General features: G+C 35.3%; 1 protein-coding gene across 2 annotated transcripts; it reads left to right on the forward strand.

The window, feature by feature from the left end:
• Positions 1–20,232: 20,232 nt before the first annotated feature.
• LOC149530642 (putative protein S-acyltransferase 14) lies at positions 20,233–107,917 on the forward strand. 2 transcript variants are annotated; one of them, XM_089808978.1, is made up of 8 exons: positions 20,337–20,831; positions 65,365–65,620; positions 105,996–106,087; positions 106,614–106,740; positions 106,852–106,937; positions 107,017–107,082; positions 107,202–107,365; positions 107,497–107,917. In XM_089808978.1, the coding sequence occupies exons 1-7, from the start codon at positions 20,643–20,645 to the stop codon at positions 107,316–107,318; spliced, it is 933 nt and encodes a 310-aa protein (XP_089665104.1). In that variant the 5' UTR covers positions 20,337–20,642; the 3' UTR covers positions 107,319–107,365; positions 107,497–107,917. The 2 variants fall into 2 exon arrangements, with proteins under 2 accessions (XP_089665102.1, XP_089665104.1); XM_089808976.1 differs by having other exon boundaries at positions 20,233–20,831; positions 107,202–107,917.
• The last annotated feature ends 36,262 nt before the right edge of the window (positions 107,918–144,179 follow it).

Below are 144,179 nucleotides of genomic sequence, written 5' to 3' on the forward strand. Positions count from 1 at the left end.
GGGTTGGGCTTTAGTAGTTGATATGGAAAGTGGTAAAGGAGCCAAAAAATTATAGCAAAATGAACAAAAGGGAAATGTAGAACAAGAAGTGGAAGAAAGGGATGGAGACTAGTGAAACAGGGAAGGGTTCAAGGACAAGGGATGAAGGGGAGGAAAGGTTGGTAGATAGAACTGAAGAAGAAGCTCAAAAAAGGGTTAGCAAGGAAGTAGAGTGAACTCAAAAACCTTAGGAAGATGAATGCCAGTTAGATTTAGTGTCAAAAAGACTAGAAGAATCAAATAGTGAAGGGGAGGAGAATGAAGGGTATATAACTAGGCAAGATGGAGAAATGGAGGGGGGACTGAGGATGGTTTTAAGGATATTTAAATCTCTCCAATCAAAAATCCAAAAGGAAGATCAGGGGAATCAAACTCAGAGTAGAGTCTAAAAGGGGAGGAAGTAGATAAAGATGTAGAAGAGGATGAAGATTTTTTGGAGATGGAGGAAAATATGATCCTTAAAGAAAATAGAACCATTGAGAAATATGAAAGTAAAAAGCATAAAGTAATGATTGGGGAGAGCCAAAAAAGGGGTAGAAGAACTATCAATGCATTGATTTAGATAGTAGGAAGTGCTAGAGGTTAAAGTAAACTGAAAATAGGTAGGGGTAAGAACCTCTCCCGAAAAGGATGAAGATCCTCTTGTAGAATGTCAGGGGTTGTAATGCCCCTGACAAAATGTACTTGATCAGGAGAGGCCTGGATCAAGAAAAGTCAAATATAGTGTTCATGTAAGAAACTAAGTTAAAGTTGGGTGATGTGGAGGGAATGAGAAGAAATTGTGTAGATGGGAAAGCGTATGGGTAGCTACTAAGGGAGCTTCTTGAGGTTTATGTGTCATTTGGAACAAGGAGATAGTAAAGGGAATTGCAATGCAGTTTGAAAGATATTGGCAGTGGTTAAAGGTCTCCTCAAAACAATAGGGTTATGATTTCAATGTCCTTAATGTATATGGCCCAATTCAGATTAGAGAGAAAAGAGAACTTTGCAAAACACTAATAGAATTGTTGGAAATCTTACAAGAAAAAATCACCATAGTAGGGGGGATTTTAGTGCTATCTTATACCCAAAGAAAAAAAAGAGGTAAGGGTTGGAGGTCAACTTCACAGGAGGACTTCTCATCTTTTGTTATGGATAATGGACTTATCAATATTCCCTTTAAACATGGGGATTTTACTTAGAACGACATGAGGCAAGGGTTTGTGAATATTGCTAAAAAATTGGATAGTTTCCTTTTAGGGGGGGATTGGACCAAAGTTGACTAGTTTGTGGAAGCTAAGATTATGCCTATTCATGGGTCTGACCACTTCCCTATTAGTCTAAGATTACAGGAGGAACTCATCATTGATCAATGCCCTTTCAAATTTGAAGCTATGTGGCTAAGGGTGGATGGTTTCAAGGAGATGGTAGAAAATTGGTGGGGGGAAGCTCCGAAGAGGGAGGGAAACATGGCTTTTAAAATCTTTAAGAAGTATATAAAAGGAAAACTGAAGGTGTGGAATAGAGGATCTTTCCAAAACATCTTTAAAAGAAAAGAAGACTTGGAAGTAGAATTTAAAATCTTGAATGAAAAAATAATTCAAGAAGGGATGAATGAGGATGATTTTAAGAATGAAAAGAGGCTTAAAAAAGAGTATGATGAGACCCTATTAAGAGAAGAAGTGTTTTGGAGGCCGAAATAAAGGGAAACTTGGCTGAAAGAAGGGGATAGGAACACAAAGTTTTTCCATAATTTAGTGAAAATAAGAAGAGCCCACAATTTATTCTCAATTGAGAATGGAGAATGTCATGTCCCCTTTTCAAATAATTAAAAATAATAATCTTTTCTAAGGCAGGTAGGCCCAAAAAGGTGAAGTTTCAGAAAAAGGGGATAATCTTTGGAAGCTAATGGACTAATAAATGAAAATTATTATTAAAATATGTTTTATTAACCCCTCTTGGACGTGATTTAGGGTTATGTCCTCTTTTAAGGAGTTTGGAGGCATTTTGGGCTCATTCCAGAACTTGATTTTTGCTCATTTCTTTGTTATTCTTCAGAGGCTGCCAAACATGTGGAGAAGGAGACCCAAGAATGGGAGTTTGTAGGTTTCCAAGAAGGCTAAGGATGGGAGTTTGAAGCCATTCCATGTGCATGCTCATGCAAAGTTTGCCTTTGTGCTGAATAGTGCAGATTTGTGGTTTTTCGGGTGTGTTTTTTGTAAGAGTTTGGTGTTTCTAGTTGAGTATTTCATATCAGTTTGGGTTACTGTTGTATTTCAGACTTTTAGATGTTAAAATAGAGCTAAATATATGTATTTGGTCATGATTATACTTCTGTGATAGATTATTAGTATTTTTGTGGTGTTTTCGAGCTATTCTATGTTGTTTTCGGGAGCTCGATGAGCATTGTTTTTATCCTCCTTTGGGAGTTGTTGTGTAAATGTTATACAGATCTGAAAATGTCATTTTGTAGGCTGTTATGCTGCTGAAATTTCTATAAAAATGTCCACTTTCAGATTTACTAATAATATGTGAAGTTTTTGGCACTATTTTCGGCATATCTGATTTGGGGTTTATTGAGAAATTGGTGGATCTTTGAAAGATTGGTTGTTTGATCTTAAAGATCTAATTAGAGGCTTGAAATATCATATAAAATCAGAAAAGAGACACTTCAGGTGAGGCGATAAGTGACCCAATCATGATAAAGAAATTTGTAGTTAATTTCTTCAAGGATAGAGGTAGAACAGAGGATGTGGGGGAGGATTTAGATGAGGAGGTTTTGGAATGCATTACAGATGAGCAAAATGCAAGGTAAATGCTATAGTCTCTAAAGAGGAAGTGAAAAATGCGTTATGGGGCTTGGCAAAAGACAAGAATCTAGGACCTGATGGTTTTGTGCATGAAGTTTCTTTAGACTCATTTGGGAATGTATAGAAGATGAAATTTGGAAGATGGTGGAGAAATCAAGAAGAGGAGGGTTTGTTCTAAAAGATTTAAATAACACCTTTATAGCCCTTGTTCCAAAAAAAGAGGAATGTAAATCCTTTGAGGATTTTAGACCAATCTCTTTATATAATACTGTGTATAAAATCATATCAAAGGTAGTTGTTAATAGGCTAAAAGAGGTACTAAATGATGTAATTTCATAGGAACAAAGTGGATTTTCTCTAGGAAGATCAAATTTTGAAGGGGTGATTATAGCTTATGAAATGATCCACTCAATCAGAACAAACAAACTTTGTAAAATGATGGTTAAGCTGGATATAAAAAGAGCTTATTATGAGGTAAATAGAGTTTTTTGTTTAAAGTTTTGAAATTTTTTGGTTTTAAAGAGGATTGGATTAGATGGGTAAAGGGTTGTTTAACTTCAATAAGGTTCTCAATGTTGGTTAATGGTAGTCCCAAGGTTTTTTTGAGTTAGAAAAAGGGATAAGACAAGGTGATCCTTTGTCTCCTTTCCTATTTATAATTTTGGCTAAAGTATTATAGAGGCTAATTAAAGAAAGAAGGGTTAAAGGCCTGTGGAAAGGGGTTAAGGTGGCTAGGGGAGTGGACCCAATCTCACATTTGTAGTTTGTGGATGACACCTTTCTTACGAATGAAACCTTGGAGCGGGAAGCTAGAATAATGAAGAAAACTTTGGAAATTTATAGGAAAATTTCTGGACAAAAAATAATATGGGAAAACTCTGAAATTTTCTTTTTTAACACCCCTCTTTATAGAAGAAGAGCTATTGGAAGAATTATGAATATAAGGTAAGGAGTTCTTTTGAGTAAATATTTGGGAATCCCTTTATTCCAAGGACATAATAAAAGTGAAATGTGGAAGTGATTAGCTAATAAATACCTAAGGAAGATGGAAGGATGGAAAGGTAAATTGTTAACTTCAACAAGTAGGATTTTGATGTTAAAATCTATGGTTTCAACAATCCCGATTTTGTCAATGATGTGTTTAAAAATCCTAAAGAAGGTGATTAATTTAGTGGAAAGGTAGATGAATAAATTCTTCTAGAGTGGGATAGGAGAGGAAAAAAAATGGCCTTCACTTAAATGGGAAAAAATATGTAGGCCTAAGAAGTTTGGAAGGGCAGGTATTAGAGATTGGAACACAATGAATATAGCTTTAGGGGCTAAGTTGGTGTGGTAGTTGGCAAATGATGCTGAGCATTTGTGGATAAGGATTCTGAAGGCTAAATATTTGGATTCTAATGAAAATATAAGAATTTTAACTATTCAAAATCTAATTAGAGGTTCTACAATATGGAACTTTATTCTATCATGCAAACATGTCATTACTGATCATATCTCTTGGGTCATAGGTAATGGCAATGGGGAAAAGTTTTGGGAGGATTCTTGGAACAAAAAAAAATCTTTAGATGATGAATTAGGAGATTTAGATTTGAAATATATTTTATGTGATATATGGGGCAGGAATGTAAGAAATTATATGGTGGAGAGTGAAGGAGTTTTTGGGAAAATATGGAAGTGGAAAGATTGGAGAATGGAGGGCCTATCAGAAGGACAACAATAATCCCTAAGAGAGATCTTCAATAGTAGAAAGGTTTGCATAATAAATAAGGAAGATAAGATCAACTAGTGTGTAGTAGCCTTGGGTAAATATTTAGTTATGCTTGGATATGAAATATTAGACTCTAGGGTGGATGAATGTTTTGAAGTAGGGGACTTATGTTGGAGCAAAGAAATTCTCCCAAAGGCTGGAACATTTGCATGGCTAGCTATTCAAGGAAGAATCTTAATAGGGGAGAGAAGATAAAGATTTGGGTTTTAGGGCCCTACAAAATGTGTTATGTGTGGAAAGGAAGAGGAGAGTGGTAATCATTTATTGTTAAATTTTGACATAGCAATAAAATGTTGGAGTTGCTTGCAAGGAAAATTGGGCTAGGCAGGACCATGGAACTCCTCTCTCAAGACCTTTTTTATTTCATGGCCAAGGGGAGGAAGAAGAAATTGTTTGGAATGAATTTGGAGAATATGCCCCTCAATTGTGATATGGGAGGTTTGGAAGGAAATAAATAGGAGGATATTTTAGGATAGACCAGAGACAATTGATCAGCTCCCAAAATGAATAGATCATTCAATTGAAGAAGTGGTGAATGTAGCAATCTTTAGGAAAAATTTATCAAATTGTGTGTTCATGAACTCTGATAGGACAATTCAGAAAAGGTGGCTAGGGATTAAAATTGGAATGGCAAGAGCTACAGGAAAAGTAAATTCTAAAACCTAGAAAAGGGAGGATGTGAAGTGGGAAGCTCCTAAAATAGGCTAGTTAAAAGTAAATTTTGATGGAGCCTCAAAAGGAAACCTGGGCAATTCAGGGGCAAGATGCATTGTTAAGGACAATTTAGGGGATATAGTGGCTTATGGAACATTAAGGTTGAAGGATGGGACAAATAATGAAGCTGAGTTCCAAGCTACATTGTTAGCTTTAAAATGTATAAAAAGATGTGGGGGGGAAATTATTTTAGAAGGGGATTCAATGGTGGTGGTACAAGTAGTGAGTAATAGTTCAATCCATGCATGGCACCTAGGAAGTTTGTTAAAATCTATTATGGAAGAGTTAAATGGTTTTGAGAAGTTTAAAATACATCATGTTTTAAGAGAAGAAAACAAAGATGCAGATGCACTTTCAAAATGAGCAGTAGGATTAGTAGATCATGAGAAGCCGATCTTTGAATATTGTAGCCGTTGGGAAACATTGGATGAAGTAGAATTTAGCATTGATTAATTGGTGACCTTTTTAAGATTGGTTGAATGCTTTTGAGATAGGAAGGAGTGATGACTAACATCATAAAGGACTGTCACAAAAAATAGGAAGATATTTGAGAAATTGGTAATAATGGCTTTCATCATGACAAAAGGTGGTAAAAGGCTCACTTAATATGTGCAGATGAGTGATGGGACATTTTCTTCAATGGGAAGGTAGCCATAAAGCAATATAAATTAATGGGAGGAAATCAGTTCTAACCACCAGAATAGTAATCTAAAAGAATTGAAAGTGATAGATTTGAAAGGTAGATGGAGGCGACCTTTACCTTTCAGTAAGCTCTTTTTGGACCGGTGCAAGACAAAAGGCTGAAAATGTTGCTAAAATGCCCAACACCAAGAGTGGTGGAAGCCATGAAGGAGACATTTGGTGAGTTGTTTTAAAATTTCACACATCATTGGAAGATTAATGTGGACATCGCCGCAATCATAATGGCAATGGGGGCTGGAAATTGCAAGCCTGGTGGATGAGGTGGAGTGGGTAATGAAAAACTTGTTCTCAACTTATTTAATTATGGGAATGGAATCCCTTTTAGAATGGGCATGGTTGGTGAAAGGCTTTGACTATAGTGAGTGTTACAAAAACTATGAAGAAAGAATGAGAAGAGGTACAGTGGGATTCCTGTGGTGGCCAATAGGAGTGGAGAAGGAAGCTTATAAAGAAAAAACAAAGCTAGCATGTGCAAAATTGGTTGTGGAAATAGAAAGCTTCCTGGAGGAGAGTGGGCAGACGATTAGAGGATTTTTCATAAACCATGTAAGGAAACTTGGCAACAAAGAATATAACCGTTTCCACATAACCCATAATAGATCTGAAATAAATACGAAATTAAAATCCACATGCAAGAGAATAGACAACATACCCACAAAATGTGACACAAGATATACCCTGGGAAACCCTCATTGAGGGAAAAACCCAACCTCCAAAAGCATCCATCACCATGTATTATTCAGCAAAATAACCATTGCCATACAACCATGGAAGCCTTCATGGCCATAGCCACAACCGAGCAAACTATGTGAACAAGCATGAATCCACACATCCCATGCCATGCTTTCAACCTTCACAAATGCTCCCTTGGCTAACCTGTCAAGCCTTGTCCCGCTCGACTCTTGCCTTTTGTCTTCTTCTTGTCACTCTCTCTTTCTATCTTACAACAACTACCCTTGTGGCTGCTTATATAGTAGCAAGTCCCACAAAACCACTAAGTGGTATTACATAAACCATGTGCTAAAACCATGTGCTACCTAACCCACTGACCCCCCATTTAATATTGGGCATTTAATTCTTTTTTCCCCAATATTAAATAATTACATGAAATATTTTCACAATGTTACAATACAACTCATCAAGAATATTCCATGGGAATCTTTACATGTTGCACGTCCATCTAGGTACAACATTACATAAAAAAATAAAATAACAATATTATGCAATGTGTGCAACACCCATTATCTCAACAATCTCCCACTTGTTGTATACATTGCATAGGGTCAATTCGTAGCCACATAAATGAACAAGGGAACAATCCCTCCTAGCACATCCACCATCATGGATCAAAATACACCAAGTGCTTCATCATGGTACCCGCGACAAAATCAAAGTATCCAGCATCTCGAACATGAATGATCTCACCTCCTATTATGCCACTCCCATTGGACATACATAGAAGCCATACAAAGAGAAAACCACCCAACCTGTCACATTAGAAGATCATAAAATCTTGTACCAACTAAAATTCCAAGCACAAAAAACCTGATCCAAAGGTAATCACATGTATCCGTAGTTGTCAAAATATCCATAGCTGAAATAGCACCCACAGCAAGTGCCAAACCCATCCAACTATCCATACCTCAAAGGTATAACAAGTGAATCTTATATCACCGACATATCCAATCTATAACCTGCAATCACAAGCCTCAAGAGCAATACCTGCCACATATATACCAAGAAGCTCCCACTGCAAAAGATAATGTCAAATCTATAACCAATCCACTCACAACATCTCAAAGAAGTGAATCCATGTAGTATCAAGGACATCCACAATACATAAACTAATATCCTGCAAGAACAACTCTCATAACAAGTCTCGAATGCTCTCCCAAGTTCACCACAACCAATAGAGGAAAGAGATAAAGAAATAACCACGTCATCTCTCACATGACATACATGAGCACAAACCAGTGATCACAATCTCCAACCAATCTCAAATCCAATGTAAGCAAAACTAAACATCCAGGAAGATAACCAAGACTAGAGAAACCATGCAAATCATAACCTGTATCATGTCCTTCTACACACACCTCTAGATGTAAACTGTGCAAGTATGATCTCCTCCATAAAACCCCAACAAGAAGCCTCAACAACACCCAAACCATACCATATAACTAATCATGGATGTAAGCCTCTCACAAGAAGATCAAACTCAATAAACCCATTCCTAAACCAAGGAATAACCATTCCTAATCCAAGGAATATGCCCAATAAAACCATCTCCCAAACTCAACCAGCATAACAACATATGCACATGGAGATAACCAATGCTAAACCATCTCTCAAATGAACCCTCCAGAACTAACTCATGTACCATAGCTCAAGATCCATATCCATGAAAGACAAGCATAAATATAATGCACTTGAGAAAAAACAATGGGCTATACCTCTCAAGTAGCAAACCGCCGAGTAGACCAAGAGTGGGGAATGAGAATGCTCATCAAGATACCCAAGTCTCCAACCAAGACTCATCTAAGAACAATCTCCTCTCAAGTCCATATCAGGTGACTGCCCCTCAGAATTCCTGCTGAAACCATCAACCGTCTCAACAAATACTTCTCTAATCCAAGAGAAATCAACATCACCGCCGTCTCTAAGTATCCATGAGCACCTGTAACCAATCAATCCATGCCAACTCCAAATGCAACATAGCAATATCATGAAGTATCCAGCTTATGATCAGTGTACTCAATACCAAGAAACTAAACCAAGATCAATGTCAAAGTTCCAACCATGGCCTCAAGAACATAAACATGACAACATGATCTTACCATCTCAACCAAAGAGATAACATGCTCCACATGAACATACTATAACATGTCACAACTCTAAACGCGTATCAAGAGTATACCATGACATAATAATGAAACCATCCTCACACCAAGGATAACATGCCAAATAAAAGCATAAACCACACCTTTGCCAAGAACCCTATGAGTCCTCAAGATGCAACCATCTCCATACACCATGAAGAAAACCATCTCCACATACTAGGAAGAACCATCTCCACATACCATGAAGATAACCAAGAACTCCATGAGTCCTCAAGAGCTAACCATCTTCACACACCATGAAGATAACAAGTGCACCATGCAAATGTCAAAGACGCTTCTGCAGCAACAGGATCTAAGACAAACCTCCAACATCTGCAAACACTCAATAAATATATCAATGCCAACAACTCCCACTCAACCGTGGTACCAAGTCACCTATGGCATCATAAAATCCATCCTCTCCAAACCAAGAAGATATAAACCAAACCAGGAACTAATCCTGCACTATCACCCCATCACTGTCACAAGCTCCCAGTAAACCATGTATCCAAGCTATCCATGACATCATGATGAAAAACCATCCTCTAACCATGAGAATCAACCAAGGCATCAAACTATCAAAGAACTCAAAGTGCACATCATGAGCTCCTCAAAAGAAACCAAATAACCATGATCCTCAACCAAGAAGATATACCACCATAACTGAATCAGAAATCCAAGCTAATGAACATCAAGGATGTACCTGTATATCCAATCATGTCATGCCAAAATCCATGACACCATGATCACATCCATGAAATGAGCATCTGGCTCTCAAAGTGTCCAACCTGTCAGCATAAAATAGTCAACCACAATCCTCCACCATGACTGTACCTGGTAACAACATCTCATCCCTTCTACATGAAGATAAAATCATGTAACTTAGGGCATAGACAACCCAAAACCAAGCCACCAATCTGAATATGCATCAATAATGAAAGATCAATGGGCAAAGACAACCCATAACCAAGCTATAAATGCAACCTGTAAGTATAGAACTTTTGGTGCAACGGCAAATGGGCCCTACAATTGGTATCAGAGCCTGGTTTTGGCCTGGTCATGGGTTCAAATCTCCCCGGTGCCTTCCCGACCTGCGTAAGCACCTGGTATGCGCGTCGAGGGGGAGATTGTTGGGTGATGTGATGCGCTCCCCTGCCCATAGGTGGTTAATTATGTGGTGTTCCATGTTCACTAACAGTCATGGCTTTTGGTGCAACGGCAAATGGGCCCTACAAATCACCCAAGGAAGAGGAGAAGTGCTGGTGAAAGAAGGATAAGGAGGGTGGACAGGGTGAAATTCCTAGTGTAGGTGGAAGAATGATGAAGAAGAAGAGGAAAAATGATAATTTTGTTTCAAATTTTTGTGGGTGAATGTTGATAGACATGGTTAAAAGTGACTAAGGAAGGGAGTTCTTGAGGATGGCAAAGGAACTAGGTAGTGGAGTAGATCAATTCAAAGATAAAAAAGATAGTGTTGGAGGGAAAGTTTTGGACAATCGAGGAAATGAGAGTAGAGGAATGTGTGCATGAAAATGGTTGAGGCGAGGCAAGGGCCAAATGATGGCAGGGAAAGTGGAAAGCTAGAAAAGTACAGATGAATAGATGGCAAATACTTTGTTCTTTTTAATGTTTTCGATGATAGCCAATTATTATTTGCCAAGGTGTATTTGGGATGGGTTTATCATGGTAGGGGGTTTAGGGGAAAGAGGAAAGTTTACTTGTATAAATTAGATGGTTTCTAGAAAAGAAATGTGTATGTGAAAAGGAGGGCTATATTTTGAAGCCCATATATAAATTTGTAAAAATGATATTTTAATAATATATAAAAAACTTATTACCGACCAAAAAAAAAATAGTAATCTGTATTTGAAGAGAAAAGCTAAAAACATGGTATTGATTGGTGAAATTTTTGTGGATGGTATCATATTTGGTGGTAATGATTTGCTGTGCAAATCATTTGTTGATCAAATGAGAAAAGAGTTTGAAATGTCTATGTTTGGTGAGATCAAATTTTTCATTGGATTACAAGTTCATCAAACAAAAGATGGTATTTATGTTACCCAATCTAGGTATGTAAGGAGATCTTAAAAACATTTAGGATGGATGAGTCAAGGCCAGTCGATACCCCTATGGTGACTAGATAAAAATTATCTAAGGAGGATAGTACTATTGAGGTAAATGAGCTGCAATATAGATCAATGATTGGAAAATTACAATATGCTATGCATAGTAGAACTGATATTGCACGTGCAATTGGAATTGTTGCAAGGTTTTCCTCTAATCCTAAGGAATAACACATGACTTATGTCAAAAGGCTATTAAATATCTAAAAGGAACTAGAGAATTTAGATTGTGGTACAAACAAGATGGTGACTTTACACTCAAAGTCTATACTAATGTTGATTGGGTTGGAAATGCTGATAATAAAAAGAGTGAATGTGGTGGAGCTTTCTTCTTAGGAGAAATACTATTATATGGTTAAACAAGAAACATAGTTGCATAGCACAATCTACTGCCAAAGCTAAGTATGTTGTTGTTGCAATTAATTATTCTAATATTGTCTAGATTAAGCAACTATTGGAAGGAATGCAAGAAGAGGTAACTGAGTAACTAATATTTATATTAATAGTACTAATGCAAGATATATCAAAGAATCTAGTGATGCATGCAAAAACCAAGAATATATCTATCAAGTATCACTACTTGAGAGAGAAAGTACAAGAGACACAAGTGAGCCTTGAATATGTGAAATATAAAGAACAAATTGCTGACATATTTACTAAGCCATTGCCTAAGGATAATTTTGAGTATCAAAAAGGTAAGTTAGGGGTCCTTCCCCTATCCAAGATTAACTAAGCGAAGATGCATGCTCAATAAATTCATGGATGATCAAATATATCTTTGTGGAGTTGATACACGAGTTCACTCTTTAGGAACTATTTCTTGAAGATGTGTAAAATATTGTAATGACATTGATGTAAACAATGCAAGGTACATGATATTACTACAAGGTTTTATAAGTTTCAAATTGGAACTTATATTTACCTTTGACATTGTTGTCAAATGGGGAGATAAGTAATAAGGAGAGAATATGAAGTGACTAGGAGAGATGTACTCAGGGGAGAAGACAAAAATTGGAATTAAGACTATTATTAAGAGGAGAGGCATGATGTTGCTAAAAATATAAGTATATCTAAAGGGGGAGAATTTTTGAAGATGAAGTTGCTGAAGATACAAATTGAATGAACCTAATGCTGAAATATGTTGTACACAACTTGAATGAAGTTAGAGAGCTGAAAAGTTGTATTGTTGTCAGTGGATACATTTGATTATATTTTGTAATGTAAATCTTAGGTTTATGTGTTGTCATCAATGCCAAAAGGGGAGATTATTAGCCTCAATTGATAATGTTATTATTATATGTAAAAGTGTGATATCAATTGTTATGTTGTCATTGATGTCAAACTTTAGTTGGTTAGACATTATGTTAATTTTGTAGAGTACCATATCATTTGATTGATGAAGAGGATTTGAAGAAAGTATGATGAAGAAAGATTTGATTAGTGTTGGTATTTGATGAATACTTGAATAAATTTGACTATGACAATATAATGTTGTTTTGATTGTTTTGCAATCATGAAATGTTGGGATTGAGTTCACAATTAGTTGGTCAGTGAAAGAAGAGATATAATATTAACCAATCTACTATAGTTGTCACTGAGTGCCTAGAAACGAAGAGTTAAAGTTTGGTGTTAACTAAGTAATTTCAAAGTTAACCGAGTGATGTATTGGCCAAGAAAAGTTGTAATGTTCACCGAGTGAAGAATACAAGAAAAGATTAATCAGAGGCTGACGTTTGAGGAAAATTAAGAATGTTCAAGAAGATCAAAGGATAAAGTCAAATTTGGTTATAAGATCTATGGCTAAAGAAAAGTATTGAAGATTTGATGAAGGAAATTTAACAATATGAAGATGAGCACAAAGTTCAAGGTGTAACTATTTTTTTAGTGACTAAATACATTGAATCTGAGATCTATAATCATGATTAAGTGGAAAAATATGGAAGGATCTAGAAGAAAAAGTTTACTTTATAAGGAGATGAACAAGACTATTTTTGGTTACTGATGTTGTTGATGATGTGTTGATTGTGTGAGAATTGTTGAAGAAGAAGAAGAAAGAAGAACAAGGTGAATTGAGCAAAACATAAGTAAAAAGTTCAAGCAGAGGAAGTGCAAAGTGAAAGTGAAAGTGTGTGAATCAACCAAAAAGGGATCATAAAGAAGATATCTAAACAAGTAAGGTAGTGCTAAACCTAGAAGATTACTTGACTGCTACTTTCTTACCATTATAGTAGATAAAATCTCTTAACCAAGTGGACTAACAAGTCTTTAAAAAATCTTATTTGGTAACATTGATTAGTGACATTTGTAAGTCCTTTAGAGCATACCACTCTTTAGTAATGACACAGAGTGATAAGGTCTAGATGATCTTTAGTTAAAATCCTCTAACCAGGTTACACTAAAAATGTGCATGTAACCTCTGACACGGTTGGCTCACTCACTTCAAAAGAGTGGAATTTTTGGGTTTCTAATTCCCATATAGTTTTTCCCTTACATGGTTTCCATGTTAAATATATGTGTCAAATGTGTGAATGCTTATGTGTTGAAAAGTTTATTTTCATGTTATTTTATTAATGTTGCAACTCGATATAAGCTAAGTAATTACTTTGATACTCAGTATGAGTATTTGAAATAAAGTTGATATAAGTTTGATTTGAGAAGTTGAATGTGGTTACCGAGTTATTGTTATGAATGCTAATGAAGTTTGAATTGATACTAAATTATTTTAAAGGCCTATAGGATAATTGGATATAACTAATTCACGCCCACCCCCCTCCCCCCTCAATTATTTAATAGATCTAACTCCAAGATAAAAGAAAGAGGTATAAGAAGTTGGGTTCATCAAATTGTTTCGGTGAAAAATGCTTATCAGGGTTAATGTTAATAATATAAAATATATGAAGTAAATTCATCAACCAAACACTTTTGACACATTAAACATTCAATACAAAATAAATAGGGTCTTCCAAACATAACTCTCAATATAACCCTAAGTTAGATTTGAAAAACCCAATTGGTTGAAGGGATTCCAATACTAAAATCAAATTATATCAACGAAGTATGCATGAAATTCCTCTTTTATGCAATGTAAATTAATTAAAAATATACAATGTTAATGTAAAATTGAACTTATGATTTAATGACAAGAGCAAGCTAGATCTAGGTGCTAAACATATGTAATCAACCTAATTAAATTATAAAAATAGTTAAATGATAAAATATGAAATAAATGATAAAGTACTTGAAATGTGCAAGGGAATATGTTTTTTTTTCTCTAAAAATTGTGCATGTGAACTCATGATTAAACTTCTGACTACAAATTTGCGATCACAATAGAAAACCATTTTTTTCTCAGACCTCTAGGAATATGTCGGCTTGGTGGTAAAGTGTCTAGACACTTTACTAGAAGATGGACATGTTCCTAGAATATAGTAGAAAAGTCTACAAAACTTCTTTAATAAGGTCTCAATGAGTAGTTTTTTGATTTGTAACCACAATTTAGATATCCTTCTCTTGCACAAATTAAAACTTGATTTTTGTTTTAGTATGATGAGGACTTACCTTTGTCAAGCCCTAGATTGAGGAATTAACCTTGAAATTGAAATGTAAAACATGAAAGGAAGCAAGATAAATGTAAATATTCACCTTTCTTAAAGAAGCCCTTGTCAATAAGGATTTTGCAATACTTGTGTATTGTCAATGTTGAATTTGTAATGAAGGATGTAAGAAATCTCTGAAAATGCAATGGATATACCAAAACCACATTACAAAGTCATGGATTTAAATGCACGTAAATTAAGAAGATGATGAATGCCTCAATTTACATCTCCTCCCTTGATAGCAAAAAATATGTTAAATATTGAAGAGGAAATGCTCACAAAGGATCCTTGAATCTTGAATGCCTTGAATGCTTGATAATAAATTGCTTGCTTGAGTGCTTGACATTGTGCCTTGAAATTTCTTGGATTCCTAGTGGATTTCTATAAAATTCGTGGATGTGAAAATCAAGTGCCTAGGCTTCCTTTTATAGTAGTTATTGGGTACAAAAATAAAGCAAGCCAACCAAGTCACTTGATTTTTGAATTTACAATCTTGAGACAAAATTGGCCCCTACACCTAAAGTTCCTAGGGCATAGGTCAACCTAGGTTTCCCTATTATGAATATGTTGACTTAAGTTGACCTATTATAGAATAGGTTGGACTAGGTCGACCAATTCTAGGGTTTCCCTGGAAGAAACTAACCCCAAGGTCTCAAAAACTACATAGATAAAAATGCAAGAAGCAAGACAAAATATGAGAAAGAGATGATTGAGAACAAATCCATCCATGGTCCATAAGGTCACTAAAGGTTGGGAGCTAAAAGATCTTAAAGAATGGGTGCTTTCATTTTAAGATTATACATTTAGCCCACACTTTAGCTGGAGTATAAGTTGCCTCAAACTTGCAGTGAAGTAGATTGAAAGAAAAACTTGATCACATCATGACTAAGGAGATGAAGAAACCATCAAGTCACTAATAGACTTCGTCTTCATCACATCCAAAATCACAGCAAGAGAGATACCACTAATGAGAGAAAAAAAATGTATTCAACTATAAGGTTTGTGTTCCTTATTGTAAACTAGATGAGAAAGAAAGGTACAATACAACAAAAGATGACATTGAATGGTTAAGAAAGTGTGTGTGGCATGCTATTCAACCCACCAAAGATGAATTGAATGGTCTAGCAAGTGTGTGTGGCATGCTAGTCAATTTATCAAAAAGATCCATCCTCAAGGGAACTCCATATCCCAGAAAGAAAAATAAAAAATGACCTAGGCATAAGGATGTGTGTGTGTCCTTAAGGGATTGAAAATAAGATCAGGCTTTTTAGACTGTCAATAGTCCAAAGAAGGATAAAAAAGAACAATCAAGCCTCCCAAATTGTTAGTAATCCAAAGAGGGATCAAAATTGGTGCAGAGGCACCTAAATCTCAAGAAGACAAAGATACAAAAGCTAGAGAAGCCATTTGTAATAAGTTGTCAAAGGAGGTCTTAATATGATAAATAATGTAAAAATATTTATTTAATTGGTGAATGGATCTATTGACATCCATCTAAAGTCATTTGAGTCATAATGTTGGTCTAGGTTGGGTTTGTATGAAAGTTGTAATGTAAAAAAATGCATAAAACATTGTCAAGAATGCAAAAGGGTCAAAAGAATGTGAAGGGTTAGTTTAAATGGTGGTTTGGAAGTTATAACCAACTACAAAATCTATAAAAATGGATGTAAGGTCGAACCAAAGCATTAAGGAAAGGAATAGATACATTTTGAAACAAATTTGGTAATATTCTGAGTTGTTATTTTGATTGGTTTTCTGTTTTAGTGTTGGTTCCAGGTCTTGTACGACCATGTACAGCTTGGAAACCATGTAAATTTTGTATATTTGGATAGAGAAGTGAATAAAATTTCTTTTGGATTTGGTTTGGATTTGTTTCATTTAGAAATGAAGAAATTATGCAGGTTTTGGCAAAGCTTGTAAATTGCAGATTTGAGAATGCCCAACTACAGTCAGATTGAAACGTTTGGTATAGGAATATTTTGGAAAATAAAGACCTCTAAAAATATTCATTGGAAATATACATGAATTAACTTTCATTTCCTTTTTGTTTGGGTTGTTTTTATATAGATTTGTGAAAGTTATGAGCATTTGAGTGAAAACTGGTTTTTAACAATTTTCATTGGAGTTACAGGCAGTGATTTGTGCTTGAAACTTTATATATGAATGAGAAAAATGAATGGCTTACATATTTGAAAACTAGACTCAAGAATGGATAATATGGAATTGGTTTGGTTCCATTTAGATTTATTTTGAGGAAGATATCTGATGCCCTAGGCAGGGTTACCAGTTTTGTTTCTGGTTTATGACAGAGAAAATGGGTCTTGATACAAAGACCATAACTTGTAATTGGTTTATTGGATGGGTACCATCTTTGAATATGTTTTATTATACCTAGTTTGGAACAATTCCTCCAAAGGGTTTTTCAAGAAGATATTTAGAACTAAAGTTATGAACAATGCAATCAGACATCGCAATCTGATTGTGTGAGTGAAGATGTTGTCTTTATCGGTGTATAATGTCAGGGTTCTTTGTTGTAATATTTGAGATGTTCTTGGTTCCTTGAGGGTGTACCAGCCTATTGTGAATCCCTTGAGTTGAACTAAGATTCCTTGAAGATAAATACAGAGGGCTCTGCATCAAAAATCAAGGATCAAGCATCCTAAACTATTAGTAGTCCAAAGAGAGATATAATAATAATAATAAGGATCAAGCCCCCATGAACTGTTAATAGTTCAATAGAGGAACCGAAACTATCAAAGTATGTGTGTTCACATGTGAGTGGATTGCATGCCCCCATGTTAAAGTGATTGCAAATGCCTTAATGTGAGAACTTTCTTTAACAGAAACATACATGAAACCACTAGAAAAATTTTCACTACAAAATAAGCACAAAAGATAACACTTCAAGGAAAATAAACATAGGAAAAAAGAGAGAGCACAAAAGAGATCTACTAACTTTGGGGTCAGTATGGTCATATGATAATATGTAGTATTATATCAAGTATGAAAAGTCATCATTCCCCAAAGGAAGTAGAACTACAACACAATGGAAGAAAAACATCCAAGTAGATTACACCAGGGCGCATGTACAAACAATAACACATATACAACATAACATGTAACAACATATAGAAGAAGAAAGATACACATAGAAGAATGTTTACACCATGTTTGATTATTTTATCATCATACACCAATAGAGCAATACAAATCATCTAAAGTAGTCTAGACAAAACATATAACAAAGAACATTACAGAGGGAAAAACATAACACAAACACACAAAGACTACTATGCTAGAGAAGTCTACTTCAAGTGTCTTCCCTTTCCCTAGGACAAAATTGGCCCTAAGACAAAAAAAATGGTTAGGGTATAGGTCAACTTGGTTGACCTACACTAATATAGGTCGATTGGGTCAATCTATACCAGAGTTATCCTGAGGATGGATTATCCCTAGGTCTTAAAAACTACATAGACAAGACTGATAAAGAGGAAAAATATTGGGAGAAAGAGCTCTTTGAGCACAAATGCATCCACAGACCATAAATTACTAAAAGTTGGGAGCTAAAAGGTCTTAAATAATGGGTGCTTCCATTTTAAGATAAGACATGCACAAATATAGTTTTTTTTCTTGAAAAAAACAACTTCATACTTTTAAGTAATGAAATTAGTAGTCTTCAACCTTATAAGATCCCTCATGGGCTGAAGTTTGATAGATACAAAAGCATCCTTATGGGCTGGAATTTTATAGATGCAAAACAAATTTAACTTTTGAGTTCAATCGAGTCTACTCTTAAACTAGGAAATGATTTGGTAGATTGCAAATTGGATAGATATTGAACTAGCATGAAATGCCAAATTTGCAAACTACTTTAAATTTATGAGAAACTATAGAATACAAAAGGTCAAGGACATCCATAAATTAAGAAACACAAATATAAAGAGTGTTACTCATGTTAGAAGGGGACGGGCGGGGGGGGGGGGAGGGGGGAGAGTGAACAATTGTGGATAGAGGCACTCCTAGTAGAGGCTTAAGAAAGGAAAGCCATTAAGAGAGTGCATAAAGAAGTAATCTTTTGTTGTTGTATGTTGTTTAAGTATTTGATGAGAATAAAAATTGCTTAATTTGTGAATTATACATTATTAAAAAAATAGTTAATCTATGTTTATGCATTTTATGTAAAGAGATTTGGATTTAAGGTTACAAGACAGGTGAAGTCTTTCTCTTGCATTGAAAGTAGCTCTTAAATTACGGAAAAGATAAAAAAAAATGAGGTAGTTGAATTATTTGTTTGTTTGCATTTAGATTATTTATGTTATTTATGTTCACATTCAAAATAGAAAATTCAACATGGTAATCACAATGGTAGCTCATTTTACAAGTAGGCTTTAAGGCCTCATAGACATATAAAATCTAATAAGCATCTTGTTAACAAGCCACAATTATTAAATAGAAAAAAATCAAATAATAACATAAATGACAAACAACCTAAACAATATGATCAAGATACACAATTGAAATCAAATTGAGATCCTTGAAGTCACTTTCCTAATTCTTTTACTTCTCCATATCTCATTAAGAGTTAGACACTCACGTGTCTTAGGATTAGGGAAGACTACATATATGTTCTTTGGGCAAGATGAGGTGACTCGATAGGTGTAAGGAGTACCCAACATATTATTTGTTTATGAAAAAGAAAGTATATCACAAAAAAATCAAGAGAAAAATAAACGAGTCATGAACAAGAGATAAACAATGTGAGAGAGCTAACCATCTAGTAAGAATTGATAGTGTTAGAGGAATGCTATCTCGCCACCTTTTGTGAGATAAGAGTCAGACTTGATCTAAGATAAAAATATAACTCACCATAGGAAAAATGTTACAACTATATCTCTTTATATGCTCACCCAATACCACTCTCATGTCAATACCACAACACCATACACTGACATTCTCAACCAAAACCAATGAACATAATGATTAATAAAAAACAAACATTTATCCTACTATCAAGATGCTCCTTTTGGGTGAATATGACATTACTATTAATTCTCCCCCATTCCATTAGCTTGTCTTGTGAGTAGAAGTAGTTGCCACCATACTACATGCACATTTGCAACACATGTGGTTGTCATATTTGATTTGTAGATAATAAACAACAACTAGATTTGATGATCACACATAGAATTTAGATTTATACCATTTATTAATAATTAAATAGAATTTATCTCTTTCAATGACAAAAAAAAGGAAATTATATATATGAAAAACTTGATTTATAACTTTTTTTTTTCAAGAATGTAAGAATTTACTATAAAAGTCATTATAAATTGTAGTGCCCCAAATAAACTTTTTAATGTGACCGATGACATAACACAATACATCTTTTAATACCATGACAATTAAATAAAAAGTGACCTTATACATTACCACAATAAACTCTTTTGATCAAACAAAAACACAATCCAACTTAATTAAAAACCTTCAACCTAATTGAACAAATAATTTTCTTTATGAACAATAAACTCACATCTTCTATATCTCCTCCAAACCCTTCGTTGACCCACTTTTTCTTCCTCAAGAATCTACCTTCCATTGTCAATCTGCAATGTATTATTGCTAGCGAACATTTAGACATTGAGTATTCCTTGCTCCAAGTTCGTTCCAGGAATAAATTGGTGCACAGTAGTTTTGTCACTACTTGAGTGACAACCGACGAGTTCAAATGAAGTCTTAATACACACGGTTTTCATAATACTTACAAGAGAGCTGGCACCCAAAACCAAAGCCACGTTTCACCCACGTAATATCCTCCCTCTGAATCTTAAATTGCAGGTGCAGTAACTCGCTTTAAAGATTTTCTCGGAAAATCCATTCGTAAAATGTGTGCTTGATTTCAACTACGAAATTGGAGATTTTTTTTTTTTGAGGCATTCAATCTGGCGTTAGCTAATTGGAAGAGGTTATTCGGTTCAGGGGGTAGAAATTTAAGTTTTAATTCATACACAGTTTTACCCAAGACGTCGCGGTTTTGGATGGCATGGAATTTCTTCAAGTATTGCTCAAGCCTTCGCATATTAGGGTCTCTAATGATTTTTCTTGTGGCCGCCATTATCGGCGTTACTTATTATGCAGTAATTATTACAACTTATGGCCCTCAATTATTTCACGGAGGTTTTGAAGCGGTTGTAGCATTTCTCATTTTCGTTGTTTTCCATTTATTGGTAAGTAAAGTTTTTCTCTTGAAATTCAGAATACAAGTTACTGCGGATTTTATGGTTTTATTTGTCATTAGATCTGAAATATTTTCTTGTGGTCGGTAACGTAAAATTGAAGTCTTTCCCCATGAATAATCGTCCTTTTGAACGAGTCAAGCATCTCAGCTCAAATATTAGGGTAAATCAACAAATTTGTGATCTTTGCTGGCTGATCGAAAATTCGTTACCTGAATAAAACCTAGGAATTCAGAGCATAATAAAATGCTCTTCCAAATTCTGTAGTGGACATAATTGATGCACTTTCTTCTCGTTAAATAGTTCGTGCTTGTAGATAACAAATGCACATAGACAATCTATAGCTTTGAGATGAACTCAAACTTAAGTTTACGCGAACGCCCATCTACACCAGAACAGCAAATTGGTGTAACATGTCTAAAACATCGTTAATCACATAACAACTAGTTTTCGGAACAATAAACAAGTTTTAAATAAAGAACAAGAATTTCCACTACTTTACATTTTCATTAATGACTATTTAGATTTTAAATAAGTAGAAAGTATAATACAACTACGAACTTAAGAAAACTGAATATATATATATATATATATTTTTTTTTTAATGAAATGCTAAACAAGACAAGTAGAAAAAATCTTACCGAAGTTTGGAGTTGCAGATTTACTCTTGATGACTTGTTTGCATCTAGCTTGAAGGGGGGGAAAGGTAACACTGGGGCATTTATCCACCCAACCATGGATCGTAACTCGATCCCCCTTGCCCACTTTATCTCTTGAAGGAGATCCGGCCCTCTGCAGGGGATGGAGAACGGTTGTGTCAAGTATCTGGAATCTGGTGTAAGAATACCTACAAATAAGTTCAGTACGATGCCTGACCTAATTGTATCTGGTGTTCTTAATCTCACTATCTCCTAATTTGCATACCTTGGTCAAGGATTTATTTCAATTGAAGTCAGCTTCTCACCCTTACCACTTGCACATACATAGTTACTAATTGCAGTTCTGGTAATAAGTTTGACTAGCTTGGTCTAGTGTCTTAAGGGCCCTCACCTCTATGTGAATCATTTATAAGGTTGGAGTTAGAACTCCTACTGCCTACAATGCTGCTGTCTGCTTTTCGTAACTGCTAAAACAGATCATCTCAGATACATAACTCTGCCTGGTTGGTGCAGCTGAATGACATCCATGTTTATTTGGTTGTACCGTTATATACAGTTCTTTTCATGAGCAGTTACCTTAAACTCGAATTTCAACTTTTTATTACCGTCAACTTAATTATTGACATATACTGGTAAAATATATTACTGAAAGATAAGACCAGATTATGTGCAAGGTTCAAAGTTAAGATCAAAATGAAGCCTCAGGTGGTTGCTTCCCTAGTTAGCTATTATCGGAATTTAAAGATTGTCAGTTCTCTTTCTTTCCCTAGACCAAGTCGAATTGGAACTGTTCCAAAGATAAGAGAGTAGACCCTTCTTTTTAACAATGTGCTGTCATCCTCACACAGGACTGAATAACGAGTTTCCTGAAATATTTCAAAGAATAAGTATATAGCTGAAAACTTTCCTCAGGTTTAATGTTCATAACCCTTTTTTGACCTATGAACACAAGCTCTAAGAAAGAAACAAAGAACAGTAAATGTCCTCTTAATCTCTCTCTTCTGGATGCAACAAATAGAAAGCAACTGCAGTTTCCAGAATACTGAAAATCTGGATAGTATGAAGTGATCCAGTATTTAATTCTTGGCGCTAACATGAAAACCACAAGACTAAACTGTTAGGACTTTTGAACAGGAGAAGAAAAGGCGACCTTTATCATTTTTACAGAATTAAGAAGACAATGACAGGAACTTAAAGCTGAAACAATTTTGATTCTGTTTCTATCTATTCCAAGTTTCTAAGCAAGAATATGTCTCTGCCATCATATTTGATTGTATCTGAAACAGAGCAGATAACGTAAAACTACATTGCCATTGCCGAAAGGAATACGTATGCATTGCTTGCCTGAACAACAAGGATTCCACCAGATAAGCACTGAGACTATCAAACAGGCCAAAATGGGCAGCACCTAGAACTCCTTTATGCAGGTTGGAGATTAGCTTATCCTTCTTTAGTTTTCTTTGTTTTGTAGCTGCGGTTCAATATGGCTCTCCATGTTCTTTCCAGCTTCTGCTCTTTCCTACATGTCCTCCATTTGTTTATAAGAGGGTGAGTTGACAAGCAGACTCTTTGCACATAGGACTCAAGACTCCTTCATTATCGTGAGCAATGAACTCAGACTTGAAAAAATCTCTCAGACTACGATTCAGTCCAGGCAGAACCAATCACAAACTAAGGTTTTTTTTGTATCAAATGCTTCTCTCCATTTCTTTCTAGTTCTTGTCACTGCCAGGACTCTTCCTTTTTGCATGCTAGAAACAAAAGATGATCTTCCAAACTCGCCAACCTCTAGATATGCCTTCCCATCGGTCAAAATGCTGGGCATGCACCACTCTACGCCGTTGGATGGTGTGAGGTGGCCCCGATGCATCGTGGTTCTTGCAATTCCCAGCCTTGATCAACCTAAGAAACGATAAATGGTATTTTCCTATCATCCAATGGCCTCCTAGCTGAATGAAAGAATAAAATCCCACAAGAGTAGAGTACATGGATATCTCAAGTTGAGTTTTGTATTCATAATTGAATATTGGTATAATTAAATAATAATTATAATGTATTAATATAAAATTTGAATTTGTTCTATCCACAAGTGTAATGTGACCTAAGAAGAGGTGAAATACGTATATTAGAATTCTTCCTAAATGGATTACAATAACTAGAGAAATTGCTCAACCTTTTCGAAGCAATAAGGTGGTAAAAGAGCAAAAAGGTTCGGTAAGTACATTTTCAAGTTGCCTGGGAAGGGAAGACATAAATCAACATTCCTATGAGCTAAGGGCCTTGGTCACCCAGGTGCATGGACTTATGATGTCAAATATTACCAACCCCTTGAGTTTGTCTTCCGACACATCCATCCAACAGCCCCCCTTTTCTATTGATATCCTTTCCCCTTCATATTGACCACGATATTCTTGCGCCCAATTCTAGAGCAAGTAGTTAGAACAATACCAACGAAACAAGTCATTAATAATTTTGCTATATATGAAAATTTACTTCTACTCTAAAGAATGATTTTCAACATCGATTACATCATTGGATCAAATAAAGTTCGTTAATAACCAATATTTAATAATAATATCTCAAATTGTAATTTAGACCATGTAGGATCCACTTCGGCAATATTCATGAAACCAAAAACGGAAACCTGTTTAGGGCACGACCTGCAAAACCATGGTTTAGTCCAAATAAAACCATTTAGGGAACACTTGTAAAATCGTTGTAGAATGTAAAACCAAAACTGCTTAGGGCATAAAACCATTGTTTAAACAATTGCAAACCACTTATGGTATATTTTAAAAACCATTGTTTAATGTTATGATAAACCATGTAGGGCATAGAACAATATGTGACATGAAATATAGTAGTTTCAAAAAGGGGTGTGACAATTGGTTGGTTGGGGGATTCACTTACAATTTTTTTAAATTGTATATAAACGCTTTGAGATAAAACCTTGAGAGATTTTTATGGCCACTTGTGTTTTTAATGTCACTATAACTTTTCTCAAGCAGATATTTTAAAATACTCATCTATTCGTTTGTGTTTATATGTTGGAGATTATTATGAGCTTTAGACGATGATGTAGGATCATCTTGGGTTAACGAGCAATCTTGCATCAACCAAAAATATTCCTTGTTTTCCATTCCAGTCTGCTATTCGCGAAGTAGCCGTTGCTGCTTTTGGTTTCAGGTTGAGTGTAGTTTATATCATGTCGAGGACCTATCCTAGATCCTTGTGTTTCATATTCTTCGAGTTCTGTGTCGTTCTTTGCGGTCTCTGTTTCCTGCAGTTTTCATCCAGCGAGGCATGTTGTTACTGTTGGCATGATTTCCGTTGATGACATGGTATCTTGCGCAGTTGGGGGCCGGCTCCTAACTCCTATGTGGACCTATCCTTCAATGTGCGTGATCTTATGTTGTCCTTTGCTTGGGTTTTGGTTTCCTCTTCCAAGATTGGACCTATAATGTAATTAAATGCTTGACTAGCCGACTTGTGGCTTAGCTGGCTATATAAGAAGCTTGGTTAGATGTAGGAGATAAGTAATTTTGAATGAGAGATAGGAGATGTGAGTTTGGACTTTGGTTTTGTAATTCATCTTTGTATAAGGCCGCTACCTGGAAGGCCTCACAGCTGGGCATGTTGCTCTTTTTATATGTGTTGTGAAATAATTACACCTCTGAAATGCTGCATTAGTCTATGGTTTCTTGTTGTGTATTTGATTAAGCTTCCATGTGTTTTCCTTGTGCTTTTCTTCTTATTGTTGCTAGAGTTGCCCAAAAGCAAAATTTTTTTAGTGTTGGGGACTAGTGACGATGTCTTTAAAGAAGAAATCATTTGCGTGGTTTGATGGCTGCTACTTGTGCGTTTGACTGATTCAAGTAATTTCTTACCTTGTGTGATGTCCCAACATAAGCTATGAGGTTTAATAGAGAACTAGCTATACTTAGTGTGGCATCTTGTGCTTGTATTTTCTATCCTTTAATTAAATTGTGAGCACATTTCTATGGAACTTAAGTGACTTAAGTGATTTTAAGTCGTGGGCACATATTTTTATGCAACTTAAGTGACTTGTGGCCAAAAGATTCAAGTTGTCGCCCTTTACATGAACTTAGAGTGATTTTAATAAACATGTGATAAAACAGCCAAAAGGGCATGTGTTCTCAAGGATCCTATTGATTCATCTTTTAGGGTTTTCATGTGGATTATTGATTCATTTTTGAGTTGGTAGGGAATTGAGGGCTAGGGTTAAATCATGTCTTTGAGAGTTACTATAGAACATTCTAGGGTTCTTCATTATGTTATTAGTCTTTTGTCTATTGTTGTTGCAATCTTTGCCTTAAGGTCTGAAACCCTTGAGTATCCTTGGTTTTGGTTTTGAAGAGATCTATGGGTTCACCCTAGTTAGAAGGGTGTGTTTTGGGAGAAGAGTTTTGGTTTGTGATGCTCTAGCACATCATTTTTAGAGCTGCAATTCATTATCAAGTTTAAAGACCATTTTTGAAGGTGAAATTCAATAATTAGGTTCCGTTTGGGTTAACTACAATAAGGTGTCTTCATATTACTGTGCTACATTGAGGATAGCAACCATAAGGACAAGTGGAAACAGGTTGAACAGACCTAGTTCTGATTTTCTGGGTGTTTTGGCAAGGACAGCTAGGGTTTGAAGATATTTCTGGGGTATTTGTGCCTAAAGTTGCATATTGTTATTTATCTTTTTCTCAGAAAAATAAAGGTAAGTCAATGTGAATCATTTTTGAAGTTTTTGGGCAGATTTAGAACGATTTTTTGTGCTTTTTCTATACTCAAGAGTACTTAATCTGTTTATATTAGCAGAAAAAATAGTTCAATAATCTGATTGTAAATTTGATTTTGTTGAAAAATTTCTTATATGCAAACAAAATTTCAGAATTTTCTATGCCTTATTTTTTGGAGATATTGGTGTTTTTCTAATATTCCTATTCAGGAATATTACAATGGTACCAGAGCTGCAAGAATTGGTAGTCTGTTTGGGTTGATTGTTGTGTGGAAATGGTGGTCATAACTTGGAAGAGCAAAAAGGGATACTGACAGTGATCTACCATTGCCCACAAGTGAAGAGGAGCTAAAGAAAATGTTTGCAGAAATGCTAAGAAAATTATGATCTAAATTTTTGAGCCAGATGACTCATGAGTCATAACATGAGAAATGGATGAAATCTGGTGCATATGGAGAGAGAAAAGTAGCAAAACTGCTAAAAACAATGAACATTCTACTAGCAAACCTTTCAGTTCATCACAATTCAGACCTTTCATGCCTACTTTTATACAAGAAGAGTCTACACAAGAGGAATCCATGGAGGACAATGAGGATTGTGAAATTTTGGCTAAGTACCAAGCTTTGGGGGCAGATCTTCAATCATCTATTTCTTTTAGAGTCTATTTGCAGGTCACAAACCACACAGAGCTAAAGCAGAAACAGTGAAATCAAGGGATTCAACATTATGGGCTACCAACAAGTTTTAAGTATTCATCCTTGTTGTGTCTTGATGGACCATCCATTTGTACAACTAGAGCTTGGATTTAGAAATTGGATACTTATGTTGCCCTGAATTAGATGAAGAGGATAGAGGCCATTAAATTTGCTACCCTTCACCTTGAAGGAGCTGCCCATGAGTGACGATATCATGGTTTTGTGACATAGGGTCACGCTGCGATCAATTTTTATGATCAGTTTTGTGCTACATTGATGGAGTGGTTTGACTACAAGGATTTAGAGTCACTCTGGAGAGTTGGCTCAATTGAGACAGGTAGCGGCACTTGATGCATACATTTCAGAATTTAAATGTTTGTCAGTAATGGTTTATGATGTGATGGAAAAGAGGTTGATTTCCTGGTTCATAGAGGGTTTGTCAGAATCTATGAGGGCTTGGGCAAAGCTTTTAATTCTTTATCCTTGCAAGATGCTATCAAGTGTGCAAGGAAGATGGAGCTATATTCACCACAAGCTAGGTTTCCTAGCAAGTTTCCACAAAGCTAGTTAATAATGAACCCCGTGATATGAGGGATGATTTGAGATAAAAGAGGCTTTGCTTTGACCGTTGCTTAGAAACTTTGACTAGAAGCTGGGGCAAAATCTTTGAGGAACCTAGCGCTGATGATTTGGAGTACATAAGTACTTGATGAGCAACATGAGCGATGGATGGAGAGACATGCACAACTGAGCACCATTATGATTCGACATAGATGGAGGGTGCATTTGCAACCCTCAATACCACTCTTTATAAAGCCTCCAAGGCCGTTATGCCGGGATGGTTATGCTAATTGATATTGGAGCTACCGACAACTTCATTGATACACCCTATGTGAAGAAGTTGTTGGATTGCAGTGATGACGGGGGGCAGGGGGTGAATCAGTAATCACACAAAATAATTCTCTTAAAACTTCAATAAACTCCACTGATGTTAAACCAAAAAAATGCTGATAACAATTAGCACACATTATACACAAAAGATTGACACAAGTATTGTCTTGAGTGGAAACCCTCCTGGGGAATCAAACCACTCGAACTTAGCTTATCTTTTAAATCTATCTGTACACCTCACTGATGCTGTCTCACTGAAAATTTCAATGTCTCACTGGTCTTTTGTGCCTCACTGGACTTGATGTGCACAACTATTATCAAAGTATGATCTATAAAACTCTCAATGTCTTCTCTGTCTGTACTTCAAATCCATCTGCTTCTAAAGTATATATAAGAATCTCTGTCAAACTCAACCTGAATTTAAAAATTGATTTCAAAACTGTGTAACACATTATGCCTTGATATGGACATCAACTAACATGTATAACAATAGATCACTGTCACTCATTCATTGTATTTCATATGATCAATACACATCAAAATATAATGTGTAATTAACTAAATCATAGTACCATTATCCTCTTCATAATTTGCTGCTATAAAGTCCAAAAAGTATCAATATAATGGCCAAATTCAATTTAAAACTGAATCATAATCTTCATGTATTCAACATTGCTGTTAGCATGATATGATGGATTTTCTCAAACTGAAATCATCAAGTATACCTTAACACTGTTGTTTCATAAAAGAAGTATGATATAGTGCCATGACTGTCATAATGATCTTCAAAAAATGGCTATACCATAAACTAAACTGATAACTATATACTGTCATGATCTTCTCAAATGAGAGCATCTATGTAAGCTTATGAGAAACACACAATGCATGCGTTACAAATGCAATGGAACAGTGACAACATAATGGACATTAAGTACGATAACCCTTACCAAGGGTTAATCCAACATTGACTGTGTATGAACAAACTGAGCCACATATATATGCATACTTTCATCTTACACAACAACATACAAATGTGGCTAACAAATTGTCACAATATCATTTTCATGGATGCATGACATTAATACTGTGAATATATTGACATTCTCACTGTGATATTACAGTTAACAATCATACCCAGTAAATGCACCATATGCTAAACTGGACAAGGGTTTTATGAAAGAATTTGCAAGCAAAAATGAACACATAGACCCTAATGTGGGCTTTGAAGAATAAACAAAACTTCACCAAATTCATCACTGCCATGAGAAGAATATGGAGATAACAATATATAATGACGTGCAATGGATGCATAACAACAGTTAACAAATATGACATACATAAACAAACCATAAACTGTCAAACCATTTCTATACCACTGTGACTCAGACAAACCCAACAAGGGTTTAGTAAAGAATATAAAGAACAAATACTAAATCCTTAAAGAAAGAGTTAAACACAAGACTTAACACATTTTAAAAACAAAGAATGATAATATGTTTCAAGTTAGCATGAGTAGATGAACTCAAAATGAAAAGAACCGTATACACTTGGAGAAATATCTTGAAGATCCCTTGTGTTTGTGCGAAGAATCTCAAACTCAAAACTGTTCCACCTTCCAACTGGCATTCCCAATGTGGGTTCATTGACCAAACTATAACTTGCAAGAAAATGTCAAGCATGACTAGGATGCCCTAGCTCAACAGAGCTAGGGTTAACTTAGTAGTTAATCAAACTATATGAAGCTTCAAATGTGATGCTCGAAGCACAAAAAATGGTGCTCGCATTACACCCTTAATTAATTCTCTTAAATGCCAATTAAATTTGGCTTTATCTCATTTTACCAACTTAAGCAATGGCTAGAGGCCTGACAAAAAGGTCCTAGCAACCACAACCTTTTAAATGTCTCGGTCACAACTTTGTCACTTAGGTAAATTGCACTTTTGAAGATGTGTGTCTTAGCACAGTAAACTGAAAAATATCATTCACCTTTGAAGATGCCATGAAACCTTGAGGAATTGATTTTCAATCATGTTATTTTTATGAGTGAAATATTCATATAAACTACATTTGATCATGAAGTCAATATTGAGTGTGATGTCCCCTATTTAAAAATAGTAATAAAATTAGAATATAAACATACATAAATGAATAGTAACCAATTATAATATAATATAATTAATGAAATAACCAAATATAATGAAAGGAAATGACTTTTCAACTCCAAAATATGCAACCTCTTGGTTTGAAAGATATAAAAATGGGAGAATGTAGAATATGATAGAGGAATTTTGGTAAGAGCAACATAATAACATTTGAGAATTCACCACATAATATCTATAGAACATTCCACACAACAATGACATCATGGAAGAAATATAAGAAAGAGAAATTAATTACACATTGTCTGCAACTGCATATTAAATACAATTAGATATCTATACAACCAGTAGCACTGGGCTAGTAAGGAAAACATTCAGATCATAAAAGTCAGAGATTTATGCATCTATGTCATTAGTATGAACTGTTTTCCTATTTAAATAATAAATTTAAGTAGTATCAGAGCACATTTTTAAACATACATGCTCAAGTCTAGTTATTATTTCTAAGTCTAAGAAGAAGAGCATAAATGCAATAAGGAAGAGGCCTGTGTAAATCCAAACAATTGACTAGTTCCAAGACAGGATAAAGATCAACAACCCCAAGGGCCTTGCAGACATGTCAAAGAAAGGCTTAAGGGCTTGGATCTATGAAAACCTTGAGGGAAACTATTGAGTTTGGTGTCTAAGCAATCTATTGCATTTCAACATTCTCATAAATGAGAATAATAACCAGGAGAGCATTCACATATATTGCTTATTGCTAATTTAACTATAGTCATTATCTTTATAGTATGAGTTAAGTTAATATAATTCAATTTCAGTATATAAATAGATTCAATACACATAATTAGTTAAACTTATGTGGGAACTTTACAAATGATATCGGAGCTATGATCCTATCATCCTGCAAGATAAATACAATTATAAACATTTTAGTCAATAAAAGATCAGACTATTGAATATAGGTAATAATGAAGCTTGAAAACATGATTAAACAGATGATGAATATATATTCATAAATACAAGGGATTTCTATCGATGTGGGAGAGATAGAGTAAATCCTCTCAAGATAGGTAAATCCCAAGATGGGTAAGGACAGGGTTTCCACTGCCTTAAGGAAATATCCCAAGGTGGGTATGAACTTGCAATCCCAATGCCTTGAGGGAGCATATTCTTAGATGAGTGTCTAGCACCCTGCGACATTGAAATCTCCATCCTCCTAAGGAGGGCATGTAAGAAGCAAGGACTTGAGCTTAATGTGTTAGCTCCTAAATTTGTTGAGGGTTATTTTGTAATATTTCTATGCAGATGGACAAAATTAAAACTATTCCCACACCCGATAGAGTGACCAAGTTTGACCTATTGGAAAGTGTGACGAAGTGAGAATGTGTACGTTGAGGGCAATGGAGAGCATACGCTGTGCCAAAAGCTTGTACAATGTTACCGTATGGGGAATGGAGGAGGACCAATAGCTGTACGGCAAGAAGATACCGTACGATGTATTAGTAATGATGTATTGTAGGAGTATGGAGATAGGGTATTGTACGATATGCAATGAGTGGGTTGTGTGGTGTAGAAAATGGGGGGAGTGGATGGATTGATGTACGGAGTGTGAGAAGCTAAGGTGACAAGTGTGAGGTGTATGGTGGAGGGAGGAAATAATCAGGTACAAAGATGAAATGATCACACCGAATAGTAACTCAATGACAGATAGCCACCCAACAAATAAATATGAATGCCAATCACGTAGATAACTTGCCAAGCAATGAGACCAAATCAAATATATGCAATGCTTCCCAATTTATATTTGCAGACAAAGATGGTGCTTCGGATGTGCGAGACCCAAAGCAAAGTTGTATAAAGGAAGGAATAGGGTGAGGGTTCAATCCCATCAAAACTGCAAGAGCCAAGTAGGGAAGATCTTACACTTCCAAAAGGATAGGACGAGCAAAACTCTGATAGAATTTGCAATGCAAAGAAAATAATCCAAATTGCATGCCTACTACAACCTACAAGTTGGCCTTATAAAGGACTTCGAGGAAGCTTCTCGAAGGATAGAAAACGCTGCCAAGCTTACAAGCTACAAAAAATAAATAGAGTTGGCCTGAGAATAAATACATTAATTGTCAGCTACACAACAAAAATTATTATGTAATAATATTGGGGACATCACAGTCCTCCTGGCTTGGAAATTGCTTGCCCTCAAGCAATTGCAAATTTGGATGCTCGAAAATTTGCTCGCCTTCCCAGATGGCATCCTCAACTGGAAGATCCTTACATCATACAAGAAGCTCCTTAATGGTATGCAACTTGAGCCTCTTTTCTCGGACATCTATGATCTCAGTTGGCTCTAGAATTAATTTCCCCTCTTTGTCAATGGGAGGCAATTCCTTCGACAATGTGATGTGTTGTCCAATGACCTTCTTTAGACATGACACATGAACAACATTATGGATTCGTCTCCCTTCAAGAAACTCCAATTCATAGGTGACTTCGCCTACCCTCTGAACCACTCTATATGATCCATAGAAGCGTGGTTTCAACTTCTCCTTCCAGGCGACTTCAGGGAGGATTGTCTATATGGTTGAAGCCAAAGGTATACCATATCACCAACCTCAAAACTTCTATCAATCTAGTGTCAGTCATCATACAATTTTTGTTAGTTTTGAGCCCTCTGTAAGTTATCGTTGACAGATTTTAAATATCCAAACTCTCTCGTAGCTAGTCTTTGGCCTTCGGTGTGTGACTGTCGTCCAATGTGAGATCCATGAACGATGAGAGTTCATTACCATACAATGCCTTGAAAGGTGCCATGCCTATTGACATGTGATAGGTATTGTTGTAACAATGCTTACTTAAATGTAGCCAATGAACCCGTGCCTTTTGTTGTTCTAAACATAGTTCCTCAGATATCCCTCCAACCAATTGTTCGCAATCTCCTTTTGTCTATCTGATTGTGGATGGTAGCTCGTGCTTGGTGAAAACTCTGTCCTGACCAACTGAAATAACTCTATCCAAAAAGTATAGAGGAAACGACTATCTTCGTTACTAACTATATTCTATGGGAGTCCATGTAAGTGGAAAACCTTATAAAAGAATAACCTTGCCGCTTGAGATACCTGGTATGAAGTGGAGATGGCAAAGAAATGGGCATACTTGGTCAAATAGTCAACCATGACAAAGGTGCAATCCTTGCCTTGCACTTTGGGTAGCCTAATGATGAAATCCATCAAGATACTTTCCCACTTCTGATCAGGGATTGGCGACGGTTGAAGAAGCTCCGTTGGTAAAGTGTGCTCAGATTTGTTTTGTTGGTAGGTAGAACTTTCCTGTACATACTACAAGATATCATTCTTGAGGTGCTTCCAGCAAAGCGTTTTCAGATCTTCCCGTAGGTCTTTAGGTATCCTGGGTGTTTGGCCAAAGGTAAGTCGTTGCATATCCTTCAAAATTCTCTTCATTTTGGACTCAAGAACCAAATAGATCTTGCCCTTGTAGCAGATGATGTCGTCTACCACCTTATACCTATCATCTTGCACTTGATCAAGCATCCATCAATTGACAGGAAAATGTGTTCTTGGAGTATTCAACCAATAGGTGTCCCTTCCAATCTGCTGAAATATGAGACAAAGAACATATTGTAGGCCTTCTTCCCTTTTCCCCCGTTGTACTCCTTTTTTCATTCTTGACTTTTGCTCCCTAATCTCTCACACCACGGCTCTTTATGACATTCCTGGGCAGCTTTCTATTCATCCCATCCCGCCTCCTTTCTCTTGTTCACCCCTTCTCACATTTATGAGGCCATTAGATCTATGAGATGCAATAGAGCGGTGGATGAGGAGGGGTTCCAGGCTGAACTCTTCAAGTTTGGTGCCTCCATTCTGGGCCTCTATCTCTCTATTCTCTTTAATAAGGTGATTTGTACAAGGTTTCCAGTTTCCTAGTCCAGACATCTGATCTATCCAATCCATAAGACCAGTTTTGTTTCTAACCCTAGCAATTATAGGACCATTATGATCGGACACACATTTGCCAAATTGTATGCCACAACTCTCAATGCTATGTTATCTAGAGAGCTTGACAAGAAAGGTTGCAAAGCTAGAGGTCAGGTTGGTTTCGAAGCTGATTATCAAACCATGGATCATATTTTCACTTTACGGGCTATTATTGAGCATATTTTCACTTTACGGGCTATTATTGAGAAGGCTAGACACAAATCAAAGAAAGTGTACTACTTCTTTGTTGATTTTTGCAAGGCCTTTGACTCTGTTCCCAGGATGGCTTTATTTCAGAGGCTTCAGGAGATTGGGATTTCTAAGATGTTACTAATTGCTATCATGAGATTATACGAAACTGTGGTGGGTAGATTCAGGACTCTTGAGGGTTTCTTAGTTCCGATCCATAGCACCCTTGGAGTTAAGCAAGGATGTCCTCTCTCCCCCACTTTGTTCAGTTTGTACATTGATGTGCTTGAGAATTTCCTTCTGAAATCTTCGCTTCCTAGCGAAGGATTTCAAGCATATAGAAATGCATTACAGACCCACAATGAGAAACCAAAAAACTCTCATACAAACTCTCATACAACTCCGTAAACACATTATTGTATTATACAACAATAATACAATAACCAGTACAAAAACTCAATCTTAAATACAGATTAACAGTTAGATTGGAATACTAGGATAAGACCCTGTAAGCGCGAATGAAACACATGAATTGATGTCTCCCGGACAATGGGTTTGTGTCCACTGTCTATCGGCTCGAGGGGCTACATACTCATACTAGCTGAAAGCTGAAGCTTTTTGAATAACTTTCATAAGAGAGAAAACTGGAAATGAATTATAAAACAAGCATGCCCTGAAATGAGCCTCTTTCCTCTTTTAGTACACAAACTAAGACTCTTCGACTCCCCTCTGCTTTTGTCCTATTCCCGTGTGACTCTTCAACTTCCCTTTGGCATTTTGTCTTATTCCTTCTTGACCTTTTGTCCTCTTTATAACATTAAATTGACCTTTTAATAATTTGAGTCTATGTCTCAGAGTCAATTTTAACATTATATAAAATAAGACTTTAATATTTCTAATGTCCCAAAAAGGGGACATTACAATAATCAATTCCTTCTTCTTGAATAACCTTTACAAACTATTCTAGCCTTATTCCTTACTACTTCACCTTTCTCATTTAGTTTGTATCTAAATATCCACTTTGTTCCAATTACATTCTTGTCAGTAGGTCTAGGAACCAATGTCTATGTGTCGTATTTCTCAATCGGGTAAATCTTTTCATTCATAGCATTAATCCAATCTTCATTATCTAATACAACTTTCACAATTCTTGGCTCAAATTCAACAATCAAACAAATAGTGTCAGAGTCTAACTTATTCAAGTGCCCATTGAAAACCATACTTATCAACACTCTAACCTATCACTTTTTTTTCAAAGTCTTTTCATCAATCAAATGATATGACACTCTACTAAATTAGCATAATGTCTAACCAAGGCTTGACATCAATCACATCATAACAACCGATATGACTCTTACACATACATTAACAACATTATCAGTTGGGGTTAACAGTTCAATCAAGAACTTTTAGTCCTGTTAAGAACTATCTGATTAAGCAATTTTACAAACACACTTGCAAAACCTGTTAAGTATTCTAACAAGATAGTAATGACTTGTAATTGCTTCTTCCTAAAGCATGGCCTATTCCTTGTGCTTTGTCTCCGCTTCTTCAATCCTTTTGTAGGCTCTTTGTAACTAGATTCACAGTCACAATTCAATTCCGCATGTCCTCACTCCTTTAACAACTTTTTTCAACTTTACTTAATTTCCTTTCAATCATTTGCATATAGAAACCTTGCAAAACCTAATTAGGCTTTTCATTAGCTTCCTTGCAAATCGATCTTGTTCTTGAACTTTCCAACTCCTTTGATTATGTCGTCTTTCTCTTGATCTTTCTGTCTTTCTCAAGGTGGAATATTGCTTTTATCTTGTTCATTGAACTCTCCTCTAATTCTTCACCAGATTTGTCACCAATCTTTATAAACTGTTTCATCATGCACGATTTTTTATGTAGATATTTTCGTCTTCTATCCAGATTCAATGAATCTAACTATAACATGATCGGCTCGAGCATTCTTTCAAAATTGTTCTTAGTTTCCCTACTCTGCTGTCAATTGGTCGGCTAGTTTACTTGTTCTCCTTTCCCTGTTTTCCAATTACTCTAGTTTACTGATAGTAAGCCAACTTTCTTCTTTCCAATAACCTGTTTGTCCTATTTATTGATAAGGTGTCGTTTGCTTGTTTGACTCTGTTCACCGATAATGCTTAGTTCACCTGTTTACTTCTATTTATGAATAAGGTGTGATTGGTTACTTGTTGCCTTTACCTATTCACCTTTTTGAAGATAATAGCTTCGGTTAGATTCATGATAACCAATAGCATATATGCATGTATATATATAAAATTATATTACTTGCAATAATATTGATCTTATTGAAATTGATTATCATTTATATCAGATTGTAATATCTCATGAATCCAAGTATATTATCAATCTGCACTTGCAGATTCTATCTCTGATAATTGTCATTTTATGTTCTTCACATTCTGATCGAGCAATGATCAAATGTTAGACTGAAAGTAATCAGATCGAAGTCTGATTATCCTTCATTTCAAATCGGAAATATGAAATATATAAATTGGTTAAGTACATACTAATACTAATCCCGATAGTTATCAGGCTTTTGTTTGGTAAACAATTAGTTGCAAATGAAGAGGCATGTTATTAGTGGACATGCCTCCACTTTGTGGAGACATGTCCACTCATGGATATGCCTGGACTTTGTGGAGACACGTCCACTCATTGGCACAACTCTCCATTAAATATATATACTCCGATCAATCAGCCAAGAAGAGCATTCAAATCAATTAATGCTCTTCCCTTTGGAGTTCAGTGATTACAAATATCATATTTAGAATTACTAATTATTATTCAGTATCTATCAATATTGAATCATCACTTGCATACACATTTGCCAAAGATCAAATCCTGATTACTACCTGCAGATAAAGTGCAGAGATTAGTAAGAATTATATTCTGAAAATGCGAATGATGCATATATAGTTCAAATCTGAAATAAATCTAATCACATTTTGAGATGGTATCAAAGCCTGGTTAAGGAAGAACCGATTGAAATAGCAGATTATTTGGACTTCCAAAAAAATTGTATTTTTATATAATGTTTTTGGTTAGAAGGCCTTGATATAGTTCAGAACAAATATTTAGAGGAGTAGGGATTACGATATTTTCAAGAATCTGAGGTGTATGATTGAATCCGAATAATAACTTTTTGTGCTGCATCAATGGCTTCGATCATAGTCATGAATATGTAGGGATTCGGCAAATTTTTTCTTCTTCCAAGAATTTATCACAGAGACCAAGGCAGCGACATGGAGTAAGAGCCTATGCAGGGGCCTCTATTTGGTGAAGAGTCTTTAATTCTGAGCTACAGGTTAGACGTCTGAAAATTTCCTTAACAGTTTGCTACATCTTCAATCTGAAATTTCTCTAATTGCATCAGATTTCCAGGGGTAACACTGAATCTGGAATCATGGGCTGTTTTGAAAGAAACATATTCCATCGCAATATATTTGGAGATTTCCTATTTTCTCTGTCTTCATTCAGCTGAAATGTACGTTACTGAAAAGATTGATTAAAAACAGTTGAGCCAGTCAGAAGTGTTTCCATGTTTGGAGTAGAGTCAACAATTTTAGTATGCTAGGGTGTATGTTCAAAATGGTTACTTGGTTGCAAATATTGTAGAACACAACTATTACTAGAGATAGTCTAAAATTCTTATTTAGTTGATATCGCCATAGCTGGGAGCAAATTCACAACTTATAGAAATCGTAGTTCATACTTGTGTTTGTATTCCTCTTACAACTCATGCTATATATTTGTTGCTTACGTCATTATTAAATAATCGTTTCTGTAGATCAATTATATCAGAACGGGAGCTCTTGTCTTGCTTTACCACCTTTGTTTAACAAAGAGTCACTGCCACCTCTGGACGACTCAAATGGAAATAAGTTTGGTTGGCAGTGAGTTACTACATCTGGGAATTTTTTTTCCTATTTTTTGGCATGGTGGACAGTTTGACATTAAGTGTATCGGTTGGCTGCAAGATCCCACTATTAGCAGATGTCTCTCATTATTGAAGGGATAGGTTTAAGCTCGACATACCTGGGAATGTAAATACTGTCACTACTACTATTTATGCCTACAAACTCATATATATGCAAAGGACGTTGGAACTGAGACATTAATGTTGTTGCTGACCAGTATTAGTTTCAGTTTGCCACTGTGCTTGGAGCAGATATTGTTGACCTTGTGGCGACTGATCATGTAGTGGGTGTTGATGTTGTGGCGACTTTGTGTTATTTTGGGAAAAGAAAACCGACAACATTGTAAAACCCTAAAATGGTCGATTTTAGAGGTTGCCCTAAAACGCTGTTATAAGAGGCTGAGATGCATAATGCATTGTAATGTTGCTGTATGTTTTTGCTGGAAATAGAAAGGTTGAAGGTTGTGTAGGTGGACGTAGCCTAGGTTTTGGGTGAACCACGTTAAAACTGTGTGTTATCTGTGTTCTTTGAGTATTCTTCTTTTGTTTATGCATATAACTGTTTATTCTTATATTGTTCTGGATCTGTCAAATCCTAAAAGATATTCCAGTACTAGGCGACTGATTAGTGACAGCTTGGCTTTGCGATCATGATCACTGACTTGCATTTCATTATTGTTGTTATATCTCATGCTCACTTTGCACCAGCAAATGAAGACCTATAAATAAATATATGCAGAACTGAGAAGCATAATAGATTGCATTTAAGGAAGGAAGAACTTGATTATTGCTAGTATGAGACTGAGTTAGTAGCTGGGGATGCTTCTTCAAAGGAGGGAGTTTGCAGCACCGGTTAGAGGTAAACTTGAAAGACAAAACGTTAATGTATGTACTTGGTGCTTCAATAAGAGAATTATGTTCTTGGATTCATGAGCTTCTTTATTGAAGACTCAAGTTTTTGAGTCTAAGTTTAGGAAAAACAATTTCTAGTTTTTTTTTACATCTTGACTATTACTGTGATCATGGTGCTTGTACTTAAGGAGTGAAATCTATGAAACATCTTGATCTCACCCTGTTGGGTATTGATGAAACCGTTTTGCTGATGCCAAACTTAAATTTGAGTGACGCTATGAGAAGTCGCCTTGATCATTGTATCTCAATAGAGTTCTTAGTTTCTATTAGTTGCTAATGTGTTGACATATCAACTTCTTCAATAATATACACTTTAAATTTATAACCCATGTCAGAGATCTGGTTGTTCTGAGCAGATTGAGTATGCTTTCTAATCTATTGGATACAAGTTACTCCGGGAGGCTCACTTCTCTAATCAACCATAGCTATTTTCTACCTGCAAGTGTATCAAGTTGAAGTTTCTGTGTTGAAGATGACAATACAGTCCTATATGATATGTGAAGGTTTGGAATATTAAGGAGAAAACTTTAGAATCTCCAAATAAGACAATTTGGGAGCATTATAGGAAGTCCATCTTGTACAAAGACACGCTATACAACCTTTTTTTGTATTCTCTTTGACACTTGCAAATATGAATCTTACTTGACATAGTGCTTCAAATAAACTATGATGTGATGATTCCAGAGATGTTGGAAGATGCAAGATGGATAAAGAAAGCAACTACTAAAATTGTGCCCAAAGTCTAAGCCATTCATGGAGCTCCATACACCTGGTTATCAACTTTTCCGGATGGTTAACAATAATCTGGAACTAGACTCAAAATAACCACTGTATTGGGAGCTATGAAAAATTCAGACCAAGCTTGTGATGGTGTCTCTCCAAATCATTTAGAGGGCAGTATCCTTTGACTACAAGAGATTAAGTATTTCATACCCTTGAATAATGTTCATTAGTAAATGCTATAACATTGGGATGAAAAATTTTGAATGCTTCTATGATTAACAATTCCCTTCAAGATAAGTTTAGTTTTATCAACTATTTGGGATGTCTTCAGGATGGACCAAGAAGCATAAGTAATTGAATTCAAAGGAAAGCAAACTTGATACTTCAAGTTGTGAAGCTGAATTGAAGATGGACATTAGATTTAGAGGGAGCTTGATAATCTATTAGAAGAAATCTTGGATGAGGAGGTCACAAGGTTGATATCACATTCAAGGTCTAAGGCAACCTTGGATGAGAAGGTTGATGCATATGTACTTGGAGCTTCAGATAGAAGCCACATTATCATGAATGTTTGGTGTTACCAGGCCTGGGGACAAATCCATAGTTTATTACATTCACTCATGTTACTATGAAATCAGACAAGTACATTTTTGTACGAGAAACTACTCCTGTGAATAATGTCGTGATCATAACAAAGATAGTTGCTAGAAGATCTGCCAAGTGGATCTTTGATCATATTGATTTAGAGGGAGTAGACCATGGAGATGGTTTCTAGAGAAGATCATTATCACTAAAGAATGAACGATTGATATTCTCACCAAGTCTCATACCAAAGTGAAGCTCCTGCATTTGGAGACTAGCTCGGAGTTGTGAAGAATGAAGCCTTTGCTAAGGAGGAGTCTTAGCATCAATAATTTCTTGAAATTTACTTTATTGGATTCTTCTCTATGAGAGAGAAGCTTAAAGTGAAACTCTTGTTCCACCCTCTGAGAGTAGTTATGATGGATCCACCCTTTTATATGGTTCATGGTGGATGTCATGTGTGTGACGCCATGACAACACCATGTGAGAGAATTCGTAGTGGCTTCGTGTAAAATCTTTTATTGTCATGTGTGTGACTCCATGACTTTACGCCCACCCCCGTGTACAATTATTGAAAGGCGACAATCTTTCTGATAATGAACACTTGTTTTTAACATTGTAAGGTGACGACTTTACAATGATTAGTTTCACTATCATAATGGATATCATGTGACTTGATATCCGTGGACGTGTCATGATAGTATCTCTTGGACATTTTGATAGGTTTAAGACCATGGTGTTCCTTATGTGATAGTCATGGTGGATAAGTGTTTCCGTGGATATGCCATGATTTGTTATGGTAGACATCATGAGACTTGATGTCAGTGCACATACCATAACTTGGATATATAAGAAGAATGTCATGTGACTTGATATTCTTGAGCATATTATATCCTTTGATATCACGAGTAAGGTGATTTCTCTTCTCACAATAGATGAGCTTATTGTGATATATACTTGATTAGATTCTTTATCTTCCCTAGCTAAGAAGGCAGTGTTGAAGATAATAGCTTTGGTCAGATTCATGATAATCAATAACATATATGCATGTACACACACACACACACACACACATATCTATATCTATATCTATACACACACACACATATCTATATCTATATCTATACACACACACACACAATTATATTACTTGGAATAATATTGATCTTATTGAAATTGATTATCATTTATATCAGATCATAACATATTATGAATCCAAGTATATTATCGATATGCACTTGCAGATTCTATCTTTAATAATTGTCATTTCATGTTCTTCACATTTTGACAATGATCAAATGTTTGACTGAAAGTAATCAGATTGAAGTCTGATTATTCTTCATTTCAGATTGACAATATGAAGTATATAAATTGGTTAAGTACAAACTAATACTGATCCTGATTACTTATCGGGCTTTTGTTTGATAAACAAATAGTTGCAAATGAAGAGGCATGTTATGGGTGGACATGCCTCCACTTTGTGGAGACATGTCCACTCGTGGACATGACTCTCCATTAAATATGCTCAAACCAATCATCAAAGAAGAGCATCAAAATCAATTAATGCTCGGCCTTTGGAGTTCGATGATTACAAATAAGGAGGCATGTCCATTCATGGACATAACTCTCCATTAAATATACTCAAACCAATCATCAAAGAAGAGCATCAAAATCAATTAAAGCTCGACCTTTGGAGTTCGATGATTACAAATAACAGGTTCAGAATTACTAATTGTTATTCAGTATCTATCAATGTTGAATTATCACTTGCATACACATTTGCCAAAGATCAAATTTTGATTACTGCCTGCAGATAAAGTACAGAGATCACTAAGAATTATATTTTGAAAATCTGAATGATACATATATAGTTCAAATCTGAAATAAATCTAATCACATTTTAACACACCTGTTTGTATAATGCCTAAAAAATGACTTTATCCTTATAATGGTTTGCCAACAATGACAAACATATTAGCAAAATCATCATCAGTAACCAATATATGATTTTCCAATTAATAATTTTCCCCCTTTGGCATTGATAGCACAAACTTTCTTCAAAAATTCAAAAAACCAGAATAGGTATTCTATTACCAGTTCGATACATGGCATCAAAATTGTCGAACTCCAAAATAGGTTTGCTCCCCCTGAGCTAGTATTCTGCTATATTCTCCTTTTGATTAAATTCTCTCTCTTAATCTAATACTCTTCCCTTTGTTATAATCTTGATAATATACTACTTCTCCCCCTTTTTGGCAACAATTCCAGAGATAGAAAAATGTATACGTACAAAGCGGTCTTACCTCTTACAGTTTATAAAACATGAACTTATACCTGTTGGTTGCACTGTTCAATAGGGTCTCCCGTGAGTCCTCTAATGCTTTGAGTGCAATCATTTGACCCTGTAGATCAGATGCGAGCTCCTCCATACTGTCTATGGTGTACTAGGTCTCCTGCTTTCTTCAAATAGGCTTACATGATATCCATCTGTGGTGTAATCCTGCCTTGCAATCCCAGTACTCTCATCTTTATTCTCTCCTCTTCTGCTCTTAATTCCTGTTCTCTGAATGTCATATCCCTCATCTTTGATATATGGTCCATCATTTTCGAGCTTGAGGGGCTCAGATTGTCTATATGCAACGATAGTTGATTCTGAGGTGCTGCAATCTTTTCTTGAATTTCTGAAGTGAAGGTAGTGAAAACACACAAGTTTCCATACAGCTTGCCAACTTCACTCAGTGATTCTTGCATCTGTTTAATAATTTTAGACAATTCAACTTTGATCATAACTATCTTGGTAAAAAATTTCTCCATCATTTCTTTTTCTATTCTCTTCTCAGCTTTCTTGGTCAATTCAGTTTCTGATTCATGCTCAGAGCTACTGGTAAAGTTAACATAGACTTTGGACTGATCAATTAATGACTCTTCTTCATCTACATGAACATCTGGTACTAGGTCTGCTAATAGGTCTATTGTTTTCCTAAGTACCCTCTTCTTAATTTTCTTCCTCGTTGTTCTATCTTTCAAAACCTTATTTACTGCCTCTGCATAGAAGACTTTTTATTTTTATTTCGATTGTTTGGGATTTTCTTCAAAATTTCAAATTCGGGGTCATCCTCATCAGTAGCTTCATCATCGTCATCATCATCTTCTTCTTCTACTCTTTTCCGTTTTCCTTTCACATCTTTCTCCTCTTCAATTGCTTGGGAGGTTGTAGGTGTTGGATCCTTTGAAGCTTCTTGTTCTCCCTCTGTCTTTTCTTCTTTCTTTGTGTTTTTTTCTTCCTTTTCCTCTTCATTAGGGGCACCAGTAGTGTCACCTGGAATCCATGATGATGTGACTTTCTCTTTATCATCTTTGCCGTGTTCTTTTGTGGCCTTGTCCTCTGTATCATGTTCTTTATCTTGTGCTTGTTCCTTTTCTTTATCTTCTTCCTGTGACGGTTGCTGCTGTTCAGCTTGTGTACCATTTTGCTCATTAGTGTCATTGACTTCATTAGAAGTCCCTTCAGTCTATTTATTCATCTCCTGTATAACCTCTTCTATTGTCTGCAGTTGTGGCTCAGGCAATTCCATAGATTGAATATTGTGTTCTTCAACTTGTTCTTCTTCCTTATGTTGTTGTTCCTCATTAACTTGGTTGACCTCATGTCATCTTCTTTTTCTACTGGGTTTTCTTTGTGTGGAGCTTGTAGTGGCTCATCTTCAACATCAATTACTTTTGTACGTGTAGTGGCTTTATTGATTACCTCATCTATTTGATCCATAGTCAGGTCCACTTCATCTATAGTATTGTGTCCACTAGCATCTTCAACCAATTCATTGATGGTAAATGTGTCATCCACAGTAGAAGGTCCAACTTCATCATATACCTGTGGTTGATCAATACCGAATACTCTTTTCCATATTTCTGTCATTTCTTCTTCCACTTTGGTTTTTAAAGATCTGCTAATAGCACAGTAGTTATGCTTTTACTTTTGAAATTATCCTTATGTATGTCCATTGCTATTTCAGCATCATTGGTTGATATTGATGGCATTATGTTTTTTCAATATTTTCGTTCTAATTTGCTCTTCATGTTGTTAGGCAGAAGACTATCTTATCTTCAATACTATAAATAGCTCTTCAGGAGTCTTCCCTTTTACATCACCAGTGTTTCTTTTGAACTTGTAGAAATGTGATGCAAGGGCGTCCTCAATTAATGTCTTCTCATCATCTGATAATCTAGCAAATTTTGTACTACTATTGGTACCCTATAAATCCAGTTTCCTTAATGCTTTATGCAATCTCCATAGGTGTCTTTGGCAAATTAAATGTTTTCCTTTTGGTCTGCTTACCCAAGTTAATAACTTCTTTCTCAGAATCTATTCTTTCTTCATCGACTTTTGATTTCTTTTGTCTTGTGATGACAGGTGATGTCTTAGTTTGACTTCTGGTTCTTCTCTACTGATGAGTTTTTGGTGGTTGTAGCTTTACAGTCCCAACTGTTTTACCTTTTGGAGATTGTGGTTTCTCCATCTCAACTTCAGCAGTAACAATTGCAATAGGTGGATCTTCTATGGTTTTCTCACTTTGAGCTTTCTCTTCACTTTCTTCATGCTCTCTTATAACAGGTAGGGCAGGTCTTTCAAGCTTATAATCACTTTTCCTAGTCCTTTTCTTGGCAGGTGCTGCAGGAAGTTCCATTGGTTTATTCACAGATTGTGAGCTACTTCCTATAACAATTCCAAATTCGGCTTCCAAATCTGATAGAATTTTCCTTTTCCTCCTTTCTATCTCAGGCTTCTTAATGTCTAAGGTTATCCTTTTGTATGCTTCTTCAAAAGTTTCAAATCTTTTGGCATTCTTGTCTTTGGGAAATCCTAATAGGTAATCTGCATTTATAGTTATTACATTCTCTCTTACCTCATAATCCGTTGATGGTACACATGAACTTCTTGGCTCTACAACTTGTATTCTATTAGTGTTAGTGTCTACTAAAAACCAAATGATGTCTCTGTACTTCTCAACCATAGATGGGGTAATCCTATACTTCTTATGCATCCTAACTTGGAATTCTTTGAAGTATCCTCTCATGATTAAATTAAAATTTCATCTCCTGATTGCTCAATATAATCATTGATCTGATATACTGCCAATCTATTTGTATTCCAAACTACTTGACCTATTCTAGGAAATAAGTTTTTTACATAAAAGAATAGACATACCAACATAGATCCGTATTTCATCTCTTGCTTTCTGTTTTGTCTTACTCGCCTCACGCTCATCATGGGTTGTGACCTTGTCATGTTTGTTAAATCATATCTCTTTCCCAACTTTGCAATTTCATATGCCGCATGAATGACATCTCTTGTTTACCATCCTAGACTGATAGATTTTATATCCGATAATCATGGCTGCAAACTTAGTTTCCAGGTCTGTGATATCATTAATTGTCATTGCTTGATTGTGGTGTCGAGAATTTGTCAATTGTTCAACTTCATCTTTACAAACAAGTCGTAGGGTGTACCTTTCACTATTTGCCGATAATCCAATAACTAAATGTATCAACTCCTTTGTGATTTTCACGGGTCTCTCCTTCCAACCAGAGAAATTGATGATGTGCATGGCTCAAAACATATCTTATCCATTCTTCATTGAATACTTTGGGCAAATGAACCAAATGAGTTAAACCCTTGGTTTCCAAGTGTTTAAACTCGTCCTTCAGTTTCCTGTCAATGGACAACTTTCCATGCAATTCCTTGATGTCAATATCTCCCAACTTAGTCAAATTTGTAGTGAATAAGCATTCTGATGTCGTCAATTAACATTACTGGGGGAGGAATTGATGATAGGGCTCCCACTTTGTGATGCAGGAGCATCCTGGGCATAAGGGCAATCTTGCATCACCCAAAAATATTTCCATTTCTATCTTTTCTAGAAGTATTGTTTTAGTGTAGAGTTGCTATTTGTGAAAGCTTAGTATTTTTAGTAAGTTGGTCATATGAGCTCAAAATTTTCATATTTCACAGGTGGAGGTTCATCTTAGATATATCAGCCTGCCAAACGAGTTTCATTGCCATATCTTATGTATTGATGAAGTTATTGCAGATTTTTAGTATGAATTTTTGGTATAAAAACCTTAGGCTCAGTTTTGAGGGCCTAAATGACTCCAAAACAAGGTCAAACCTCAGCTAAGGAAGTCTTGCATAGTTGATTGGTGTAGAATAGAAGCTACCATTTTTGAGAAGGGGTTATAATAGCTAATCGGGTCAACAGTTTGTAAGTTATAGTCTCTAGAAGTTGGGCTACCCGAAAATAAAACTTGAAAATTGTCTTGAGCGGATTCTATGTAATAAAGTGAAATAAAATAATATAATTTTAGGTTGGTTTGCCTCAAGAGTTAGGGCTAAGTGTCTAGAACCTTCCCAAGTGGTTGAAAATGCCTATATAAGGACGACCCGTAGGTTGTCTAGGGCAGTTTTGAGTGGAGGTTTGCAGCTTTGTCTTTCTGAATATTGTAAGGAAGGCGATCATGTGGTTTTGCATCTTGTGTTTTTGAATTATGTAATTCTACACTTTTGGAGATAATAAGAAGCCCATTTCTAGTTCTTGCGAAATTGTTGTTGTTTCTCTATTTTTTTGTTCTGTGTTTGTGGTATTAAGGGGAGCACCCTTCATCACTTCGTTGATTTCGGCTACCTTCAACAGATAGAGCTTGGATTTTGGTTCTAGCTCCTCTTTGATTTCAATCAAAATAGGGGTGTCAATCTTTGCTTCCATTGTGATTCTAAAACTTGTATAGCTCTGAATTCAAGTGATCTTCAAGACCTTTTTACCGCTTCATTCACACCGTTCCTCTAGGGTTAACAAAAGCTCTTTCACAAATTCTTCTGAGCTAGCAATTCGCACAATAATTAGCAAAGGTCTCTTAGATTCTTCTCAAATGATTGCTCTATGAAAATGTAAGGTAAGAATGAATAGGTTACTTGTGTATTTATTTGCCAAAGTGGTGTAACAATGACTACTTTGTACAAGATGCTAAATGCTCTTTTATCGATAACTTCCTTACTGATAACTCCCTTTAATCGATAACAAAACTCTTTACCAATTTCATTCTTCATACCGGTAGCTGTTCCAATTAACCGATAGGTGCATAACTTCAAATGGTAAAGCAATGATGACCAGATTCAACCAGCTCCATGAAACATATAAATATTATCATCAATGCATCTAATCATGCTGATAGATACTCGAGCTTATCCATACAATGGATAGATAGATATAACAATTTTCTTTTAATTCCCTAAGCGAAACTCACTTTGCTAGATGATGAATCCCTTGAACTAGAGGATGGAGGGTACTCGTTTGTGTGTTGCTTTCCTCTTTCTTAACCCAAACTTTCTTCATATCATTCTTCACCTATTCATGATTTGCCATTGTTTTTCCCTTCTTATCTTCATTGTTGGGATATTGGTATTTGCAACTGTGCGCAAGATGTCCGAACTTGTAATAGATGTAACATACCATGCCTATTGTTCTCTAGGGTCCAGAATTACCTCTTGGATTTCTCAATCTGAAATTCATTGTCATGTGTCCAAAATTTCCACAAGCATTACACATAGCAAGAATGTTTCCTTCTCTTCTCAGTCCATGTACCGACTTGTTTGGTATCCTTGTTGGTGAAACTCTTGCTCTGCGATGTTCAACCTTGTGTCCATAGTGATCACATGTGTAGCACTAACTTGTAAAACTTCCTCTAGATGATCTACTGCTAGATCTTGTTTTGCATTCATAGACTTGATGTCTAAACTTGTTGCAATTATAACAATGTCCATTGAATGGTGTACAACTTGGATTATTAATTGGTCTACTTCTACAAATATTTGATGTATGACAAAGATTTCCACAGTTGTAACTTAGTAGGTTTCTTACCTTGTGCACTGATTGGTTCTTTAGGCTTTTTTAATAGGTTCTCAGCTCTGGATTTGGATGTTTTTCCAACTTCAAATTTGTTTTCACCGGTATATCCTAGACCAGTTGTGTCTCTTGGTCTTCTCTGATTCTTCAATTGCTCATCAACTTTTTGCATGCTTTGTTCAAACCTTGTCTCTCATTGACTTCTTTTTCAACTTTCAGATTGTTCTTCAATTGAACAACCTCTTGTCTCAGACTTTCATTCTCGGTAAGAATCTACATATTCTCATCACCTATTTCATTCAAGTGTTCATTTAGTGTGTTATTCTCTTGTTGTAGCCTTTGAATGATTGCATCCTTGTCTCTTATAGTTTGTTCAATATTTCTCTTTTCTGTTTCAAGCATTGACCATTCTCATTTTCTCAAGTATTTCAATCAATCTCAGGGCTTGACTCTCATGTTCCCTTTTCATTTCGGTTAACTCTTCCTCCAAGGCAATATTCTTTTCCATCAAATCAACAATAACAACATCAACTTCCTTTGAATTTGCACTACTCTCTGATAGTTCTTCAATGTTGTCCAAGCTTATTTGTAGTTGCTGAGATAGTTCCTTTCTCTTTCCAAATGAGGCCTTAATCTTTCTTTTAAGATCTTGTATCTATTCAGTAGTTGCTTCCAAAGCTTCTTCCAATTGCCTCTCTCCTATGCCTTTCCATATTCTAGATCCACTCTCAAGTTGTTATATTGAGCTCTGATACCAATTGTTGAAAAGGTGAGTACAAGCGGGGGGGGGGGGGGGGGGCGTTAGTCGGCTACTAGACAATTCACCTAATCAAACTTTAATGTATACTAGATCCGATACTCGATAACCATTTACACATACACATTGACTTCTATCCATTTTCTGCTGCAATGTAAACTTGTATACTTATTTGCTGAAATGTAAAATAGTAAAGCAAAATAATGGTAAACCATAAAATCATGCATCCACACATAACAACATGATTTTTGGTCTTGCAGAAACCCTTGGTTAGAGGGAAAAATTGTGTTGGGGATGATACCCACAACTCTTTACTGCAGTAAAGGTTTGTGCAGTTAAGAGCTACAATTGTCACCTTTTAAGTGACTCACCTTGTTAGAAGTGATTGATACATCTTTAGATGTATCTAATAGTCCTATTAAAAACTACTCTGTGAAGAGATGCTATCCCCCTTATATGGTGTTCACCTTGTTAGAGGATTTACAAATAGTTCAATCAAGAACTTTCAGTCTTGTTAAGAATTATTTGATCAAGGGATTTTAAAACCACACTCATAGAAATTGTTAAGTATTCTAACGAGATAGTAATGACCTGTAATTGCTTTCTCCCTAAAGTTTGTTAGATCCTTTATGCCCTGTCTTTGCTTTTTCAATCCTTCTATAGGTTCTTTGTTACCAGTTCATAGTCGCTATTCAATTTTGCATCTCCTCACTCCTATAACAACTTTTTTCAACTTTGCTCAATCTCCTTTTAATCCTTTGCATACAGAAAACTGGCAAAGCTCAATTAGGGTTTTCATTAGCTTCCTTGCAAGTTGATCTTATTCTCGAACTTCTCAACTGCTTTGATTATGTCAACTGTCTCTTGCTCTTTCTATCATTCTCGTGGTAGAATATTGCTTTGATCTTGTTCGTTGAACTCTCGAATTCTTCACCAGATTTGATCACCAATCTTTACAAATTGTTTCATCATGCACAATGCTTTGTGTAGATCGTGTCGTCTTCTATCCACTAACTGTAACATGATCAGTTCGATCTTTCTTTCAAAATTGTTCTTAGTTTCCATGTTCTATTGTCTAATCGGTCAGCTAGTTTGTTTGTTCTCCTTGTTTTCCTATTTATTGATTACTCCAGTTTACCGATAGTAAGCCAACTTCCTTCTTGTCGATAACACATAACCTGTTTGACTTGTTTGCCGATAAGGTGTAGTTTCCCTGTTTGACTTTTGTCACCAGTAATGCTTAGTTCACCTGTTTACTTCTATTTATCAATAAGGTGTGATTGTTTACCTGTTGCCTTTACCTATTCACCTGTTTGTATAACTCCTGAATAATGATTCTATCTTTATAATGGTTTGCCAACACTGACAAACATATTACGAAAATTATCATCAATAACCAATATATGATTTTCCAGTTAACAACATGTCCAGGAAGGGCTTAATGACTTGGATTTATTAAAAAACTTGAGAGAAACCGTTGAGTTTGGTGTCTAAGCAATCTACTGAATTTCAACATTCTCATAAATGGGAGTGATAACCAAGTAGCATGGTCCTTTCAATTCACATAGATAGCTTATTACTAAATTTTCTATAGTTATCTTTATAGCATGAGTTTAGTTGATATAATTCAATTTAAGTATGTTAATTAGTTCAGTACATATTATTAGTTAAACTTACATGGGGACCTTACACTTAATGCCAAGATGTACAAGGATACATATGTCAATGTCAAATTGAATGATGGACAAGGATATCAATGCCAAACTAAAGGTGCAACTCACTATCAATGTCTCTTACGAAACAAAATGCAACCTTATGCCATGTGCCAACCCTAGTTAGGATTTTTGTTATCAAGGACAACAAAGGCATAGGGATCAACAGAAGTAGGGTTTGCAAGTTGAGGAGCATGATTGTTTTTGTGTGCAGACAACAAATGGTATCTTGCATTATGTTAATCACATGCCACAATTGAGTATGACTTTGGGTAATTACTTCCTTATTGATGACTTTTATGTGATGAACATCGATGAGGCCAATGTTGTCTTGGATATTCACTAGATACAAACTATAACTCCATATTTTACAAACTCTAAAACTAGGAAATTAAGTCTCACATCATATGGTTGGAAGGTGGTATTACAATGCTTATCTACAAATTCTCCTAGAGTCATTTCAAATAAGATGTTGGACAAACTCTCCAACATCTTATTGGTAGTGTAGTGTTTCATTTTAGATAGGTCTATTAATGTAGGACAACATTGAGATCATGTTGACATACGACATTTGTTGGACAAGGATAGTGTGGTATTTTTAGAGCTATTGCACGTTTAAACTCTAGATTGTTGTTCCAAGCATGCTATTGAGCTTGTCTATAGTAGTGGATCCATGCTGTCATTCTAAACAATTCAAGAATAAGGTTGACAAGACTATTTGGGAGCTGAAAGATGCAGGATATATGTGGCCTAGTTCTCCCATCGCTTCCTTTGTTCACTTGGTGAAGAAGGATGGTACTATGAGGATGTGCATCGATTGTGCGCTAAACAAGAAGACCATTAAAGACAAGTATCTTATTCCACATATTGATGATTGTTGGATGAGCTACATGGAGTGATCGGATTCTATAAAATTTATCTTCATTTAATTACCATTAGATTGGGGTCTGAGAGATGCACAAAACAACTTTTAGCTTCCAATATGGACATTTTGAGTATTTGGTGATGCCATTTGGGTTATCAAACTCCACCTTCTTTTCAGTCTTGTATGAACGATGTATCCGACAAGAAGATGTGAAAAGTTGTGTAGGTTTTCTTTGGCGACAATTTATTAACAAGACATAGGAGGAGCATATTTGGCACCTTGGGCAGGTGTTAAGTATCTTAGCAATGGACTCCCTTTTTGTGAAAGCCTCTAAGTGTGAGTTCAGTATGATTGAGCTATGATATTTCAGACATGTCATTGGGAAGGTAGAGTCAAGGCACATAGGGAGAAAATTCTAGCTATACTTGATTGGCTACCATTGAAGATTGTGTCCAATTTGAGGGGCTTCATTAGTCTATGTGCACATACTATAGATGGTTTGTGAAGGGGGTTTCTTCATTTACCGCTCCAGGGGCTTTATTATTCTATGTGCATACTGTAGATGGTTTATGAAGGGGTTTTCTTCATTTACCATGCCTTTGATAGATTTGACCAAGATGGATGCCTTTGTTTGGACGGATGAGACTCAAAAAACAAGAATCATCTTAAGTAGGTATTGAATACTTGTCTTGCTTTGGATTTAGTGGATTTCTCTAAACCTTTTGTGCTTGAATGTGATGCATGATGCATCCAATATTTGTACTAGGGCTGTTTAATATTAATATATGCTCTTCTATTTATTAAGAGAGTGTGTGTTGTTTCTTATAATTTTGTTTGTACTTATTACACATTTATGTTCTTCTATATTGCAACACAATATGGTTTACGATATACAATAGAGTATAAAACCTTGAACTTTGTTCTAAGTTTTTTTTGTTAACATAAAGGCTCATTAGAAAACATGTAGATTTGCAAATGCTTGGGAGATGAACTCAACTTCAAATATATCTAAAATACATTAAATATGACCTTTTCAAAGTGAGAGACATTAATTTATTGATCGGATCTTGCCTTGGGAATTATTCTTTTTCTTTGTGTGGGGGTAGTTTGGAGGAGAGTCACTTCCAAGTTCCAACAATTGGATATGGACCATGCAGAAAGGATGACAAGAACAGATTTGCCTATTCTAGGAGAGGTTGAATAACCAAGATGAACGAATGAAGCAAATGTGTATTGCTGGAATAGTGTTGTGATGATGGTAAAGAGAGTGCATGATGATAAACGAATGAAGCAAATGTTTATTGCTGGAATAGTGTTGGGATGGGTGATCTCTAGGGAAGTCTAGGTACTTGAGGATCATCTAGATGTAGTGAAAATGGTCTTGAGAGATGGGTTCTTGTGAGCTACTACTTATGATATATTTGATGATGAATATGACGTGAAACAATGCGGTTGAATCTCATTAAATCATTGTTAACTCAATACGTTGTAAAACTAACCATTAATATGAAAATGAATTTACTAGGGTTTCATAGTGGGTGTTGCATAAGACACAATGCTTGTTGAAAACTTAAATACTTTTCATGTGAGGTAGCAAGTTAAGCCATTAGCCATGAAATATGGAGTGAAGAAGATTGACTCAAAACTATGTAGTTGGATCTCAAAAAACCATATAAATTGATACATTGTGAAGCCACCATTTATGTGAAGATTAATGAGCTTGGGATTTCTATAACGAATGGTTCATTAGGCAGCCCGTGGCTAAACAGCAGAGGATTTGCACCGGACGTGACAGGTTTTCGAATTAATTAATTAATTTATAATCACATAACAGTTGTTGTATAGACATCCCCCATTAGGCACAATACGTAATCTTTTTCAATAGGCATGGAGGTGACTCTATGGTTAAGTGTGCTTTGTAGATGTATGACCTCTTAAAAAATCTCTGTGCCTAACCAGTGGAAGCATCACCTAGATGCAATGAGTGCTCAATGGACCATTCATGCGCATGAGAGATTGGAGATTGGATCTTGTGAGCCACTATTCATTAATTATGGGTAGATGAACTTGAAACTATGGAGTTGAATCCCAATTAATTGGCACATTCAAAAAGCACCATGCATATGAAAATTAATGAGCTAGGGAGCTTTATAATGAACGGTTCATGTTGTATGTGATGTGCCCTTCCTAATTTTCCCTAGAAGTTGCTTTAAATCAAAATTGCAATAAACTAGATTCAAGGTTTACTAAATAAATGTTTTCTTTAATTATGTGATTTATTGCTTGAATGTTGCATTCATTACATAAACACAACATTCACCACATAAGTGCACACATACACATATTATGAAAACATGATTCACAAACAAATTAAGGGCTAGACTAAAGAGAACATATCTTTATCATTATGCAATACGTAAATTATATGTGAATTCCAATAATAGATGTGGAGTATAGAAGCATAGTAGGGTGCCCTAAGAGCGTAGTTCTCCCTCCATACGTCCTCCATTCTTATATGGTCGGAGTTAACTACGATTCACCAATAGTTCTCCAATGTCATAGTTAAGCAGGTGCTTGCAATAGGATTCGCTTAGAGGCTCTCCCTCTCTCAATGCAATAGGGTGCCCTCACAACTATTCTCCACAAACTAGCATTGCAACAGGCCGCCCCTAGTTCTACTCCCTCTCATAGTGCAATAGGGTGTCTTCATAGCTACTCTCCCTTAATTGCAACTACGACAGGGTTCCCTTAGCAGTTTTCTATTAATGCAACTTCCATATTTATTCTATGGATAAGCTGTTGTGGTGCTGTTATGTTTATAATGTTAGCATATAACCTGCTGAATGTATATTGTTGCTTGAACGATCTACTTATGTAATATACTCCGATCTATTGTTTAATAAGTATGAAGTTATGATTTAGTTCTGATAATTTATTCCTTGTTTCACAACCCAATGCATCTTTTTAAATAATTGGAATGAATCCTCCTTCACACTTTATCGGTGGAAGGCTTGCCACCCTTCATAAGGATTGAGTCAACGCTTTTCATTTTTGCCTTTGAGAATGATATATTAGTCTCCAAATTGATCTCGTTTGGATCTCCTCCTCATTGGAATGTGATATTAATGTTGTTGTTGTCATTAATGTTTATCATATATGCCAACATATCTTGGTTGGTTGGATGTCGTTTTGATGCTATGGTGAACTGGTTTGTTATGCTCCGAATGTTAAGCGGGAATGATCTATCTTTGGCCATGCTTGTCCTCATCCTATTTATATTGCAACATAAATGGTACACTCCTTTGGGTTTAGAGTGGTCTGGAAAGTGGTTAACATGCTTTGGAACATAGTTTGTATTGTAACGTGTATTCTGCTCTTTGGTTCCAGAAATCATAGTAAATGGTTAACGTGTTGAGTTGAACGAGGAGTTTTTTTTTTTGAAAATAGTTTGTATTGTAATATGCTATTCTACTCTTTGTTTCCAAAAACCATGTAAAGGGGCGACGTGTTGATTTGAGTGAGGAGGTTCTATGTGGTCCATGTTCCATTCCTTACCACCGCAATAACATTTTGTGGTGACCTAATTCAAATTGTGTTTGGCCAACTTATAAGTTTATGGGGGCATGACATGGTATAAGTAAGAGATGGTTCTATTTGATGCTAAGGTGTGTGTGCGTATGTGATGAATGCTAATTTGAGAAAGAAAAAAATGGATATTGCAAATGTGAAATTTTGTGATTGGAAGCATAAGTCAGTGAGGCTCTTTTGGTGTTGCCATTAGTGATAGTTATTTTAGTGGTGGATTACTTTTGTTAGTCTTCTTCTGGCAGTGAGCCTTTTGCTTTTGGCTGTAACAGCTAGGCAGTCAGCCCACCAACAATAAGCCTTGCTTGCAGTGAGCCCTTGTAAAAACAACCTTAACTGGTATCATCTTAACCTATGTTTTTATTCATGAGAATTATCTTCTCTGTGGTTTATCCCATTTTTAATTTCACGTAAAATCTAGTGGTTATTGTGGTTTATTGTGGTTTTCCTTTGTGCTCTAAATATTGATTTGATCAAATTAATATGCTTCAGATTAATTAAGGTTGAGAAAATTGTTTAATGATAACCAATTAACTCCCCTCGTTATCCAAACTATTCAACAATTGGTATCAAAGCCAAGTTTCTTGAAGAAGGGCTTTACTGCTTGAGGTAGATCCAGTGGCACACAAACTAGTAATTCACATGTTTGATTGATTGGACTACAGTTTTTGGAAATTGCAGATGAGAGGTTACTTGATTTCCCTAAGCTGTAATAGTTCAAATTTTTTGAGACAAAATATGTTGTACTGACAAATGGTCTTACTAGTGCAAATATATTTCAGCCTATGAAGAGAATGAAAAAGAAAGGTATGCAATCTGTAGTGCTTTGTCTAAGACCGAGTTAACAAAAGTTATTTATTTGAGCACTATGAAGTTCGGGAAAAGTTGAAAGAGATTTCTGAATGAAATGATGGATTCAAATTATCAAAGAAGTTGACAGCTAAGTGTAGTTATCAGAACTTGAGAATGAAAGAAGGTGAAGACATAACAAGCTACTTTCAAAGAATTGACATTGTAGTAAATGAAGTCATAAATCAAGAAGGCACTCCAACGGATGAAGATGTTATTGAAAAGATTTTGATGATGACTTTACTAGAGAGCTACAATGACAAGATCGAAGCCATTGAGGAAGTTTATGATCCAAACAAATTCACCAGAGAACAATTATTTGGTGCCTTGACTGCATTTGAGATGAGGACATTTGGAAAAGTAGAGGAGAAATCTGAAACAACCTTTAAAGCCACTAAAATGAAAGATGATCCAAATGAGTTGGAGGCAAACTTAATAAGAAAATTGAAGAAAGGTATTGACAAATACAAAGATATGTTACCTCTTAAAAAGTTTTAGATGTGGAAAAATTGGTTATTTAAGAACTAGGTGTCTGAAAATAGGAACAAGGCAAAAGTTTAAAATAACTAATAAGGTGGCCTATTATGTTGATGAAAATGAAAGTATGACGAATTATACCAAGATGTTTGTTTATTTTTGGCAGAAAAAGAACCTATATTTGATATCTCTAGATTTGTCTGAAATCGAATGATAACACTGAAACTACTGATTGACAGAAGAAATAGAGATGAATGGTTGATTGACATTAAATGTTCAAATCATATGACCTGTGATAAAAGAAGTTTGTGAAATTTGAGAAATATGATGGTCCTATTAAATATGGAGATGATAAAACAACACAAATTGTTGGAATTGGTTCTATTACTTTGATAGAAAATATAACACTGACAATGTTTACTATGTGAAGGGTTTATATCATAATCTTTTGAGTGTTGGACATATGTGCGAAAATGGCTACAATATTGTATTTTAGGATGATGGTTGTGAGATTTGAAAGAGATCCAGAATTGTTATTTTACTTAGTGAAAGTAGGAGCTACAGAAAGATGCTTATTATCACAGTTCAATGATAGTTTGACTCTGGCACCATAGGATGTGTCACATCAACTTTGACAATTTGGTAAGGATAAGCTCAACAACTGCAGTTAGACATTTGCCAAGTTTGACCAAACCAGACAACATTAGCTGCAAAGAATGTCAAGGAGGAAAGCAGATCAGAGACATTCAGAGGAAAAGAACAATAATCTATCAGATTATTGAACCTAATACACACTGACCTATGTGATCCAACCAGTACAGGAAGCTTACAAGGTGAGAAGATTGATGATTATCTCAGATTAACTTGGGTTGCAGATTTAAGAGAAAAATTGGAGGCTTTAGAAACAAGCAAGATATTTAAGGCAAAGGTTGAAAATGAAGTTGACAGAAAAAGCAAGTGTTCAAGATTTGATAGAGTCTGTTCACTTCAATGAATTTTGCACTTTCTGTGAGAAACATGGTTGTAAAAGACAAACTACCCCTAGAACACCATTGCAAAATGGTGCAGTAGAAAGAATGAATCAGATTCAAGAAGCAACTAGAACAATGATCAAATAAGTAGGATTATTGGAGGTTTGCTGGAGAGAAGTAACATACATAGATGTATATTCTCTCAACAGAGTACATTTGCAGAGGAGATATGGAAAGATCATCTGAGATATGACATGGAAGGGCTCCCACTATAAAAATACCTCAAAATTTCTAGAAGCAAATTCTTCATTTAGAGAGAGAAAGACTATTTTGGAAAATTTGGCAGTAGAGTTGATGAAGGCATATTTTTGTATATTCTACAAGAAACAAAGTGTTTTGATCCTACAACAAGAGTCTGAACAAGATAGTTGAGAGTGCGAATGTGAAAGTTGATGAAGATATTCAAAAGAATCCTGATAGGTATATTGAGTATGAATCAGATGACCGCTGACAAAAGAAAAGATGAAATGAAAGAAGAAGAGACCAAGGAGGCTTTGACATCTACAAGTAAAACCCCAAGTATGTATAGATAAATCACTCAGAAAATTAAATTATTGGAGATAAGAAAAAATAAATTATCACTAGTAGAGAAAGTCAAGAAAAAGTATTATTGTATTTACTCTGGAAACTTAAACAAAAGACCGTGGAAGAAGCCTTCAATGATCAAAACTGGGTGATGACAATGGAAGAAGAGCTTGATTAGATAGAGATTAATCAGACTCGAGAACTTGTGTCCAGACTAGTGGACAAAAATGTAATTGGAACAATGTGGGTTTTCCAGAAAAAAGCTTGATGAAAATTTAAAGGTAATGAGAGACAAGGCAAGATTGGTTTGCAAAGGTTATACTTAGATTGAAGGTATTGATTTTGATGAATCATATACCCCTATTGTCTTTATGGAAGCGATTTAGATATTTTTAACTTTTGTAGCCTTTAAAGATTTCAAGGTCTATCAAATGGATGTAATATTAACATTCTTGGTGGAGAATTGAAGGAAGAAGTCTATATTGAGCAACTGGAGGGATTAAAGTCAGAAAGAGATCTAGATGTTGTTTGCAGGTTGAAGAAAGCATTGTATGAATTGAAGCAAACACCTAGAGCTTGGTATTGTAGATTAGACAAGTATCTGATTCTACAAAGATTTCAAATGGGATATGTTGACAGTAGTTTTTACTACAAAATTTACTTGGATCGAATTTTGATTGTTGGGGTTTATGTTGATGACATTATTTTTGGAGGAAATGATGATTTGTAGAAGAGATGCAATTGGTATTCAAAATGTCCATGATTGGTGAGTTAAATTTCTTCCTTGGATTACAAGCAATTAGAACAACAAAGGATTTTTCATTTCTTGGTCCCAGAATACTAGAGAATTATTGAAGAAGTATTCTAAACCAGTTTGTAGACCTATTGTTGTTGACAAAAGAAGATGATTCACCTAATGCTGATGCAAGTTGTTAGATCCCAAATTTTTGATCTTTTAAAATAATATTATAGCCATCGTAATGGCTAGTTAAAACTCTCAAATGTCATGATCTTGTGAAATGGAAGTTATGGTTAACCGTTTTGATTCATGTGAAAATGACTTGTTAGTTGTTCGTTGCTGTTTTAACTAGAAATGAATGCTTATATTTTAAGATAAATGCTAGTGGTAATGGTGGTTAGCCATTGTGACACTTACGAGTTATTGTTGTTTTTAGCTATCCTGATTTAAAAGGAAGGAATATGTTATTATCGTGGAAATATTCTTTTGGATGCAAGAGCAGATGAAGGGGGGAAGCATTGCTAAACGAGATTTAAGGAATGGGGCACCCAAAACGAAAAGGTCCATCAATAGATCATTAGGTATGAGCTCTAACCACCTTGATGAAGGATTTAGCAACTAGGCAACATGGAATGTACCTTGGACAATCATGAGCTACCCAGTCAACTCTTAAAACGAGTAAACATTTAGATAATTATTGGGAAGGGAGATGTTACCTTCTTTTAATTTTGTTGTGGCATTAGGTTGCCATCTGTATGTGAATCTATATACTGACACCATGGTATTTTTATTTTAATGCCTATAATTGCACCTACATGTATGGCCATATATACGAGCATATGTGTGTGTATAAATAATATATTGAAAGGGAAAAAAGAGAACCACATGATTTTAAATTACACACGCATATGCATATATACATAGGCATAGGTGTACGTACAATCATAGGTGACATCAAATAACATGATGCCAATATATAATTATATTTTGTATATATCTCTCGTCGGTTACATGATGCTGAGATATTGCCACCTCCATATTGGCTATAATCTTGTTTTTAAAAAAAAATTATTTAAAGATTTATGTGGAGTTACTAATGATCGATCAACGGTCATGCTACATGACTCCCTTTCTTGTAATGGAGGGAGCAAGCAGTGTTATATGTGAGCATTCCGCTACCAAAGTGTGCTTCCTCTTTCACGCACCTATCTCTTTTCATAATCATAAGAACTCTGAAAATTGATCAGAGAAATATGTGCAACATTAATATATCACCATTTTTGTTGCATTATGACATCTCGAACTGCAAAACAATCAGTGATTGCTCATAGTTCAGAAAGCAAGTTTGTGATTGAAGCTCTTGGTGACGTTGCGATCACCAATGTGAATATCAATTCTCAAGTCATGCTACCATCCATCATGTTTCACTTTTACATGCATTTAGCCTTTTCTTTCAAACATACCGTTGTAAATGAATAGTCATACTGATGTCTTACATTCATGATTCATGTATTAGAAACACTGGCATTATCCAAAGGCCTTGAATAATGAATTAAAGAGCATGAAAGCTATTCTATTTTCTTTTCATATTCCTTTTGTGTATATTGGGTGATGGATGTCATACAGAATGTATAGACCCAATCAACTATCACTCTTCACTTATTTTATTTTTGCTTAGTAATCACAACCAAATGTGTACTGTGAACAACAAATAAATATACAGAGCTTGTTCTGATATACTTATGAGATCTGGACAACCAAATGTGTATTGTGAACAACAAATAAATATACAGAGCTTGTTCTGATATTACTTATGAGATCTGGATTATGCAGTGGTATAGTCTATATACCATGGAGATAAGAACCAAAGTCGAGAAGAGAATTCTGATTACTATACTGAAATGCATTGCATTCTTTGAAACCTCCCAGGATACACCCTAGACCAAGAAAGGTCAAGTACGAACAGGTGAGGAGGAGAAGTACCTCTGCAAGAATAATTTTAAATGTCAGTATGGGAACAAATAAACAATTTAAAACTTTATATGCCGGGTCAGCTCATGATTGTCCAAATGTATAAATATTCCGGTTGTCAAGTTGAGCAGTGAGTGATCGGGTTTATACATTGCCCATCTAAATCCTTGGCCAAGGTAGCTAGAGGCATGCTTGCCGCATTTGATCACCAGAGGTTCGGGTGGTAGTTGACAGAGGGGAAGGTTGATGGAGGATATCCACTGCCTTGTCTGCTGCTTAGCGGACACTCTTTAACACTAAGATACTTAGATGGTAGGACCATGGTGTCCCAAGCCTAAACCTAGGGTAGGGAGGGCCTTTCTTGTAAGAGATTGTGTCGAGATAAATTGAGGTCTGCGGTTGGGAGGTTAAGCCTATGCCAATGCTTCTCCTCTTCACCAAATGTCGAGGCTTGCACAACACAGTATCAGATACTGACACTTGTATGATTCTTGGACTTGTGTATGTTTTCTCATCTTATTTTCATGTTATTCCTTGAAGTGTATTTAGTTATGATCATCATAGTATCAAATGATTATGTTAGAAGTAGTTATGGAAGTTATATTAGTTTCTTTTCATGTAACTATGAAAAGGATTGTTTCTTAGCTGTTGTTTACATTTCTTGTACATTGAAATTAGTTAGTTTTTCTTCTAAAAGAACTAATAGATATAATTGCCTTATGTTATTCAGTTATGAAGGCTAGGTTTATATCTAGAATTAATCTCTTTTTCCAATATATGAAAATGGTATGTTACACAAGTATAGGTCAATGATTGAAGGGTTGTTATATTTGACTACTATTAGACCAGATATTATGTATGTTTTTTATTTAGTAGACAAATTTCAACAAGAAGCAAAAAAATCATGCGTTGCAGTAAAAAAGTATCTTTAAATATTTGAAGGGTATAGAAGATTTCAGATTATGGTATCCAAAGGATTCTGATTTCACATTGGCATCTAATATAAATGTTGATTGGGCCAGAGATGTTGATAATAGGTGAAGTACAGGTGGTGAAGCTTATTTTCTTGGCTCTTGGTTGGTTGCATGGTCAAGTAAGAAACAAGATTGTGTATCATTATGTACAACTGAAGTTAAATACATTGCAACATCCTCATGTTGCACTAAGGTTTTGTGGATGAAACAATTGCTAAAGGATATTGGCATAACATTTGACTAACTAGTCTCAATTATGTGTGATAATATCAACACTATAAACATTTCCAAGAATCTTGTACAACACTCCAAAATGAAACATATATCTATTAGATATCATTTTTGAGAGAGAAGGTACTGGAAAATGAGGTAAGACTTGAATATGTATGTACAAAAGAGCAGATTGTAGATATTTTCACAAAACCTTTGTGAAAGGGTTCCGTCCTTTGCTAGTCTACAGTAATGTGCATTGGGATGTGCATTGGTCTAGGATATTATATGTTCATTCTTATTTGGATCAATGCTTGGCAACTTCCTTGTAGAGGGAGCGAAGTAATTATTTTAGAGGGATTTTTGCCCTTTTTCTTTGATGTCAAAGGGGGAGAAGAAAGGATGATTGAATTGTTTGCTTTGTTGTTGATGAGTTTTGTCATTAATGACAAAGGGGGAGATTGTTGGAGTGTGACGTTGATGTTGTTGTTGTCATTGATGTCAACATATCATATCTTGGCTAGTTGGATGTGGTTTTGATGCTTCGGTAATGCGGTTTGGTGCACTTTGAATGTTGTGTGGTAATCATCTATCATTGGTCATGTTTGTCTTGGTCCCACTCATATTGCAACATAGTATGGTACACTCCTTTGGGTCCAGTTTAATCTAGAAATTGTTTAACGTGCTTTGGAACATAGTTTGCATTGTAATGTGCATATTCTACTCTTTAGTTCTAGAAATCATGTAAATGGGTAGTGTGTTGATTTGAGTGAAGAGGTTTTGTGTGGTCCATGTTTCATTCCTTATCACCATGGGAATGTTTTGGGGTGACCTAATTCAAATTGTGTTTGGCTGGCTTAAGTTATGAAGGCATGGTATAGTATAAGTAAGGGATGAATCTATTTGATGCTAAAGTGTGTGTGCATATGTGATGAATGTGAATTTGAGAAAGAAAAATTTGGATATTGTGACTAGAAGCAAAAGTTGATAAGGGTCTTTAATGTTGCAGTTGTTGATAGTAATATCAATGGTGGATTCCTTTCATTCTTCTTCCTCTGGCATTGAACCTTTTGCTTTTGGCTGTAGTAGCTAGACAATGAGCCCACTGACAATGAGTTTTACTTGCAGTGAGCAACTTGATAGTGAGCCCTTGTAAAAATCACCTTAAGCAATGTTTTTATTCATGAGAATTAGCCTCTCTATGGCTTTTCCAATCTTGGATTTCCACATAAAATCTGGTTATTATTGTCTATAATGTACATATGTGCTTTCATGTTTGTATCTGTTTCAATCATCCGATTAAATTAAGATCTTTCATGAGCAATTCAAGTTATGAAAATTGTTTTATGATAACTGATTCACCTTCCCCTGTTAATTATCCAGATTGTTCAACACTCCTCAAATAAAATCGTCTCCCCCATATATCCTCCAATGTGAGGGAGAGTCACACTTCTTTATAGAGTCAAGGATGAATCTTCTTTAAACCATAACATCAATATAACTCAAACTCTTTGCATGCCCCACCCCATGGATTCTGATACAAACAAGTATATAATATGCTAATTTTAAAATTATAACTATTATGCAATATTATAGATGACACTTTGATTGAGAAGGAGCAAAACCCTATAGTTTAAAATGTAATTTATTATTGACTATTAACAAATATTAACAAATATATAATAAATATTATAATTATAAATTAAAAATCATGTAAAATCTATAATGTGTGTGTGTATAAAATTAATATATTCAATTTTTAATAATATATAGGTATTTTAATTTATAAAATTAATATATTTAAATTTATTATTAACATTTATCCCCACCTAAAATAATAGTTGCAAGGTATTGCCAAAACTAGTGGCTTGCTAATCTTTTACTTCCACTAAAGAAATTACTTTTTTTGATTTGTTTCTACCCCATATAAAGGACTTACCAGTTACTTTTATGGGATATAAATCATTACAATTGTGGAATATGATTTGATAAGCTTTCTCAAATATTGAACAACCCCTATAAAACTCCTTGCCTTCAACGTAAGTCTTAGATAACTTCAAAATGGCTTCCTCTTTTACAAAATTCCTAGAAGTAGTTACATTACCATCTGATGAATTTTGATCTCAGTTACTTCATGGACTAAGCTAATATTTGATCTCAAGCAGCTATTTTTGTGATTGCCATCTTAAGATGTTCGATAAATTTTGATCTCAGTTACTTCATAGGCTTAGCTAATATGTGATCACAAGCTTAGACAATTATTTGGCCAGCACCCTCTTAAGAGTTAATTGAATAATTGCCTATGTAATCAGCAATATGGATACAATCGACAAAATCTAGTTTCTGAAATTCATTTTGATTTCAGTTACTTGATAAACTTGGCTAATACTTGATCTCAGATAACTACTTGGTAACTGCTCTTAAAAAGTTGAATATTTGCCTATGAATTATCAATCTCAATAGAAATGGCAAAATCTATTTTCTAAAATTTATCTTGATCTCAGATACTTCATAGACTTGGCTAATATATGATCTCTATTTGGTGACTGCTCTCTTAAAAAGTTGAATATTTCCCTATGAATCGGCAATGTGAATATAAATGATGAAGTCTATTTTCTACAGTTCATGTGTTGAATCCTATTTTATTTTCTCTATTTATTTCCATGCTATGGAAGCACACTTTAACAATAGTTTTTGTCTCTTTTTCTACAGTATTTTACTTTTTCAAAATGCCAAATTTTCCCCATATTTTCAAAACCTTTGTGCTTTTGGTTTGCCAATTTTTTACTTCAAACAAGTTTTTCTGCTGTATAATAAATTAATCAAGCATATCTATGTTGTATTTCAGCAAGCTTGTAATTAGGGAAACTTGAACTCCTACAAATTTGATGAAAAATTTGGTCACGAGTTTCAAAAGCCATAAGTATGCCCTTTCTGATGTAAGTTTGTTTGTTATGCACTTTCTGATCATAATCTGACAAAAAGTACGACAAATTGACATGGGACTCTATTAAATAATAAAAAGAATACTGTAAAAAAGAACCAATGACAGACACAAAAACCTAATTGGACTACACTTCGCAAATGTAGCATTCGTTTGACCTTACAATTTGGTATATGAAAACTACCAGATATTTTTCCAATCATAATGCAGTCAATTATATGATGATTATTTTACAAATTTACAAGGATCTTTTATTTTATTTTATTTTGTTTGATCTATCGGAAGACAAGAAATTGTAAGTAATCTCTAGTTTAGAAGTTTGAATGATGACTGACTACTTCCAATGTTTTGGAAGTATTATGTAAACATATACTGAAATGCTGTTGACTGTGTAAAGAAGATTCAAAGATCAACAATTGCAAGATTCAACAAGTATCATTTGATTGATTTAGTGAACTAGTTGTCTTGAAACTTGCACAGATTGAGGTCAATAGATATTTCTTTGAATTGAGCCATTTTGCTTAGCCTTAAAAATCTCTGTTGCAGCTGGTTATGCTGATATGGTGCTACTTTATGGTGGTCTTGACGGATCCTGGTGGTGTCCCTTCAAATTGGAGACCAGTAGTAGACGAAGAGGATTTAGAGGCTCAGACAATGGCCATGTCTGAAACTCTACCACCTGGTTCAAATGTGGTGAACTATCCACAGCCACTGGTTAGTAGCACAGACCAAGTTCCTGGTTTACGTTATTGCAACAAGTGTGAAAATTACAAGCCTCCTCGGTGCCATCACTGTCGTGTGTGTGAGTATTGCCCTGTCACTTACTTTGGGTATAATGTTTTTTCATTCCTGTCTTTTAAAAATTTAAAAATATAATTTCAAAAACCAGAAGTATTTATACTATTTTAGTTGCTCCCATTATTTTTCGAATTAAAAACTTGTAAATTTTTTTAGGCCAATATTTGTGTTTTTATTAAATAATCAAAATTGGTGATTAGTAATATGCTAATAAACTTCAACATTTAGCTGTGCGTTTGACCCTTTTATCTAATGGCAAGGCATTTTAGAAATATGGACATAACAGATATTTTCCATTTAATGTTTAGATTATTTGTTTGCTATAGTAAAAGAAATAATTTAACAATGGATAGATAGGATTGATGAATTTTACAAGTGCATTGCTATAAACAAATGAAATTCCTTCCACTTTATATGGCGTCCATTATGAAGGGATAGGGAGCTTTTATGGAACTAAGGTAATTGTTTGTTGTACGTAAATCATGCAATCAACCTTTTTTCTACATCTGGATGGAGCAATTAAGGGATTGGGCTTGATTTTTTCTACATCTGATTAGCAAGCCATGTAGCAGAATGAATGTATTTAATATCTTTGGTAGTGATGACTTTAACTACCATTTTATTCGAGTATCTTTATGCTACATATTTTTTGTCGATTGTCATTTGTTCAAGCGCTCCATGGATAAAAAGTAGATAAAGAATATTGATTGAAAATATTCTGGACAAATTCTCATTGAAGCTTCTCAAGTACATAGGCTAGTGAGTAGGACTTTGTATTTAAGTTATTATTTGTCTTTTTTTTTCCAACATGACACATGTATTCCTTTGCATGAAGATTTTGTGAGCATTTGTGTCTGATGGAAATAGCCAAAGAATCTTTGTGCAATTTTGAGATAGCAAAAGGAGCAATTATGTTGGGGCTATATGCATCTGATGGAAATAACCAGTCATGATGTAACTAGATAGAGGAACAAGGGTAATCACAGTTGCTATCTTTGATTTGCATTTTCTTACTTGGTGACATTGTCTCTTCATTGAAAAGATGCTATAGTCTAGCAGTTTCTTTAGGAAGAATGGAGATAGGAACACATCGTGTATAGATCTATGAATGATTTTAATACTTTGTCTATATTCATGGGTCTTATGGATGAGAAGATTCAACATCTCCAACTTTTAGTTATCTGGTAGAGTATAGTATGCTATTTTCCTCTGGAATATTGGGTCCTTCTGTTCTCAATTGAACCTCAAAGAAGTAAAATTTGAAGTAGGAAGAATCTAAACTGAACTTTGCTTGCCTTTGCTTAAATTGTTTGAAGATCAACTTCAAGCTAATAACCAGAAGGCAAAAGTTGCCAGGTGCTTTAACAAGTTCGAAGCATGGAGGGCAATGCGTAGCTCCAGTTAGTGGAGAATAGAAGGCATTTGCTTCTTATGCCTCTCTTGTGATTAGTAGAGAATGTCTTGTCCTGAATTTTGCCTCCAACTCTGAACTTGTGTACTGAATTCAGCTTCAAGGAAAATGTGAAGCATAGGTTCAACTATATAGTCGCAGGAAACGTGGTCATTATGTCTGGAGTATCATATGTCTGTAAGTTTTAAATAATCTTTACCCTTTTCTTTTTCCAAGAGTTTCTGCTAAAATATTTCCCTACAATTATAAATGAGCATTGGCCTTAGTGTTAAAGCAAGCTCTTTTCATTGTCATTGTCATGTTCATTTAAACTATCACAAAGCAAGGATACATGGGTATGTTCCCGAGGTTTATTGCTTGTGTCCCCACATTGAGGACATCTCAGGGGAGGGGAAAGGTTTGGGGAGGTTTCTCAACTGTCCCTATTTTTTTAAAATGTCGTAAATGTTTTTGAAATTGGGGGTGGGGGGATGACTTGGGGACAAAGTGGGGATGGCCAACCATCCCTGAGACGCATTGAGGTCGTCTGGCCTTTGCTGAGATGCGTCGAAAATGTTTGAGGTGTCCTTTATCAACTCCTTTTTAATCAACACTCAAAAGAACCTCCTAGTTTTTTTGTTTAAGGTTTTGGTATGCGTTTACTCAAATTTTCAGTTTTGATACCAATTCATACTACTTATGCAATACATAAAAAAAGACAATTATATTTTGGATCAACTCATTATTTCGATAAACCTTACTCCTCAATAATAATTTGAAATGTATACCAAACGCAGACCAAAATGTTGATAGATTTATGCATGGCAACATTTACACCAATGACAATGGAAATGCTGGGAACAATTAACATGCCAAAAAAGTAAATATAACAAGGCTCTGGATATGCTTACAGTAAGAAATTCTTAGATTATATTACATTGCACAGTGGCCAAACAAAATGAAAAAGTAAACAAAAAATAATAGAACTGATAGTAAAGATGAAGCGATTATTTCTTTAATAGTTCTTATGAAATACATGCAGTTTGTATTTTGTATTTATACGGATACTTGAACATATATCCAGAACATTAAGTGTGTCTCTAATATCATATTATATGGTTGGGACAACTTGTACACAAATGCATCAATTCTAATACATATTATATTCACCGCTTCCTAGAACCTTGGTGGAGGATAGTCACAAAGGCAAGGATCCTTAGCATGTAGATTCTATACCAGTTGAACCATTCACATCTTTTCTCCTGCCTCCTTTACAGATATTTCAAGTTCCAAGAATCACTTATTTTAATCTTATTCAGAATGTTCAACATTTTCTAAAAATATGAGGCTTGTAAAAGGGGTTCTAAAGCTAGGATCTTCTTGAGCCCAAATTCTGATCACCAAAGGGTTTGATACTCTTTACTTCACTTTCAGAAATAAGTCTTCCATAGCTGGCATTTCTCTGACTATGTGAAGAAACTGTCTCTGATAGCATTTTTTTTAAGCCTTAATGAAACTTGCTTTCGCTTGAAGAAACCCTTGAGTATGAAGTCTAGTTTTGAAAGTTCAAAATAAAAAAGAAGAAATTTGAATCTCAACTATAGAAACACAAACCTAAAATTTTGAATGCTCACAGAATTTGTTTCTTTTTTTTGTTTAGAGATTGGAAAATACAGGTTTTCCATTATTATCTAGTTGCTTGGAAATATGAGAGAAACAGACAGCACTACAGAATTATTAATTCAGGCAACACAGAAGAAAATAGTTTATTTCTGAGAATGGATGTGTTCAGTTACCAGTATTACAACTCAGGCTAAAAGAGTATCTTACTTCAGTCTGATTACATCACTTAATTGAAACTCAGTCTTCCAGACATTTGCGTTAAACCTCTATTTCCCAGGCTTGTGCATTATAACTCTGTCTCCCAGATTTAACTCAGTCTTCCAGACATTTGCGTTAAACCTCTATTTCCCAGGCTTGTGCATTATAACTCTATCTCCCAGATTTGTCCATCTAAACTCCATCCCTCAGACTTGTGCTTCAGAACCCCTTCCAACCATGCATGCCACAATCTAACACCTTAGAGCCTATCTGAAGAAAATTATCCATACCAGCTCTTTTTTTTTTTTTTTTGTGTTTGCAGTATTTACATTGTTTGTAAGAAAAACTCAGCATAGCTGATTGATTTGAGCATAAGTCTGTTACTAGCAGACAAGTTAATGACTGATATTGCTATCTGGATTTAACTGTGTAGTTCTTAAGTCAAACTCATTTACCCATGTTTCATGAGTAGTGGTTCACATGAACGGATCTGATGCAATGGAGCCCAGTGGGATTGATGAAATGATGATCAACTATTCAAAATACCCTCTTCACTGAAGTCCTTCAACCAAATGTCTTGGTATGATGATCAAAAAGTGCAAGCACCAATCACGAGTGCTTCAAGGATGATATGAGGTTATCACAACCACTCACCCAAACTAGGAAAACCCTAATCACAAGGGAACCCTACAAACAAGACAACTTATCACAAGTTGCTCACAATGCACAAATTGACCCAATTTCGTAAAACAACCCTAAACTTCATAAATGAGCAGGGGAGACTCATACTCATGGAAATGGTCTATTTAGGTCATAAATGAAATGAATCAATGGTTAAAAACCAACTATGCAACTTCTAGCATGTAGTTGCTTTGCTAAGAAACTCAAAAGGCTAGTAGCCCTTTTTGATGAAAATTTGACTTAAAAGAGAATATCTCCACACAACCCAGGGAACAAATTACAGTTTTGGATACCCTTTTGGGACTTGCAAAACATGCTAAGGCACCAAGGTTTGATGATACAAACAAGCAGGCTTTTGCTCAATTTCTCGCCTAGGCAATTAGGGCTATTAGGCCTCCATTTACAAAGGAAGTACATGTTCTAAGACTCCATCCTGCAAACCAATGATGGGAACATGTGAGGGCAACCTTAGACAAGTCACAAACCTGATTTCAAGCCTTGATGCCAAGTCCGGTGCAAGTTGTAGGAGATGCTGCATTCTTTTCCTAGCATGCACATGGGTCTTGCATGCCTAGGGCATCAAATAACTCATGGGTCCCTGCAAGTTCAAACCTAAAACCACTTGCATCTTAATATAGATGTTAAACACTATAATTTCACCAGAGGCTGTTAGATTTGCATGGTGAAATCCCTGAGTATGCTTGAAAATGCTTTAAAACCCTAGATTAGCAACTTTCTAAACCAACTTGTGCAAACATAAGGATAACTTGAGTTAGGAGATAGATGGAGACTTCAGCCAGATGCATTGTAAAGCTATTTTATCCACCTATCCAGAAATGTGGGTCTCAACCCCAGATGTGTCCATATAGATCCGCACAGCGCGAGACAACAGGCAGATTGCACTAAAACAAGGTATTTTTATTGATTTGAAAAGTGAAAGTACATCATTATTGCCTACCACCCGCCTGAAAGGGCTTATTATATGCCTTCCAATGGTCATAACAACATTTTGGATTTGTTTGAGCTGTTGGGGAAGTTTTTGCACTGTTTTGCAAATAGTTGCTAAAGTTGCTTGACAATTTTTTAAGCAATTTTGCATATTTTGCAATTTTTGCAAACATACAAGTAAATGTAATGAAACTTAGTCTAAATGACCCAAATAGGTCCTAAACATGTAAAAACATGAAATAAAGCAAAATCCTAAGATTCTAGGCCCTTTGACCATCTTTGACCATTGTTGACCATGGGCTTATAACTGTGCCAATCTTGGAACTAGCTCTTACAATTTGGTCTAGATACCTAATTGATTGATTTAACTTATTCTAGGTGTTCTTAGGACCTTGATGATTCACCATTTATTGTGGGTGCTCCTACACCATGATCTCTCATGAGAATAAATGGAACACTTAGCCATCAATGGATGTAGGTGACGCTCTCAAGCATTGAGACTTCCCAGGATGTCACCCATCCCAGTACTACTCCAGCTTGAGCGTGCTGAACTACGGAGTTTCCTCCATGGTTAATCCCACTCTGCTTGCGACCCCATTTGCAAAACCTTCACCAAGTGTTGTGCCTTATGAACCATTCATTAGAAAGCCCTTTAAGCTCATCAATTGATAAGTGGGAGATATTTTTTGTAGCAAGTCAAATTGTGATATTGCTATCAGCATTTAGCTGTGGAGTTCTTAAGTCAAATTCATTGACCCATGTTTCATGAGTAGTGGTTTACACTAACCCATCTCTCATGAGAATAAATGGAATACTTAGCACAAATTGATCTAGGTGATGCTTAGAGAGGTGAAGCACTGAGACTTCTCGTGAGGTCACCCATCCTAGTACTTCTTCAACTCGAGCACACTTAACTACGGTGTTTCCTCCATGGTTAAACGTACTTTGCTTCATGATTTCTATCCCTTTGTTCGTTAGAGAAGCATTCTTGTGTATATTTGTATATATAGATCATTTATGATCTCTATTTAATAATAGTCATTATTTTACCATAATAATATATCATTATATATATATATATATATTTTAATAAATAAAACTTATTAAAAATAATCACATACTTAAAAAAAAAGTCAACTCCTTAATAAGGGGGCGGCGGCTTGTTAAGTCAGGGCCCGTACGCTTTGCCTTGGGCGAAGCATAAACTGCCCTTGGCAGCGCTACATCTGCTTACTAAGGCACACACCAGTAGTGTTTGGAGGAGGGGGGGGGGTGTAACCCCCTTCCACAATTTGTTTATATACATGTATGTATGTATCTATGTATGTGTATCTTAATTTTTAATAAAAAAACATTTTAAATATATTTTTTATATAATTCGTTTACTGGTTCTTTGAAAAACAAACTTGCAGGTTAACATAATTTTTAAAAGTTTCTTTTAGCCTTCTTCTAGAATTAATAAAAAATAGGATTTTTCTAAATGAATTTCAAATCTAGAAGGTTTCCTCATAAACAATGGTTTTGTTATTATTATTTTTAAACAGTTTTATTAAAAAAAAGTAGTTTTTCCTAATTTTCAGTAAGACGAGTTTTCCTTTTTCCCTTTTGTTTTGTCCAAGATCTTGATAGAATTAAATGAAACAAAGAACAACCCATTTCAGTTTGAGGTTTTTACAATTAGATTTTGTTAGTTGTTTTTATAACAATCCAAAATTCCTACTCATCTAACTGAAACCTAAATTTTCCCAAAATTTTACAAACAACATAAAATCCAGCACTACTTTTTTTTCCAACTTTTACAAACAAAAATTACAGAAATGAAAAACTATAACCAAATCTGTCACAGAAATTGACAAGCATGAAGAGAACAAGCTTTTCTAAATTGGAAGATTTGCAAAACTAACAAGAAACATGACCTACCTCAACCACCAGTTGAAAAATCTGAATCAATAGGAGATCCAAGCCAAATCTAAAGCTTTTCCGATGTGAAGATTCTACCCGTTCTTCAATCCAAGCTCTAAAGTTCTCCTTCCAAATTTACCCCAATTTTGCTCTCCAACATTTCCTTCTCTCAAAAATGACCCATAATATTCTTTGTCAAAGAAAATATTTATCTTTAGGGTGTCTAAAAGTTGAAAACCTAATTAGGATAGGTTTTATAAAATGATAATTTTCTTTATTTCCTCTACTGACTTTTTTCTCAAAATTTCCTAAAATATCTCAAAACATCCTATTTGATGAAAATTAATTTTAATTTTCCAAATAATATCTCACTTAATGAAGTTTGACTTAATTTTCCAAAATATCTCATTTGATGATATTTTGATTTATTTTATTACTTTTAATTTTCTTTATGCACAACTTTAAATTTCAAACTAATATTAATATTTGTGATATGACACAATATATTACTTATTAGAATTATTATTCATTTAAAATGACATCTCCTAATGTGCAATTAATTTCCAATATATAATTTAACCAGATCTTTTAATGAAATATAAATATTTAAGTAACTTCCATAATAAACATAATCTTATATTTAATAGCTTGGCAACAAGCATATGACAATCCAAAACAAGAAAGCCAACTAGTTTAAACAATGCAAAACCACAATCAAGGGAGAAAAAAGGTTGCCGATTCTATGTCACTTGACAACTTGGTTAGGTAGTCAAAACGGAAACTTGTCCACTATGTCAGAACAAACTAAGGTTTAGGTTGGGATTCGAACTTGATTATTATCTCCTCTTCCTTATCATAGAGTTATTGTGATAGGGCACACTCATCCTGACAATTCAGGGAAGTTGATGCCCCGACGCTCACAATCCTACATAAGAGACAAGCATGTACATATATACCAAATATCACAGACAGTGGCGGGGAGTGATCCATCATGTAGATCCCACAAGCAGGTGACTACGAGGTCCTCTCTCGACCGTACAAGCATGGCAAACAAAAAAGTAAAACATACATAAAATCGTACACATTTAAGTTTGGGATCAGTAACCAATAAAACATGTACATACATGATAACTGTTATCATTAACTCAAGCATGTAAAGTAATTACAGCATGAGAACAATTATAATCAACCCCTTAAAGCATATAATATATAAGCAAAGTCTTATGATATAAATGTATCCATAATGTAAGGTTGTACAACATATCCTCAATAACATTGAGTAAACCAATACACACATGAAAGTTGGTTTAAAAGAGTACCATAACATTAACCAAAAAGTGAACTATGGGTGGGTATTACACTCATGTTGTACTTTATGCTTGCCAATTCCACTGTTCAATTCTGGTTATCTTCTGCCATATGAAAAATCTCTCTTTTTCTTGACAAGGATTAACAAAAAATGTAGAAAACACCTTTATGGTTTATTTTTATGTTTTCAACTCAGTTTCTGTTATTGGAATATCGTTGCTATTTTATTTCTACAATTTTCTAGAATTAGATAGAAACTGAAACTAAAACATAGATTATCTCATGGGATTTTTGAAGAAAAAACACACAGGAAAACATATTATTTGAGGCATGCAAATGACTTGTAATAAACTGGGAACAGTCTGACCTTTACTTGTGACTTAGATTAGGAATATGCTGCTGTATAATTCTGGAAATACCAGCTTCAAACTCATGAGAACTTACTATAAAAAAACTGCTTGATTTCAGTCTGTGCATGTGATTCGCAAGGCAGGAATTAGGAACTACAATTCCATTTGAAGGCTGCATTTTGTACTAGGAGTCAAGCTTCAACCTTTGGCACAAAAAATCAGATCAACTTGCCCCTGTTTCTAATTGAACTGCTTCTACCCTCTGAATGGGGTTACTGAGTTTAATGATCCCATTACTGTGATCAGGTAGGATGCTATTTGTCCAAGATTGGCTTGGGGTTTTGTCCAAGATGGAACTTCTACGGGCTGCATCCTGAAAGGTCAAGAAGTTCAACTTCTTGCAGAGAAAATAAAATATCAAAGATGCAAAGAATGAATACTTCTCATCATGCGATTGCTTCTTAAAGATTTCAATGACCCAAGAAAGCAAAAATCTGCTTTCGTCCGACTTTGAAAGCCAACTGATGGCATTACTAAAAAACTCAACCTGCCTTGATATTGAAGCAACATAAGAGTGGCCCCACAACCCGTGAACGAAAAATAGGAACTTAGGGTCCGTTTGGTTCCTGGATGATGATAGGAATTGGCTTTTTCAAAATCCGGATTTGAAAATTTTTGCGTTTGTTTCAAAATTGGAAAAATGGAATTAGCATACCAGACTTCCAATTTTGCCTCAAAACTAGGTTTTCCAACTTCATACTAGCAAGTAGGAATTGAAAATCAAAACTTGGTTATGTTTTTTAAGGACTGTAAAAACAATAGATTGGACTACTTTTTGAACTTTGCCTTCAACTCCAAGCTTACGCATAAAAATGTGTCTTCACACACTTCTTCCAAGTGGAACAAACGGTTAAGTAAAATCCCAAAAATCAGAGTGGAGATTTGCAAAACCTTGATTTGGCTAAACCAAGGTTTGTAGAAATCCCGGTTTTTTAAATTCCACAAACCAAAAGGACCCTTAAGGTGTGGCCCCATAATAATTAAAATAACATTTACTGGGACTTTAGCTTTTTGGCCTCTTGCTTAATTATTCGCAAATCCCCTTTATTCTAATGCTCTAGCCTATGGGGAAAAATTAGAAGAATAGGCTATCATCTTTATTCATTTAATTATTTGTATTCAAAACGGAGGGGGGCATTACAGTTCTCCCTTCATGGGATTGCTGGTCCTCTAGGAATCACAGAACAATTTGTTGCTCTACTCTGATACAAATGTCCAAAGACCACAAATCACGAAGCAACTCAATAGGGTGCACTTATGACAATGCATCCAACAATTCACTACTTGGATCCCACACCATTATATGAAACCTGTCATACAAGTGAAGTAGTAGCTCATGAAGTCACCCAAATTTGCCAAACATTTGCTGTCCGTAAAAAGAAACCATCATGAAAACGATCAATCACCTCAATTGGAAACTCTGAATTATGCAAATCATGTCTCACATTATCAAATGAATGGTGAACATCACAAACATGCTGAAGATTGATCTTGACTTGCATTGCTCTTTCTAGCCAATCATCATTCATAACTTGGGACTGAGTTATATCAGCTGCCTTAGTTACCAGATTTGCGCATCCGGGCCCCAAACTGGATCCGGGTCCATATTGGGTCTAGAGTTGTGAACCGGTTCATACCGGATTTGTACAGGGTCTGGATATGACCTTGTGGATTCGTCCAGATGAACCCACAGGGTCAAAGTCAGACACTGTACAAATCTGACGTGAATCCCAAAGGACCCGCAAGCCAATCTTGGAATAAGTACACACAAATCCACTTATATAATGCTTATATATATTTTTATATATAATGCGCACACACACACATGTACTAACGAATCCTTATGGGTCATAATGGGAAAGCAAACTCCATGAATTGGATTCTTGAACCCGAGTCCAACCCCGAACCCAAATCAGCAACTAAGTCAGCTGCTCTAAAATGTTTAAAACTTTAAACCCAGCCCTTGGTGGTAAATCTTCAGCTGAGACAAGTACCTTTTATTGAAAACTATATATTCAACCTCTATATCTTGAATGCCAATGCTAGAGGTCTCTAATTTTATATCTTGAAAACCACTGAAGAAATGGCAGCATATATGTCAATACCAGGATCCCAAATCTCTGCACTGTCATATCCATCCATTGTGTCAATGCTTATTATGTTGCTGCTGTGAACCTCTACATCTGACCAGCTGAGAACTTACACTCCGATGAAGCCACAATTATTATCAATAACTAGGGCTGTTAAGGATTCATGAAATGAGCCAATTTTCAGCAAAGAAAATGTGTTTAATACTTCTCCAAGACCTCCGAATGGCTGTTGTAAATTTATTTACTTCTCGACAAATTAGTGTGCCTTCATTAAGGTTGCTAAGTAATTGTTTTGTTTAGCCATGCAACCAACAAAGTTCCTTACCTTTTGATCCTCAAAACCCCATGTAGTATTTAAGAAGATAGAATCGCCAATCAATAAGTACACTGTGGTCCTATCATACGAAAGAGGTGACAAGTCCACTGATGATGAGATATGTTTCTATTTCTCTACAAAGTCAAGCTTTTTGTTGCTGGTCCACTACATATGCAACCAAATATTTCACTAAACTCTGGGTAGGGAAGGATCAACTTCACAATTGATCATCCCAACTGGAATGTGCCCAACCCAAGGTTGATAGTTTGACTCCTGAGACGAAAGATAATTGCTGATCAAGCTCAGAAAATCAGGATTATACTCATACCTCTTCAAGATGTCTTTGCTGTCCTCTTCTTCCCTTGGAAGAATTAAAGATCTAAGATCTGATTCCCTTTGTTCACTTGTGTGATCTAGCTGATTCCATTGCTCTTTGACCCTTGGAAGATGTCTTGCTTGGCTAGCAAGCTTCTTTGCTTGGGTAGCTCTATGTAACCAATTGTCATTCAACCTTTGACAATATTTAATCAGTTGCTCCAAAGTACACAAAATAAGATTAATGATGGATTGTATCATTTACATCATCATATCTCATGCTTGCGTATTGTGTACCATCAATTGTAGGTTGCATATCATTGATTTCATCTTGGGCAAAGGTTGCAATATCTTGAGAAAGATGGGTTGCATCACTACTGTTATAAGACTTGCAATCACTGTCATACCTTTGCGAAAAATCTTCTATGGTCACAAGCACCCTTTCATTGTAAACTTCATGCTCAGTCTTTGTACCTTGGGTGCCAATGCTGGTGGACTCCTCTTCACTGTCAAATCCATGTGTCAAGGTTGCAATGTCACGGGAATGAGAGAGAAACTACAGCTATCCAAATCCAGAATTTAGGGCTTCTCTTCCTTGCTTTCTACAGAATCACTTAACACCACCCAATGATCATGCAAGTCTTTCCACACCAACGACTTTTGTTCCCAGCCCTGTATGCTATCTTCTAATTTTTTCATGCAGGATTGGTACCAGTATGAGAAGCAATAATCACTCTAGTAGATGCATTAATATCATTGCCCTTAGAGTCCAATATATCACTATCCATGTGAATTTCATGTTCTTCATCAGTGTTTGAGCAATCTAAATACTTATCAAACCTCTTGTGAATGACCTCACTGCAAGGTCCATGTGATGACAAAGAACTGCTGGCCAAACTCAGAGAATCAGAATCATGTTCATCAGAAATTCTCCATGAGCTGTTGTACCTTGCATATTGCTTGAAGCTACAAACTCTTCTTTCGCATCTTCCACCATGAATGATGGGACAACGTTGTCACCAACCAAGGAGGTGCCAATTGGATCTATACCTTCATCTAACCTCAATTGACCTTCCAAGTAGTATGACTTTTGAAAAACAAATGTTCTGATTGGTTTATAGCTTCTTCCTCAACACTCTTCTTATCTAACTCATGTACCAATAATCTCTCATCAGCATAATTGTGGATTGGATCATTTACCTCATGCTCTTCTTTACTTGCTGTTATGAAATCCGATGGTGGGCAAGGCAATCTTTTCAACTTCTATCATGTGTTTATTGACCCAAAATTGGTTTCCCTAATTGCATTGCTCATGTGTTAAAAGTGGACTGCTGATTGCATTAAAGAAATCTATTGTCTTTGTTATCTTCAACAAGCTCTAACCTATGGTGCTCAAAGTCATATGCTGCATTACCATTCCAAACTTACATTTTCAATGTGCTCTTTGCCTCCGATCAAAACCATGGTGAAATTATCAAGATAAACCAAACATTATCATATTCTAAAACCCTATGGTTGGGCAACCTTCTACCCCCTACAATCAACTCTCTAAAATAACATGCTTCATATGACTTCAACAAGCAATCTTCCATTGCAAGAATATGAATGAGACAAGTGAAATCTATCTTACTACATGACCATACATTATCACAAAATGATTTCTTACCAATGAATTGTAGAGCTGTCTCATGCAAAGGAATATAGGTGGAACCCACATCCCCATGTAGCTGATCAATCAACGTAGAGTTTACAAACTCCGTGGAAGCATCTTTGTCCACCTTGTGGCTTTCATGAAGACCCATGTGTTCCTCAATGGAGACTGTAGTAGTTGCTTCTTGCTTGTTCATATCCTCTTGAACCTGCTCTGATTTTGTTTCTAATTCAAAATCCATTTCTGCTTTTCTTTTTCTTAGGTAATACTACCAAAAGATTTGGTGGCCTTGACCTCCTTAGATTCAATTAAATTTTCATAAAAATTTATGATAGCCTCCTCATTCACATGATTAGCCGACCTGACATTCTTGAAATGTTAGAAGATTCTTCCTCTTTTGATATTTGTTATACCAGTTAGTAATTTTAGTGGCAGCAATTTCATTTTTCAGTTTGTCAATTTCTGTTTACACTGGGTTGCTTCCAATCCCTTTCACTTGCTTTCCAAGATGACTTCTTTTTTTGATCGAATTTCCAAAATGACTATTACATCCCAATTTTCGGCTCAATTTTAAATGTTCCTTTATAGCCGTTGAGGCTTCATGAGAAGTTGAGTGATTGGTTAAATTAGAAATTCATTATGGTTTCATGTGAAAATGAAGTGTTGGTTATTCATTATGATCTCATGGAAAAATGGAATAGTGGTTAATCGTTATAATGATATATTAGTTGGAAATGGATGGCTAATATGATCATATGCTATGGCAACTTTGATTTCTTAAAATGATGGGAAATATGTTATTACCTTGATAAATTTCTCTTGTAGGAATGTAGTGAAGGGGGGATCATTGCCAAAGAAGGAATTAGGCATGAGGACACCACCTACCATTGAGCCAACAGGTATGAGCCTTAACCACCCTAGCTAAGGGAAAACAGCTAGGCAAGCAAAGGGTATACCAAGGGACTACCATGAGCTAACTTGTTTATATATATAACAATAAAGGAAATCACTAAGCATTAATTAAACTAAGAACAAGTTGTTACCTTTATAAATTGAGATATTTTTTGAGCCTCTTGGTGTGTAAAGCATCTCTTAATATATTGACACCATGATACCTAAATACCTATACATGTATATGTATGTGCATAAATCAATTAAGATATACAAGAATGTATATGCCTACTTTCAAATTTGACGTATACATAAGAAATATGTGATTGAGTTTTCGCATGTATATGTGTATATGTGCATATATAGGCATATGTAGAAACCATGGTGCAAAAACATTAAAACATTAGGAGGATGAAATCATCATTATTATTATTCCTTGACTATAGTTTTATTATTTTGTCTTGGCCTCATTTCTATATGATTTTTCATCGAGCTTTATAATATGAGATGGCTATTTTCAATATTATTGCCACATATGAACCGATGGCCTTGTTTGCAACTCTCTGCCACCTTCACACTTCTTGTGTAATTGGGGCATGCAATTGTGAGGCAAAGCTTCTAATATGTATTGGGTCATTTTGTGTAACATATATCATTTAGAGGATTGACATTTTGATATATGGCATGCAATACCTCTTTCTCATTTCATTGCATCATGTATTTTGTACAAATTTTACATACACTTCCTACAATCACATACTATTCCTACAATCACATACTAGCAGCCATATTGTTCACCATCGTAGATAGACTTGCCTCCTTGACTGGGCAGCACTTGATCATATGTGCTATACGATGACAGTTTTCCTGTGCCAAGCATCAAGAAGTGATTGAAATACCTTTGTCCTGTGTGCCAACAGTTTCTCAAGACCAGTTGAGCACTCAAGAGGCAATGTTACTGCTAGGTCATGAAAATATCTCCGCTATATTATGCTCTTTAAATTTAAAGAGCAATGATAACATTGTTAGAGCCTTAATCTGAACTGATTTAATGATCTCCATTTGTGTAAGGATTACAAGTATGCTCCAAAATCGAGCAAAACTATGGCATACGCATGTGAACACTTTTCTTTTTCAAATTTGAAATTAAATGGAGTGAAACCTGAAAGTGCAAGCTCATACAAAAGTATCTGAAATATACTCTCTGAGATAAGAGGCAACACACAATGAAGTCAAGAATAAATTGCAAGAATTTTAGCTCTTTCTGTAAAACCATATGCCTAGATCGGGCATAATGCAATGGCTGTGGTTATAATATGCTTGTACAATCACCCTAGAAATTCATCTAGGAAGACTAGCATGGTCAAGATGAAGGGTGTGAATTGTTAGCCATTGAACGATGGAATATCCCTGCATGATAAAGAGAAGAAAATCAGTAACTAATAAACAAGTAATGGTTGTAAGCAATCTAACCAAAACGAGTCTGCTCATGGTGGTCTAAGTGTATGATTCTTGTTGTCAAGTAGTTGTGGAATGACATTCTATCACCAGGTTGCTCAGTGGCGGGACAGGGGTGCCCCATGCCTAATCCTAGATAGGGAGGGCCTTTCTCAGTTGAGATTGTGTGGGGATACTTAAGGGTCCGCGGTTGGGAGGTTAAGCCCTTGAAAATGCTTCTCCTCTCCACCAGATGCCAAGGCTCGAACAAGATAGAGATACGAACTGCATTCAACGATCTTTAAACATGTATTTTATTTTTATGTACTTGCAAGTTTAGTTTAGATGGTTGATATTGTTAATAACTTAAATTGGTTACCCTCCTTTCAGTTCTTTAGAATTCAGTCAATCTTTTATAGCTATTGATCTCTTTCATTTGAATATGTGAAGTAGTTCCTATAACCGCATTTCATTCTTGTGAACATGAATGGTAGTGTAACTTTTATTTACATTGGATTGTTAAATTAGAGATGGGAAAACAGCCTTGTACATTTGTTATAAATATATTTCTTCAGTATTGAACAATTGAACTTAGTAGAACAAAAACCTCTCTTTTCATTAAGTAGTGGTTAGTTACAATGGCAAAAATGTATACCTTGTATCATTGGTTGAAAGATCGTTCAATTGTTCATTAAGACCTTGTTGATGTGTGTTTTATGACCCACCAAACAGTAGAACGAAATACCAAAATATCTTATCCTCTCTTGAATAAAGTCTCATGTATGTTAAGATTGCTAAAAGATCATATGATGACTTCAAGGTTCCTTTAATGCCAAGTCTTGACTATGGATAAGATTGGTGGTTGATGTGATTTGTTGATGATCACAAGGGGCTTTACGTGTTTATTCACATTCATTTCAAGCCATACTGGATATGGGAGCTATCTTAAGGTTTTGCAATAAAATACTTTTTTGGAGTTTTCACAAAATATGTAGAAATTAAATAGGATAGGGTTTAGGAATTCTATTCTAATCCTAAGGGTAGCGATGACAATAAATAGTGCTCTGGTGGACAAATTCCTCAATTTACCAAGCTCCACCTTGCCAAGTTATACTACAACTACATGTGAATTGGTGTAATCTTCAAGGGTTATGCCAAATATTTTCATACCACTACATACACCATCATAAAGAACAATGTATACGAAATGATAGAAGTTAAACATATGCATGAAAGCGGTTCAAGCTAAATTTGCATGAGTTAGAATCACTAAAACGTCAGAAGTATGAACCAAAGGAATTCATCAATACACCATCATGCTCTTCATTGTAATCACCACACATTAACTAGGCTAAACTTAATCTAATTGAAGGAATTTAAGAACAAGCAAGCACTAAGACACATCAAGTATCCACCAAGCTTCAATGAAAACTTTATTATCTTAGTAGCTCATAGCAACAATCTCATACAAATCCGCCCTTACAAATGAGAAATGAGGCCTTTATATAGGTCCTCAATTACAATGGATAGCCTAGATGATTACAATAACCGATGGCCAAGATCATGCCACATCAACCCTAATTAAGGTTAGGGCAAAGAAAATAAATCTACATTAATTTAACAAGGAATCCATTACTTTAGTGGATAATAAATGCCCACTATGCATGCTAGTTTAGGAAGGGAGTGGGGTGCAATAAATGACCACTAAGAACACCCACTATGCATTAAATGCATCTATCCTTGATTCCCCTGCTTGAAGGTGCGAAATCAATCCAACATTGTTTCCAACTCCTCTGTACTAATGCTTGGTGCAGACTCTTGCTTGAATTCTAGAACTGCAATTGCTCTTTTTGCTTTTCCTAAGCTTTCGTCCCAATCTGTTAGCAAGCCTCGAGTAGTGTGCATTGTATTCGAGAAGATGGAGTTCTCAAAATCATCTCTTTCATAGACATTTAGTCGAAAGAATTCCTCTAATTTGACTTTCAGATTATCATTTGTCATTTCTTCTTGCACCAATCTCTGCGATAACAAGGATGCAATTGCGTTGGATATCCCCTGCTTGATGTTGTCAACAATCTTCTTCCATTGAGTGGATTCCTTGGTGAAGCTCTCAAACATTTCCTTAGCTATGATCACTGCACTGTACTATTGAAGAAAATCATAGACATCCCCCTCGCTGATAACTTGACCATCGATCAATTCATTCTTTGGGGTCTCCATCAGATTCTGAATGTCGACAATCACCTCATCTTGGTAAATATGTTCATCCACCCATGATTCTTCCATGCACTGGATCCTGGAGAGTGCAGCTAATGCCCTACTATGCACTTGTACTAATTCTTCTGCATGTTTGAAGGCTTCCTCTTGAATTCCTTCGACCGAAACCTTTGCACCTTGAGCAGTCCGCTTGATCTTGTCAATGTCACCTACCACCTCAATGGAGACACCTGTTGGAGGGACAAATGATGGGCCTTCTTCTCTTACTGGATGAGGCAAGTCATTAATGTACTGACATAAGGCCCTAATTTCTCTTTTCTATTTCTCGTACCCTTCTTTCACCTTCAACCTATCCTTCAAAGCCTGTGTAGAGTCATCAAATTCTTCTAATATTTGCTCTCGGGAGGCCCTACTAAGATTTATTTTTGTAACATGGTATTCATCTGGAGCAATTTGATTTTTGCTCTTGTTGACCGTGGGAGTCGCAATTTGCAAGATTCTGGACCCTGATTCTCTTCTGATGAATTTAGTATATCTTCTTGCTTTCCCTTGCTCTTCCGATTGATTTACTTGGTCAAAAATTTTCCTTAATTCAATTGTCGAATCAACCTCCTTTTGTTTACTCAATTGAATTCATTGCCTCAACCATTCTGGAATGTGTATACTTTGGTCCACTAGAATCACTAATTGCTCTTTCCTTTGGATTGCTTGAATGTCGATCTCCTCTTTCACCCCTCGGACTATCCACCGTTACTTTAGGCATTACGGTTTCAACATTTGGAAGATGTATTGCTACTGTAGGAGCCTCTTCCTCTAGTGGACCATCTCCAACGTTCATAATTTCTCGCTCTAATATTGTCGCGAGACTTTCCTCTGTAGCGATATCTTGATCTCTCTCTCTTTCTTGCACAGATTTTTCATAGGCATTTTTACCTAGTCTATCATGTACTAGCCTATCCAAATTTTCTTCTCCCTCGAATCCCCTTATGCTTGTCTCTACCACATGCCCTTCAAATGTTTCTCACTTGAACACTTGGAGTGCGACACGGAGAAGAGGGAGCATTTCCATGTTTTTGTTTCTTATTTTGAGGCTCTTGGATGACTTCCTCAATCCTAGGATGCTTCTCTCGAGATAACTCTTTCCCTTTCTTGGTTCCTACATACTCCAATGGAGTTCCTCTTTCTTCAACAATCCCTTTCGATATTTGTCCTGATCTTTCATCCCTAAGTGGTTAGTGACTATGCAACCTATATGTGAATCCATTAGTTGGTGCAACTAATTTTTCAAGCTTACGCTTAATCCACAACTTTGTAAAATCCAAGACTGGCTTTGAAAGAACCTCTAGATCAGTAATCTCTTTCCTTTTCCAATCATATGGCTGAGCTATCATTTCTAGATTGAATCCCTTTCACATCACGTTTGGATCCTCCTCCATTTGATCAGTAACCTTGAATATGTTGCATGTTCTGATAATGTTCAATGGTAATCTTGAATGCATCTTCTTTCTAATCTCATTCTCATTTGCCGCATTTGCCCAAAAGTCTTCAAGGTGAACTTTGTGTTTCTACTTTGATCCTGCTATTGATGTGATCTTGTTGTAGGGATCAAAATCATTCCTTTTCGGATAAAGCAGAAGAGGGAAGAAGTGGAGCTCATTTGATGAGCTCTTAGCAACCTTTAGACATGGGCATACCTCAGTTTTTCATTCTCCCATGGAAATTAGGAACTATAATCCCAACTTCTTCTTCCCTTTCTGAATCTTGTCATAGGCATTAAGTTGTCGAGTAAGTTCTAACAAGCCATCTTGCCCGTTGGGTAGCTGGGAAGTTTGTATGGCTCCATGGAGAATCCCTGAACTTGAACGTATGAAAAGGTGGGAAACTGAATGAACTAGGTGCCATAATCTTTGACCAATTTCATCGCGCTCACTAACAATCTCATATGTCACCTCTTTTGTAGTGTTCTCACTATGCGCATGGCAAAGGTATCATTAACCCTTATGTAATCATCCTTCGAATATAAATGCAATTGCGGGTAGCATTCATGAACTTTGAGATGTTGGGTTCTGCTTCCATTTGGTCCTTTGCATCGTAGTCCATCATAATTCATTCTCCGTGCTAGCATGTAGATGACATAAGAGCTCATGTAAAATTTTCTTGTATGCTCTAGATCATCAATTATTCATTCAGATTGTCACTCATGGGCCCAGCCTAATCGATACCGTCGCCTTCCTCCATCACCTGCTCAATAAAATACCACATCCAAGCTTCAAATCTATAAGAATGAGGTATGCAAAATATGCGACTCAGCATCATGATCATGTCGCTATATTCCCTCTACAAGTCGAGCCATACTATTTCCTTAGGAATCTTGGAATGATGCAATCTATTCCTTTTCAACCATCTTTTGTTGATTATTTCTTCACAAAAATGGACTCTAGAGGTGTAGATTCTAAGTGCTTGCTCCTGTGTTCTTGTGACCATCCTTGGGTGAGAAAGAATCCCAAACGTTTTAGAAATGGATGCCAGAGAAAAATCTACCAGAATATTTCGTTTAGAATCCTTGATGGTTTTGTCCCTAGGACTGTAGTGTTTAGTACATTCCACAACTAACTTTGGATGTTGAAAAGGAGGGAAACCAACTGCAACAACAGTTCCACTTCTCACAATTCTTGTAGCTAGGTGTGTTGGATGATGGTCATTGTATCCAAGCATTCTTCGATTAAAATCTTTCAAATCAAGGCCGTCAAGGCTTCTATCTCCGATTTCTTCCCATTTTTACATAATTTTGGATTCAGTATAAAATCCTCTCCTTTTATTCTTTATTAATTGTCCATGCGTTTCTCCTATTCCCCTGGGTTTTGCCATTCTTCTTTCCTACAAAATTGAAAATGTCCACACATAAGAATATGTAGAGAAAGCATAAAAATAATATACAATTTGTCCAAAAGACAAATTTTTTGGATTTTTGCCAAAATTTCCATATTCCTCTCGGGGTTCACTTTTCAATATTTCCACAAGAAACATGCAATTTTCCACAACTCACTGAAAAGGTTCCTTTCTTATAAAATTCAAGATTCTCCGTTGCGAATTCCTAGAAAATTCCTCAACGATTTTAGAAATTTCTCGAAAAAACTTCTTTCAAAACTCTTTGAACTTCACTCCTATTCTAAATTGCTCTTCAAATTTTAGTGTGAGAAGGAATGAATGAAAGGGTTTCTTATATAAATTATCCCACAAAAAAACTGCCTTTAAAGTTGTAGGCTAAAATTAGGTAGTTGCTTTACTTAGCTACCAAGGTTTTCATCCTTTTGTGCCATTTGTTGCCTTTTATGTTTGTTTTCAAAAAATTGCCATTATTGATGTTTTTAGCTTTAGGACGAAGCGAAGTCTTCATTTATCCCATTTTGATTTCTTGAATTTTTTGATTAATTAAATATCAATCGAAATCAATATTTAATTAATTTCCATGCCTTAATGCAAAACATCAAATTTCTTTCCAACTTTTCTCCAATATTTCTTTTTTGATTATTCTTTAAACTAACCAAATAAAATATTAATAAAATTAATATTTAATTTTTTCTTGTAAATCCAAAAAATCTCCTTGAAAGAAAATCGGTTTTAAAATCCAACTTTTCAATTTATGAAGAATTTTCCATTTTTTTGCTTTTTTTGATGTCGATTGATTTCTTCTCTAATTTTCAAATTTGGGATTTCTCTCGAGTTTCCCAAATATTTCGACTTTTTCATGATTTTTCACTTTTGGGATTTTTCGCGTGACTTTGGAATTTTATCCTTGAGAATTTTTGAGTTTAAAAATTTTTCCCAAACCTTTATCATTTGGATTCTAAATTTTTTTTTCTTCCGTTTGGAATTTTTAGGATGTCTTGGATTTTCTTGTTTTCCAAGTTTCACAATTTTTTAAAATTTCAAAATTTTCTACTTTTCGGAAACTTGGGTGATTTTTGGAATTTTAGAAATTTTCAAGTTTTCCAATTTTTGCTTTTGGATTTTTCCAAGTTTTTGAACTTTTCAAAATATTTTGGACTCCACAAATTTCACAATTCTAGACACTTTCCATGATGCTTATCACAAAATTTATATCGTGAGGAACATTACATGGAAGGGTTAAATGTATTTTAAGCATATAAAAGAGAAGGGGTCTGGGGGGAGGGGAGTGGGAAGCAAGATTTTAATACGTCGAGGATTTTATCCCTAGCGAGTATTATCCTTGGCATGAGTGAAAATGCACTCCGTAAATATTGAAAGCGCAATTTCTCAATTTTGAGAGTGTGGAGGATTTCATCCCATTGAATGGAATCCACAAGGAGGGCAAAAGTGTGCTCCTCACAAATCGGTGAGCACATTTTGAAGGGGCTCACGGATTTTGGTTGTTTGGAAGAATTCCTTGGTGGACGACAAAGTGTGATCCTCATCCAGCAGAGAGTGCAGTTTTGCACATGTCAAGGAATTTCGACCCTCCATCATCGTTGACCTGTGCTCCGCAAAGTTTGGAGAATACATGGCAAGTAAGGTTCACGCTCCATAATATGTAGAGAGCGCATGTTTGAAGGTGTGGAGGATTTCATCCACGACAAGTAAATTCCCTCGTCACAGAAAAGTTGCGCTCCAAGCACTTGGGAGAGCGGGGTTTCAAGGTAGTCGTGAAAAACGAAATACATTTGACCATTCAAGCCATACGTTGAATTGTGCTCTTTTAATGGCGGATTACACTTCACACATCATAAAAAATGCAAAAACATCTGGAAAAATTACGGTGGATTCATCGTTTGGGACTTGCCAAGGCTGCGAACAGGGGTCCCATACATGGGCTGTGGGTGACATTTAGTCACAACAGACCTTTCAGTTTTTCTATTGTAACCGTTAACCTCCTTCATATGAACATGTAAGATCACTCTTATAACTGCCATTTCGTGCTCATGAGTATGAAATAGTAATTGTGTTCTATGATATGATAGTTAGCTAAGGCTGGAAAATTGGGATGTTACAATGACTTCTACCTATGTGGTTCAAATCTACTGGAGTGCCTAGAACCACTTTCTAACGGTCCAAATGCAACAATTGCAAACTCTTGTGCAAACTACCGCCCGTATTGAGCAAACTACTACTCAGCTTTGCTCTCAGCAATTAGCTGACAGTCAGGGTCTTGCACAAACCTTAACAATTGTTACTACCAAAGTTGAACAAGCCATAGCCACCAAGACTCAGATTGAAGGTCCTCAATCCCGATTTCCTAGTTCTTCCCAAGACCTTGCCAGACTTCAAACCCAGTTCAAAGGGAAGGCTCTTACACTCAATATACCAAAGCCTAAACTCCAAGAGTTTGATCCTAAGACTGGCCAATGGAAGAATGTGAATATGGTAAAACAAGAAGCTGGAGGACCATATGATCAGTTACATGTCTTATTTGAAGTAGTTCCGCCTCTACTAAATTTTGATGATTATGATCCCATAAAAAATAAAGTCACTATAGATGCATTCAGAACTTGGGTAGATAATGTTGTGTATGCAACAAATCTTCCTAAGATCAAGCAATTAGAAAGGCTTTAAATGCACTAACAGGTATCGCCCGTTCAGCATGGGATTCTTTGACACCTGATTATAAAGAAGATCTCATTAATAGTGGTGTCAATACTGTTTGTGAAGCATTATAGAGAATGTTTGTTGGTCAGCATGACAATGAACAAAGATCTGCCTACAAATGTTTCAAGGAAAATTGCATTTGCGATATGAAACATTTTGATGCATATTGCAGTGAGCAGTATACAAATTTTTATCAATCAGGAGAGACCAATAACAATGTGTGGATGTATAACACCTTCTTAGAAGGCTTCCCTATTCAGTTACAGTCTTTCTATCGGGAAAAAATTCTCAATAGCATCCTCAACACTCCTGACATGACTATCAATGATGTCACTTTTCCTCAGGTGGTCCAATTCATTAAGGAAATCAATAGTGACCTCTGTATTGAGAAACAAACCAGAAAGAAAAAGAAGGAAGTTTTGCCTTATTTGAAAACAGGTCTATGTAACTATAAAACTAATAGTTATGGGTGTTTTCAGCACAAGAAAACACATAAGTCTCTTTAAGGGTTATACAAAGAAGAAATCTTTTTCTTCTAAGCCTTTTAGAAGATCTAAGCACAGAAAGGTGTTCTTGAGAAATAAAAGGAAAGTTCATAAAAAGGATTTTACTCCTACTTGTTATATCTGTAAAGGAGCACATTATGCTAATAAGTGTCCAGATAAAGGTAAAAAGAATGCTAAGAGAGTTCGCACTCTCACAGCAGCAAATCTGGATAATCTGCCTTTAACAATTGTTTCAGAACCATCAGATTCTGAAGATATTGGACTCACAGAAAGCTCCAGTGAAGAAAAAGTTCCAGATAATCAGCAAGTTCGCCGCATCAGTCATGATCCAGAAGTTGAGGAATATTTTTCTTTATCTTCTTCCTCTGATTTTGAATCCGATATTTCCTTTGCTTGTTTATGTTTCGACAATCACCCTATTCTGCAAGTCGAGGTCAATCTCTCACTCAGCAAAATCCACATTGGTTAGATCTCACTCCTGAGCAACAGTTAGAACGCTTGACAATCAAAGCGTCACAGCTAGAAGCAAGAAAGAATCAGTTTTTAACGCCTCATCAGCATCAAAAGGTGTTAGCTGATTTAACAAAACTGGAAGCAGATAGACAAAAACTCTTAGAAGAATATCCAGAACTTTCTGCTACAGCATGTTTTGTGGATGATCAATCTGAAGAACAAGAAGTCATCCGTCCCACACATGGATATATGCCACATCCTCTCGCTGAAAAGGTATTTGCTCGAACTTCTAGAAAAGAATGGTTATCAAGCCGTCTTGCTTTTCTTTATTCAGTCAAAGCTGATGTGTTAAAAGAAATTGCTTCCATTCAAAAGGAATTGCAAGAATGTACTGCTAGCACAAGTTCTTTAAGTGCTTTAGATAAATTGCTTATAGAAAATGAACAAGCTGAAACATCAGCCACACCTACACCTGAACAAGTTGAAGCCATCCCTGAACCTGAACCTGAGCTCCTACCACCTGAAAATCAAGCCTTTGCTTACGTCAAAGGGATTTCTAATCCTTGTCCCGCATTTCTGCTTACTATCAAATTGCTAGGCGTAAAGCCTTACAGTTTATGTGCCTTGCTTGATTTTGGTGCTGATTGTAATCTTGCTCGAGCTCAATGTTTTCCCGCAGACTATTGGTTGCCAACCACTACTACTATTCACTCTGTGTCTCATTCCAACAATCCTATACGATTCCAAGCTACTGTCCCAATTCAATTCCAATCCAACCAGTATATGGCTACGTTTCTCCAATTTCCAGTTGATCAGTATGATTGTATTATTGGTAGCCATACTTTGAAACAATGGAGTCCCTATACCGTTGGTTTACTTGGTAATACGCTGACTTTTCAATTTGGTACTGTTCCGCAAATTAATGAAAGTCGCGCTTATTCTCCTAAATGGGCTTTTCCTGCTCCTCCTAAGTCGCTTGTACCCGACTCTCGTGTCTGGTTTGCCAACCAGTCTCTCTTTACCCGGGGGGAATTAGAACAGATTCAACAGGATTTTGCAGCCACTGTCCTTACCAAAGATTTGCATAAATATCAGCGTCAATTTGAATGCTCTTTGCCCCTGAAAAGGGATGAAAATGGAAAAGAAATATTGCCTAAAATCCGTGCCAATTATATTGTCTTGTCACGTAGTGAACAAGAATTATGTGAAAAAGAAATTGCTGATTTATTGCAAAAGTCTATTATCAGACCAAGCACAAGCCCATTTTCCTGCCATGTGATGTATGTTCCCAAGAAAGATGAAAATGGCAACGAGATAGCTGAAAAACGTCTGGTCGTTGATTATAGACCCTTGAATGCATGTCTTGAGAGTAATCAACATCCTTTGCCTAATAAGGATTATATCTGGCAAAGAATTCAAGGCTGTAATGTGTTTATTAAATTTGACTTGACTAAGGGATTTTGGCAAATCAACCTCAATGAAAAAGATAAGTATAAATCTGCACTCTGTACCACAAGGATTATTCGAATGGAATGTTCTTCCATTTGGAATTAAAACAGCACCTTCCATTTTCCAAGGATTCATGGTTCAAGTGTTTGCTCCCTATGCTAAATTTATCCAGCCCTATATAGATGATATCCTCATCTTTAGTCAGGATCATAAATCACATATGGAGCATTTAAAGAAATTCCTGTCCATCTGTCAAACTCATGGTTTATGTCTGAATCCTACTAAGTTGAGCTGGTGCACTGAAAGTTTGATTTTCATCGGCACAAGAATAGAGCCTAATGGTAAACTCTACCCTCAGAAGCATCTGCTGCAAGCAATTCAAAATGTTGAGGTTAAGGATAAAAAGAGTTTACAAAGATTTTTAGGCATGGTCAATTATATTGCTGGCTATTTTCAGAATATTGCAGCAGCCAGAAAAGAATTGAATAAGCTGCTTCGAAAGAATGCCCCACCTTGGACAACCAAGCATGATGAAGCAATCCAGAAAATTAAGCTTCAATGTCAACAATCACCACCTCTTCGCATCCCAGGTAAAGGTAAGAAAATTGTACAGACAGATGCTAGTGAAAATGCTTGGGGCGCTGTACTTCTTGAAATTGTATTAGTTAATGGAAAGATGAAAGAAGAAATTGTCAGATTTGAATCTGGCGCTTTTAAAGGCTCTGAGGTAAACTATCATTCTACTCATAAAGAACTGTTAGCTGTTGTCAATGCTTTCAAGAAATTTCAGTTATTCATTGGTGATCAAAAGTTTATCCTCAGAAGTGATCTCCAAAATTTAGTAGGGTTCTTTAAAAAGGAATCCAAAAACAAAGTTGTTCGAGCTTGCCTCCTTAGATGGGCTCAGTTCTTGATACTTTTGAATTTGAAACAGAACATGTAGAAGGTACTAAAAATGTTCTGGCAGATTTTCTCAGTCGAGAAGGTTGTCAAGAAAATCATGTTCATGCTTTAAATCAATTGGTTAATACAGTTGATGGTGTTCGAGTTTTACAGCCCAATCTGCGAGATTCACTCTCAGACAGTCAACAAGATATTTTACAAAATTTGCATTATAGAATTTATGCTGAACCAGGGTCATGGGAACGATATGCTCAAGATCGTTAGGTCATACTTGTCGAAAATACTCTAGGCAGGAAAATAGAATCATATCGACAACAACAGTTGCGAAATGCTCGAGCTATTCGCACAGATCATCCAAGTCAACAACAAATCCAACAACCCAATTTGGTGTCTGAAGCAGAACGTGATCAAACACAAGTGCTAGACCATATGCATCGCGTATTTCAACAGCTTGCCCAGATAAATCCTGAAGATGAGCAGCTCCATAATCACAGGTATCGTATTCTCCTCCATGAGTTTAATCAAGTTCCAATTCCAGAACATCATGTTCGTATGATTTGTGAGAAAAAGGAAGAATACACATTTATCAGTAATGTACCATGGGAAGAAAATTGTTTCTCTATGACACAAAACATATATCAAGAACAAAGGGATCTTCATTTTGCTGCATCCAAGAAGTTGCCCACAAATTCTCTCATCCAAAAAGAGCCATGTCATCCCTCTGATGATGAGATCAGAATTTATTTAGCTCATACTGCCACCAGTGCTACTTTGTTTGAATGGCCAGTTCATATCCTGAGCAGTACTCATATTCCAAATCAAAGACGATGGCTATCTTCTGGAGATCCGTTTGAAATGTTTTTCCGTGGTTTGTATCCGCACTCTCATGCTTTGATGCCCATTGTGGTCAATTATAGTTATTTGCATAAATTGGATTTTTATTCATATATCTCTAACCCAATCAACCAGTTTATTTTTGATGACTTTGGTCCAAGTCCTATGCAGCGTGATACCATTGAATTACGCAACCTTCATCATTTCGCCACTCAGCGTAAACCTCTCTGGATGTTTACCAAGTTTACTACCCTTCCTCAGATAGCTAGCGTTGGCACTAGTCAACCTACTGCCTTTGTTCGTCTTGCTCGTAGCATCCTATGGAAGGAGGAATCGATTGAAGATCATCTTGAACGACTATTACGTGAAACTCATCCATCTCCTTCAAGTTCAGAAGAAGGATACAATTCTGAAGCTGAGTCACCCAAAAGGCGCCGATATTAACCTAATCAGTAGGGTTGTTACTGATCTGAGTTACTTAATCCTCAGAGAATAAAGATTAAGCATGGACCCTACCATGGTCTAAAGGAGGTCAAGTTACACCTCTAAAGTAACTACGAGTTACCCTTCTCGTGTCAAAAAGATGTGTGTAATAAGAATCTCTTTTGTAAAGTAGCTTTAAGAGATGTCGTTCGGATAAGGCTCAACTCCGCTGGACATGTGTCCATCCTCTATGGACGGATTTCAAAATTTGTAAACTCTCTTGTATGAGACATGTCGGTGCTCAGCCTATATAAGGGCACTCTCTCCCTCATTACGATGAAGAGGTTCTGAGTCGAAGAAGGAGTCTAGAGGTCTAGAGGTCTAAAGCAAGTGTCAGATATAGTTTAGATTACAGCAAGACATAGAGAGTATGTTCTCTTCCTAGTTTGGAAGATCAGAAATCAGACTGTCTTCACTGTGATATAGGTGCAAATAAGTGTCAGATGTGTCAAATGTTCTTTGTATGTAAGATCCTGTAAGTTTGGTACCAGAGCTTGGAAATAATATGAGTTATCTTTATGTAATTCTTGAGTTCCTTATCTGGATTCTATTCTGTCTCCTTGTTGTTCTGTTTGGTTTATGTGTGAAGTAAGTCCTCGTTGTTGAGCCGTTTGAAAGGCGTTGTTGAGGCAGGGAAGGTAGCACAGCTAATACTGCTTTGCAGAACGAAACAGGATGGCCGAATCCCAGCATACTGAGAACGATAACAAGAATTCAGAAGATTCACTTGTAAGTCTTAGTTCTGTCTTTGATACAATACATGATGTAAATATAGATGAAGATAGTTTTCTGTCTGGTCAAGAAAAATTTGAGCTTCCATCTGAACGCTTTAATTTACCATCGAAGAAATGGACTGAAATTTATTGTGATCTAGGTTTTCTAGCCTATACGTCTAAAGCTATCTGTAAGCTCATTGAAATGCAAGTAGTTGTCAAGAATGACCAGCCTCATAGTTTTAATCTATTATCTAGTAAAGAAATTCAAGGTCTCGTTAAACAGGCCAAACAAAAAAATGGTTTTAAGTATTTGCATATAGGACATATTGTTGCTAGTGTTGAACCTTTGTATCGTAAAGGCATTCCTGCCACAGTTATTATGACTCTCTTAGATGTCCGACATAACCGTTATACGGATATGTTAATGGGAGGCATCTCTGCCCCTATGGCTGCAGGAGCCACTGCTTTTGATGTTGTGCCTAATTTTGCTATCAGTCTTCTTGATGATCATTTGGATAAAATCCTCATGTTCTAGTTTGGCACCCAGTATTTAGATATGAAACTTGGATCCAGAACACATGCTTTGTTCTTTGCCCTCTATGGCCGTTTGTTTAATACAACGGTACCAATAGTAAAGGATCCCAGAGCAGATAAATCTAAGGCCAAGTATTCTCTCCTCTGGCAAACAGAATCCAAAGGTGCTCAATTGACTGTGCCCCGCATGATAAATTTGACTGATATTAAAGTTCCCCGAGAGTGGATTATAGATGTTTGCGCACTAAAACAGTTGGATGCTCCTCGCAATCTAACCACTATCTCTAGTGTACATGAAACTGCTCATGAAGCCCGCATATCTTTTGATGAGAAATCTCCTTCAAACTCGTCTATACAGTTACCAAGCTATCATGCTTCTTTGCCTAGAAGCTCTACCTTGAGTCGTAAGCCACAGCTAAAATGTTGTCATGATGATGCTGTTCCTCATCCGACTGGTTCTCTATTTTGTACTGTGTGTCAACAGTCCTTTGAACCCAAGTTTGTGATCTCAAACCCATTGACTCAACAGGTTTATAATTGTTCCCATCGTCAATTTACTGAACTTGATGATGGCAATCTTTAGTGTAATCATTGTCCTTTTGTTCAACCTGTATTTCATGTTAGAATGATTCTTTTCAGACAAAAGACTTCTTTCTCTGAAGATAAATTTGAAGAACCCAAAGTTCCACCATTTAATGATTTTATTTTGCAATCCACTGATGATAAGTTCAGCATACCCTTCTGGCCGCATCATGTTATTGCCTCCGGCCAACCTGATGCTACAACTCAAACCAAAATGTTGAATTATGCTAATCTGTGTATCCGCAAAACTTTACTCTTCCAACAAGATTTGCATTATAAGTTTGTCCAAGCTGAACTTGCTCGCCAAAAAGCTGAAGCCAGTGTTAATGCCAATTTCCATACTATTCTTGCTCAGCTTCAAGCTCTTGAGTCTCGTCTTAGTACCCACCTGAACTCGACTATGCAAGCTGATATTGCTGCTTTAAAGCAAACCTATGCTGCTTTTCGCACCTCTGCTGAAGCGTGGTGGACCAATCATACGCGCCAAATGCAACAATTGCAAACTCTTGCGCAAACTACCGCCCGTATTGAGCAAACTACTACTCAGCTTCGCTCTCAGCGATTAGCTAACAGTCAAGGTCTTGCACAAACCTTAACAACTGTTACTACCAAAGTTGAACAAGCCATAGCCACCAAGATTGAGATTGAAGGTCCGTCCCGATTTCCTAGTTCTTCCCAAGACCTTGCCAGACTTCAAACCCAGTTCAAAGGGAAGGCTCTTACACTCAATATACCAAAGCCTAAACTCCAAGAGATTGATCCTAAGACTAGCCAATGGAAGAATGTGAATATGGTAAAACAAGAAGCTGGAGGACCATATGATCAGTTACATGTCTTATTTGAAGCAGTTCCGCCTCTAGTAAATTTTGATGATTATGATCCCATAAAAAATAAAGCCACTATAGATGCATTCAAAACTTGGGTAGATAATGCTGTGTATGCAACAAATCTTCCTCAAGATCAAGCAATTAGAAAGGCTTTAAATGCACTAACGGGTATCGCCCGTTCAGGATGGGATTCTTTGACACCTGATTATAAAGAAGATCTCATTAATAGTGGTGTCAATACTGTTTGTGAAGCATTATATAGAATGTTTGTTGGTCAACATGACAAGGAACAAAGATCTGCCTACAAATGTTTCAAGGAAAATCGCATTTGCGATATGAAACATTTTGATGCATATTGCTGTGAGCAGTATACAAATTTTTATCAGTCAGGAGAGACCAATAACAATGTGTGGATGTATAACACCTTCTTAGAAGGCTTCCCTATTCAGTTATAGTCTTTCTATCAGGAAAAAATTCTCAATAGCATCCTCAACACTCCTGACATGACTATCAATGATGTCACTTTTCCTCAGTTGGTCCAATTCATTAAGGAAATCAATAGTGACCTTTGTACTGAGAAACAAACCAGAAAGAAAAAGAAGGAAGTTTTGCCTTATTTGAAAACAGGTCTGTGTAACTGTAAAACTAACAGTTATGGGTGTTTTCAACACAAGAAAACACATAAGTCTCATAAGAAATTTAAGGGTTATACAGAGAAGAAATCTTTTTCTTCTAAGCCTTTTAGAAGATCTAAGCACAGAAAGGTGTTCTTGAGAAATAAAAGGAAAGTTCATAAAAAGGATTTTACTCCTACTTGTTATATCTGTAAAGGAGCACATTATGCTAATAAGTGTCCAGATAAAGGTAAAAAGGATGCTAAGAGAGTTCGCACTCTCACAGCAGCAAGTCTGGATAATCTGCCTTTAACAATTGTTTCAGAGCCATCAGATTCTGAAGATATTGGACTCACAGAAAGCTCCAGTGAAGAAGAAGTTCCAGATAATCAGCAAGTTCGCCACATCAGTCATGATCCAGAAGTTGAGGAATATTTTTCTTTATCTTCTTCCTCTGACTCTGAATCCGATATTTCCTTTGCTTGTTTTATGTTTCGACAATCACCTTATTCTGCAGGTCGAGGTCAATCTCTCACTCAGTAGAATCCACAATGGTTAAATCTCACTCCTGAGCAACAGTTAGAACGCTTGACAATCAAGGCGTCACAACTAGAAGCAAGAAAGAATAAGTTTTTAACACCTCATCAGCATCAAAAGGTGTTAGCTGATTTAACAAAACTGGAAGCAGATAGACAAAAACTCTTAGAAGAATATCCAGAACTTTCTGCTACAGCATGTTTTGTGGATGATCAATTTGAAGAACAAGAAGTCATTCGTCCCACACATGGATATATGCCACATCCTCTCGCTGAAAAGGTATTTGCTCGAACTTCTAGAAAAGAATGGTTATCAAGCCGTCTTGCTTTTTTGTATTCAGTAAAGGCTGATGTGTTAAAAGAAATTGCTTCAGTTCAAAAGGAATTGCAAGAATGTAATGCTAGCACAAGTTCTTTAAGTGCTTTAGATAAATTGCTTATAGAAAATGAACAAGCTGAAACATCAGCCACACCTGCACCTGAACAAGTTGAAGCCATCCCTGAACCTGAATCTGAGCTCCTACCACCTGAAAATCAAGCCTTTGCTTATGTCAAAGGGATTTCTAATCCTTGTCCCGCATTTCAGCTTACTATCAAATTGCCAGGCATAAAGCCTTACAGTTTATGTGCCTTGCTTGATTCTGGTGCTGATTGTAATCTTGCTCGAGCTCAATGTTTTCCTGCAGATTGTTGGTTGCCAACCACTACTACTATTCACTCTGTGTCTCATTCCAACAATCCTATACGATTCCAAGCTACTGTCCCAATTCAATTCCAATCCAACCAGTATATGGCTACGTTTCTCCAATTTCCAGTTGATCAGTATGATTGTATTATTGGTAGCCATACTTTGAAACAATGGAGTCCCTATACCGTTGGTTTACCTGGTACTACGCTGACTTTTCAATTTGGTACTGTTCTGCAAATTAATGAAAGTCGTGCTTATTCTCCTAAATTGGCTTTTCCTGCTCCTCCTAAGCCGCTTGTACCCGGCTCTCGTGTCTGGTTTGCCAACCAGTCTCTTTTTACCCGGGGGGAATTAGAACAGATTCAACAAGATTTTGCAACCACTGTCCTTACCAAAGATTTGCATAAATATCAGCGTCAGTTTGAATGCTCTTTGCCCCTGAAAAGGGATGAAAATGGAAAAGAAATATTGCCTAAAAGCCGTGCCAATTATATTGTCTTGTCACGTAGTGAACAAGAATTATGTGAAAAAGAAATTGCTGATTTATTGCAAAAGTCTATTATTAGACCAAGCACAAGCCCATTTTCCTGCCATGTGATGTATGTTCCCAAGAAAGATGAAAATGGGAACGAGATAGCTGAAAAACGTCTAGTCGTTGATTATAGACCCTTGAATGCATGTCTTGAAAGTAATCAACATCCTTTGCCTAATAAGGATTTTATCTGGCAAAGAATTCAAGGCTGTAATGTGTTTAGCAAATTTGACTTGACTAAGGGATTTTGGTAAATCAAGCTCAATGAAAAAGATAAGTATAAATCTGCATTCTCTGTACCACAAGGATTATTCGAATGGAATGTTCTTCCATTTGGAATTAAAATAGCACCTTCCATTTTCCAAGGATTCATGGATCAAGTGTTTGCTCCCTATGCTAAATTTATCCAGCCCTATATAGATGACATCCTCATCTTTAGTTAGGATCATAAATCACACATGGAGCATTTAAAGAAATTCTTGTCCATCTGTCAAACTCATGGTTTGTGTCTGAATCCTACGAAGCTCAGTTGGTGCACTGAAAGTTTGATTTTCATCGGCACAAGAATAGAGCCTAATGGTAAACTCTACCCTCAGAAGCATCTGCTGCAAGCAATTCAAAATGTTGAGGTTAAGGATAAAAAGAGTTTACAAAGATTTTTAGGCATGGTCAATTATATTGCTGGCTATTTTCAGAATATTGCAGCAGCCAGAAAAGAATTGAATAAGCTGCTTTGAAAGAATGCCCCACCTTGGACAACCAAGCATGATGAAGCAATCCAGAAAATTAAGCTTCAATGTCAACAATTACCACCTCTTCGCATCCCAGGTAAAGGTAAGAAAATTGTACAGACAGATGCTAGTGAAAATGCTTGGGGCGCTGTTTTGCTTGAAATGGTGTCTGTTAATGGAAAGATGAGAGAAGAAATTGTCAGATTTGAATCTGGCGCTTTTAAAGGTTCTGAGGTAAACTATCATTCTACTCATAAAGAACTGTTAGCTGTTGTCAATGCTTTCAAGAAATTTCAGTTATTCATTGGTGATCAAAAGTTTATCCTCAGAAGTGATCTCCAAAATTTAGCAGGGTTCTTTAAAAAGGAATCCAAAAACAAAGTTGTTCGAGTTCGCCTCCTTAGATGGGCTCAGTTTCTTGACACTTTTGAATTTGAAACAGAACATGTAGAAGGTACTAAAAATGTTCTTGCAGATTTTCTCAGTCGAGAAGGTTGTCAAGAAAATCATGTTCATGCTCTAAATCAATTGGTTAATACAGTTGATGGTGTTCGAGTTTTACAGCCCAATTTGCGAGATTCACTCTTAGACAGTCAGCAAGATATTTTACAAAATTTGCATTATAGAATTTATGCTGAACCAGGGTCATGGGAACGATATGCTCAAGATCGTCAGGTCATACTTGCAGAAAATAGTCTAGGCAGGCAAATAGAAGCATATCGACAACAACAGTTGCGAAATGCTCGAGCTATTCGCACAGATCATCCAGGTCAACAACAAGTCCAACAACCCAATCTGGTGTCTGAAGCAGAACGCGATCAAACACAAGTGCTAGACCATATGCATCGCATATTTCAACAGCTTGCCCAGATAAATCTTGAAGATGAGCAGCTCCATAATCACAGGTATCGTATTCTCCTCGATGAGTTTAATCAAGTTCCAGTTCCAGAACATCATGTTCGTATGATTTGTGAGAAAAAGGAAGAATACACATTTATCAGTAATGTACCATGGGAAGAAAATCGTTTCTCTATGACACAAAAGATTTATCAAGAACAAAGGGATCTTCATTTTGCTGCATCCAGGAAGTTGCTCACAGATTCTCTCATCCAAAAAGAGCCATGTCATCCCTCTGATGATGAGATCAGAATTTATTTAGCTCATACTGCCACCAGTGCTACTTTGTTTGAATGGCCAGTTCATATCCTGAGCACTACTCATATTCCAAATCAAAGACGATGGCTATCTTCCGGAGATCCGTTTGAAATGTATTTTCGTGGTTTGTATATGCACTCTCATGCTTTGATGCCCACTGTGGTCATTTATAGTTATTTGAATAAATTGGATTTTTATTCCTATATCTCTAACCCAATCAACCAGTTTATTTTTGATGACTTTGGTCCAAGTCCTATGCAGCGTGATACCATTGAATTACGCAACCTTCATCATTTCGCCACTCAGCGTAAACCTCTTTGGATGTTTACCAAGTTTACTACCCTTCCTCAGATAGCAGGCGTTGGTACTAGTCAACCTACTGCCTTTGTTCGTCTTGCTCGCAGCATCCTATGGAAGGAGGAATCGATTGAAGATTGTCTTGAACGACTATTACGTGAAACTCATGCATCTCCTTCAAGTTCAGAAGAAGGATACGATTCTGAAGCTGAGTCACCCAAAAGGCGCCGATATTAACCTAATCAGTAGGGTTGTTACTGATCTGAGTTACTTAATCCTCAGAGAATAAAGATTAAGCATGGACCCTACCATGGTATAAAGGAGGTCAAGTTACACCTCTAAAGTAACTACGAGTTACCCTTCTCGTGTCAAAAAGATGTGTGTAATAAGAATGTCTTTTGTAAAGTAGCTTTAAGAGATGCCATTCGGATAAGGCTCCACTCCGCTGGACATGTGTCCATCCTCTATGGACGGATTTCAAAATTTGTAAACTCTCTTGTATGAGACATGTCGGTGCTCAGCCTATATAAGGGCACTCTCTCCCTCATTGCGATCAAGAGGTTCTGAGTCGAAGGAGGAGTCTAGAGGTCTAAAGCAAGTGTCAGATATAGTTTAGATTACAGCAAGACATAGAGAGTATGCTCTCTTCCTAGTTTGGAAGATCAGAAATCAGACTGTCTTCACTGTGATATAGGTGCAAATAAACGTCAGATGTGTCAAATGTTCTTTGTATGAAAAAACTGACATGCAACTGAAAATCTTGACATGCAATTGGAAAAGTTCAGATGCAATGAACCCCTCACAGGCTGTTAGGGTCACACTGCTCTGATACCACTAGAATATCCTTACTATTTTATTTCTACTAATTTCTAGAATCAGATAGAAAACGAAACAAAAACATAGTTTATCTCATGGGATTTTTCAAAAAAGAAACATAGATAAATGTATTATTTTAGACGTGCAAATGACTTGTAAGAAACTGGGAACAATATGACCTTTACTTGTAACTTAGACTGGGAAGAGTTGATTATATAATATGTTAATCTATTTTTCTGGAATCACCAGCTCCAAACTCATGAGAATCTTTGAAAAAAAAGTTGCATGATTTTGGTTTGTGCATGTGATTCCAAAGGCAGAAATTAGGAACTACGATTCCATTTGAAGGCTATGTTTTGTGTTTTTTACTAGGAGTCAAGCTTCAACCTTTAGCATGAAAAAATAAATCAACCTACCCTTGTATTTAATTGGACTGCTTCTACCTTCTGAACGAGGTTACTAAATTTAATGATATTGTTACCGTGATTAGAATGGATGCTATTTGTTAAAGATCAGCTTGGGGTTTCTTCCAAGCTTAAACTTCTAGGGGTTGTCCTAAAAGGCAAAGAAGTTCAACTCTTGCAGAGAAAATAAAATATCGAAGATGTAAAGAATGATTACTCATCATCATGTGATTTCTTCCTAAAGACTTCAGTGACACAAGATTTTTTTTTTTTCGTTTTTTGTTTTTTCCCGACTTTGAGAGCCAACTGATGACAATTACTATAAAGAAACTCAACCTTCCTTGATAAGGGAGAAATGGAAGAGTGGCCCCGCAACTCATGACTGAAAGATAGGAACTGAAGGTGTGACCCCATAAGGAATGATTAAAATAATTTTTGCTAGGTTTTTAGCTTTTTAGCCTCTTCTTTAATTACCCAAGTCCCCTTTATTTTAATGCTCTAAGCTTATGGCAAAAAGTTAGAAGAATAGGCTGGCATCTTTTTTCATTTCATAATTGGCATTCTAGACAGAGGGGGACATTATAATTATTTGCAATAGTTGTTATTTGCCGTACATGTTATCATGGCAATTCCCAAATTTACATGATGCGATGCACTTCATATTCCTGAAAGTATGAATTGGTTAAACTCTCAAAATCATCTGAGAACTTTATGTTATGCCATATCATTTAAAATTGAATATTTTTTTTGCCTCTAAACATTAAATGTTTCAAGGCTCTGTTCCATATTGTCTTCATTGTTTCCATAACCTCTTGTCCAAGCTCGCTCTTGCAAATCTGTCTTGTATGCTAATTTCAGTAGTAAATAAATATCTCTGCCCAATTCTTTGGAGTATGCTTTAATATGTTTTGTCTGCTTTGTATGACAATTTATCTTCGTTTATAACTATGGTAACTAGTAGTCGTATGCTTTTGTGAATGCAACGATGTGCCAATAGGAAATTAGATTTTTAAAAATATTTCCAATCTACAGACATGATTCTCTCCAACATTTCAAAATTAAAAGATAGAAAAAAATCCAACATTTCAAAATTAAAAGATCAAAAAAATTTATTGTTTTGACAATTGACAACTATTCTTCAATCACATAAATACCAATCTTTCTTTCCAATTTGAACTATACAATTCTAATTTCTAATAGTAAGAATAATTTTGTAAGGTTTGAAATTTAGAATAGAATTTGACAGTAGGAATATTTCATTTGTAAGGTTTGAAATTTAGAATAGAATTTGACAGTAGGAATATTTCATAATGAAACGGTAAAACTAGGCAATCCACGGAGCAACAGTATATCTTAGGTCAAGAAATTATATCAGTTTTTAGGATTAGGTTTTAGCATTTAGGATTAAGGTTTAGTTTGAGATTTAAGATTCATGGTTTAGTATTTAAGATTAGGGTTTATCCTTTAACGTTGCAGCTTAGTTTAAGATTTTGGATTTAGAATTAATGATTAACTTAGGATTAGAGTTTAGAACTTAGGTATAGGACACTTGTAATATCGAGCTATGGAATTTTTCTATTATACATAAAATATTTTGAATCATTGAAACAATCAGTCTGTTATCCTTTAGAGAGATAAAAAGAACATAAAAATGGCAGTTCAAAAATCATGAGCAAAATATACTTTTTAACTTATTTTTTAAATCTGGAAATAACTTTTAACAATCATCCTTTATAAAAAACATTCTAAAATAGAATTATTTTATTACCACTTCTTAATTGTTTTATTTTATTATATCCAACTATTTTCAAAGATAAAATAAGAACATTTCATTTCATATTCTATTGAACAATTATACTTTCTAAGTTATTTTGTTATGACTTCTAACTATTTAATAAAAATAAACTTTAAACGAATTCACTTTCTAATAGGAAAATTATGAAGCTTTATTCTATTAAAACAATAAAATAATGAAAATTTTCATCCTATATCTATTAAACAGATATACTTCCTGAATTACTTTACTGCCACTTCTAACCGTTTTATAAAATTAACCAACTATTTTATAAAATTAAACAGATTTACTTTATTTCATTGTCTCCAAATATTGTTTTCAATGAATTAAAATATGGAATCTTTCCTAATATATTAAGGAATTTTAGTAGTTTTGAATAATATCTAAAATTGTGCAATAGATTTTTAATAGTATTATAGGTATAAACTCTTGTATAGCAAGGAAACATCTCCCAATAAAATAAGGAAACTTTCCTAATATATTAGGATTTTCAATAGTTTAGAATACTATTTAACCCTATCCTATAAAATTCTTGTATGCTAAGAAACTATTCCTAATAGAATATTTATTTATTTTTGATAAATTAATTTTTTAATAATGAAATGAATAAACATGAATAATTTTTTAATTAATTGTCAAACATCTCTACACAAGTTCTTAGTATCAAAACCTAATGTCATTTTTTCTTTTTCTTCTACCGTTTGTTTTTTATAAAATAAAATAAAAGTTCTTTCCATTTTAAAATAATATACAAACCATCAATTCAACTGATACATGTCCATCTTTTAACTAACACACTGTGGAAACCTTTCTACAGTGATTTATGATGATTCTACAGTTCGATTATCACAATATCCTGCCCTAAACAGTTCGTACATTGCACCTGGTTAATGTACAGACCCTAAACACTTAGGGAAATGGCCTAATCTGCTTAGTAACTATTTTCTCATACAACCTATTTTCTTGCCTTAGGTAATCCAGTGTCTATGAGGATCATAAAGATAATATGCAAAAATCAAATAAGGAAAATCATTTAGAAGGAACTTTTAATGGTGTGAAAGCAATAAACGCTATATTGCACATAATTTGTACTCTCATCTAGCTCAAATTCTTTTTATTCTACCATTCGAGAATTTGTAAAATAATTAATGTAATGAACACAAATTTGAGCAATCCTCATTTTGCAGTATAAATGTATAAGTGCGATAGCAATCTCCAGCAGATCTTAATGATTCCACTCTCTTCATTTATAATTTATTATTCTTTATTGCTTGAAACTCCACATCGCATTTCAACAGAATGGATTGACATAAACCTAATATTCCCCCATCTGCATTGAGCCTAATTTTGTTAAATGCAGTTTGAAATGAAATAAAATCAGACAGCTCTAAAAATTAGAGGAAACCACAAACCGTTTCCTTAATTAGAAACTCAAAGCCAAACAATTAATGCATCTTAGTTTTTCCACAAACCTCCAACCTATGATAAATTTTACAGACATTATAATACTCCACATGTATAATAATAAATAAACCTGGAGGCAAATACACCATGATCATATATGATGTCATGAAAAAAAAAGTCATATCATATGAAAAGAAATATATACCCATATCAACATGAATAATAAATGACAGATATGGAGGTAACTATCTCTATGTTTTGTGTTATATTACATTATGAACAACCATATGAATATTAATATATTACAAACTAATTCAAAGAAAATGCTTGTAAATGCACGCCCATAAAAACTAGTTTTTATGTTAAATTAAATATAGACATGACCTTCATGTCTATTCTCTCTTTTTAACTAAAAGAAGGGCTATGTTTTTAGTCTTAAAAAAATATTCCTCGGAAGCAGAAAAGCTCTTTTTTTAAAAAATTGGTTTAATTGACATCTTAATAAATAGTTAATTTCATCACTAAGAGAAGTCTCTCTCTCTCTCTCTCTCTCTCTCTCTCTCTCTCTCTATATATATATATATATATATATATAACATTAATAAAAGAAAAAATGGGAAGCTGACAATTTTCTGGCCTAATTTTTCATTTCAGGGGGCAAAGCTCCCACAAATAGTTCATGGGCTAAATAAATAACCAATTACGTACATTTATTCCCAGCATTACTCAATGCGAACCATGGAAATATTGTGATTTATTTTTCTTCAGCAGGAATTGGTATAATTCTTATAAATTTTGTTCTCTAGAGGGTAGCTTTGCATCTCATAGTTCACCACATTACATTGGAAATGGGATCTTTTCATTTTTCTAAAAGCTACATGTCACTTGATATTTAAATGATAATAGTTTGATAATTGAAACATTTTAGAACTATTGACATCAAATTTCTAGAATCCACAGTGAATTAGTGCATAGAATTAACTGTGTATTCCTTTGTTTATGCTTCGGGTTACACTCCGTGATCTAACACTTTCGAATCTTTGATGTTTTTAACTTGCATAAGCGATCAGCTGTTTTCTCTCTGATATTAGCTATTTGTTTCTTCCTAACTGGTTATTAATAAGTGTGCTGTTCTGCAGGTCAAAGATGCATCTTAAAAATGGATCATCATTGCGTATGGGTTGTTAATTGTGTTGGTGCCCGCAATTATAAGTTCTTTCTTCTTTTCTTGGTATGCCCTTTCTGAGTGCTCTTTCAAAATTCACCCTCACTACAAATCATCATAGTTTTACCAGATGTCATGTCATTGTTTCTGAACAATAAAGCACAAATTGTAAGATTTTTCTGCTTGCCTTGGCAAGAACTTCCCAGCACACGATTAAAATTTCTATGAAATGATTTTCTTTTGCTTTGATTTTAAATTTTTAAGTACAATAAATCAGCCGCAAGAATTGTTTGTTTGCTCCATTTATGGAATTTTATTTCATTCATATCTATTCATTTGCATTTCAGTCTTATAGGGTATTGGATCATATGCAATATAAAGTAAATTCTTGTTTAAATGTTGAGACTTTTGCATTGATCATATCAATAAGCAAGTTCTTAGTGTTGCCCATTGCCTTTCCAGCCATCTATTTGGTTCATTGGCTTACAAAATTGATTCTATTCCTGCTCTTAAGGGCGGTTTTTATTGTCTGCATGCTTATGGTTTATCTTAATTGTATGTACATGTTAAGCTATGTTTGATGTCAATGCAGATTTATACATTTTTGGAGACAACATTGGACACAATCGTGCTGCTACCACACTTTATTAATTTCTTCAAAGATGCAGAGCACCATTCTAGTTCTTCTAGCAATCTAGCAACCACATTTCTTGCATTTAGTAAGTCTATCTTCTATTTATTTAACCACAACTCAGGTAACATTTTCCCTCAAGTTTGCTAGTGTTTTTATTATGTACTGAAGTTTTGGAATTCATTTGTGTTTCATGCAGTTCTTAATGTTGCCTTCGCTCTGAGTTTGCTTGGGTTTCTTATCTTGCACACATCGTTGGTAATGGCTAATACGACTACAATTGAGGTGAGTTACATAATTACTTGTCATTGCATAATATGTTTTTATAGGTTATAAAACAATACTTGATGCTTTACTTTTCTAGGTTTATGAAAAGAAAAAATCAAGCAGATGGCGATATGACATGGGTAGAATGAAAAATTTTGAGCAGGTGGGTGCTATTTGGTGATGCTTTATCTGTTGTCTATTTACCTACTGATACTACTGACTGGATATCATGGCGTATATATTTCACTTGGCTAATTTGAAGTTAATATTTTATCATGCAAGGTTTTTGGAACACGGAAGCTATATTGGCTGATTCCGCTGTATGCGGAAGAGGACATTGCAAACATGCCCATGCTTCATGGACTTGACTTTCCAATAAGGCCAGATGTTGAAGAATAATAATAGGCGCCTCTCATCATTTAGAAGTGGAGTTATACAGATCACAGGTGGTAACTATTATATATGTGCTTGATGAGATCATAAAATATCATTTTGATGCAAGGTTGAGAAGTGAGTTTTCAACATCTACAATTTAGTTCGAGTCTCACATTTTCAGCTTTTATATCAATTCCTACAGTTGTGAATTGCAAGTCAGTTGGCTGAAGTAATGTTTGCGTTTTTCAACTCTGGTCAGTCAAAGTGGTGGAAGAGAAATGGATGGATTCATGTATTGCTTGAATTACAGATGGGGCCAGGAAGAAGAAGAAAATGTACGAGTGTTATTTTGAGTTAGCTCACACCCTGCCCTTGATTGACGGTGTTCTATGCAAGTACTAAAATGTAAAATATGTATTATGGTGGTTTTGCATACACCGGTTAAACATATTCCTGGATTTGTGTCTTATCATTATATGAGAATATAGAACTTTGAGATAGCAATGGACCGAGGAGATCAGTTGGGGTCAAAATGCACAAGGTTCAGTTACAGTAAAAAATTAATGCGTAGCACAAGGGCTTGATCTTAGAAATGATTACTCAATAAATTGTTTTCTGTCAAATTCAGTTAGTGATTTTTGAATCGTAGTCTATCAAATATTGAATTCGTTTTTGTCACCTAAGATGGAAAGCATTTAATTTGGGTTCAAGGCTGACCTTATTTGTAGTTTGACCATCAAAGTCATTGTTCCTACTGCCACGACAGCACACAAGTGTATTTCATCAACAGAAAAAATTAGAGTTCAAACATCTGAGAATGTGGATAGCCACAAAAAGTGGGCTCGCAGAAACTTGAGGTCAATGTGCCAACAGCATAATATTGGCGAAGGCAAGGAAGGTAAATCTGTTAAATGAACACATACAAAACGTTTTGATATGGTAATCCAAAACTTGAACATGCTTTCTGTTGTTTTGGTTGGTTAGCTTCAAAACGCAGGGGTCCTTGTATGTCCATCCTTTTATTTTTCCAATGTGCCACTGCTCGTTGGGACCAGGGGTTGGGGAGAGGTACTGTATATACTTGTAGTATCTGAAATGCTAGTTAGGAAAATGTGTACAAGAAGAAAAATAACAAATATTAAATACTGGAACATTGAGTATCATTATAACTAAAAATACGAATTAAAATTTCAATTTGACAAATGAAATTGTTCAATTGACAAATGGTAGATTTCTATTATATGAAAAATTTCGTAAATATGATTAAAATGAGTAGCATGACATTATAACATGTACGAAATGTAGTGAAGGAGGCCTATAATCACCCCTCAAGGTAAAAACTCATCATCGTAATTTCTAGAGTACTCATGGTCAAGATTCGCCAAACAAGCACCAATAGACCTTACATTTGAAGCCACAATGTCTTGTTCCCAATCAATTTGTGACGACTCCTTTGGCTGTACTCCCCATCATGTTGCTGGGCTCTCTTGTATTCGTCTTGTGGCTTATGAGACATAACTTCTTTTCTCTCTTAGAGGTAAGTTTGTTCCTCTTAAGTGTGTGGATGAAGTTATAAGTAGACCAATATGTCTTTATAGCTGAAGAAGTAGAAACATAAGATTATAGACAAATGACTATTGTGGTAGTCTTTGATTTTTGTTCATGAGATTTCTACTGCAAAATTGGGTACTCTTGTTCCGTAGTTCTTGTATCTATCTTTGTTACTTCTGAATAACCCCTAAGAGTGACAAATTTCATCCACTTAGTGCAAATCTTGCCAACAATATTATCATCATACATTTTATCGATGCATTGGAACAACCATGCCTTTATCTCATCATCTTGAATCAATGTAAGTCTAACAAGCCTAAGCATGTACCACTTTGGATTCAATTTATAAGCAACCATATGTAAGGGAGTATTTAGCATGTCCCATGTGTGTTGAATGATTGGCCAAATGTGCTCATTGTAGAATGCTAAAGTGGGGCTTTTTTTTCACACAATAGCCTTTATCTAGCGAAGCATAGACTTGATGCATTCATGCACCTCTCCAAGCGCATATGCATCCCATTTCCATATTCGGTAACCAAGAAAATCAAAGCAATAATAACAAGTACCAAAACATGATAAAGACTATTGTAACATGCAAATCCATTAACAATAATAAAATAAAATAACTACATGTTCTAGGAAATAAATGAAAATATTTCTATCCTAAATGTTCTAATGTTTGAACAACAATGGTACTTTTTTTAAATAAAAAAATGAGTAGATAAGAATGAGTTAAACTTTTAATTGTAGGAAAGATCATAATTGACAATTATCATTGAATTCCAAGATAGGGATAGAGTTTCTTATTGTATTGAATTTCTTGAGTTTGTCTTTCTTTTGTACTCTACACTTGGGGCAAGCTCTATCCATATTATGCTACCATACATATCTTCCGCAACACTTACTTGTTGGATAAATGACTAGAAAATAAAGATAAATAACAATGAGGAAGAACTAGAACAAATACAATAAACATAAAAAAATTACTTTGGGAAAACCCTTGCAAAAGTGAAGGGAAAAACCCAACCACGCAACAAAAGATCACTTTATTGAGAATAAAAGTTCAAGTGTACAATGCTTTTCACTTGAAGTGATATATATGACACATAGAGAGACTCTTCACATTATAATTGAAGGATCTCTAGAAATTCTCAAAACATGGCTTCGTTTTTCCATCACACAACTCTTTGTATATCCACGCCTTAATGGATGTCTTATGACATGTCTTTATATTTAATATTACAATTGTTATCATAAATGTCCTCTTCAACTAAAGGTGACAATAACAATAATAACACTCACATTTCTAGAGACAATATCTCTATTGCCGCTACAATCTTCAACACTCCCTCTTAGCAAGAAAGAGATTTTTAATTAAGCTGTCACACAAGGCTGCAACAAAAAAATGTTAATGATAAATTCCGATCACATAGATCCAAAACATAGTTCATGGAATCACTCAACATGAAAAATTTGCAAAAAGCTCATTCAACTTTAATCACAGATTAACGTGATGTTGTGATGAAATTTCTCAACATGACAAGCTTGCAAAAATCTTAATCAACTTTAATCATAGACTGAGTCAATGTGATACGGTCATGGAATCTCTCAACATGAAAAACTAGCAAGAATCACAACTAGTTTTCATCATAGACTCTCTCAACGTGATGGTGTCATGGAATCTCTCAACACGATAAGTTAGTAAAGTTTACAACTAATATTATATCACAAACTCTTTCAACGTGATAAAGTCATGGACTCTCTCAACATGATTTCCAACTCCTATCCCATAATCTTTCAACACGATGGCATCATGGACTCTCTTTACATAATGTTCATTATGAATCTCTCATAAATGAGACAAGTTAGTAAAGTTTACAACCAATATTATATCACAAACTCTTTCAACGCGATAAAATCATTGACTCTCTCAACACGACTTCCAACTCCCATCACAGAGTCTCTCAATGTGATGACATCATGGACTCTCTCTACCTAATGTTCACTATGAATCTCTCATAATTGAAAGTTATTAGGTTAGCCTTATAAGTTGAAGAATTTCACATGAATAAGAATACAAAACCAACAAGGAAAATCACAGCTGAAACTCTTTTCCAACAAGAGTCTCTATAATACCAAAAAAATATTAGCAATCCGTATATAAAGACTCCCTTTAAAACTCAACATCTCTCTTGACATCCTTATTTTATTAGTTCTTGTTGCAAGCTACAGCCAAGAGATATTAATAAAATAATAATTACAATATAAATCAATACTTCTCAATATGTAATCCTTATTTTCAAGGTAACATCCTTATATTCATTATCTTTCTTTATTTTATTGGTTCTTGTTGCAAGCTGCAACCAAGAGAGATATTAATAAAATATTAGTTGCAATAGAAATCAATGTTAATACATACACTTATTCCTAGTGATGTAATAAGAATTCAATATCAATAAAGAGAATTCTTGTCTTCTAATCTCAGCAGGCACATAATGATAACTTATATCATAGAACTTGCAATAGAAAATGCAACCATATCAATCAAATGTCCAACCATATCAATCAAATGTCCAGTCTCTATGAAGCCATCTGGGACAAATGCAACCATATCAATCAAATGTCCAGTCTCTATGAAGCCATCTAGGACAACCTGGTTAGTAACCACTGACTTAAAATGAAAAACAGGTCAGAACACATATGATACAAGGCATATAACATATATAAGAAAACTAATGAATCTTTTAGTTGAAAGAACCATACTCCTCGAAATATAGATACTCCTTAAAAAAAAAAATAAGCATATGTTGAAACTCAAACCTGATATGGAAGGATATAAATCGCACACTCTTGCACTTCCTGGATTGACGGTCCTTCAGGATGATAACCTTTCCCACTGTAAAGATGACATTGTTTGTGAGAGGGTAATCTAAATTTCTATGTAGACGGTGGATTTAGAGGGCATTAGATTAATCGGACCACCCTTAAACATCACACACTAAGGAAAGAATTAAGCTGGGAAAAAAAACTTAACTTTGACTATTTAACACTTTTGGTCTAAGAATTAAGCTTCAAGCGTGATGATCTTAGTCATGAGAATGACAACATTACAAATTCAAAATGGCATAGCATTAACTCCTGATGCTGGAGACACGTGAGTTCAACACGGTGTAGAACATTAACTATGGACACTGCTTATAACATAACTTCACGGAGAGAACACACAAATACGGCAAAACCATATTGACCAACACAAATGGTCTTTCCAAATAAAAAAATACTATTCTTGTAACCTCTGTTAGTTTGAATACTGAAAGTAATTGACTGTTAGGAAAACACTTGTTGGAGATTGACGTAACATGAACCAACCCCTAAACACCGTGGTCCATGAGTTGGCATCCATAACCAATAATGAACCATGCGACTGAGATGAAATGTTTCATGGCCTTTAATGAATACCACCTACAGTTACACAAGCCTCCGACTATTGTTTGCTGAAGGTTTTTCATAAACTTCAAGGAATGTGATATATCGAACAATAGTTTACCACAGATACTCTTCATATCTCACTATGCGTGGATAGCAGAAAATGAGTCACGACATGCTGGGAAAATTAAAGCTGCATATAACATTAGAGACTTTGCCATAAACATATCTAATTTGAGAACGCGAATTTGACGCATATTGACTTATGTTCATCTTTGTTGACATATATAATCTGACTTGCAGCCTTTAGACTTTCAAAACAAAAGGACTCCCTTATTTGCTATTTTCTAACTTGGCTTTGATACATGTTGGATATATGCTCACAAAACAAAGATAAATAAATGAGGAGGAACTAAAACATATACAATAAACATTAGAAATTATCTTGGAACCTTCTAGAAGTGAAGGGAAAAATCTAGTCACACAACAAAATATTAATTTATTGATAAAAAATGTTCAAGTGTACAATACCTTTCACTTGAAGCTATATATATAACACATTGAGGGAATCTTCACATTACAACTAAAGGTCTGTAAAGATTCCCAAAACACAACTCTCTATTTTTTAATACACATCTCTTTGTATTTCTATGCCTCAATGTATGTTGTATGACAAAGGACTTTATATTTAATATTACAATTATTATCATAAATGTCCTCTTAAGCATAAGGTGACCATAATGATAGTAACACCCATATTTCTAGAGATAAAGATCTCTATCGCAGCTAGAATCCTGAACACTACCCATCGTCCATCATCCCATCTAAGTAGATGATTCTTTCCAATATTTGATCTTGGTTATTGCATTCATTCCAACTTGATCTTAACATTGTATCCATATCCTCCATATCATAGTACTTTTTCAATTTATTTCCTCCATGCTCCATCCATACTCCATGAGTACATCTTCCTTTCCCATGTTTGTGTTCTTGATTATCTTATGAATTTCCTCCATATCATTTTCCCTTATCCTATTCACGATCTATCTTATATCCCTCATTGATCACAACTAGAGGCACTAAAATATTTGTGCATGCTTTGGACAACACAAGCCCTTCCTTCCCTCCACACACATCCTTTACACACTATCCATGCATACTATACATCCTTTATCAACCATGTTTTCATCCTTTACTTTCCTACTTATAGGGCAAGGCATCTCACTCCTTTGCAACATGGTCCTTGGATCCTCATACACTTATTCCCTATCTCTTAATCTCCAATATCTTATCAATCTATCTTTCATCCATAAAATGTCTCCTCCCTCTCCATTCCTTTACCATACCTTAGTTCTCCCTTGTTATTGGTGCCAACCCATTCTATCCATTATCTACTTCACCTTATCTCACCGCACTAAGCTTAACCCCACCACACTAAGCTTACCACATACACAATAACCACATGAGTTTTCTCAAAATCAATTTTGAGATAAAGTTTCTAACTTGTTTTATAATGCTCCGCTCGGAGATCCTTGGAACAAGGATTCAATACAAACCAAGATAATTTTTTTTAAAAGTATGGTTGCACAAGACAACAACATACGAGGATCAAAAAGATCGCAACAGAAGGCTAAAAAATCCAACCACCAATGGATCTCCAAACACCTCTACTGAATTGACACTACCAAACTAAAGAACAAAAACCAAAAACGGCAGCAGAACTCAAAATCTCTGATCAGTCAAAGCATGGAAACACTAGCATTTCTAAAGGGTACTCAAAATTCCAAATTGCATTCTTTGAAAAATAACAGAGATGCCCTTTGTTTTTTGCGCGAGAGAATTTACAACTGACAATCTTGCGCGAGGAAGTACCTCTTCGTGTGAGAAAGTAGACCAAGCCATGCGAAGAAACATCGTCCCATATGAGGAAATGCCTTGGCAACCAACAAAAGCACTGCACTAGTGCTGATGTTTGCATGAGGATGTCTAATAAGTCACGTGAGGAAATGCAAAGAACCACCAAAACTTCCACACTCTCGCATGAGAGGGTACAATCTCACGTGAGAACCCATAACAACACACTAGAAAAACATAGGATAAAAAGCTAGAAAAGATAATTTCTCCTCACTAGGGAGTACCAGATCCACAATTGAGGCATAGACACTTGACCAATATAATTGCAAGATGGAAACTACATCTAACCATCTAACCATAGCAGTGAAGGAAATGTACTGAAAGCAACATTGCAATGAACGAATCATAACAAAACTCATGTACGGTTCCTCCCAACCATAATAGCATCATGAGACCTTGAAGGTCCTAGCCATCCCTCATGCATAACATCCCAAACTACCAACCAAATTGTCCGAGTTGTCTTATAAGGACGTCACTACTAAGTATAATAACATCATAAGAATAGGAAAATCTAACATGCTAATCCAATAAACAATAGATAATCTAACTAAGCAAATTACATCATCTAATCACATGCTAAACATCATAATGTAGGAATGTGTCAAATAAACTAACATCATCTAAACATTATATCCAAGCATTCCAATGAAAACATAAATCACAAGAAAGCATACTCCGGAACCCAAAGTATCAAGTGAAAATGTCAAGCAACTATTGCACTGGAACAATAGACTGTCTCTATACATCGGTCCCCAACAGTGGTGAAAGTAGCTATGCCTCCCAACCACGTGGAACCCATAGGTCCACTCCCATCGTGCTGATGGAGATAATGATCCAACCACAAACACACATAAAATATACATCCATGGCTAACACATACGCTAGACAATAATGATGTTTGAAACCAAGATCATGAGACAATGCATGTACAACAGGTCCTAGTCAGACACTAAATGGGAAACTATGTAGGCGTTGATAACATGGAGAGTCGCTTGGCATTGGAAAGCCCAAGCTTGAAATTGTGTGGATTCAACTTCTCAACAGAAGGCTCTCACACTGAAACATCTTATTATCTTAACTTTTATTACCACCCAATGTTTTATTTAGTTATCACTTGATTAAAACTTCAACATGCCAACCCTCAGGAAATAGTCACTAGGATGTGGAGATAGAAGCCCCCTCCATGGATGCTACCCTACCCTACCCATGCTCATCCAACGATGAGTGCTCGTAGGCATGCATATTCCCAACCCAACCCCAAATGATCATAACTCAACCGAAATACAAAAAGGAGATCGGTCCTTGCAAATCACCCGACATATATATGCACATGTACTCATGTGTGGCACACCAACATCACGAAGATCATATCACAAGGACTAGATGAGAACACAAGAAAAATATAACACTCAACCAAATAATAGCTCGGGAGAACAGATGTGGCACACATCTAAATGCAACATAAAAATACAACTATGGTCTGACTGACATCCTATGGATGATCCAAGTCCATGACCAATATCATGCTAAGAAAACCTGAGAAAATTGGGTGGCACACAAATTGAGGTAAAAACCCAAAACTAAAAAACTTTGAAAATAAAACTCATCTGGTCTTAGGGCACAAAAGCAAGAAAATCCAATAAAATTCAGGTTCAAACATTGTATGCCAAAATGACCAACATAACATAAATCCTAAACCCTCATCTTGAAAATAGGGAAAACGTTCATACCCGACCAACTGGGCAGAACCATCAATTAGAAATGGAGGGGAACACTAGTTCTTAGTCTCCTAACAAACAATTACCAAAAACATAACAAAAAATGGAGCTGAAACACAAAAACAAGAGAGCCCTGCCTGACAACCAAAAGGGCAGAAAAAAGAAACATAATAAAATAAATAACTTGTAGAAGCTGCCAGAAATCATGACAAAGCAAGGTCTCCCTGAGTTGGATCTAATGAGACTAATCTGATGAAGATCCCATGCCTGTAGCTGTCACAATGAATAGAAACACAATCCTCTAGAAGAGGATTTTTGAAAAAGCTCTCAAATTCTCAATTTCCAAAAGTGAGGAGTGAGGAATTAATTTCCTCTTTCAATACTTATTCACTTTTCGAGTGAATAATCGATTAGGGTAAATAACTAGTTAAACTAGTTAGACCTCAAATCAACCCAAACAAAAATAGGCTATTACAAGTAATTGGAATTCATCTATGGAAAAGCTGCAAGAAATTAAGATCAATTAAATAAAGCCCAAAAACCCCAAAAACACAAAAATTCCACAACAACCTTCATGACAATGCGAACCTCTAAATGCAAGGATAGGTTCATAGGTCTAGTCACATAATGCAGACAAGTCTGGATTTATCAAATCACCAAAAGGTTTAATTTAACATTTAATAAGATACGTCGACCACATAGGGATGACATTGGTAAAATATGAACAACCGAATCACTAACTCCATGTGCTACTACCAGGGATATACATCTTGCACACTAAAACACATGGCCAAACACAATTGCATATAATAACATAGTCGAAGCAATAAATGCATTAAGTACCTTATTTAACCATTTATTCAAATATACTGAAATAATCCATTTATATCACTCACATTCGCATGAAGCATAACTAATCAAGAATGAAGGAAATTACCATAGCATTTAATCCAACATATAACATAATCAAAGATGTGTCCAAATACCTGATGACCAAATATCATCATACAATATACTGTCATCTCAAAATGACATCAATATGCAAATATGATCAAATTAACAACATAGAAATTTAACATCTGTGATATTGGAAATCAAAGTATAACATTTGACCCTCAGGTCATCTCAAAATGTAAACAATAACATGAGTAACAAGTATCTTTTGGATCAAAATAAACAAGGTACAAACTACAAACATGAGAGGCACTACATGTTAATTTCACACCTCTTGCCTTTGAATGCCCATTTTGACAACAATTAATCTTTGACCTTCATATTGCATTCTTTCTAAGTTAGATATTCAAATATATCATCGCACAATCATGTTCATGGAAAGAACTATAGATTGAATGATTTCTTGGTCAAGACCTTTTTTTGTTGATTATATCTTTTACATTTTAATGGAGTCTACTTATGATGTCCTCGATCTTCCATATCTTGGTATGTGTTGGTATAATTAAATATTCACTAATTATACTTTACTTAGGATAGTACATTTGCATATTAGTTGTCATGTAGACACATAAGAGTTTGCATTTCATTTTAGTACATGGTGTTGGAGAAATCCAATTAGTTTAAATCTCTCACCTCTTTATTTGTGGGATCCACCTTTTGTGTTCTTATCACATTATCATCATCTAATTGTTACACATGTTGCACATACTTTGTTGGACAATGAAGGGTCATCCACCTTTGGTGAACATATGATTCCACTTTGTGCGATTGACAGATTATCAGTTGCATACCTCACAATTATCATACATTGCCTATATATACTGATGCACATCTATGATGTATTCATCGATTATCATTTGATTATTATTGAGTTATTCATTTGATCATATCATTTTGTCTCTCTTGTTTGTGCTATCTTTTGAGCTTCTCGATCTTGGCATTTTATTTATTTCTTAAGCAAATTCTTACATGGTATTAGAGCCATAGGAGTGTTCATTGCATAGCCATTAAATAACTATTTGTACTTGAACTTTTGGAGGGTCATGATTCAAATCTAGGATCAACACTTTGTAAGAGTTTTTTGAGCAAGATTGGACCTCACCATTGCATTTGGGTGACCATTTTGGTGAATTTTGACTATGAATTTGCATACCTTGAACAAAAGAAAATATTGAGGCAATTTTTTTGCAAATAAGACGTACAAGACTTGATTTGTAAGTTGGTAATGCTTTTTGGCAATTTCTATTTTTAGATATGAGTTAATTCCATTTGTTTTAATTTATCTTTTGGATTTGCAATATTTATGTTTCCATTATAATATTCTATGATTTGTTTTTTCCACATTAGGCCTCCCCCAAACACACCAAAACCACTCATCTCCAACATAATTCATAGATTGAATGACCAGCATCAAAGATCATATCAAAATTCACACAAAGGAATGCACAGTGCAATATCAACCAACAACACTACTTGTTGTTAACCGTTTTCATAGATGGTTTTAAGGGGCACCAAAGTGACTACACAATGCATGTGGGATTATAAAATCCTACAACCAAACATCAATTCATCATTTCCAACCAAAAACCACCAGCTAGCCTTGCCATGTGGCTATCCAGCTAGCTTGCCAGATGACTCCCTAGAATAACCACACATGCTAGTTAAACCTCCACATGGCCCAGTCAATTGCCACCATGCAGGACCCCCACAAACACCATATCTAGTCAACACAAGAAGCACACACAAATCAAGAGTTGCTATGTGGCTAGTGTAGCTCATCTTTGCCACGTTATGACCATACACCACATTATTTCCCAACAATATTTTTTCACAAAGTAGTCTTTACATGTTTAAATTTTGTAGTCATCTAGACATCAAATCTAGGCATTTTTGTTTTGTTTTGATGACTATTTGGATGTTAAATTTAACCTAGTGACCGTGTAAGTATTTTGTTGCATTAATTTTGATGGTCATTTTCTATATTTCCTTTTGAGGCTCCTATTGGTCATACAAATTCCTTCTTTGTTTCTCTCTTCCATTTTCTTGCATTTTTTTCCTTTATTCAAGAAAATTTCTTAAAATTATTTTTTTGTGTTATTTTCTTGAGGAGACACACACTTCCACTATCATCGGTTCATCACGAATCCTAGGCCTTCCTTTCTCTCTAGTGTGACATCTTATTTGCTTTTCTTTGACATGATGTTGTCTTAGATGCCATATCAAAGATGGAAAAAATTTAGATGTCTTAAACTATTCCTTGATATCTTTAATTAATTAAATCTAATTTAATTAATATCTCCCTTAGCCATATAATTGATTTTAATTAATTATAATTTTTCCTTACTCTACGTATTTAATTAAATAGGTTCATTATATCCTCTTATCCTAAAGTATTTTTAAATTTTATTTAATACTATCCCTCCTAGTGTGTTATATTTTATTTAATACACTTAATCCCTTTCCATTCCTATTCAAATGAATCTTTTATTTAAACCCCTTCATATCTTAACTGATCACTTAATCATCCTTTTTGATTTAATCCTAAATATAGCCTAAAACCTAACCCACCCCATCACCATCATCCTTAAACCTACCTATCAGAGTTAATCCATGATTAAATCCCAACCCATGATATTCTAATCCTATTAGCACTAATTGGTTGCTCAAACACATGTGAACAACTCTTCTCAAGGAAGCTAATCACCTTCCTTAAAATTTCCATCAAATTCCTTACGCCTTTGTTCCCTCTCTCTTCTTCCAAAATTTCTCACATGTGTGAGTAGTCTTTAGTATTTCTCCTTTGTACACTATCCTCCAACCTCAAATGCACCATCTTGTCTAAAGTTTCTCACACGTGTGAGAAACTTTAACTTTTGCATGGCCATCTCTTTTATCTTATGTGTCTCCTAGGTGGATGCCACCTAAGCTCCACCTTATATAGACCCTCACATTTCCTCCAAAAATATATAAATAAGAGCATTTCCTCTTGCATTTTCATCCATCATAGTTGCATTATTATCACACTAAATTAGTTCTAGATAATTCTAGAAATAATATGTTATATTTTTATAGATTAAATCTTGCATAACAATAATATGTTAGACTATCTTTGTTCTTGAATTATGCTAGTTTGAATTTTGCATTTGCATCTTCATCTTCATCATAATTAGTGGCTTAACTAGTTCCTCATACCAGTTTGAATCTATTTGATTTCCATTTCCATGCATTATAAGCTTCATTATATCATTTATGAGTCTTGCATATCTATTTGAGGATTTTAAACTTTGTGTATTTCATGTTTGATGCTAATATTTGCTTTGTTTGAGCTTGGCTACACTAATAGGTTTTACATGTACACACACACACACAAATATTATAAAGATATCCATGCCCTATTTTAGGTATAGAACGATAGTCTTGTTCAAACAATCAGATAGAAATTTTGTAAGGTGTTATTAGAAAATAAACATATTCTTTAAAACTATGTGTTTAGAGCACAAATAATCACTAACCCTTATTCAATTTTAAAAGACACAATTTTCTTGGAAACTAGAGGATCCTCCTACATCACTTTAAAAAATGTACATGTTTTCCTTCAATCTGTGGCTATATGGAAGTGATTCTAAAAAAAATTAGTTTTGATGATGGATGATACGCATTGAGCCGTCAAATTTTCTCATCACTCTTTGGAGAATGCACTCACACAAAGTTCTAACTATCCACCATTTGATCCTTGGACACCCTCACTTCAACATGGTCTGGTGATGCATTTCAAGGGAATATTTTTCCTTGGAGAAAGCTAGCTATTCTCATGGTAACCTTGTTCACTTTTTTATGCTTTGATAAATTTCCAGATTGAGCTATGTGATGATTGGAGCAATTCACTAAATCCTTATACCATCCCTCAATAGTATTATTGGTTTTTGGAAGATCATCTTGAATAGATGAATAATAATTCCACATCGTGATTGGAAACTTGGGTGGTAATCTATTTCCCCTTCTGGGAAGTTTTCCAATCCACACATCTTCAAAATAATTATTAGTGAGTTGTAGATTCTCCTCACATTCTATAAAATAAGTTGATTTTGTTTGTGGTGTAGTATAACATAAACTTGAACATTTATTTTCAAAATATCTTGTACAAAACCAAATATTTTTTTGATTCCTTATCGATGAAATAAAAATGTGTAACCATTTTATAGAAGTAATTTCTTATTATTCGACTTGTTAAATATTGAAGAGACATTCTATGAAATATACTCTTTTGTAAATTTGACTCTCTCCTTTTCTTATCACTCTACACTTCTTACCACTGTAGACACCTAAATTTGTCCAAAACCCATTTCCTGACCAATTAAATAAATATTTATTATTTATTTAATTCCCCTACCTTTAATTAAATAAATTTGTATTTATTTAATTACTTTTTCCTTACCTTGATTTAAATAAACTAAGATTTGTTTAAATCCTAGCCTTTCCTTGATTTAAATAAACTAAGGTTTATTTAAATCCTAACCCATTCACTTTAATTAAGTACTTCATTTACTTAATTAATCCTTTCCTAATCCCACTTGGAATTAAATATTGAATTTAATCCTATTTGAGCACATGGCTCCTACCTTTAACTCTAACCTAACCCATGCTTCTAAACCTACCCACTTCCTTAATCGTGCTTGCTTTTCCTAATCACCTAGCTAATCACCTTTTAATCCAAAGTGTGTGCTCACACATGTGTGAGGATTCCTCACACATGTGTGAGAGATGTTCACACATTCCTCACCCCTCATGCTTCTCACACCTCTTGCACACTTGTCCCCTTGCATTAGAGTCAAGTTGTCTCACACGTGTGAGAAGCCATGCTTCTCACACCTCATTGATCATGTCACCATCAAAGGTTGCTCACACATGTGTGAGCATATTGCCCACTTTGAATGGTCAAAACCCTAATCCACTTGGAGTCTACTTGGCCTCCATCTCATCGATCCTGAGAGATCCTAGCCTTTCATCTTGCATTCAATCTCAACCATCCATTGCATCCATTTCCCTATAAAAGGAGAGCCCTCTCCTCTTTTCCACAAGCACTATCTACCTCACTGTTATGCTGCAGGATTTGTGAGAAACCACATCCCATAATGTGAAATCATCTACACTTGATGATTTTTGTGAGGTTTGCATTCGTGTTATTTTCAATAGTTTAATGCTCTTTTTATTTCATGTTATCTTTGTTTACATGTTATCTTGCATATTTTGAGGTTTGCATAATCATGTAGGAATACACATTAGTTGCTTAGTGTTATTTCCTCGATTACATTTTTATGCAATAGAACCACTTTATATATCTTCTTAATGCCTCTTAATAATGCTTCTTTGCTTATATTTTATCATAATAACTCTTATTGATCTTATTCCCATGAAATTTTCTTTATTTTTAGACTTATTTACTATTTTATAGGTAATTTAAGCTTACTAAAGGCATTTTAGGGATAGTGTAGCAATATATAATTGATATATGGTCTAAAAATAACCTAAAAATCCTCTATGATCCCTCACAATCCCTTAATTTGTTACCGGACTCTTTATTTTATGTAATTTCTATTTTGCGAGCTTGATCTAAAATGAGCATGGGTTATTTTGTCCACAATTTGTTTTGTCCATGGTTTATTATGACCTTGGGTTATTTTGTCCTTGATTTATTATGGAGAGGTTATTGTGTCAAAGGTTGTTTTGGTTTGGGTATTGTGTCATGGATGAATTGTGTCATTTACAACCTTCTTCATAGGGATATTCTCTTTAGGAGGTGATTCCTCCTCTTCCAATCCTTAAAAGAACTATCTATATTTTTTGATAAATAGGGTATTATACCATGTTCCCTTTTGAGGAGAATTGCAATTTCTTTAGGACTAATGTGTCTCAATTCAGACTCCTATAGATGCCTACCACAATGAGTTCTGAATGTGTGAGCCCTATGTCAAATGACTTTATCTTCTCATCTCACACCAATAATAAATAGAATGTGGTGCACCATGTCAAGAGTGAATGATAACATAGAGATCTGAATAGAGAAGGCCAAACCCCTTTCAAATACCACTCAAAAAATTCCTAGCTAACCCAACAAATACTTAATCTAGTGATATTGCCTCCTCTTAGCATAGGTTGTTTTATTTAAAGGTGCTTCTCTTTCCTTTTCCTACAAACTTACCATGAAGATTTGACTTCTAAAATATTGGAGGTCATTTTGCAAGGCGTACCCCCATCCCAAAAACTAAAACACTTCCAAAACTACCCTTCAAAAGAGGCAAGGTCTCAATTAGGGGATCAATAGTTTTTCTTGGCACACATGGTAGGACAAAGATAAACACAATAACCAAAGTTAGTTCATTCTTTAAAGTATACAACTTGAATGTGACAAGAAATTAAACATAAAAAAAAATGGTTGAGGTCTAGTTAGGGCATGGACACAAATTACTATACCTATATTTATTGGTTGCTCCTCAACATTGTCATGCTTACTCAATTACTAGTAATTAGGAGATGTTGCTTGAATTTTAACATTAGTTGAGTATTATTGAGATTGAAAGGTAATACAGTATCCTCTAGAATTTCTTGCCTATGCTTGAGGCCTTTGTTGAGGAATTTTAATTGGTAGTAGACCCTTTGGTGAAGGTATTTTTCATACATGAAGAGGTTCCATAAGTCTCATTTTTGGATGGAGATGAACCTATTTGAACTAATTTTTCAAATTTCATGTTCTAGACCCTAAATATAGATACAATTTCATTGTTTAAGGGAATCCTATTGGTTTATCGCTCAATTAAGAGTGGTGAAAAAGGTCAACAAGGACCACAACTAACATAAATAAGTGAACTTCAATAAGAAGATAGCCTCACCTTGCTACATCTAGAGGCTAATTGTCCGAGGTTTTTTATTTATTTTTAGAACTCTCCTATTTTGTAGAAGACAATAAGATTCCTACTATAAAAGTTTTAAGGTTGCATAAATGGTTTTAAAAGAAGCATCTTTGTAGGAATCTCTTCCTAAACCCTCTCAAGAAAAGAGAAGAAGAAAATGTTGATGACATACAACTCTAGGATGAGATGGAATGTTTTTATGCTTCACTCAATGAGTGCACTTTGAAAAATTGAAAGGAGCCATCCCATATATTCTAAAAGGCATAACCACTAGTTTTCCTACCCTATGAACATATCAATAGATTACTCTATACTGCCATTTTAATAAAGACCCATGAGTATCAAATCAATTATTTTTTAGAACAACTTTCTTGTCATCCTCTCAAGGTCATGCTCATGCTAGAGCGTAAAAAGAGTCTTGTTAGATATTTTGAGATGTCATCTCATGTGATATCAGAGGAAGTACCCAAGTAGAGTCATGATGTCTTAACCTCTGATGTATAGCACCTAATAAGGATCATACCCAATTTCTCTTCTTTTTAAATAATTTTTGGAGAAAAACTTAGGTTGCAAGTGTAGCTACTTCCCAAGACTAGTGAATTATTTCATGTAAATAATTTCCTATTGGTTAGTGTGAATTGTTAGGTTTAGTTTTATTTTGTATATTTTAATTGTAATAAGTTCTACTATGCAAGTTGATACATTTCTAGTATCCCACCCATAGTCACTGTTTCTTGTTAATTGTAGTAAATCTTTATTTAGTTTCATTGTCATTTTTCTAAATTCCTAAATATGAAATGGTGATTTTTTACTTATGCTATACTAAGTTTTTTTTTGTTAATCTTGCCAACACAACAAGGTTTTCCCATCTTTTTACATGTTCTAAAAAGGTCACCCTCTTCTTCATTATCATTCTATGTGCAATAATGAGGCTATGTGTTATGATATTTCAATTCTCTATAAGAAATAGTTATAGGTCATTTTTAAAATCTAAAGAATTGAACATATGGCAACCGTATATCACAAGAAAGTTGTATATGGACACTAGGATAAATAGAGAAAAAATTATATATTATGTTGGTGATATCTATCTACATTTCAAAATATCTTAAAAATATATTGATTTTGAACTGTCATTTTATTTTACATATCATAATATCTTTTCTTGGAATAATTATTTTTTCAATGCATGGGTCTAGTGTCTCTAGAGTTGGGTTCATCATTCCTTGAGTCTTCCTCTCCTTTCCTTGAGCCTTCTTTTGAGCCAAAAAAATCCATTTTCACTCAACTAAGTAGGTGAATCACATTATCTCTTTAACATGACCCCCACATAAACCTCCCTAACTAGCTTCTTATCGATTTCAACATTTACGTCCAATGATATCCTCAAAAAATTGACCCCATGCTGTACATAACTATGATGAATTGCAAGAAGCTAGTAATGGAAATTAATGACAAATGGAACAACAAAACATCTTCCTCCATTTCTAGTTAAATCTTAAAATTGGTTTCTAGTGGCAACCCAATTCCTTCTTGAAATACAACAATAAATTTTTAAACCCTCTGAAAGGAACTCTTCCAAACATCTCCACTACAGGGAACACTATCATATCTCTAGACTCTACCAAGTCTAGAAAAGAGCCTACAAACCTAGAAACTATGTTTGTATTTAGCCTATAATGGTCTTCACTTTGTAGGAAGTATTCACCTATGGCCCATTTTAGGGAAGTGAAAACCAATTTGTCATCTATCTTGACCAAATCAACTAATTTTTTTATTTTCTATAAGTCATAAGAAGGGATCTTGAGACAATGGGAAAGTTAATATCATAGGAGTTTCCATAATTCTAGGCTAAGCAAGATAAATCCCTCTCTCTAAAACTCTTGGAGTTAAGAAAATTCTATGCCACCTTTTGAACACATTACCCTTTTATGGAGAAATTGATCATCTTCATAGGAATTTTTCATTTACCACACATTAAAGAGGATGTCACATCATTTTGAGCTAATACTTGAAGGAATAGGCCCTAGAGGATTTTTATTAATCCAAAAAGGGTTCCAAAGACTACAAAAGATCATGAAACATAGTCCATGTTTGAAAAATATGAGTAGATCTACCAAATCTCAGGTCAATATGATCAAATGATAATATACATGAAATGTTGAGTCCAAATGAATTCTCATCATTCCCTAAAGTAAGGAGAACTACAACAAAAATCACAAGAAGAGAAACATCACATACAAAAAAGGAACAATAAAAAGCTCCAAACAAGGACCACAGTATGAAGCTAGGTCATCATGTTCGATACTAGGTCATCATGATCAAGATTAACAACCTCATATAAATATTTAGAATAAAAAATATGCATATAAGTTTTAGTATCAATAACATCATCATATTTATCATAATAGAATCCAAGATATGAATTGTTTTATCACATTTATCCACTTTATCTTTGTTCAAATCGACCTCCTCCATAGAATTAGTCATGGGATGGTCAAAATAAATTAAAGTAAAAGATATATGAGATGTTGAAGTATTTTGGGAAACATGAGTGCGAACTTTGGATTTAGCTTGGAATTTTTTTTATGTTGATCATGAGCTTGATTTGTTACATTTGGTTTTGGTAGATACTTGAGGTGGGGTGGGATCAAATACATTGGGTCCTTTTCTCCTTGTGATGAAAGAACTAAATAAACCACACTAGGTTGAGAGATAGAAATACAATAATGATGTGGAGAGTTTGATAAATGATGGATAGGTGGAATGGGAAGAAGACCACTACTAGGATCAAACTTAGGTTGAGTAAGTTCAAGAAGCTTCTTAATTTTAAAATATTGATAACATTGGAAGAGATAATAAAAACAAATTGGTATTATGACATTGATATCATGATTCATCTATGTAGTTTTTGGAGTCAAATTCATTGACACATGTCTTATGAGTAGGTTCAAAGGAATTACATCCATCCATAACAACACACTACCAAGCCTTTTTCCACTTGAACTAGCAACACCAGTAGCATTAGTAGAAGAGTCAATAGAAGTATAAGATTCTCCAGCATTAGTAGCACCCCTATAATAATAGGCTACTGGGGGGCCCCTAAAATAATCTGAAAGGGATTCTTATTGTAGGGCAAAGGTAATAGTAGAAGCACTATCAACATCTCCAATTGTAGCCTTTTTCCCATTTCCTATCTAAAGTCTTGGTTTATTTCTACATTCTGTGGTGCTTTCCGGTCCATCTCTTATGAGAATGAATGGAAAAATTAACATTGATTGGATCTAGGTGATGCTCATAGAGGTGAAGCATTGCTAGACTTCCTGGGAGGTCACCCATCTTAGTACTACTCTAACTCGAGTGCGGTTAACTATGAAGTTTCATCCACAATTACATCCACTCTTCTTACAACCCCATTTGTAAAACCTTCACTGAGAATTTCCCCTTATAAATGCCAAAAGGAATTGAGGTTAACACATGCTTGAGGTCTAGAAGGATGATAAAGACTATGGTTGATGGTCTTGATCTTACCATCACAAGGAAGTTTAAGACATTTGTGAATAGGAGAAGCTACAATTTGTATGGAAGAGAGCCAAGGAACACCAAGCTTAACTTGAAATTGATCTTGGAAGTAGGAATAACAATGAATGTAGTATCCACAAGTTTACTACACAATTCTACACAAAGAGAGATAGAACCATGAGGATGACAGAGAAAACATTGTAATTTAAAAATCATATATCAAATGTATCATAGAAATCTTCTATTTTTTTAAAATTAAAAATATTCTCTTTAGTTATAACATTCATCATGGAAAAAGGGTTAACTAGGATACCACCAGAAGGAGTACAAGCCTCCCTAGCAGTTTATAAAGAGGACCCTTAGGTGATTTTATTGTCTTAAAATGATCAAAGGTTATGCAAGGTTTAGGTTCAAATTGAGCTTGGGTTTTATATTGGACATGCTCAACATGGTTAACAACATTATTGACTTTTAAAATTTATCATCGAAAATAATATGTGTATTAGAACAAGAGGGTTGGCCAATATTATTGGTAGAATGAGATGGTAAAGGATTAGGGTAAATTTGCAAGTTTTGACTACATTGTGCAATAGATTTATTTCCATGAGTAACATCAACATCAAAAGATATATAATTCGAATCAAGAACATCTTGGATAGTGTTCTTTTAAAAATAACACCTTTTAGTGCTATTGATGTAGGAGCATCTTGGGGAAGTTAGAAATCTTGCATGCTGGAGTTGTTTGACCTTGGAGTTGGAGGAAATGATTGAAGAAGGGTTGATACTCAATCATTGTTAAGTATTTCTAGGTTGTAGTGTTGGTTGAAGGGCTCGGTCTATGAAGAAGCTTGACATATATTGGGCTCAAAATACATTACATTTCTTGACATATACTGTATTTCTTGGGATATACTATGTTTCTTAGCATGTGTTGGTTTCTTGGTAATTAAAGGAGGTTGACTATGCTTGAGGGAACTTAGTCATGCTTGAAGGTTTTCGTTGACACTCGATAGTATAGTTTTTTGAATGGTGTTTTTGTGGATTGGATTAGATGAATTGGTGCATTTAATGCATGTTGAGTGTGATCATGATGTGGAGAGATTGTAGGGATATGTGTGGACCTATTTGGGTCTTGGATCTTTACCCTAGGCATATTTAATATTAGTTGTAAGCTGACTTTGGGTATTTTGTTTTAACATTTGTTGCAGGCCTACTTGTGGCTCAAATATGTATTTAATGTAAGGGTTTGTTTAATTTGTAACTTGATAGGATGAATTGTGTCTTAGTTGGGTATAAGTAGAGGGTCTTGCAGAGGCTTGAATCATAATTCATTCATCATGGAGTAGCTAAGAGGAGCGAAGTGTAGTAGACTGAGTAGCTACGTGTGGGCTTGTGAGCACAAGTTTAGATCTTGCTAGAGGTTTCTACTAGAGTGATATTTTGTTATAGATCTGGACTAGATAGAGTTTTGGATTGGATCTTGAGGGATCTTGAAAAACTATTACATTCTTTGTATTTGGCCGTAATCAGGAAGACCTTATAGCCCGACACATTGCATGTAATTAGTTGACTTATGAATAAAGAGTTGTATTTGGTATCAAATCTTGTATCTTGTTTTGTGTTTCCACTATGTGGTTATTTTTTGGGGCTAGGACATCTACTTTGGGGATTCTGCTACCTTGTACTACATCACTCATGAGTGGTTTGACAATGGTATTGACAAAAATCTTTGCGGTCAAAGGATCTAGGAAGAGGTTTTATTGGGTGAATTGATCTCATTGGAGGAACCTTAATAATATTAGCATTGACTAAATTTGTGACCAAATTATGCAAAGATTTAGATAACGGAGTATAAGTACAATTAGGTTTAAAACTAGAAGACAAAGGAGGCACTCCTTTGGATACCACTTCCATTTGATCATCTACTGTAATGGATTATTTTTATTATCTTAACAAAGTTGTTAGGCTTATTAAACTTCATGGGATGAGATGTGTCATCACTCTTATAGACAATGATAGGATCTATGAGAGTGTTTCTCTCAAATTGATTCACTTGTATTTAATAATTTGATAAATCACTATGCACAATTATGAAGAAAAGGTAAATTTGGTAAGGATAATCTTATCTATAATGTATTTTTTCAAATTATAAATACATATGTGTCGTATATTAACATCAGGAACATAATAAGAAATATGATAATGGAAATATTTAAATCTTCCAACAAAGTCACTAACTATTTTTTAACCCCTTGTTTACAATGCATTAAGTTAGTCAAAGAAATTTGAGGACCAATATTATTGAATACAAGAATTGATAAGTTTTTGAAAAGAATCTGTAATGACCCTAGCTATAAAGGTCACTAAATCCCAACATTGTACTGTGGCAATTCGTCAAATAGTTGGCAAACAGGCTCTGATACCACTGAGATGACCCTCAATAGGTTATTGCCACCAAAAATCTTAATATTTTGAGGGGTTGATGTTTCTTCAAACAATTTGCAGCAAATTCAGAAACTACTATGGTGACCCTCACTATATGAGTTAAAAAAAAAAAATGTCGATACTGAAGGATGGCAATTTGTCGAACACTTGGCATGAAACATAATTAATCCATGATTTGTTTATTTCACTCAATCAAGTTGTAACTAATTGCAGCGGATAAGTAACAACAAATTTAAGAGAATAATTTTATTGCAAACAATCTGAATAACTGAGATCTTTGACTTACAATGTCAAAGAGAGACCTGACAACTGCGGTTACCATGAATTGCTATTCGCAGCAGTGTCCTGAGTATACGTTGCTATCTCAGATGGAATTCTGGGTCGATACTCCAACTGGCACCCGCACCTTATTGTTTTGTCATTCTTTTTTTCCTGAACGGAAGTCGATTCACCATCTCCACTAGCTCGAGTCCAGACTATCCCCTTACTTATGTCGTTACTGGTTCTTATGGTCAACATCTCGCGTCTTCCATATTCATAGTGATTCGACGGCTAATGGTGAGAGAATCCTGTTCTTCAAAATGGTGATTATAAGCTTGGAACGCGTGAAATGTCCCTTCTCCAAACTTCCGCTAAGTAATGTTTCCGGCCCTTGCGATTTCACCTTTGATTTCATCGTAACAAACTCAGATCACCCAATGATTATGCAGCGCATGTCCCTGGCTTTGGCCGGCAGGTAAATGCAAACTTGTTTTATAAGTGCTCTACCTTAAATGTTTTCTGTAATTTGCCTACGGCCCAGATGTTATAGTTGCCGCCACCGAGATCCAAGTGTATGAAAACTTGTTGCCAAATATTGGAGCGAAAGGAGAGCGCGTTGTGTAATCAGTGTGAACAACGCTTGACTGGAAATGTGCTATCTACCTTGGATGTTTGTCGTGAATGGGTTCCAATACTGGGCCAGATGAGTTTCTAAAGAAACTGTCAATTTATTCAAAATGCATAACCTTCTACCATGACTGGTCCAGATTCTAGGTTTCGCATTATGATGATTCTGAATCATCCATTCAAATTTTGCCAGTGTTATAGAAATCCTTCCTCTTCCATCAGCAAATCGAACCCCTCTGATGATCTGAATTGAATCCCTGACTTGTGGTTTAATTCCTTCTGAATTCTCCTCAACTCTGCGTTAATTTGTGAAATGTCGACTAACCCTATCCTTGTTGATCCTTAAATGAATAGTGATGCAAAAACCATGAAGTTGGCCTTAAGCCACCGATTCTACCCTGATGAAATGACTGAATGTCACCTCCAATCTGCAATAATTCAGATGATATTTCACACCCTCAAAATTGCGTACCAATTGAGAGTTATCGTTCTCAATGACCAACTGTGACAATTGCGAAAACCCTAGGTTCCACAATGCACCTGTGATTGAATCACAACCTAAAACAAAGAGATATAATCAACTGCCTGATTCGAATGGAGCCCCGGGGTGCCTATTTATTCTTTTCTCTCCATCCTCTCCAGAGACTTCTAGAACATTTTTGATCTTATCCCTCAAGTGACTTTATTAAATATTTTTATAATCCAAGTCACTTTATTAAATATAAAGTTATCTTTTAATATTTATTTATTTAATTAAAATAATTAATGGTTGTCCTGAGATAACCCTGACAGGTTATTGCTTTCTCCAGCACCAAAAAAATACTAAAAATTCAAAAGATTTGACATTTCGTCAAACAATTAGTAATCGAGCTCTGATACCACTGTAATGACCCTAGCTATAAAGGTCACTAAATCCCAACACTGTACTGATATGGCACTGGGAAATTTCTGTTACGCACTAAATAATTGAATTTGTGCTATTCTGATCTTGAAGGCGAAGCATATAGAATGGCATGCGATAATATCTTCTTCATTTATTAAAAATATGAAATTCGGATGTTACAATAGCAAAATAGATAAGGAAGTGCTTGAAACCTGAAAAGACATGAAGCATCAAAGCCTTGTTTTGCTGCCGATTTGATCTTCAGTAGATGGGCCGAGTTCAAAGTAAATGCCAAGTCCCTCAGTTATGCTTGAGACTGTCCGGTTGGGTTTCCGTTCACAGGCTACTGTCACTGTTTTAACCCATGCTGCATTATCCAGGATGCTATCTTCAATGATTTCTCCTGAAATGGCATTCTGCAAACTGGAAAGTTCAAATTCCTTTAGCTCTAGGACATTTTCTGATTGTTTGGCTTCCAAGCCATGATCATGATTAGAACTGACAAAACTATTATGAGACTTGCTGATCACACTGAACTTCCCGTTCTCGGTAGACACACTGGCAGATTCAACATCTGGCTCATTTAAGATATCATTCTCTGCAATTTGAGGTCGTGTCTTGGAATTTATCTTTATATTCTTCTCAGAAGGCAATTTGGTCACTGATTTGCGGATGGACTTCTGTCCATGCACTCTGCCTTTGTCAGAAGACTTATCTAAATTTGCAGAATTCTGAACTTTCTGTACACTCTTATGTATGTTGCTCTGCTCTAAAGAAAAAGGAGCTGTGCGTGCCCAGTTGGTCCTTCAATAACACTAAAAACATTCCTTTGCAACTTGACTTCTATGCCATTTGTGAGTACCTGAGATTGCCGACCACCTGCGATTTTATGATTCGCGACCTCTGCTTACTGACGGTTCACCAAATCGTGCTGGACGCCCTCTTTAACGATGAATAGTTGGCGGAGTTGGATGCTGTCTGTGGGTTCGCCCAATATTGAATCACGACTTGGGCTGAGAGTTATGCTATCACCCTCAACTTATTCAAGCCTGCGTTCCTCACACTACGGACGGAAGATGGTCGCCAATGTCTGCACTTGCGCGATTCACAATCTTCAGTCGTAGTTTGATATGAATGAATCCCGCCCGCTGTCAAGAGGGATAAACCCTTATTATGACTCCAGCCCGTAGATTTTTAGCAATGACGAGCTCAATCGTGAGCTCTATCAAAGCAGAGTATCGGGTTGTCTTCTTGAACAATGTAATCGCTGGAGTCACTGTTCAAAATTGTGCGGCAGATTATTCCTCTGTCCTGGCCTGAATCTCACCTTTAATCCTCCACAATACAGATTTCAGAAAATCTTTAACCTTGCGATATTGACTAGGCTTCCTACAATAATGACAATACCATAAGGAAGGACACTTGGCTCCAAAGGCTCGAAAATTTGCTTGCTTGGAAATAATCGTTGCTTACTTCAAAATTAAACCCCTCTGTCTTGTGATCTGAATCGAGTTTTCATCTGATCCCAATTAATTTCTCTCCCTAGCTTCCCTCCTATTATTCTTATAATTCTGCAATAATTTGATGGATAACAACTTATTCTCCTCAATCAATTGATAATGTAAGAATCTCCAATTTGCAAAGAGCTTAATCTTCAAATCTCAATTCTCAGAATGAACCTCCAAAATTCGGCCTTAGACCACCCGATTCTGCCCCTGATGAAATGACTGAATGTCACCTCCAATCTGCAATAATTCAGATGATATTTCACACCCTCAAAATTGCGTACCAATTGAGAGTTATCGTTCTCAATGGCCAACTGTGACAATTGCGAAAACCCTAGGTTCCACAATGCACCTGTGATTGAATCACAACCTGAAACAAAGAGATATAATCAACTGCCTGATTCAAATGGAGCCCCAGGGTGCCTATTTATTCTTTTCTCTCCATCCTCTCCAGAGACTTCTAGAACATTTTTGATCTTATCCCTCAAGTGACTTTATTAAATATTTTTATAATCCAAGTCACTTTATTAAATATAAAGTTATCTTTTAATATTTATTTATTTAATTAAAATAATTAATTAGTCATCCTTGGACAACCATTAATTAAATTAATTAAATCAAACTGTCACCTAAAAATTGGGGACATGACAGAATCAATAGAATAAGGATGTAAGGAGAAATATCATTTCAAATATTTGTCTCAAAATTTTCTAGTAACCAACTTAGCCTTGAACCTATAATTGTAAGAAAAATCACTACACAAGATTTGAAATCTTTCAACATGAGTCATAGGATCACCCTTACCACTATAAGTCTCAAGATGTGGAATCAAATTTTTTGGAGGAATAAGAACTTAAATAATGTCAAATTAAAATGGAGTAGAAATGTCGCAAGTGTAAATGTTAAATTTAGATTGAGTGAGTGAAGCAAGTTATTTTTGCAAGGAATAAACTATTTGAGTTAAGACTCATATTTGTAGGATCAAAAACTTGGGTCAAAGTGGTGACAAGAAGTGACACATAAGTAGGAATAATAGAATTGGTAAGAAAGTTTAAACACTTGTAGAAGGAGGAACATATTGTTAGAAATAAGGAATACTAGGGGGGGTGTAAATCATTATTCCACAAACTTTTTTCCAACTATGGATATTATTAACAATCTTTAAACTTGCATAGATGATCAAACTGAAAAGTAAACATAAAGATAACAAAATAAAAATCATAACACCATTTTTTGTTAACTAAGTAAACCCTAGAGAAAGGAAAATCATCATGGGGATGGTAAACACAAAATGATCCACTAATCAAAACTATCTTGTGAAAGATATTAACCATGTTAGGAGTCTATTACATCCATATAGTGTCTCTATCATTGTTAGAGGACTAGGCCTTGTTAGAAGAATTAAATATATTAGGATTTATGATTAAAATACAAAATAGGAGCTCACTTCTCATACAAAGCATATAAAACTTTACAAGTTATATAGAGTAATACCATAATTTGACCTGTGTTGACATCTTTAATATCTAACCAGTTCTTTTTGTTAGTCATCAAAAAAAATCATACTACTTCTATTCTCTTCTTTTCTCTGTACATCAAATTTTCATCTATACTAAACAAACAAAATTCACATATAAAAATTATATCATTATAATACAATGCCATACTTTTTTAAACAAAAAGGTAAGTCTTTTATACCAAAACATTTAACTTGTCAGCCTTGCAATGCTTGCACGTTACCCAAAACTTAAAAATAACTTCTACCACATGTAGGCTGACATCTAGGATGTTGTCCCAACCTTATCAAGTAATTATTTTGGAAATCCAAAATAATTCCTTAACGAACAAGGAAATACTCTGTTGGTTACCCTATTATGCTCTATCAAACTTGTCCCTAGTAATCTGCCCATAACTTACTCATAAATCAACATAACATTCTATGGTATTAAATATATACTTTCTGGTGTCTATACTACCTTCCTGTAAGTTTGCATAACCTGATATTCTTCCAATGAAGCTCTTTGAACATAACTTTTTTCCTATACCTTTCTTATCAACATTATACTTAAACAATTTTCTAAGTATACTAATTTCAAATTTGTCCTTAAGATCTTCCATCTCAAAATAGGTAATATGTTTCCATAAATGATAACCTTATTAACTTACCCTAGCCAAATTTACAACAATCTCCCCTTTGGTATTGATGACAACATATGGGAAACATAAATTGGTTGAGTATGTAAAAATTGTGAAGTGTTCATTTTAGGGTGAACGCACCAAGTTGTGGTGCCAAAAAGATGATGCACAACTAAAATTTCAAAACTTTTAAAAGCATGCACACGCTTTTTAAAAACTCTATAAATGGGCTGCAAACCCATAGTCCATTCCATTTTTCCTAATTTCTTTGTGCTGGTTTCTTCTTTGCCTCAACAACACACAGATAGTTTGTGGAAGTTGAAGAATTTTCTCAGTCTCCTCCTTAAAATGCCTCCTCTTCATTGAAGATCAAGATCAAGATCATCAAGTATGTTTTCTACTCTTCTTTTTGCATTATTTTGTATGGTTTTTAGTTTTGTTTCAAATTTGTTTATTTATTTAAAATTTAATTGGTTTCTTATTAGGAAATGTGAACAATCAACCACCAAATCCCTAGCCTAATCAACACAATCAAAATGAAAACCCTCCACAAGATCAAGATCAAAACCCTCCACAAGAAGAGCAAGAATTTCCGCAACCTCCACCGGTTGAAAGACCTCCTCCTGACACCCAAAACAATATAATGAATGAAATAGAAAGAGGGAAAAATGAATTAGAAGCAATCATTGGTAGGTTGAAATCTTTTGGGAAAACTAATCTTATGATAGCCCAATTGGCATCCTCCCTTGAGCCCATTATGATCAATGTAGCTTTTGTTAGTGGTCACTTGGATATTTGGCATGTTAAGATAGAAGAACAAAGATGATATTATACAAAAAAATTATCCTATAAAGATGTAAGAAAAAAGGGCATAGCAATAGGTAGCCTATGTGCATTGATATTAGAAATAACTTTTGGGATAGATGGTGGATGGTCTTTGATGCCCCTCCTTGCAATAATCATAAGGTTCCAATTTATTTCTTAGAGAAATTCTATCGTAAATTTGTCCTTGGGGAGATCCCCAATTATTTTGATATGTTAGATTCTCAGGGTAGAGGTGGTGGGTTCTCATTTGAGAGTTGGGGGTACGTTGTGACCCTAATGCAATTAGGGTGCCTATTGTTAAGACAAAGGGTGAGCATGTGATTATTCCTTCAGTTGTGAAGGAACATGTAGGGACCAGTACTCTAGGGACTATCAATGCTTTGATAGAGAACCTCATTCATTGTGTCAATCCATTACTTGAGGAAAAGCCTCCTTTGTGTCGCAGTCACATGTGCACATCACGTGGATCCTTATGCATGTTTGAAAATCATGTTGGAGACACTATGGATGATGTGCTAGTCATTGATGAGTTCCTAAGTGACACATTTGACATTGACACACATGTAAATTACAATTATAATAAACTAATTTGATCACATTTTGTATGTATATGAATGACTAATTAATTAGTATCTTTTGACATTGCTCAAAATTTAGGGTAAGAGTGTTGATGGCCCTAGTATAGATTTCCTAGCCCCATTTTACATCCCGTCGATGAGTCAAGAGGTATGTATTGATTTAATCATTTAAATTAACACATATACTTATTAAGGAATCATATGAAGAATTGACAATTTTTTTGATGCATGTGCATTAGTTCTCTACTGGACCATCAACATTCACAAGGGACTCTGAGCCTAGGCATGATACGAGATTTGTAGAGGTACATTTGTTTCATGTTAATTTAATTCATTTAATTATATTTGTTTCATGTTTCATGTTTTATGTAAATTGTAGCATATAATTTTCAGTTGTTGACGTCCAAAACTCCTCCTTATCTTTGCCAGTCCATCAATCGTAGAGTTGCTGCCATGATGGCTAGTTCAGAGCCATTGATTGAGGTATGAAAGAGTTTTCGTAGTTTTAGTTGTTATTTGTAATAGTTAGTATTAAAATTTTAAATGGTATTTATAAGTATGATTGAGTGATTATATTGATTGAATTGTTGTAGGGCCTTGTTATTCCCGATCATCGACGAGCCTTTGAAGTGAACGTACAGAGTGACTATTTGATGGTGGTAAGAAAATAATTAATTTTGTGTGTACATATATTTTATTTCAATGTATAATAATTATTGATTAATATATACTTTTTTTGTATCAGCTCTAGTTAGAGAGGATCCTAAACAAGAGGATGAATGAGCATGTGAGGAAGACCCCATCATCTCCATCATCTCCATCCACACAATGATCGAAGACCTCTAGGAATTTGTTTCCTTCCTCTTGTGGGAAGAAGAAGATATAGGGATAAACACATATGTATAGGCATTAGTGGATATATATCTTGGATTTTATGTTAGTGGACATATTTGACATACATTTGATATATATATATATGACATTTTATATTTGATGCATGACATTATTAGACTTATGACATTATTGATTATCATAATATATTATATGTTTATTCATGTATTACATTATTGGTTATCATAATATCTTATATGTTTTTTCATTTATGACATTATTGGTTATCATAATATATTATATGTTTGTTCATGTATGAAATTATTGGTTATCATAATATATATCTTGTTTTTCTTGTTTACATTTTAAGTATTTCATGTATTTCATTTTAATGTAATTTGCATCCAAAATGATGTAGAGTGTGCATACCAAAAGCTAGTAGATTACCAACAAGAACAATTTTAAGGAAAACTACCTTTCCCACCTTCCTAAGTCTTTTCAAAGATTCTTTCCAACTTGGTTACAACACTAAACAAACATTTACCCAACTTCACAAAACTACTTGATCACTTTCCCTATTCAAGACTTGGGAAGCAATAAGGGAAAAATGAGAAAATTTGAGAAATGGATCCTAATAAACTTATTTTTTCAAATAAAGACCTTAGACACTTCAAGGAACAGCTAATGATGAGGTTTCCACAATTGGTTTACTCTCAATACATGTATTTTGCAAAACTACTTTCAATAGGCCTAATTGCCCTTGTAGCCCTTTTTGTGGTTTTGGGACAACAACTTTGTTTTTCTCCACTAAACTTGGAAAAAAAGAAAGGCATTTGGATACCCTTTTTGAAGTTACAAAAAACCCCAAAGCTTCAAAACCCTAATCTACTCCAGCACTTCTGAACCTATGCAAGCCTCACAGGCCTAATTGGCCAAATCAAGCCTGTAACACTTGGAATGTGCAAGAATGGGTTCTTATAATTTTTTTTCTATTGTAGAGGGTCTTATTACACCATTCCAAACATGGAATGACTATTTTCCAAGTTTCATAACCCAAATCCAAGCCCCATCCAAAAAATCAACAAGACTAAAAACACCATGTTTTCACACTAGGGAACATTCATTAACCCCTTAGATCATCTGAGAAAATTATGAAATTTAGGAATCTTAATCTACCTACCCTAACCTTGAAAATCCTAAAAGGCCATTGAAAATCAACCATAGAAATGCAGGTTAGGGCCACATCTTACTTGAAACCATCAATTTAAGGGTTTTGAAACCTACTTAGAAAGAAAATGCTCTAACTTACTTGAAACTTAATCAATCAACCTAAAAAAAAATGCATTGTAATCTAGAAAAAAATTGTGTTAAAAAAATCTAACTAGATTTGGCCTCCTTATCTGTACAAGTTCGTACAACAGACAATTTCTCATAAAACCTATATATTTGGTATTAAAAATTTGTTGAATGTACAACTTATGCCTCCTCTAACTTCATAGAGGGTATTTTCATCACTTGACATCCATTCCAACCGATTACTAGTTGGTTTGATTGGTTACAAGGTTAGTTTCAATGTTTTCCAAAAAATTGCTAAAATTGCCAAAAAGTTGTCAGCAACTTTTATTGCAAAATGCAATTTTTGTTGTAACTCATCCTAGAACTTAACCAAGTGGTTTTCAGTAATAAAAATGACCTATATAAGGTTTAATTAATCTCAAAAAACTTCTTGAGTCAACTTATTAACAAAAACAACAAAAAAGAAAAAATCCTTAATTCTAAGGCAACTTGGGTTTATAGGTGAGCTCAAGTTCCTTGACCTTACAAACAAGGATTGCCTTATTACCATAACAAAATAACATGTTCAAAATGAGGTGTATGATCACCCCTTTACCTTATATCATGAGCCTCCATCATTGGATGAGATGACATGTGCTGTGGAGCAAGACCCTTCAAACCTTGCTGCTCATGGGGAGGGCAAACCAAAAAATTGGGTAGGGACAAATGTTTCCAAGTGGCCTTTTGGTGGTGGTCTTCCTATTTTCATGTCAAGTACTCAATAAAATAATGGTGCAAACAAAATTTATTTTGAATCCATGACTTCCTGCATGGAGAAATAATCACAACATTGAGCTTCTTATCTATAGTAATATAAAAAGGAAATGGAAATGCAATACTATCTATGAAATGCTTGTGCAGAAGCAGTATCAATCAGACAACTTATAAGAATGTTAAATAAAATCTCTATGAGAGGGGCCAAATAGGAAATTGCATTAAATGTTGAAGTTTTACCTTGGATTAAGTTAGTTCACGTTAGTGACTTTGTACTGGTCAACACTACAAGTTTCAACATCACTTGAGATGGGGCCACAAAATCAAAACAAAATCCAATCTCCAAAAAGTGTGAAAGGTTATTGTAGCTGTTGGAAACATGATCTTGTATCACCCAAAATTGTATCCATACCTCACACAAGCTCTGCAATATGCCCCATCAAAGATTGCCAACTTATGGCATTTACTGACTCTTAGGGTCAATTTGGTTCGACATGCTCGAGAATGTTCAAGCGATCAAAGGGATGGGAACAACTTGGAACTAAGGTTTAATCAAAAACTTGGAGCTAATGACATAGACCATTTGATCCCATGAAGAATAGTTAGAGAGATTCACTAGTTGGTGACTATGTAATGGCCAACACTACAAGTTTGAACATCACCCGAGATGGGGCCGCAAAATAAAAATGAAATCCAACATCCAAAAAGTGAGAGAGGTTATTTTAGGTGTCAAAAACATGATCTTTTAGCATGTGGAATTTCATCCTTACCTCACATGAGCTTCGAGATATGCCCCATCAAAGATCGCTGCCCTATGGCATTTAATGACTCTTAGGGTCAATTCAGTTTGGCATGCCTGAGAACGTTCAAGCGGTCAAAGAGATGAGATGAGATTGGAACTAGGGTTTACTTGACCACCTAGAGCTAACATAACATACAATTTGATCCCACTATGAATGGTTATAGAGATTCACTAGTTGGTGACTTTGTACTGGCCAACACTACAGCTTTCAACATCACCTGAGATGGGGCTGAAAAATCAAAATTAAATCCAATCTCCAAAAAGAGAGAGAGGTTATTGTAGGTATTGGAAACACAATCGTATAGGACTCAAAATTGAATCCATACCTCACACAAACTCCGAGACATGTCCTATCAAAGATTGCTGCCTTATGGCATTTAATGACTATTAGGGTCAATTTAGTTTGGCATGCCCAAGAATGTTTGAGTGGTCAATAGGATAGGAAAATCTCTTGAATGGAGTTTACCTAGCCACCCAGAGCTAACATAACAAATAGTTTGATCCCATGATGAATGGTTAGAGAGATTCACCAGTTAGCGACTTTGTATTGGCCAAGACTACAAGTTTCAACATCACCGAGATGGGGCCACAAAATAAAAAAGAAATCTAATCTCCAAAAAGTGAGAGATATTATTGTAGGTGTTGATAACATGATCCCGTAGCACCCAGATTTACATTGATACCTCAAATGAGCTTTGAGATATGCTTTGTCAAAGATCACTGTCCTATGGCATTTAATGACTCTTAGGGTCAATTTAGTTTAGTTTGCCTGAGAATGTTTGAGCGGTCAATGGGATAGGACAAGATTGGGACTAGGATGTACCTAGCCACCTAGAGCTAATGAAATAGATAGTTTGATCCCACAATGAATGGTTAGAGAGATTCACTAGTTGATGAATTTGTATTGGCCAACACTACAAGTTTCAACATCACCCAAGATGGGGCCAAAAAATCAAAATGGAATCAAATATCCAAAAAGAGAGAGAGGTTGTTATACGTGTCAACAACATGATCTTGTAGTACTTGGAGTTGCATCCATATCTTGTATGAGATCCAAGATATGCCCCATCAAAGATCCTTACCCTATGACATTTAATGACTCTTAGGGTCAATTCGGTTTGACATGCACAAGAATGTTCAAGTGGCCAATAGGATGAAATGTGCTTGGGACTACAGTTTACCCAACAATGGAGAGCTAATAGAATAGACATTTTGATCCCACAATGAATGGTTAGAGAGATTCACTAGTTGGTGACTTTGTACTGGCCAAAATTACAAGTTTCAACATCACCCAAGATGGGGCCGCAAAATCAAAATAAAATCCAGTCTCCAAAAAGAGAGAGAGGTTATTGTAGGTGTTAGCAACACAATCTTGTAGCACCTAGAATTACATCCATACCTTGCATGAGCTTTGAGATATGCCCCATCAAAGATCACTTCCCTATGACATTTAATGACTCTTAAGCTCAATTTGGTTCAGTATTCCAAAGAACATTCAAATGGTCAACAAGATAGGACAAGCTTGGGACTAGGGCTTACCCATCCACCCAAAGCTAATGGAATAGATAGTTAAACTCCATGATGAACAGTCAGAGAGATTCACCAATTGATGACTTTGTACTGGCCAACATTACAAGTTTCAACATCACTCGAGATGGGGCCGCAAAATCAAAACATAATCCAATCTCCAAAAAGAGAGAGAGGTTATTGTAGGTGTCAAAAATATGATCCTGTAGCACCCAAAATTACATCCATACCTCGCACGAGCTCCGCAATATGCCCCATCAACATCATGATCCTGTAGCAACTGGAATTACATCCATAGCTTGCACAAGCTCCAAGATATTCCTTGGATTAAGTTAGTTCAGGGTGGTGACTTTGTACTAGCCAACACTACAAGTTTCAGCATCACCCGAGATGGGGCCACAAAATCAAAACATAATCCAATCTCCAAAAAGTTAGTTCATGTTTTAATTTTGTGAGCTCCAAGAAATACCTTGTCAAAGATTGCTGCCCTATGGCATTTAATGACTCTTAGGGTCAATTTAGTTTGGCATGCCTAAGAATGTCTGAGCAAGAAATACGATGGTACAAGCTTGGGACTAGGGTTTAGCCTGCCACTCAAAGCTAACAAAATAGATAGTTTGATCCCATGATGAATGGTTAGAGAGATTCACCAATTGGAAACTTTGTACTAACTAAAATCACAAGTTTAAGCATTAGTTGAGATGGGGCCACAAAATCAAAATAGAATCCAATTTCCAAAAAGAGAGAGAGGTTATTTTAGGTGTCAACATTATGATCCTATAGCACCCAAAATTTCATCTATACCTGACATGAACTCTGAGATATGCCCTGTCAAAGATCATTGCCCTATGGTATTTAATCACTCTTAGGGTCAATTTGGTTCAACATGCTTGAGAATAATCAAGTGGTCAATAGGATGGGATGAGCTTCAGACTAGAGTTTAACTGGCCACCTAGAGCTAATGGAACAAACAATTTTATCCCATGATGAATGGTTAGAGAGATTCATTAGTTGGTGACTTTGTACTGGCCAATACTACAAGTTTCAACATCACCCAAGATGGGGCTACAAAATCTAAACAAAATACAATATAAAGAGAGAGAGAGAGAGAGGTTATTGTAGGTTTTGAAAACATGGTCCTCTAGCACCCAAAATTACATCCATAAATTGCATGAGCTCTGAGATATGTCCTATCAAAGATCAATACCCTGTGACATTTAATGACTCAGGGTCAATTCAGTTTGGCATGACCAAGAATGTTTGAGTGGTCAATGGGATGAGATGAGCTTGAGACTAGGGTTAAATTAACCACTCAGAGCTAATGGAGTAGATAGTTCTATCCCATAATGAATGATGAGATAGATATGAGCAAGACATGTATGCGTAGGCCACTTTGTGAAAGATATGAGAAAAAGTTGCTAAATAGGAAAAATTGGATCTTTTAGAGTTTTTGGTCAAGATAGCCTAGGATTAGGTGTTTTTATTTATTTTTTAATAATTTGGAACCTTATTCAAGTCCTAGAATTGAAATCTAGTGAACTTTGCAAAATTGCACTTTTTGCGCAAAATTGTAAAAGTTGCTAAAAAATGCAACTTGGTTGGAAAGGAGTGTGAAATCTAACTGAAAACATTCTAACCTTCCAAAATATTTTTTCCATGCTCATCTACCCAAGCATGTGTAGTTAGAACTTCCCAAACCTCCATTTGCAACTTTTGAGCAATTTTTGCTCTTTATATCTTTTGCTCAAGTAGGTCCATATAAGAATATTCTAGGACCCTAGTTAATATTCCTAGGACCTATTAGGTAACCAAATACCTTAGTTCTCCATCCCTAAAATATTTTAACCTATTGAGAAACTTTTGACCAACCTAGAAATTTGAGTGCTTTCCCATGCTGAAAATCTTCCAACCTTCTAAAATATGCTTCCCCATGCTCATATACCTGACTAAGGGTAGTTACAACTTCCCAAACTATCATTTGAAACATTTTTCAAAAATTGCAAAAGTTTCTCAAATAACTTTTTGAGCAACTTTGCAACTTTTGAGCAATTTTTGCTCTTTACATCTTTTGATCAAATGGATCCACCTATGACCATTCTAGGATCCTAGTTAGGATTCCTAGGACCATTTAGGTAACCAAATACCTTAGTTTCCCAAAACAAATAATATTTTACCTTAGGATTCCATTTTTTTGTAATTATATTAAATCTAATAAACCAACTAGATCTGCTCTACATTTTGATGTCTCAAGTATTGACACATGGTCTGACTCGTGAACCTTCCAAAGAGTCTTATTATGTGGTTTTCCACCATATTTTATAAAGTGGACATTTGACACAACAACAAGGTTTGATTAATGAAGAATCTTCCTATCTATTTTCCAATCCTTGAATAACCAAAAATTAGGGTTCTTCATAAAATAT

The sequence above is a fragment of the Cupressus sempervirens genome, chromosome 11, assembly GCF_028749045.1.
Source record: "Cupressus sempervirens isolate cs-2001-9-10 chromosome 11, ASM2874904v1, whole genome shotgun sequence".
In the NCBI taxonomy this organism is placed as follows: domain Eukaryota; kingdom Viridiplantae; phylum Streptophyta; class Pinopsida; order Cupressales; family Cupressaceae; genus Cupressus; species Cupressus sempervirens.

Excerpts from the sequence above, each read along its gene's own strand:
- LOC149530642 (XM_089808976.1), top strand. The coding sequence starts at position 20,643 with ATGGCATGGAATTTCTTCAAGTATTGCTCAAGCCTTCGCATATTAGGG. Across the intron at positions 106,088-106,613 it reads AGTTCTTTCTTCTTTTCTTG|ATTTATACATTTTTGGAGAC; the intron begins GTATGCCCTTTC and ends ATGTCAATGCAG. Across the intron at positions 106,741-106,851 it reads AACCACATTTCTTGCATTTA|TTCTTAATGTTGCCTTCGCT; the intron begins GTAAGTCTATCT and ends TGTTTCATGCAG.